We start from the raw sequence: 144,179 nt of genomic DNA on the forward strand, positions 1-144,179 counted from the left end.
TTACGAAAGCTTTTACACACGTTTGCATATATGTTCACATACATGTGTCGTCCACGTGAGATCGCCGAAATGGTTTGCAGTTTTAACTCTACTGGTGCTATAGATTTTATACTTTTACCTTTTATTCATTTGACAACCCATCTGGGAGGACTCTGTTTTACAAATGACAAACCATGTGGAGTTTTTTAATGTATTTACACTTTGCTCTCAGAAGTAGTACCTGGAATAAAGGTCTTAAAATCAGGCGATCTTGGCTCTCACAAAAAAAAAAATATATCAAATAAAATCTTCATTAGGATATGTGGAAGATAAATGAAGAATAAACAGTTGGAAGAAACGCATCTTAATTTCCAAAAGAGAGGGTAACATTTGTTAATTGTGTACTATGTTTACGTTCCAGGTTATAAACGTTGCTCAGTGTGAAGACCATCTACTTTCACGACAGCCTGGAGGTTTGTACGGATACCATTTCACAACTGATCGCAGAACTTTTCGGACGGTGGACCGTGGAATGTCAAGCTGTCGCTACACAACTCGTGCACTGTTTGAAGATCATACATTGCGACCAGCATTGTCAACCGTGGACACAGTAACTTTGTCAACAACTTGTTGCGCAATTGGCCGTCGACCTTTCCCGAGAGCCTTTCTCAAATCGCCAATTAAATCCAACTTCCGACTCAGGTTCGTCACTCCCTGTGCGGGAAGAGGAGCCTTTTCGTATTCCTTTAATGCATCGATACCCGCGAGTAGCAGCAGCCTGCTCACCTTGTTCAGAGCCACGTTGACTGCCTGACCTGTAATGCACACTCGTGCTTGCGTTTCAAACCTACATCACCGCACTAGTACCGGACTCTAACGACAAGTCATAACACTAACACTACGAACAACGCAAATCCTGCAGCACACATTCCTATAAGACTTTGTACCGATACGATAGATAACATTCCATCAGAATTTCTAAAATCATTGGGGAAGTGGCAACAAAACGACTATTCACGTTGGTGTGTAGCATATATGAGTCTGGCAACATACCATCTGACTTTCGGAAAATCATCATCCACACAATTCCGAAGACGACAAGAGCTGACAAGTGCGAGAATTATCGCACAATCAGCTTAACAGCTCATGCATCGAAGCTGCTTACAAGAATAATATACAGAAGAATGGAAAAGAAAATTGAGAATGCGCTAGGTGACGATCAGTTTGGCTTTAGGAAAAATAAAGGGACGAGGGAGGCAATTATGACGTTACGGCTAATAATGGAAGCAAGGCTAAAGAAAAATCAAGACACTTTCATAGGATTTGTCGACCTGGAAAAAGCGTTCGACAATATAAAATGGTGCAAGCTGTTCGAGATTCTGAAAAAAAGTAGGGGTAAGCTATAGGGAGAGACGGGTCATATACAATATGTACAACAACCAAGAGGGAATAATAAGAGTGGACATCAAGAACGAAGTGCTCGTATTAAGAAGGGTGTAAGACAAGGCAGTAGCCTTTCGCCCCTACTCTTCAATCTGTACATCGAGGAAGCGATGATGGAAATAAAAGAAATGTTCAGGAGTGGAATTAAAATACAAGGTGAAAGGATATCAACGATACGATTCACCGATGACATTGCTATCCTGAGTGAAAGTGAAGAAGAATTAAATGATCTGCTGAACGGAATGAACAGTCTAATGAGTACACAGTATGGTTTGAGAGTAGATCGGAGAAAGACGAAGGTAATGAGAAGTAGTAGAAATGAGAACAGCGAGAAACTTAACATCAGGATTGATAGTCACGGAGTCAATGAAGTTAAGGGATTCTGCTACCTAGGCAGTAAAATAACCAATCACGGACGGAGCAAGGAGGACATCAAAAGCAGACTCGCTATACAAAAAAGGCATTTCTGTCCAAGAGAAGTCTACTAATATCAAATACCGGCCTTAATTTGAGGAAGAAATTTCTGAGGATGTACGTCTGGAGTACAGCATTGTATGGTAGTGAAACATGGACTGTGGGAAAACCGGAACAGAAGAGAATCGAAGCATTTGAGATGTGGTGCTATAGACGAATGTTGAAAATTAGGTGGACTGATAAGGTAAGGAATGAGGAGGCTATACGCAGAATCTGAAAGGAATATGTGGAAAACATTGATAAGGAGAAGGGACAGGATGATAGGACATCTGCTAAGACATGAGGGAATGACTTCCATGGTACTAGAGGGAGCTGTAGAGGGCAAAAACTGTAGAGGAAGATAGAGATTGGAATACGTCAAGCAAATAATTGAGGACGTCGGTTGCAAGTGCTACTCTGAGATGAAGAGGTTAGCACAGGAAAGGAATTCGTAGCGGGCCGCATCAAACCAGTCAGTAGACTGATGAAAAAAAAAAAAAAAAAAAAAAAAACCGATACGAGGTCTGTTCGAAAAATTCCGGAACTTTGTCTACAAAATTTTTCTACGCTTACCTTTTACTTATTGTGCATGGTTCAAATGGCTCTGAGGACTATGGGACTTAACTTCTGAGGTGATCAGTCCCCTAGAACTTAGAACTACTTAAACCTAACTAACCTAAGGACACCACACACATCCATGCCCGAGGCAGGATTCGAACCTGCGACCGAGCGGTCATGCGGTTCCAGACTGTAGCACCTAGAATCGCTCGACCAGCACGGCCGGCTATTGTGCACGGTCTCCTTCGATGTACTCTCCTCCACAACTGATACGCCGCTCCCAACGCCGTTTCGACTTCCAGAAAGTCACCGTATGCCTCTTGCTGGAACGCGATGCGAATTTTCTTTGTTCTCGTGTATTGTTGCTAACCTTAGTCCTTCCAACGGGATTTTCAACTTTGTAAATAAAAAAAAAAAATGTCCGCAGGGGCCAGGTCTGGAGAATGCAGAGGATGAAGCAGCATAGCAATTCACCAACAGGGATGAATGAGCAGGTGCGTTATCGTGATGCAACAGCCATGAATTATCTCGCCACATTTCAGGCCGCTTCCTTCTCACATTTTCTCACAGGCGTCGCAAACCCTCCGATAGTACCGTCGATTAATAATTTGTCCCTATGGCATAAATTCATGATAAACTAATTCTTCAAAGTGAAAGAAAACTATCAGCGTAGCTTTTGACATTTAACCTGACCTGACGAGCTTTTTTGCTCCTGGAGAGAGTTTTCAGACATTGGTCTCAACACCATAACCGTAGATTTACGTCTCTTCACCAGTTATGATTCTCTTAAGCACTGTCTCGTTCTCATTTGCGGAATTCAAAAGCTCTTCACAGATGGCTAGGCAAAGGTCTTTCTGGTCTTGACTCGTGAGACGTGGGACGAAATTGGCGGCAACATGATGCATTCCGAGATGCAGCGTCAGTATTTCGCGACATGATACAACTGAAATGTTACATTCTTCTGCAACCTCTCGGACAATCAGTCTTCGACTGGCACCCACAGTTTCGTTGATGTTCCTGACATGAGCGTCGTCGGTAGATGACGAAGGGCGTCCTGAACGTGGGTTATCATTAAAGCTTGACTACTATGGATTGTCCCTCAGACCGCTACAGTTTTTTTTCTCGTGATATTTCACGAACCCCTGTGAGGGGAAGTAAATTATTGTGTGTACCTTCCAATTGGATGGCAAGCTACGCGTGCAAGGAATCTCGCATTGTTGTTGTAATTAGTTCCTTATTTTTGGCCCTTGGGTGGTCTCACAGACGTGTTTGTGTGTCATGTTTTTGTTGAACGTTACCATTTCTCGCTACAACGGCCTTGCCGCAGTGGATACATCGGTTCCCGTCAGATAACGGAAGTTAAGCTATGTCGCTCGTGGCCGACACTTAGACGGGTGACCATCCGGGCCACCATGCGCTGTTGCCATTTTTCGGGGTGCACTCAGTCTCCTGATGCCAATTGAGGAGCTACTCGACCGAATAGTAGCGGTTCCGGTCAAAGAAAACCACCATAACGACCGGGAGTGCAGTGTGCTGACCACACGCCCCTCCTATCCGCATCCTGAGCTGAGGATGACACGGCGGTCGGATGGTCCCGATGGGCCACTTGTGGCCTGAAGACGGAGTGCTGCTTTTACAATTTCTCCGTGGCAAGGAAAGCTATGCCTTCTATGCAACGTTTTCTCTGCGAGACTGGTGTGAGTGTTCTCATGGTAAATCATACAAATTCTCATGCCTACTCTTCAAACAGATCGATTCCGGAAAATACAACGGATGAAGACTTAGATGACACTGGTAATGGCCCTGATTTTTAGTATTTAGTGATCTCGATATTAATTAGGAGAAGGAAAATAAAAGGAAGATGTGATAGATTATGACGGTGGAGCAGCGTATTTCTTCGGTAAGAACAGAAAGATGTTTTCGATGGAGTAAACAGAAGCTGCTACCTAACGTAAGAGCAGGGCAGTTCAACATTGTCTTGCAGCTGCCTGGACTGCTACAGATTCCGAAAAGTCTCAGAGAAAACTTACTTTTTTGGAGGTGTGAGCATCAAATACGGAAATAGTTTGCTGAAAACAAAAAACATCAGCCTTGCGTTGTCCTTGTTTGAAGTGAAAAACAAGGTATCTTTGTCAAAAGTGTGGCGTTCCGATTTGGTTGGAGAATTGTAGGATGGTCTACGTGAAATGCATGTAGACTGAAAGCAATTAAAATTTTATTCAGTGCCTGAGAAGAATACATAAGGTAATTACTTTCTTCTCGATTTGTAATATAAAAATTTGGCGAAATTTCTTCCTTGATAGGAGCAGGGGGTGGACTAATCGCTCTAAGGCTGAAATGATGAGTAGTGACTCCACATACAATTTGTCATAACTCAAATGTGTTTTTCCATACAGTTTTGTTGCGAATCTGTAATACCATGTCCTTGATGATAATTTGTGAGTGAGTAGAGAGGTAACTATGTGCTGTGGTTTTAGTAACACATAAAACAAAAATAAACTGCAAATTTCGCTATGTTTTAGTTTTCAAAGTGTTTTAAATTTTGCACTGTTTAAAAAATGCAAATTTTCATAAAGTATGTTTCCAAGAAGTGTAACGATTAACAGGAAGTCATGAAAATATGTATTCACCAAAACAGTGGTTTTATACATAAAAAATAAAAGGGCTGTATGAGAGACCCCTCCATAGTAATTGTGTTCCTGTCAACATCCGTAGTAGCTAAGGGTTAATACCTGTCCGGCCATTTTTAAACTGTGTAAACCATTCGTAATTCCGACTACGGCTTAAGCACTCATCACCGTAGGCTTCCTGCATCATTTGGTGTGCCTCTGTAAAGGTTTTCGTGTGCTTCATGCAAAATTTAATGCATACGCGTTGCTCCTCTAACTCTACCACCGCGAAATTCGCAAACTGTGCGACGCAACGTTGTACTCAATACACCACTGAACAATAACTGACAGACATACAGCAATGGAACTTCCGGCAGTTACACATTAAACACAGGCGTGTGCAGGGATGCCAACCGCATTTCGCTTCAACACACCATTGGCGCGAAATTACGAATATTGTAATATTATTGGATTTCAGATACTTTGCATTTGAGATATTTGTCATAAAAGAAAAGGACAACCAACGAGCTGTAGTTCGTAAAGATGCTAAGCATCACAGTGCTAGAGTAAAGAGACGAAATATTTTTTAAATGTGCGCCTATACCAAGACGCGCGTCCAGCGTTTAAATACTCTAAATAAACACTATGGCCCGCTGGACGCAGATATTTAAAATCATTGCCGCAGCGCTTGATAGCAAGAAGCTGCGAAACAGAAGAAAGAACAATCTATCTTTTGTTAAGAAATATTCTAGAGACTTCATTATCCTTTCTACTTTTTTGGTCGCCGACATGTTAAGACGTACTACATAGCATTGCTACAACTTTTATTTTTATTTTGTGTAAAAACTATGTGAAACGACGAACACACGTTTCGGTAACTCGGGTGCGGACACGCAAGGACATTTAATTTTAAGAAGGAACAAAGCAGCGATAATTGGACTGCGCCATGTACAAAAGAAATATGATGTATGTCATGTATTTATTGTGTATTTGTCAATGTCTAGAAGTTTAAAGCCAAGTTGTTCAAAATACATTAATATTTTACGATGCAGTAATTTTCTTCTTATTCTTTTCTTTCACTAACCAAAAATGATGTTCAAATTGTATATGAGCTTTGTTACAGGTTCGCTCTTTATCGCAGTGTCTCGATTGTATTTCGGAGACCACTAATGTGTTCAACTTCCGATCTGTTAATCTTTCTATCATGAAATTCCACTAATTTGCTTTCATTTCCATTTTTATATCCGCATAGGTCCATTAGGTATTTTCATCGAAGATTATGATTTGCGTGAAGGCAATCCGGGTCAAAAGGTCAATTAGGAAAACCCCTTCGTGTAATCAATCCGTAAGCCCCCTGAACACAATCGAGAACCGATGCATTGGTGATCAATTAATAATCTCTCTCTATTTTTAAGTCGTACTAAAAAACAACCACACGGGATAGCCGTAAGTACGCAATCTAGCGTTAGGTTACATTTTGTCAGTAAATATTAACAAACAAGAGTTACAGCATCACTATTATTATTTACTACTATTTCTTATACAGAATAAGCAAGTTCCTAAACCCAGAATGTCCCGTAGTTTTTTGAACAGTCTTCGTACAATAGTTTTCCGTCTTTACTGGCTCAAGTACCGAAAGTTTAGTTATAACCATGCTGTACATCTTACGCTACCCAGCATTGACAGAATGTCACGTGGAAGAGGACCCTGAGAATACGAAAGTGTACTTTGTACACCTGTTGATTGTCGATTACAATGTCGACGCAGACATTGTAGCTACTACAGACATTGTAGCTACTGCAAAACTCATTTCCACGGACTTGCTGTGAATGAGAAGCAATTTAATATTATGCTGCTGAGTACAACACTTCACAGTCTGAGAGTCTAACAAGCAGGATTAATAGAAGAGCGACAGCAGATCGGGCTAAGAGCGGCGTGTCTAATCACTGAATCTTTCATAGGCGCCAGATCGTTATGGAGACACTCAACATAGTCCAGTCGCAGACGTTACAAGAGAGGCGTTGTGCATCACGTAGACGTTTGCTGCCGAAATTCCGACACGATACATTTCAGGAAGAACGAGGCAACATATCGCTTTCTCCGACGTACGTCTCGCAGAATGACGACAGCGAGAAAATTTGAAATGTTAGAGCTAATGTGGAGCATTATCGACGCCGCGTTCGGTAATCGAACAGGGAAGGACGTAAAGATGGTGGTACCAGGGGTACTCTTCACCACACAACGGCAGGTGGCCTGCAGGGAGTAGGGGCAAATGTGGATAGCCGTGGGTAAACGCAGTTTTCCGAAATTCGTTCACCAGGCAAGACGAATGGAATATTCCAGAATTTGAAACTCGAACAGCTGCTAGCTTGAGTTTCACCTTAGGGGTTGCGAAGCAACTCAAATCGCTTGATAAGGGCAAGTCTTCAGGTCCAGATTGTATACCGATTAGGTTCCTTTCAGATTACGCTGATAAAATAGCTCCCTACTTAGCAATCATATACAACCTCTCGCTCACCGTACCTACAGATTGGAAAATTGCGCAGGTCGCACCAGTGTTTAAGAAGGGTAGTAGGGGTAATCCATCGAACTACAGACCTACATCATTGACGTCGGTTTTCAGTAGGGTTTTGGAGCATATATTGTATTCAAACATCATATATCACCTCGAAGGGAACGATCTATTGATACGTAATCAGCATGGTTTCAGAAAACACCGTTCTTGTGCAACGCAGCTAGCTCTTTAGTCGCACGAAGTAATGGCCGCTATCGACAGGGGAACTCAAGTTGATTCCGTATTTCTAGATTTCCGGAAAGCTTTTGACACCGTTCCTCACAAGCGACTTCTAATCAAGCTGCGGGCCTATGGGGTATCGTCTCAGTTGTGCGACTGGATTCGTGATTTCCTGTCAGGAAGGTCGCAGTTCGTAGTAATAGACGGCAAATCATCGAGTAAAACTGAAGTGATACCAGGTGTTCCCCAGGGAAGCGTCCTGGGACCTTCGCTGTTCCTGATATATATAAATGACCTGGGTGACAATCTGAGCAGTTCTCTTAGGTTGTTCGCAGATGATGCTGTAATTTACCGTCTAGTAAGGTCATCCGAAGACCAGTATCAGTTGCAAAGCGATTTAGAAAAGATTGCTGTATGGTGTGGCAGGTGGCAGTTGGCGCTAAATAACGAAAAGTGTGAGGTGATCCACATGAGTTCCAAAAGAAATCCGTTGGAATTCGATTACTCGATAAATAGTACAATTCTCAAGGCTGTCAATTCAACTAAGTACCTGGGTGTAAAACTTATGAACAACTTCAGTTGGAAAGACCACATAGATAATATTGTGAGGAAGGTGAGCCAAAGGTTGCGTTTCATTGGCAGGACACTTAGAAGATGCAACAAGTCCACTAAAGGGACAGCTTACACTACACTCGTTCGTCCTCTGTTAGAATATTGCTGCGCGGTGTGGGATCCTTACCAGGTGGGATTGACGGAGGACATCGAAAGGGTGCAAAAAAGGGCAGCTCGTTTTGTATTATCGCGTAATAGGGGAGAGAGTGTGGCAGATATGATAAGCGAGTTGGGATGGAAGTCATTAAAGCAAAGACGTTTTCCGTCGCGGCGAGATCTATTTACGAAATTACAGTCACCAACTTTCTCTTCCGAATGCGAAAATATTTTGTTGAGCCCAACCTACATAGGTAGGAATGATCATCAAAATAAAATAAGAGAAATCAGAGCTCGAACAGAAAGGTTTAGGTGTTAGTTTTTCCCGCGCGCTGTTCGGGAGTGGAATGGTAGGGAGATAGTATGATTGTGGTTCGATGAACCCTCTGCCAAGCACTTAAATGTGAATTGCAGAGTAATCATGTAGATGTAGATGTAAACAGCGGGCTCCTACTTCGACTGTCCGCTAGAAAAAATGTGTTTGAAATGTTATGGAACTTCACTGCTAAGGTTATCAGTCCCTAAGCGTACTCAGTACTTAACCTAAATTATCCTAAGGACAAACACACACACACCCATGCCCGAGGGAGGACTCGAACCTCCGCCGGGACCAGCCGCACAGTCCATGACTGCAGCTCCTAAGACGGCTCGGCTAATCCCGCGCGGCTGTCCGCTAGAGATGACCAGTGTGTGGCTACGCTTCGGTGCGATGTCTTCTTTCCTCCTCCGTAACCTTGACAGCGGGCCAATTGCAAAACGTCTTAGGCTGGGCTGGAATCTCGATGTCGCTGTTATCAGCTCGTGAATTTTCTCCGACCGTATCTGGCGGGCCTGTCACCCGCATTACAGCTCAATAATCAGTCTCGAGTATCAGGGGGAAAACTTGGGGAAATCCTATCCGCTGTGTATGTGAGGTGCTTATCCGACATTCCCATTTAAGATTGCGTGGGAACCGTCAAGTCGCTTCTCGTTGCTCACGCCGCTAATAACTAATCCTTTCCTTGTCCGTGACGGACTGTTTCATCGTTAGCATTAACTTATGAGTGGTTAGCTGCCGTTCATGAATTGCATTAGATTCGGATGGAAGTGTTACTTTATTATATTTTTTTCATTTGTTGAAAAGTGTCATTGAACTATAGTAACGAAAGCGTGCCACGGGAATCCAATCAAACTTCAGTTTCATGAATGCTTTAGTCTTAGACGTCATTCCCTCCTTGGGAACCACTGTAAAATTTTCTCTCGACACGCACTACGCCACTCAGGACACAACTTCTTTCTTCCGAATACCTCATGCAACAGTTCCGGAATGGGCCACAGCTGAAGACCCCACAGTTACTATACTGTGTGACTTATTTATTTATTTATTACCAAATTATAGAGCTGCTACCTGATGTTTAAAACAGGTCGTACATCTTAAAATTTTTGTGTTTCATCTTTTTACAGTTTTCTTTTCTTTTGCTATATCTACAACATTTACAAAGAATGATACTTTTCAAAATAATAATAATTTAATGTTGAAATATAAATAAAATTTTGTTGCTTTTTAAGAAGAATATAAAAAGAAGATAGGATAGAGGAGAGATTTGTTAGTACCATCACTGAGTGTGACTGACCGTGAATACCTCGGAATGGTTTCTTCGAGCCGTTGACCGCCAGTCATACACACACACATACACACACACACACACACACACACACACACACACACAAATGGATATTAGTAGAAATAATGTTGCTTATACTATTTATTACTTATCCTATGTATTAACTACACTATGTGATCAAAGCATCCGGACACCTGGCTCAAAATGATTTACAACTTCGTGGTGCCCTCCATCGGTAATGCTGGAATTCAATATGTTGTTGACCCACCCTTAGCCTTGATGACAGCTTCCACTCTGGCAGGCATACGTCCAATCAGATGCTGGAAGGTTTTTTGGGGAATGGTAGCGCATTATTCACGGAGTGCTGCACTGAGGAGAGGTATCGATGTCGGTCGGTGAGGCCTGGCACGAAGTCGGCGTTCCAAAACAGCCCAGAGGTGTTCGGTCGGGACTCTGTGGAGGCAAGTCCATTACAGGCATGTTATTGCCATGTAACCACTCCGCCACAGGCCGTGCATTATGCATAGGTGCTCGATCATGTTCAAAGGTGCAATCGCCATCCCCGAGTCGCTCTTCAACAGTGGGAAGCGAGAACATGTTTAAAACATCAGTCTAGGCCTGTTCTGTGAAAGTGCCACGCAAAACAACAAGGGGTGCAGGCCCCCTGCACGAAAAACACGACTACACCGAAATACCACCGCCTCCGAATTTTACTGTTAGCACTACACAAGCTGGGAGATGACGATCACCGAGCATTCACTATATCCACATCCTGCCATCGGATCGCCACATTGTGTACCGTAATTAGTCACTCCACACACCGTTTTTCCACTGTTGAATCGTCCAATAGTTAGGCTCCTTACACCAAACGAGGCGTCGTTTGGCATTCACGGGCGTGATGTGTGACATACGAGCAGCCACTCGATCACGAAATCCAAATTTTCTCACCTCCTGCCTGTCATAGTACTTGCAGTGGATCCTGATGCAGTCTGGAATTCCTGTGTGATGGTCTGGATAGATGTCTGCCTACTACGCATTACGACCCTCTTCAACTGTCAGCAGTCTCTGTCAGTCAACAGACGAGGTTGGGCTGTACACTTTTGAGCCATATGTGTCCCTTGACGTCTCCACTTGACCACCACATCGGAAACAGTGGACAAAGGGATGTTTAGGAGAGTGGAAATCTCGTGTACAGGTGTGTCACACAAGTGACACCCAATCACCTGACCACATTCGAAGTACATGAGTTCCGCAGAGTGCCCCATTCTGCTCTCTCACGATGGTTAATGACTACTGAGGTTGAGAGAGTACAAGTTATTCTATCATCTATTTTCCGAATGCAGAAGATTATTGAAGGTTTTGTTACAACCTGACACACCTTGAGCGAGATTCTAGAAAGTTAACAGCCTGAGCAGACATTGACGTAGCCTGGTAGGGCACTAAAAGCATGAGGTATTTTTATGGTTCTTAGCTCATAGAAACGGCATGTCTGGAGTTAAAAGCAATTAGCAGCGAGCCCATCTCTCAGCAAATCTTGCTCGACAGGTCTACAGCCATACAAGGCAGACAGTAGAGCCCCTCCTCGAGACAGGTCTCCAGCAGAACAATGCCGAGCTACCTGCAGTGGCGCTAGGGGAAGGCTGGGCTGGGGGAGACAGACGGTGGAATCGTAAACCAGGCATTGTGTTCAGAACTACACGTAACAAAAATTCACAAGTTTTTGTGTTCGTCAGTACTGTAAATAGGCCTGTGAACCACTTCCATTGGCCGCTTCAGTTGTATAAAAACTCCGGCGCCTGAGAAGTGTTTGGAGATAGTATCTTTATTACACTTCATAGCTAGGATAACAAGCTCCAAGGCACATGTGATTTAGATAAACATCTTTAAGTTTACGTATCTTCGCTTATTGGTGTGGGAAGTGACACGACTTTGGAGAAAATCATCTTCCACCTCTGCAAAAACTTTGAAAAATCCAGTAATTGGCGGTTTCTTTTTCAACCAGAGACACAGATTTCTTAACTCTTGCCCTGGTTCGACATGAGTTTGTGCTGTCGTGTGGGACAGGAGATTTAGCGTCTATATAGGCCTGTGATTGGTCCAAGACGGCGTGAAGGTGGTGTCGTTTGTGCACTTTGTGGGAAAACTTTTTTTTTTTTTTTCCTAAAGAGGTGCAAAGCACTCAGGTGCTGGACTTTGGTCTGGTAAGAGGACTTCTGGTTGAAGCTCTGGCATGTGTGGGTGGTATTTGGGACCTGTCATAAGACTGACTTCACTTGCGAGTCATTTAGACTGGGGAGCCTGTGGTGAAATTCTTACTGTAATGGCAGTGTAACTTCAAACGTTCTGGACTACTTATTTGCCATGGGCACGCTTATTCGTTTTTGGTTTACCAGTCTTGAAGTTTGGTATGCTTGTGCACTCTGTCGTATAAGTGGGTAAAATTGGTCCTTGGTACGACCAGCACACACTGAAATCTACCAAGATTTTAGGGCTCTGGTAGAGAGTAAATTGTGATCCGTCTGCCTGATCGCTAGACCGTGAGATTTCTGCATTTATTTTGTGGCCATGATCGATTCACAGGTGCCACCTCACGTGTCACCTCTGCCGTTCCCATTTCGCCAGCTGCAAGTTAAATCATTGCATGAAGCAAACAGGGTAACGTACTGCCGTTCTGGCATTGTCAGGGCGTACAGATCTCAATCGCCACTTGCTCCCTGCTGCACCTATGTAGTGAAACTACAATAAATTTGATCAATCAGAGTCTACTCAGCGTCAGATCAATTCAGACTGTGTTGTTCACAATTTTATGGCCAGAGTACTTGACTCACTTCTGCCACCCAGAATCCGTGTCCATTGTACTCTGTTAGTTGTTTACAGTATTCACAAATGATTCATATGGCTCTGAGCACAATGGGACTTAACATCTGAGGTCATCAGTCCCCTAGAACTTAGAACTACTTGAACCTAACTAACCTGCGACTGTAGCAGTCGCATGGTTCCGGACTGAAGCGCCTAGAACCGCTCGGCCACAGCGGTCGGCTACGGTATTCGATCAATAACTTGTTTAGCATAATTTGTCTCTTTTTTAGAAAAAAAGATATACTGTCCGAACACCTAACTTTTGCCTACATTCTCTTCATTTATATAGTCCCCACAGGGTTAACTTTCAAGGTTGCTGATATGGAGTACCTGGCAGTAGGTGGCAGCACAATGCACCTAATATGAAAAACGTTTGTTTTTGGGGTGTTGGGATACTTTTGATTACATAGCGTACTTCTGATCTGGAGCGCTCGAAATGGAGCCACCATAAGACTCACCCCTCAGACCCAAGGATGCTTAACGGCCTGTTATCTCACCTTACATGGGTTGTATTTGTTCTCCTAGTGATGCAAGAAAGAAAGAAAAAAAGTCTGATAACACCGAAAAGCGAAACGTACTTACCGATTGAAATTGTGTACTGGTCCACAACCTTCCCATCTCGCATCCAATGTTCGTATCCACTGAGCTATCCAGGCTTCTAGAGACGACCCTCTCTCACAGCTCTATGTACAGGAGTCGAGGGATCCGATCAGGATGCAGACGTTGTGGTTACCTGAAGCGATTATTCGAACAAAAGTATTGATTAAAAATTAGTGAGATTGATGAATTCGACTTTCAGAATACATAAGGGCGTGTCCAGGTTGGTACGTGAAGTCTTGGCAGGCGCCAACACTGTGAAGCATCTTTGATGCTAATAAGACCTTATTAGAGTTCAGTAATTTATTTACAATGTTTACAAGTACTCGTTCATCAGCATCAGCCTCGGCTGATGCTCATTCACATGGATGTTTGATTCTATCTGACATTTGCTCTGTCGGCTCTGCAGTTGCACACCCAGGAGAAGCTGTTAGCGACTCTGGCGCCATGGTACTTGCTGGCGAGCAGGGGCATTAGTTGCCCAGCATGAAGTGATCTCGCACTGGCTGTTGTAGTGTCCTCAGTCCCACTCCAAATTCTGTGATGACCCTTGATGAACCGTTCGTGGTGTACCTTTCTTGACAGTCATGTGGTCAGTTGATCTTCTCCCTACCATCTGGTATGTTGAAGCAGCCTTAGGCCCCTGAGTGTTGAGTGGGGACATGTACCCCAAGAGGCCATCTTTCTGGCTTCTGGTTTGAAGTTCCATGCTAGCACCACTCTGCAATGTGGTGTCGTTGTAAGACAGTCAGTTTCTCCACCAGTACATGGTAGGTGGTGAGCAGTGTGAAGTTCATCATGTCGAGTATATTGTCAGCTAGTTCAAAGACTGTGCTGGAGTATCTAGGACATAGATTCACTACAGCATCGTAATCATGGAGTCGAGTGCTGCTACTGTGAATGACATCGATCCCAATAACTAACTAACGACGAGAGCTGGAAAGTTGGAGTACTGAAAGAGAGCTAGTATGGGGCTAATATACAAGGCTTGGTTAGTAATGATTGCAAGTGTTCTCCTTATTCTGCTGTATTCACTTAACAGGCTATTAACTTATCAGTCAGTTCCTCACTACATGCTCGCACCATATCTTACGAGCTAACAAATAACCTTCTCTCGCTTCCTTTGGTTTTCTCTCACAGTCTTCTTTCTGCTGAATGCATGCTCTGTCTCAGTAGACGCTGTTGTAATGTGTTGAGGGCCTGATCCCCTCATGCCCTATTGTGTCACTTCCTACTTCATCCTGTCTCTCTGATACGAATTGATTTTGTCTGTGGCAGTGTTAATGAGTTTTAATAAAAACTTCTGATTTGCTACTCTTTACTATTCAGTGCCATAAGACGTCTCTTCTCTTTAAAAAATTCGTCTCTAATTTTCCATTTCTGTCATTTATTACTAAATAGCCTATACCTGTATTGTAATTAAAGAAATTACTCTATATCTGTTCTCAACCTAAGTGTTGAGTTTTAGTCAGCTCACCTAGTCTACTTTGTCATTCTATCCCAGTTGCACACACTGTTTACACTTTACATTTACATTACTTGTTACTAGTTTGTATCCATTCCACAGTTATCTAATGGACAGATGCCTCATTTGAAGGAGGCATCTTACATTATATACAGAATAAGCTGCATAGTTCAACGCTAGAACCAAGATTTTGCTTGTTGTTGATTCAGTGAAAATAAATGTATTTTGTCTATATTTCTTGTGATTTGTTTCACTTGTTGCAATATTGGATTGACTGAACTTTGTCCTTTGTCTGAAGTTATTAATTCGTCTTGGGGTTGTGACAAAGTGAAATCTAAGGTATTGTTAAGAAAAGTTAGGTTTTGACTAGGTATGTGTGCTGGTTCCTCTGGCCAATACACATTGATTGGGAGATGTTAGTCACTGTTGTACCTATGATGTTAGCTGGAAGGTAATATTGCCTTCCTGATATTTCCCATCTACTGCCATTAATTAACAATCCATTGCCCTGCAATTCTAGTACCATTATCTCAGCTGGCTTACCGTTTTTATAGCAAGTGATAATTACTGATTCAGGTGTAAAAATGGAGTAAATCCGGTGATCTCAAATTTTCTGGAAGATATTTTTATCGCAGTCTACTGCTTTCCTTAACAAAAACTGTGTTTCACATTCTTGGTTGTTCATTTGTATACAATTGTTGCCCAAATAATAACATTTTCTCTAATACAGTCTCTTAAATCTGCTACAGTCATAATGATATGATCATCTCTCTGTCTAGAAATTAATAATACTTCATGAGTTTGTATTTTTACCTATTTCCTAATTGTATTCTATTTAATCAGATATGGATCTATCGTGTAATACTGGTATTGCACGTTGATGTCTACTACTGGGAATTGAGTTTTATTGCCATTTGGGGTAGTTTGTAGCATTGAAAGGTCAAAAGATATCCAAGACTAACATAGAAAATGGTTTATCAGTTTCAGGTAGTCTCTGTAACTGAAATTTCTGATGACTCAAATCTGCTCTTGGTGCATGTGGTATACAGTTCCCTTCATATTGTTCTACATCACTACAATGCGTTTTCCACCAAAATCTTTCAGCTACACGTCTGTCAGTTGCCTTTTTCCCTTCATGAGCTGATAAGAACTGGTTGTGCACTTGACATAATACTTCCATTATCAGTGCTACAGAAACTACAATGTGAGATCTGCACTATGTAGATCTGAATAGCAAGACTTCTTGCATTTCAAACTGAGGTTGCTTTCGAAACAATTGACACTTACTGTTTGCTGATTGTACCCTTAACCAGTCTACCTATTTGTAATACTGCAGTCGTCCTGTTTAGGGTTTTAGCATTTTCGTGTATGACTCCTGGTTTATGAATTACTTCATAGTCGCACTCTAAGACCAATCTCGTTAATTGACTTGATTGATCTTTCAACTTAACTAATCATTTTAAAGATGTGTGGACTGTAATCACCTTTAATTATTGACTGTACAAATAGCAACGAAAACAAGGTATTCTGTAAGTAAGAGCTAACATTTGTTTTTCAGTTGTCGAATAATTAGTAACAAGCCTATTCCATTGTCTAGGTGCATATGCAACTGAATGTTCCTTCCTATCAACATTCTGACTTAAAATACAGCCTAAAACATTGTTGGAGGCATCACAGAAATGTATGAACTGCTCAGAGTGAGGGAACATTAAAACAGGATCTGACATCAATATACCCTTGAGTTTATCGCATACTTCTTGTCACTGTGAGGTCAGCCGAAAGCTAACACTTTTTCATAGCCAGTTAGTTACTGGCTGTGCAATTTTGGCGAATCCTTTCACGAACTAGTGATAATAATTGTTCAATCCAATAAACGACACTAACTGTTTAATAGTTTTTGGCGTCAGAAAATCACTTATGACGGAAGTAAGCCGAGCATACGTCGCCACTCTGTCTTAACTGATAATACGACCAAGGTAACTAACTCATGTCTGAGAAAAATGTCATTTCTCCACACTAATGTGTCCTCTCCTCGATCTACAAAATACTTCATCCAGACATTTAACATCTATAGTTCTCGAATACAAAATTATATAAACACACACAATACACACTCTTGGTTTTAATTCACAGATATCCCATCAAACAGGTGTTGGAATGTAGTTGGAACATTTTTAATACAAGGAGCATTCTTTGATATTGATAATGCTCTGAAGATATTGCGAAATTTGTTTTGGGTCTGTCCTATGGAAACATTTGCAGCTTTTTAAAACTACTTCTCAGATCAATCGTAGAAAAATATTTATGTCTTTGTAGGTTGTGTAACATATCCATGATGTTTGGGGTCACACACACCTCTGTTGAGGCTCGTGCACACAAGTAATGGTAATCTCAACAAAATCGGTATTTTCGAATACTGTCCACAGAATTTTTGGCTACAATAACAATATTTGTTGACCATATGCTATCGCTATGCTCAATAATACCTTTACATAGTTGTTGATGTATAAATTCGTCTACTAGTGGCTGTAGGTGTTCCACTATTCTATATCGTTTTCTATACACTGGTGGATTTTTGCCTGTTGGTATGCTGTGATGTGTGATAAGCATTGCTGGTAGTGGACCAACTGAACTGAATGAAACAAAATATCCCAACAGCAAAGTTTCGATTGTTTCACGATCACTGTCTTTCAGGTGACGAACCTTGGCATGCAATACAGACGCATTGATGGTTTGATGCCTCAGTCACCTTGTTGTCTATTGATATCCTCATTTTCTAGTATATCTAACCTAGCTATAATTATTTCTTTCGTGAGATTCACTTCCCAACATTATCAAAGTTTGCCAAAATCATCTGATTAATGTTAGTTACACTCACAATGCTTCTTGTATAAAATGGAGCGTTTCACCTAAGGTTTCCTTGTTCTGCAGTGGCTCAACCACAGATAATCTCTGCTGTGGCACATCGAAATCTGCAGACAGCAAAACAACTTCCATGTACCAGCACATACTCTGTCATACGTAATTGTCTTTAATATGCAATCATACCAAAAAGTAGACAGCTAATACTGTGGTTCAAAAGCATCTGGATTGTTACTTTGTGCCATTAAGTGCTCTCAACAAGGGAAGTGTCCAGGCATCTCAGAGTCAACCAAAGCGATTTTTTTCGGACATGGAGGAGATACACAGAGGTAGGAACTGTCAATGACATGCCTTGCTCAGGCCGCTCAAGGGCTACTACTGCAGTGGATGACCGCTACCTAAGGATTGTGGCTCGGAGGAACCCTGACAGCAATGCCAACATGTGGAATACCGCTTTTCGTGGACTAACAGGATGTCGTGTTACGCCACAAACTGTGCACAGTAGGCTGCATGATGCACAACTTCACTCCCAATGTCCATGGTGAGGTCCATCTTTGCTAACACGATACCATGCAGCTCGGTGGAGATGGGCCCTACAACATGCCAAATTGAGCACTCAGAATTGGCATCACGTTCTCTAGTAGCAAGTGGGAACATTGACTGCACTAAGAGATTATTTAACGATCAAACACAACCCTCAATCAAAAAGATATTCAAAAATTATATTTGAAAATTTAAACCTGAGATCACCAAGGGATTAAAAAATAAATTCAAATGATGAGGTGTAGATCGACAAATTCGTTATCATTACTTTTAGTTCTCTTCCTTCCTTTATACTTTAGTTAAATATTACTATCTTCAAAAAACTGAAAGTCCCAGTAAGTTATTTTTTTTTTTCAATCCTGTCTGGAAAAATAATTTTAAGTTTATTATCAAGCTCCATGCAAATTTTCTCTCCATATCTAGTTTTTAAATGTTCACAGCTTGTAATGTAATACAATTGATTTACTTCTAGCTCACTAATCTTTTTAAACAAATTAGAATTTCTTGTATTCTTTAGCTTCTTCAGTAGAGTATCCATTTATATAGAATAAAAAAGTAATGTTAATATTTTTAATCTATATAAATATGACTAATGTGTGGGATGTACTTAAATTTGAAATTTTTGTAGACAGAAATAACAAACCAAGAGAGAAGCAAGTTCAATGTAATATTTGCAAAGAATATCGTAAACCATCTTTAATTACAGAACATTTGAGAAGTTAGGTCCATACTGAAATTATTAATATATTAAAGTAAAATTACAAAGAAGAATAGAGAATGAGATTTAATAGTTATGATAAAACTGATAAGGAAATATGGGAGGAAATAGAAAACTCATATTCTTTCTTTTTATGACTCTAAAAAAGTAGTGAATTATAATTTAAAATCAATAATTACGGGTTTATAAGATAGAGAATACAATAAAAAACTAATAAATGTGTATTATTGGTATAAGAAATCTGGGTGAATTTTATTTTTACATTAGAAGATATAGAAAAAATCTAATCGTATAAAAATGTATTAAATAATAAATAATTTTTAATATTCATAAGGCACTGTATAATAATTTTCTAGAAATACTCTTTTATCATACTTAAATGAGAATTCTTACTTATCCTGTTTGTTGACTAGATTTTTAGTATCAACATCTCTAGTGATCTGACTGTATTGAAGCTGTATCTTTTCCTTCATTTCACTTCTAGCTTTGAGTTCACTTACTTTCAAATTATCAACAGTTCTTGTAGGAGGAGGTAAATTATTTTGAAGCGATTAAATTAATCAAATCATCTTTTTTAAATCTGCTATAAACTCGTAAATTATTGCTTCTGCAATAATAATGGAGGTGAACGACTGTAATCTCTCTAAAAGCCTCAGTCATTAATTAAGGACAAAAAACATTATGTTTGTTAGAATGAGAAGTCTTATTATTGTAGTAATTAATTAAATTTTACCTTCAGTTAATTTTATGCATTTGAGTGACTCTAAATGTATTTTCTAGTCACTTGCATTTATTTCTTTTCCACATTTACACACCATTTTTCTTTTAGCTTGTCTTCTAGTTGGAAAACCTTACATTTATTTGAGAGTTGAAGTAAAAACTTAAATCTTAAATACCTTGAGAGCCTATACAGTTTTTAGAATTAGGGCTGGCTGTTACAGATAATGCTACATTAGTTCCTTTCTTTCAATAATTTAGTATTCTCATCACTTGAAATTTGTTTTAAGAAATTCTTATAATTTGGTATATAATTTTCAAAAAGAACTTTCTTATTTTTCCACAAATTTCTTTGTAAATGTTTTCACATTCTTTACAAATATGCAAATGTTGTTTATCGTTTGTATACATGTGTGAATAAAACTTATCAAGCAGTTTCTCTACTTCACATTTTTTACTCTTTTTGTCTTCTATTTAGTAAGACAAATTTTTATTAGATTAATCAAAATTATTCCTTAATAAATGAAACCGTTGTCTTGTTGCTTTGGTGTAGATATTTGTATAGATAAAATATTTAAATTCTTAATTTTCTATCTTTAAGTAGTGATTTTACTGTGTATTTTTATTCCATTTACGAGTTTGCAGTACAGTACAGTACAGATTTCATGAAAAAGAAATTGTGTTCTACATATAATGACACACTATTAAGGAAATTAAGAACTAAATTTTAGATGGAATTCCAGGTGCCAAGAAACTGACACCTGAAAAATTAACAGAGTGCTTTAGAATTCTAACATACGTGTATTCTATATTAAATGAAGTTGACTCCATCGACATAATATTCATGCACTATTGTTGTTGAATATCTATCATGAATATATTTGAATTTATTAACCATCAAAATAATCTCTTAAATCTAGGTAAGTGGTTCAAAGATATTTGTTTTCCATTATTTTAAGAGAAAATGTATTGATCACAAACGAAATATTGTGTTTTATTGAGTATGGAATTACAGGGATGATGAGCATCAACCCTGTAAACATTAAACAAATAAGTTTTTATTAAGTAAGGAATTTCAGGTTTATAGACCCTGTCCCTCTATAGAATTTTAATATATCTAATATGTTTTTGTTCTATATAAATGGAGTCAATTCCATTAATATTTACTGTGGCTGTTGAAAACCCAATGTTAAATATTTTTTAAATTATTCAGAAAAAGAATTATCGATTAGATTTAGGTTCTTGGTTTAGACATAAATAGTTTGCATTATTTGGAAAAAAGAGAGTGTTGATTACTAATGATATTCTGTACTTTTTATGCAGAATTCCAGGTGGTAAAGATTTACTGCATGAAACATTAACACAATATAAAAGAAATAATGTTAAATTTCTTGAAGAAAATAAAATGGCAAATGAAGAAATAAAATATAATAATAAATTAGCCTTAGAACACGAATATATTCAAGATGATATAAACATTTTAAGACCTAATAATCTTGTCCGAAAGAAATGGATTTTTTTAACAAGTCATGATTTTAAACAGTCAATGACGACATTTAATACCAATCGATATAAATAAGTACGAAAATATTATTTAACTGTAGAAGAAAATATTTGTACATTATTTGAAATATACAGAAGAATATAGCAAAACTCAATCAAAAAATTATAGGGCAGCTATCTATAGAAATACAAACAAAAGATCAAGAATTAAAAGAAAAGGGAAAAGAATGTCTATATTTTAAAGATATAGTACATGATGTAGTAGAGATGAAGAAAGAGCAAATTATTTACATTGCCACATCTAAGGAATATACCAAGAAAAACTATTATCTCAGAATCATCTTTCAAGAAGATTGTCCAGTTATAATAGTGGAAAGCCTAAAGATGATTAAATGCTTTACATCAGAAAATACAAATGTATAGATTACAAATTAGTAGAGAATATGCTTAACACATAATTTGGTGTACACAGAGTAGACAAAAGAAAAGAAATATACAAAATGCACTTCAACAGCGTATCTTACTTTGTTGAGAAGTTATGTGACCAATCCAACGATACTGCTGATGGAATAAATAATAAGAGAAAAAATATTTACAACGAAATTATGAATGTGCCCACTATAGAATTTTAATTTATCTAATACAAATTTATTCCGTATAAATAGTGTCGATTTTAGAACTTATCATCAACAACCTTATCTAAACTCATAGACAAGTTCTTATGATTATTTATGAAAAAATAATACTTGGTTTAATGCAGAAGACATTGCTGAAATTCTTGATTATGAAAACACTGATCAAACCATTAGCATAAAATAAGAAGGAGATGATAAAGCAAACTGTGCAGAAGTTTCGAGACTCTCACCCATCAGGGGCCTAACTTACAACAAAAAAAAACAATATTTATAAATGAAGCAGGACTTCATTCATTACTTTTATCTTCCAACAAAGAAGAAGCAAAAAAGTTAAAAAAATGGGTTACTCATGAAGTTTTACCAACAATTCGAAAAACAGGTGAACATAAATTACAAAACACAATTAATTACTTGGAACATATTAAAATAAATTTAAAAAATAAGATCGAAAGTATGAAAAATAGTAAGAAAACTATGTTCAAGATTGCCAGAGATATAATTCAAGTGAAAAATTAAATTATTGATAATCATGCCACTCCTCTTACCATTAATTGAGATAAACATAGTGAATTTATTTTAATCAAGAAAAATCATATGTGGGAATATCCATAATATGTTATGAGAACTCAAATTTTTCTATAAATTATAGATCGAAGGAATTACAAATCATCCAGAAATGGATAATATGTTTCAGAATCAGGAATCGAAACTCAATAAATCTGTATAATTTAATGAAAGAATATTACCAATCATTTCTTAAGGAAATCAATAAGATACAAGTTTAAATCAAGATACTCTTATAAGGGAAATAATGGATGTGAAAACTGCACATTAAATAATTACATTGTCATTATTCACCCAATTACTGTGTGAATTATGCAAAAACCCTACCAATTATCAGAAGATTTATCTACTTTCCTTCTCAAAACTTTTTCAAGAAGGTACACATCTGGATATTTTGTTTTCTGTAATTCTTGTTCATAAAAATATCGGTTGATATCTTTCAATCTGTATATGACTGGATGAAAATCAATAAGATCTTCAATTTCAAAAATTGCTGTTGACCAATTTGCTGTACAACCTTTTTCTAAAAGTCATTTAAGTTTACTAATTCTAGCTTTATCTCCTTTTTCAAATTTCGCTTTTACATTAGACACAAATGTGGTGGGTTTATAATTCTTTTCATTAACTTCCATTGGTTTCATTTTTATAGTTGAATGTTGTGTGTTATTGTATTTGTCAACCAGTTTTGAAACTACTTCCAACCATTAAAATTTAATTGAAGAGAAAATGTTCTATTAAATATTTGAACAACAGATGCTTTTAATTTACTAAATGTTGAATAATGATTATTGTTACATTTTTCATTAATTTCTGAAATTCTTTGTTTTAAAATTCTTTGCCAATATCTGTTTGTAAATTTTCTGAGTTGTTGTGTTCTCTAAAATTTTTTTCAAAGGTATCAACTATATCTTTAACTAGAACTGCCCAAACAATTTTAGAAAAAACATATATAACAGTTAATGCTTATTTATAGCCATTATTTATTTTTGAATTTCTTTTAAACTCTAAGAGTCCATTTCAACTAAATCAGCTTGCCATAAATCATCTATAGCAAGTGAAACATTTGTTATTTTAAAATTCTTCTCATTGATTTATGTAATTCATTAATATTTTGTTTACGAATATTAAAGGTGTCTGGCAGCCCCCCTTCACGTACAAAACCATTTTTTAACGAATTTACTCTTTTTTCTTTTACACACTGTACAAAGACCTTCAATTCTTTGTCTTCCATTTGAAGTTGTTAATTTGTGAGGATTATGTGTTTCAGTAAACTTTTTACACTTCAAACTGTAGATGTGATTATGATTATCCATTTATACAGGATAAAAACTTTTAATTTTGTTGTCCTTCTAGAACGTTCTCTCATTTCGAATTTAATGAGTTAGGTTTTGTTTCAGGGGTATGTATTTTAGTTAATGATTGATGAAGACGTGTTTTATTTCTTTTACTTGCTCATTAAGATGTTCCATGATACCATCATAAATACCATTTTTCGTCTTAAATCTGTGAGCATTTTGCTGTATTCGTTCCTTGTAACAAGGTTTTCTAATTCTTCTTTATTGACATAATTACTGAATTGCATTAGAATACTTGTATATTCGTTCTGTAAATAATGTTGGTTCACCACATCCTAGTTACTTTAAAAATAGCATTCAATTCTTTCTGAAATTGTTTAATTAAATTATTTAGTTTTGGATCAATTGATGATTTAGAATCTTCGATTTTTGATTGAAATGTTGAAATAAAATCATTCTTAATTTTACATTGAAAATCTATAGTGTTATTGACCTTATTTCAAAAAATTTCTATTTATTAAAGCCAAAATATCATTAAACTCGTATTTATGTGACAGAAATTTTAATGCAAGTAGACATAAATGACCACAAATTCCTTCATTAAAATATTGTATTCTCTCAGCATTCTAGTTCAAAACATTTTTTCCCAAATAGTTAACTAGTTTGACTGGTATATTACCACCAAATGAATCAGAAACAAATTTTATATCTTTATTCTAATAATAACAAATATAGTGAGAACCAACATTATCAAATGTAAGTAAATGAACTACTCCAGATTCGTATTCCCTGTATATTAAGTAAGCAGTAAATGAAACAAAACAAAAATTTGGAGTAGGAATTAAAATCCATGGAGAAGAAATAAAATTTTTGAGGTTTGCTGATGACATTGTAATTCTGGCAGGGACAGCAAAGGACATGGAAGAGCAGTTGAATGGAATGGGCAGTGTCTTCAAAGTGGGATGTAAGATGAACATGAACATAAGCAAAACGAGGATAATGGAATATAGTCGAATTAAATCAGGTGATGCTCAGGGAATCAGATTGGGAAATGAGACAATTAAAATAGTAGATGAGTTTTGCTATTTCGAGAGCAAAATAACTGATGATGGCCAAAGGAGAGAGGATATAAAATGTATACTGGCAATAGCAAGGAAAGCGTTTCTGAAGAAGAGAAATTTGTTAACATCGGGTATAGATTTATGTGTCAGGATGTCGTTTCTGAAAGTATTTGTATGGAGTGTAGCCACGTATGGAAGTGAAACATGGATGATAGTTTAGACAAGAAGAGAATGTTGAAGATTAGATGGATAGATCACATAACTAATGAAAAGGTACTGGATAGAATTGATAAAAGAGGAATTTGTGACACAACTTGACTAGAAGAAGGGATCAGTTGATACAAAATGTTCTGAGGTATCAAGGGATCACCAACTTAGTACAGGAGGGCAGTGTGGAGGGTAAAAATCGTAGAGGGAGGCCAAGAGATGAAAAGCCTACGCAGATTCAGAAGGATGTAGGTTACAGAAGATACTTGAAGATTAAGAAGCTTGCACAGGATAGGGTAGCATGGAGAGGTGCATCAAACCAGTCTCTGGACTGAGAGGCCACAACAACAACATTCTCTAGGATTACTTGGTAATTCGTCAATCATAAAAACGCCACGAAAGTATTTAATTTTTAATTGTTTAACTAATTTTTCTATATCGAAATTAGAAGAGATATCGATTTTTTTAAATTTTTTTTTGGATCATGTGCCATTTTTCCCATTGCTTGATTACATCTTTTCTGTTCTTCTAATTCTGCAGCAGATTATTCTTGTTTAATAGTGCATTTGCAGTTACTCCAGAACTACCAGCAAGTGAACCAATGGTTGCTAAATAGGGCAATGCAGCTAATAGTAATGGATGAAATCCACCTTTGTCTTGTGTTACTCCTTTCCCTTCTTTCTTTTCGTTTAATAGGCATTTTCACAACAGGAATACCTATAATAAGTAAATTTCCACCAGTTTTCAGTTAAAATGGTTCGGTACTATGTAATTCTCCATTATTTACTTTAATTTTAATTGATTTTCTTTTAGTCTTGCCACTTGGTAGCAAAGTATAATCAACTGAAAAGTTACTCCTTCTCACAGATAAAAAATTTATAAGGATTAATATTTTTTACACTCGCCAACCATTGTTGTCCACACCTAAGCTATCACCAGCTGAAGCAGACTGAGGACTGTATCTCATTCGTAATTTTCTCTTTGCATACATAATTCCTCGAACTGCAGTTGCTGCCAATTTTTCTTCTAATGAAGTATCACTTGCATGCATTCTTTCTTTTGCAGCTAATCCAAATTCTTTATCAGCTTCACACCTAGATTCTAAATCTTTATGATCTCTATTTGCAATATAACTTCATCTACTTTATTTTTCCTGGATCACCATGTGCTAATCTCTCTTCTAGTTTAGCAAAAGGTCTGCAGTAGGAATATCCTTGTACAGGCATTTTTTGCATTGGTAAATTATTTAAAGCCCACTTTACTAATCCTTTACCATGTTTCTCACTCTTCCAACATGTGTGAGGAAGATTATTCAAAATTCTGATCAAATATTGAATTCCTTTTGGACTGTTGATGAGGAAATCACTAAATTTATTTGTCAAAATTTGCATTATTCCCACTTTTTTATTGCGATAATTTTTATTTCCAACTAATACTTAACAATGTATTACAGCTAACAACCAATAGATTCTTCTTTATTCGAGCATGTTAAATTACAAAACATCTATGTGCAAAATGGAAGAAATGAAGTTTTTCATCCAGAATTTTGGAATATTTATCCACCAAATAATTATCAGAGAGCGTATGATGCTTTTCTCGATTTTAACAGTCACGCAATTGAATGACTATGTCAATGTAAATCCCTTCAGTTTTATTGAAAATTATCCTGTTTTTGTTATAAATATGTCTATGAGAATAAACGTGCTAGCCACATAGAAAACTACAATGAAATTAGTTCCTTCTTTCAATGAAAAAATTCTGAAAGATACAGTTTCCCAAATAGCCATGTATGGTAAGATAAATTTAACATATGATACTCAGCATAAAATTTTGAGATAAAATTTTTAATGTCATTTTTTATTATATATAAATGGATACTCTACTGAAGAAGCTGAATAATGCAAGCAATTCTAATTTGTTTTAAAAGATTATTTAACTAGAAGTAAGTGAATTGTATTACATTACAGGCTGTGAACATTAAAAAACTAGATATCGGGGCAAAGTTTGTATGGATTTTGACAATAAATTTAAAATTATTTTGCCAGATAGGTTTAATAAAATAATAACTAACTGGGACTCTCAATTTTTGGAACATGGTAATATTAAAGTAAGGTATAAGGGAATGAAGAGAACTAAAAACAATGATAATGATTTCACAATCTAGAGTTCATTGTTTGAATAAATTTTTACTGATTTAATTTTTTACACCTTGTTATTGTGGGTGGGTTGCGTTTGCTCAGAAAATTATCTCCTAGTGCGCTCAATCTACCCAATTACTTGTTTCTCTTCACCAATGAATGTCGGATATGCATTCAACCAAACAATCGTCGGAGACGTGTTTGGAGGCAACCCGATCAGGCTGAACGCCTTAGACACAGTTCGGCGAGTGCAGCAAGATGGAGGTTCCGTGCTGTTTTGCAGTGGCATTATGTGGGGCCGACGTATGCTGCTTGTGGTCATGGAAGGCGCTGTAACGCCCGTACGATACGTGAATACCATCCTCCGAACGATAGTGCAACCATATCGACAGCATATTGGCGAGGCATTCGTCTTCATGGACGACAATTCGCACCCCCACCGAGCACATGTTGTTAATGAGTTCCTTCAGGATAACGACATCGCTCGACTAGAGTGGCCAGCATGTTCTCCTAGATTGAAAAGGGCTGTTGATGGACGACGTATGCAACAACTGCTCTGAGGGATCTACACCGAATCGCCGTTGAGGAGTGGGACAATCTGGACCAACACTGCCTTGATGAACTTGTGGGTAGTATGCTACGACAAATACAGGCATGCATCAGTGCAAGAGGACGTGCTACTGGGTATTAGAGGTACCAGTGTGTACAGCAATCTGGACCACCACCTCTGAAGGTATCGCTGTATGGTGGTATAACATGCAATGTGTGGTTTTCATGAGCAATAAAAAGGGCAGCAATGATGTTTATGTTCATCTATATCACAATTTTCTCTACAGGTTGCAAAAGTTTTTTTGATGTGTGTATTTAGTTCTGTGGCAAATGGATCGAAACAAGTGGTTATGTAGTTCTTCCCATTTCTGGGGAATACTTTTCAAATTAATATTTAATATCTACATTTATTTGTAGATTGCAGTAAAACTATATTAACTGATGGAGACATTACTTCATAACAGAAGTTGCGTTGCATTACTTCATTTACCTGCGTTTAGCAACGACGCTTGAAAAATGCTAAAATTGGCGGTAAAGGCCACTTTCAAATCCAGAGGATGTTAATGTCTTCTGTTAAATATCACGATCTTTCTCTCCAGACCACTCGGTCGATGTCACCTATTTCAAGTAGCTATACTAGAAGTAGTAGCCGCATCTTTGCGTCTGATGGATGTATTCGCTGTCATATCTCGCTCCACTTGATTGATATGGATATAGTGAAGTGTGCAGTAGGGAACACCTTATCGCTCATAAATGTAGCTTGCTCCCTGTACAAATGCGGTTTCCTTCTGTACTCCAGTGCTAAGCTTAATCTGGCAGCCTTATGTTGTTCTTTCAACATTGTCTTAAGCGCCGATTTCCGTCACGCCGATTTTCATCAGTACCTTCGTTTCTCGTTGAGACGACGACGAGAGGTGGACCTGCTCACCTTTATCTGAAGAATGCTCCTAATTTCTGTGTTAGTCCTGAAAGGGTCTTCACCGCTATAGTGGTGTATACTATTGTCTTGATTGTGGACGTCGATGACGGGTAGCTTGGCCTTTAACGAACTAGCTCTTTGTGAGTATCGTTTAGAATATCGTGTAGAAATGTATTTTCTCTCTAAAAATCATACCTAGTAATAATAACGGCACCGTCTTCAGAGACTACAGGCAAAATTTAGATCCACTTTGAGATAGAGGTCATGTTGCTTCGGATAATGTATTTTAGTCACCTGTGCTACCCAACAAATCTCTCTGTACAAGTGGTAGGATAGTGCAGTAGTTTAGGTGGTGAGTTTGTACTCTCTTGTTATAAGGTTCGAATCCTGCAGTTTCTACAAATTGTGATTCGTTGTAAACAAAGAATTGTAAGTTTAGGAGGAACATGGTCAATTGTAAGGTTCACAGCAGTTCCATTATAATATTTATTCGTGTATATGGTTTCCAATGGTCGTTGGAGGAAGACAACGACAAACAGTCTCCCCTGATTTCCCTACTATAAATACAAATCAGGCTGAAAATTATATCAGCCTTCGATTGTTAATCGTTTTGTATTTTTAGCTGTACCATATCTTTAGATTTAAAACTCGGTTTCAACTAATGAATTACGCAGTTACAAGAACACAACACGTGATACTTCTTAAGGAAAGTATAGTGCAGTGCTATCAAACGAGATCGACCTGGCCCAGAGTATGCAGAAATTGTTTTTAAAGCTTTTCCCACCTAGACAATACCCGCGTCTTATTCGGTTAATCTGTGAACGTTGCTGCTTAAGACGTTCTAAGATTAAACTAAATTCCTTCGCCTACGATAGCATTAAAAGGAATCTTATCAGCACTAAATAGCGGTTTGTAAAGCGATAACTGGCAGCATTTCGCTGGTTAGAAGAGAAAAATCTTACTGACCAGAAAACTAATCTCCCAGAAGGAAAGGAGGAGCGAAAAGACACCTCTCATGTCGGGACTCACGTGATTACAAAATCAAGTAAAATGAGCAATGAAGTTGGCAGTACGAGTACACTATTGGTGTTAGTATGACGTTGCAGTTCCTGCGGTCTGAAGCAGAGCCAGTTTACGCCAGGAACATACAGAACTGAGAGACCCGACACTGTTAAATTCTGCAATTCATATGCATTGCTTGCTCACGAAATTACTGTAGCGGTATAATTACGGAGCCCAATAAGTTAACTCCGTATTTTCCAACGAGAAGGAGCAGTGGTAAATAGTCTTCGCTTCGTCAGTTTACTGAAACTGGTGTTCCACTGAGTTATAATTTCTGCCTGACGATTAAGTGCCTCTGACGCGGATGTGAGTTTTGCACAGTTGAAATACTTTTCTACATTGTTGAAGTGGATAGCAAACTTGCTATCAAGTCTTCGAGTGAAGGACTTATGAAACGATTTGAATTAACGAAACCCAGGGATATATGGCGCTTTATGGCATTATCGTTTGAGAGATACAAGCGGGGCCTGAAGATGGGACAGTGGAATGCCGAAACTGGTTGTCAATATAAAATAAAATAACATCTTAGTTACATGAAACCTTCGACAAAATGGGCTGAAAAGTACTGCCACATCCCCTTTAGAGGTCTGGTTTAGCACCTAGTGATTTCCATTTGTTTGGTGCACTGAAGGAGGCATTGCGTGGGAAGAGATTCCAGGACAACAACAGCAGTCGTTCTTCCCACGCACAATTCGTGAATGGAACAGAGAAGGGGGGATCAGATAATGGTACAATAAGTACCCTCCGCCACACACCGTAAGGTGGCTCGCGGAGTATAGATGTAGATGTAGATGTAGACGTGGAAAAGTTTGTGGAAAATTGGATCAAACATCAAGATAAAGAGTTCTTAGCAGACTGAATAAAAAAGCTTGTAGCCCGTTGGAACAGGTGCATAAATGTTCAAGGGAATTAGTTGAAAAGTAGAAAAAGTATTGTTTTGTAAAAATAGACGCATTTTTTCTCCAGACCAATTTGTCTCTTTAATTTTTGAATGACCCTCGTAATCTCGCTTCCATTGGTTTTCTGCCACCCTTATTTCTGCAGAATGCATGTTTTTATTTGGCAGATGGTGTCGTAATGTGACGAGGACCGGACCTGCTCGTTGCGTACTGGCTTGATTCCTGCTTACGCCTCTGTCCGTGGAATTGCTTGATTTTGCCTGTGGCAGTGTCAATGAATTTTCATAAAAGTTTCTAATTTTCTACCTCTTACTCTTCAGTAGCGTAACAATCTTTCATGTAGCTTATTCTTCTACTGAAAAGGACCAAATTTAAGTTGTCTTACATGGTAACTTAATTAGCAAAGTAAAATTTGAAAGTTTTTTCTTTTGTGCTCTGAATGCATTGTGCTTGTATCTTTCAGTTTATCGTGGTCTTCAGATTTTATTCAGGAAACAGTAAATAAAATACATTTCTGAAATATATAATTTTATTCCCTTTGTCTGCTTATAACAGATAATTCCAAACAGGAAGTTATGCAATTCAGATTTAAAAAAGAAACGTTTAGTCACTATCGTGTGCTTGCTCCTGCAAAGTGAGAAAGTTCTTGTACCAATGTCAGACGGTAGGCCCTTGAAAAAATGGTGACACGCACAGGTGGAATGTAAATCTTAAATGTGCTTTCTCTTAGCTTTCGTTACTGGCTGACGTTTAGTATAAAGAGGGCCCTCCAGGAGGTTAGAAAAGTATGTCATGGAATGCAGAGCTGCTCACTTGAGCCAAGTTCGTCACATTGCGCACCAGGCTCCAGAGTCTTTTTGGATACAGTGTAAGGGTAACAGGAGATTGTATTTCATAATGTAAACCATCTCATAGTAAGACAATTGATGCCATGACCAGCTACCACATATTTTATGTCCGTTACTGGATTATCCAAGTTTCTGGACGATAAGAAGTTTTAAAATTTCATTTCAGTGACCTCAAATATAGGGACCATTTCGCCCACATCAAAAAAAGTTTTGCATCGCCTCGGTATCGAGAGTTTCCGAACATGTAAAGAAAATAGGAATAGAGATCAACAGAAACATCATTTCTGCCCTTTTTATTGCTCATGAAAACGACACATTACATGTTGTACCACCATACAGTGAGACCTTCAGAGGTGGTGGTCCAGACTGCCGTACACACGGGTACCTCTAATACCCAGCAGCACGTCCTCTTGTATTGATGCATGCCTGTATTCGTCGTGGCATACTATCCACAATTTCTTCAAGGAACTGTTGGTCCAGATTGTCCCACTCCGGCGATTCGGCGTAGATCTCTCAGAGTGGTTGGTGGGTCACGTCGTCCACAAACAGCCCTTCTCAATCTATCTGAGGCATGTTCGACAGGGCTCATGTCTGGAGAACATGCTGGCCACTCTAGTCGAGCGATGTCATTATCCTGGAGGAAGTCATTCACAAGATGTGCATGATGGGGAATCGCGAATTGTCATCCACGTAGACGAATGCCTTGCCAATATTGAAAGGTGGCTACACTGAGCCACAGCGCCAGAGATCGCTAGAGAGCATTGTTCCGCCGCCTCCACTGGCAGTGATTATTGAGAACTCGTAGTGGGCAGTGCTTGTCGAGGACTCGTAGTAGTCAGTTCGTGTTCAGATGTGCTAGTAGGGAGTGCTTGCTGAGATGTGATACTGAAAAGTTCTTGTTGAGATGTGGTAATAGCGAGTCGGTGTGGAGATATATTGTAATGATTAGAGTGATTTTGGTCAATATATGAAGGTAACGAAACTTGATTTATTTTTCATTATTTCCATGTTTTAAATAATGCGTCATTACAGGTTCAGTCAACAAAGCATCTGGCTTGTGTTCTTGTATTAGAGTGTAATTCTGGTTTTCTTGAGTAATTATGGTATTTTTATTTTCTTTAATTAATTCAGTATAAATGATATTTAAAATTTCTTGTGTTATTGAAGAAGAACCGTGCCAGATGCGTACGTTGAGTCATACTTCCACACACAGAACAGTTACACTTGTGCTTTGGTTTCGTATGTTTTTATAGTTGCTGGGGACTTAATTAATTAATTGTGTTAATGAAAATTTCCATTTCATTCTTTGTTATTGTTCTAAGCAGTCAGATTGCGTAATAATACTAGTCAGGGCCAACCGTTACGAGACTTCGTAACCGAACAGACAGTTACTGAAACAAAAAATCAAAATTATTTGCATTCTATTTTAATTAAGCCCCCATGCAATATGCTGCCGGTATGGTTGCACTATTCACGTATCGTACAGCCGTTACAGCACCTTCCATGACCACTAGCGGCGTACGTCAACCCCACATATTGCCACCCCAAAACAGCAGGGAACCTCCACCTTGCTGCACTCGCTCGACAGTGTGTCCAGGGCGTTCAGCTTCCAAACACGTCTCCGACGAGTGTCTGGTTGAACGCATATGCGACACTCATCGGTGAAGAGAACGTGATGCCAATCCTGAGCGGTCCATTCGGTATGTTGTTGGGTCCATCTGTACCGCGCTGAATGCTGTCGTGGTTGCAAAGATGGACCTCGCCATGGACGTCGGGAGCGAACTTGCACATCGTGCAGCCTATTGCGCACAGTTTGAGTCTTAACACGACGTCCTGTGGCTCCACGAGAAGCATTATTCAACATGGTAGAGTTGCTGTCAGGGTTACTCCGAGCCATAAGCCGTCGGCAGCGGTCATCGACTGTAGTTGTAGCCTTCGGGCGGCCTGAGCGAGGCATGCCGTCGACAGTTCCTGTCTCTCTGTATGTTCGAACAACATCGCTTTGGTTCACTCCGAAACACATGGACCCTTCCCTTGTTGAGAGCCTTTCCTGGCGCAAAGTAACAAGTCGGACGCAATCGAACCGTGGTATTGATCTTCTAGGCATGGTTGAACGACAGACAACACGAGCCGTGTACTTCCTTCCTGGTGGAACGACTTTAACTGATCGGCTGTCGGACCCCCTCCGTCTAATAGGCGCTGCTCATGCATGGTTTTTTACATCTTTGGGTGGTTCTAGTGACATCTCTGAACAGTCAAAGGGATGCAAAACTTTTTGTGATGTGTGTATTTGCTCGTCTTACGAAATCCATTCATTAATTTTGTCTGCAAATATGCGAAAGTTTCCTACTGGCTTTCTCCTCTTAATTAATGCCACTATCATCAGGTAAATAAGTGTGTCTTGGTAGCAAGAATTTCTGATCAAGATTTGAGGCTTCACGTTCTCATCTTGAGACAACTTCATGAAGGAAAGAAAATTTTTTATGTTCGTGTTTTGGCAGGTACAAGAGTCTGAAATTGTTTTACAAGACCTCATTACCGAACCCTATTGAACAAGTCCCCTGAGGTACACATTTTGCCGCCTGTAATCGCTAAGGTTTTACAGATAATGAAATATGTTTTGTCCCTCATCTTCTTTGATTTTATTTTGGCACTGCAACTGGCAGCAGAGGACGTCAGCAGGAACTCTTATGCCCTTCCTTGCAGTACACTAATGCCCTCAGTTCCGTTGCCGTTGCCTCTCCACTCCTCTTCCACTTCCCAGGATGTCAAGGACGTCTCGTTTCTCCACTCTCTGCTCCATCTTGACTGTAGACGTTATTGTCAGCTGCCGCAGAAACACCACATTCCTCAGCAGCGGTGCTCTCTCCAGCTTTAAGACAAAAATATGCTATCAGTTTAATAAGCCACGGCTGCAAAATACTAACACGAATTCTTTACAGACGAATGGAAAAACTGGTAGAAGCCAACCTCGAGAAAGATCAGTTTAAATTCCATACAAATGTTGGAACACGTGAGGCAATACTGACCCTATGACTTACGTTATATAAAATAGACTAAGGAAAGGCAAATCTACGTTTCTAGCATTTGTAGACTTATAAAAAGCTTTTGACAATGTTGATTGGAATACTCTCTTTCAAATTCTGAAGGCGGCAGGCGTAAAATACAGGAAGCGAAAGGCTATTTACCATTTGTACAGAAACCAGACGGCAGTTGTAAGAGTCGACGGGCATGAAAGGGAAGCAGTGGTTGGGAAGGGAGTGAGACAGGGTTGTAGCCTCTCCCCGATGTTATTCAATCTGTATAGTGAGCAAGCAGTAAAGGAAACGAAAGAAAAATTTGGAGTAGGGATTAAAACCCATGGAGAAGAAATAAAAACTTTGAGGTTCGCCGATGACATTGTGATTCTGTTAGAGACAGCAAAAGACTTGGAAGAGCAGTTGAACGGAATGGACAGTGTCTTGAAAGAAAGGATATAAGATGAACACCAACAAAAGCAAAACGAGGCTAATGGAATGTAGTCTAATTAAATAGGGTGATGTTGAGGGAATTAGATTAGGAAATGAGACACTTAAGATAGTAAAGGAGTTTTGCTATTTGGGGAGCAAAATAACTGATGATGGTCGAAGTAGAGAGGATATAAAATGTAGACTAGTAATGGCAAGGAAAGCGTTTTTGAAGAAGAGAAATTTGTTAACATGGAGTATAGATTTAAGTGTCAGGAAGTCGTTTCTGAAAGCATTTGTATGGAATGTAGCCATGAATGGAAGTGAAACGTGGACGAAAAATACTGTAGACGAGAAGAGAATAGAAGTTATCGAAATGTGGTGCTACAGAAAATGCTGAAGATTAGGTGAGTAGATCACATAACTAATGAGGAGGTATTGAATAGGATTGAAGAGAAGAGAAATTTGTGGCGCAACTTGACTAGAGGAAGGGATCGGTTGGTAGGGCATATTGTGTGGCATCAAGGGATCAACAATTTAGTATTGGAGGGCAGCGTGGAGGGTAAAAATCGTAGAGGGAGACCAAGAGATGAATACAGTAAGCAGGTTCAGAAGGATGTAGGTTGCAGTAAGTACTGAGAGATGAAGAAGCGTGCACAGGATAGAGTAGCATGGAGAGCTGCATCAAACCAGTCTCTGGACTGAAGACCACAACAACAACAATGCTAACGTACAATGACTGTGGAAACACGATAAAATATTGTTATCATACATTTAAGCTCAACAGTCCAGTGTGGTAAGTAAATTTTAATTAATTCTCACTCATCAAAAATACAAAGTTTACTTTAGCTAGTTTACTTTAGCTACAGTGCTGATATTCCGATGCGTTATCTTCCATATCTTGAGAAGAATCACTCTTAATCATCAGCCCACTTTAATCAGAAATTACACAAGGACAAAAAAAAGCTATGCAAACTCTTACAATTTACATTCAACTGTGTTGCTAGCTCTAGAACAATTATTTACTGTACCTCTGGACACGAATATTTTATGCTGTGGAAACAGCTTCGTAAATAGTATTTAAAAGTGTAGTACGTACAATATTACCAAAAAAATTGACTAAATTTCGTCGTATTGTGAACGCCCCATATTATGAGACAGGGGCAATAGCATCACATTTCAAAAAAAAAAAAGTAATTATTCCAACAGCAAACGAAGAAGTTGTGAAAATTATGGACTATCAGTTTAATAAATCACGGTTGCGAAACACAGGCACGAATTACTTTAGAAAAGAATGGAAGAGGTGATAGAAGCCAACCTTGGATAAGATCAGTTTGTTTAATATGTTGTGATACACCATGTGATCAAAAGTATCCGGACACCTGGCTGAAAGTGACTTACAAGATCGTGGCGCCCTCCATCGGTAATGCTGGAATTCAATATGCTGTTGGCCCACCCTTAGCCTTGATGACACCTTCCACTCTCGCAGGCATACGTTCAATCAGGTGCTGGAAGGTTTCTAGGGGAATGGCAGTCCATTCTTCGTTGAGTGCTGCGCTGTGGAATCGATGTTGGTCGGTGAGGCACGAAGTCGGCGTTCCAAAACATCTCAAAGGTGTTCTATAGGATTCAGGTCAGGTCTCTATGCAGGCCAGACCATTACAGAGGTGTTATTGCCGTCTAACCATTCGGCCATTATGAACAGGTTCTCGATAGTGTTGAAAGATGCAATCGCCATAACACCAACGCCTCCGAATATTGCTGTTGGCGCTACACACATTGGAAGATGACGTTCAGCAGGCATTCGCCACACCCACACCCTGCCATCGGATCGCCACACTGTGTTCCGTGATTCGTCACTCCACACAACGTTTTTCCACTGTTCAATCGTCGATTGTTTACACTCCTTACACCAAGCGAGGTATCGTTTGACATTTACCGGCGTGTCGTGTGGCGTATGAGCAGCCGCCAGACAAATCCAAGTTCTCTCACCTCCCGCCTACTTGCAGTGGATCCTCACGCAGTTTGGAATTCCTCTGTGATGGTCTGGATAGATGTCTGCCTATTACACATTACGGCCCTATTCAATTGTCGGCGGTCTCTGTCAGTCAACAGAGGTCGGCCTGTACGCTTTTGTGCTGCGTGTGCCCCTTCACGTTTCCACTAAACTATCGCAACGGAAACAGTAGACCTAGGGATGTTTAGGAGTGTGGAAATCTCGCATGCAGACGTATGACACAAGTGACACCCAATTACCTGACGACATTCGAAGTCCGTGAGTTCCACAGAGCGCCCCGTTCTGCTCTCTCACGATGTCTAATGAGTACTGAGATCGCTGATAGGAAGTACCTGGCAGATGTTGGCAGCACAATGCATCTAATATGAAAATCGTAGGTTTTTGGGGATGTCCGGATACTTTTGATCACATAATGTATGTTGTTTGTAGCGAGAGGATCACTCTCTCACTGTCCGTTACAGGCACCATAAATGTTTTCCCACTAATGTTATACATAACTAAATTCACATTCCAGAATCATCATGACATTTTCTCATCAACAGTTTCACATGTTGTTGTTGTTGTTGTTGTTGTCTTCCGTCCAGAGACTGGTTTCATGCAGCTCTCCATACTACTCTATCCTGTGCAAGCTTCTTCATCTCCCAGTACCTACTGCAACCTACATCCTTCTGAATCTGATTAGTGTATTCATCTCTTGGTCTCCCTCTACGATTTTTACCCTCCACGCTGCCCTCCATTACTAAATTGGTGATCCCTTGATGCCTCAGAACATGTCCAACCAACCGATCCCTTCTGCTAGTCAAGTTGTGCCACAAACTTCTCTTCTCCCCATTCCTATTCAATACCTGCTCATTAGTTATACGATCTACCCATCTAATCTTCAGCATTCTTCTGTAGGACCACATTTCGAAGGCTTCTATTCTCTTCTTGTCCAAACTAGTTATCCTCCATGTTTCACTTTCATACATGGCTACACTCCATACAAATACTTTCAGAAACGACTTCCTGACACTTAAATCTATACTCGATGTTAACAAATTTCTCTTCTTCAGAAACGCTTTCCTTGCCATTGCCAGTCTACATTTTATATCCTCTCTACTTCGACCATCATCAGTTATTTTGCTCCCCAAATAGCAAAACTCCTTTACTACTTTAAGTGTCTCATTTCCTAATCTAATCCCCTCAACATCACCCGACTTAATTCGACTACATTCCATTATCCTCGTTTTGCTTTTGTTGATGTTCATCTTATATCCTCCTTTCAAGACTGTCCATTCCGTTCAACTGCTCTTCTAAGTCCTTTTCTGTCTCTGACAGAATTACAATGTCATCGACGAACCTCAAAGTTTTTATTTCTTCTCCATGAATTTTAATACCTACTCCGAATTTTTCTTTTGTTTCCTTCACTGCTTGCCTAATATACAGATTGAATAACATCGGGGAGAGGCTAGAACGCTGTCTCACTCCCTTCCCAACCACTGCTTCCCTTTCATGCCTCTCGACTCTTATAACTGCCATCTGGTTTCTGTACAAATTGTAAATAGCCTTTCGCTCCCTGTATTTTACCCCTGCCACCTGCAGAATTTGAAAGAGAGTATTCCAGTCAACATTGTCAAAAGCTTTCTCTAAGTCTACAAATGCTAGAAACGTAGGTTTGCCTTTCCTTAATCTAGCTTCTAAGGTAAGTCGTAGTGTCAGTATTGCCTCACGTGTTCCAATATTTCTACGGAATCCAAACTGATCTTCTCCGACGTCGGCTTCTACCAGTTTTTCCATTCGTCTGTAAAGAATTCGCGTTAGTATTTTGCATCCGTGACTTATTAAACTGATTGTTCGGTAATTTTCACATCTGTCAACACCTGCTTTTTTTGGGATTGGAATTATTATATTCTTCTTGAAGTCTGAGGGTATTTCGTCTGTCTCATACATCTTGCTCACCAGATGGTAGAGTTTTGTCAGGACTGGCTCTCCCAAGGCCGTCAGTAGTTCTAATGGAATGTTGTCTACTCCCGGGGCCTTGTTTCGACTCAGGCCTTTCAGTGCTCTATCAAACTCTTCACGCAGTATCGTATCTCCCATTTCATCTTCATCTATATCCTCTTCCATTTCCATAATATTGTCCTCAATTACATCGCCCTTGTATAGTCCCTCTGTATACTCCTTCCACCTTTCTGCTTTCCCTTCTTTGCTTAGAACTGGGTTTCCATCTGAGCTCTTGATATTCATACACGTGGTTCTCTTTTCTCCAAAGGTCTCTTTAATTTTCCTGTATGCAGTATCTATCTTACCCCTCGTGAGATAAGTCTCTACATCCTTACATTTGTCCTCTAGCCATCCCTGCTTAGCCATTTTGCACTTCCTGTCGAACTCATTTTTGAGACGTTTGTATTCCTTTTTGCCTGCTTCAGTTTAACATATAATGACTTAAACTTTGATGAGGGGCTTTGCTTCTTCGAATGATCAGTCAGTTGACTATTATTTCGGTGCCACTAGTGTGCATATGTGTATGTTCACTGGGCTTGAAGGCCGACCGAAAAATAATCAGTCATTAATCATTGGGCCCATAGCAACTGTAGGATAAATGAAGTACTCTAGTGCAGGGCAGCAGTGGCTAATTGGTGGACATATTATTGAATTGTAGTGATGTAGCTAAAATAAAAGGGAAATGGAAATGCTCAGTCTAGATAGGTAGGTGTCACTGAAGTGAAATGGTAGGAGACAAGGATTTCTGGTCAGATGAGTACAGGTTAGTATCAACAGCAGCAAAAAATGGTATTATGGGAATAGAATTTATTATGGATAGGCAGGTTATTGGGAATAGGATTCATTATGAATAGGCCGGTAGGGCAGAGAGTGTATAGGCCGGACTGGAAGAGACTTCCAAACAAGATATAATGAACACATAAATGCTTACCACACTAACAATTACAGTAGATCAGTAACAGATACCCTCACAAGAGACAGGGGTCACCCATTCCATGATATTGCGAATGATCTTCATATATTACATAAAAAGAAACAGTTAGCCTTCTGCCGCCGAGCAGTGTGTCAGCAGTGCTCAAGTAGCAGCATTACTGCATTTACTAGGCAGTCTTGTATTTTAATAACCGTTTAAATTTTATGTCGGTTTGTGCTCTCTGTAGATTAGCTCAGACTTTCTTTGCACAACAGTATTTAGCATGGACAGGGACTGTGACTGCTGTGTTCGAATGCGGGGTGAGTTGGCATCCCTTCACTCCCAGCTTCAGGCAGTGTTGGCTTCGGTCACACAGCTTGAGGCTGTTGCCAATGGGCGTCACTGTGGGGGTCTGGACGGGGGTTTGTTGGGGATGGCCAGCTTGTCCCAGGCATCCCCCGATCGGACTATGGCTGTGGCTGCCCGGGATACTGCCCACATTGAGGCTGACCCCTCACCTGTGGTAGAGTGGGAGGTGGTCTCGATGTGTGGAAAGGGGCAAAAGACATTCTGGAGGGCTAAACGGAAGGCCTCTCCAGTTTATCTGACGAACCGGTTTCAGGCTCTGTCTCAGGCTGATACTGATCTTCGGCCGGACATGGCTGCTTGTCCTGTCCCAGAGGTTGCCCCTCAGTCTGCAAGATCCGGGCAGTCGCAGAGGGTGGGCTTACTGGTAGTTGGGAGCTCAAACGTCAGGCGCGTAATGGGGCCCCTTAGGGACATGGCTGCAAGAGAGGGGAAGAAAAGCAATGTGCACTCCATGTGCATACCGGGGGGAGTCATTCCAGATGTGGAAAGGGTCCTTCCAGATGCCATGAAGGGTACAGGGTGCACCCATCTGCAGGTGGTTGCTCATGTCGGCACCAATGATGTGTGTCGCTATGGACCGGGGGAAATCCTCTCTGGCTTCCGGCGGCTATCTGATTTGGTGAAGACTGCCAGTCTCGCTAGCGGGATGAAAGCAGAGCTCACCATCTGCAGCATCGTCGACAGGACTGACTGCGGACCTTTGGTACAGAGCCGAGTGGAGGATCTGAATCAGAGGCTGAGATGGTTCTGTGACCATGTGGGCTGCAGATTCCTGGACTTGCGCCATAGGGGTTTCGGGTTCCCCTGGATAGGTCAGGAGTCCACTACACACAGCAGGCGGCTACATGGGTAGCAGGGGTTGTGTGGCGTGGACTGGGCGGTTTTTTAGGTTAGATGGCCTCGGGCAAGTACAGAAAGGGCAACAGCCTCAAAGGATGTGGGGCAAAGTCAGGACGTGCGGGGACCAAGCAGCAATCGGTACTGTAGTTGTAAACTGTCGAAGCTGCGTTGGTAATGTACCGGAACTTCAAGCGCTGATAGGAAGCACCGTAGCTGAAATCGTTATAGGTACGGAAAGCTGACTGAAGCCAGAGATAAATAATGCCGAAATTTTTGCAAAGGCACAGACGGTGTTTAGAAAGGATAGATTGCATGCAACCGATGGTGGCGTATTTGTCGCTGTTAGTAGTACTTTATCCTGTAGTAAAATGGAAGTGGATAGTTCCTGTGAATTATAATGGGTGGAGGTTATACTCAACAACCGAGCTAGGTTAATAATTGGCTCCTTTTACCGACCTGCCGACTCAGCAGTATTAGATGCAGATCAACTGAGAGAAAATCTGGAATACATTTCACATAAATTTCCTCAGCATATTATAGTCGTAGGTGGAGATTTCAATTTACCAGATATAGACTGGGACACTCAGATGTGTAGGACGGGTGGTAGGGACAGAGCATCGAGTGACATTATACTGAGTGTATTATCCGAAAATTACCTCGAGCAATTAAACAGAGATCTGACTCGTGGAGATAACATCTTTGACCTACTGATAACAAATAGACCCGAACTTTTCGACTCAGTAAGCGCAGAATCAGTGATCATAAGGCCGTTGCAGCATCCATGAATATCGAAGTAAATAGGAATACAAAAAGCGAGGAAGGTTTACCTGTTTAGCAAGAGTAAAAGGAGGCAGATTTCAGACAACCTAACAGATCAAAACGAAAATTTCTGTTCCGACGCTGACAATGTTGAGTGTTTATGGAAAAAGTTCAAGGCAATCGTAAAATGCGTTTTAGACAGGTACGTGCCGAGTAAAACTGTGAGGGACGGGAAAAACCCACCGTGATTCAACAACAAAGTTAGGAAACTACTGCGAAAGCAAAGAGAGCTTCACTGCAAATTTAAAAGCACCCAAAACCTCTCAGACAAACAGAAGCTAAACGATGTTAAAGTTAGCGTAAGGAGGGCTATGCGTGAAGCGTTCAGTGAATTAGTAAATAAAATTCTATGTACTGACTTGACAGAAAATCCTAGGAAGTTCTGGTCTTACGTTAAATCAGTAAATGGATCGAAACAGCATATCCAGACACTCTGGGATGATAATGGCATTGAAACAGAAGATGACACGCATAAAGCTGAAATACTAAACACCTTTTTCCAAAATTGTTTCACAGAGGAAGACCGCACTGCAGTACCTTCTCTAAATCCTCGCACAAACGAAAAAATGGCTGACATCGAAATAAGTGTCCAAGGAATAGAAAAGCAACTGAAATCACTCAACAGAGCAAAGTCCACTGGACCTGACGGGATACCAATTCGATTCTACACAGAGAACGCGAAAGAACTTGCCCCCCCTTCTAACAGCCGCGTACCGCAAGTCTCTAGAGGAACGGAAGGTTCCAAATGATTGGAAAAGAGCATAGGTAGTCCCAGTCTTCAAGAAGGGTCGTCGAGCAGATGCGCTAAGCTATAGGCCTACATCTCTGACATCGCTGTGTAGTAGAATTTTAGAACATGTTTTCTGCTCACGTATGACGTCATTTCTGGGAACCCAAAATCTACTCTGTAGGAATGAACATGGATTCCGGAAACAGCGATCGTGTGAGACCCAACTCGCTTTATTTGTTCACGAGACCCAAAAAATATTAGATAGCGGCTCCCAGGTAGATGCTATTTTTCTTGACTTCCGGAAGGCGTTCGATACAGTTCCGCACTGTCGTCTGATAAACAAAGTAAGAGCCTACGGAATATCAGACCAGCTGTGTGGCTGAATTGAAGAGTTTTTAGCAAACAGAACATAGCATGTTGTTCTCAATGGAGAGAACGTCTACAGACGTTAAAGTAACCTCTGGTGTACCACAGGGGAGCGTTATGGCACCGTTGCTTTTCACAATATATATAAATGACCTAGTAGATAGTGTCGGAAGTTCCATGCGGCTTTTCGCGGATGATGCTGTAGTATACAGAGAAGTTGCAGCATTAGAAAGCTGCAGCGAAATGCAGGAAGATCTGCAGCGGATAGGCACTTGGTGCAGGGAGTGGCAACTGACCCTTAACATAGACAAATGTAATGTATTGCGAATACATAGAAAGAAGGATCCTTTATTGTATGATTATATGATGGCGGAACAAAAACTGGTAGCAGTTACTTCTGTAAAATATCTGGGAGTATGCGTACGAAACGATTTGAAGTGGAATGATCATATAAAATTAATTGTTGGTAAGGCGGGTGTCAGGTTGAGATTCATTGGGAGAGTCCATAGAAAATGTAGTCCATCAACAAAGGAGGTGGCTTACTAAACACTCGTTCGACCTATACTTGAGTATTGCTCATCAGTGTGGGATCCGTACCAGGTCGGGTTGACGGAGGAGATACAGAAGATCCAAAGAAGAGCGGCGCGTTTGGTCACAGGGTTATTTGGTAAGCGTGATAGTGTTACGGAGATGTTTAGCAAACTCAAGTGGCAGACTCTGTAAGAGAGGCGCTCTGCATCGCGTTTGTAGCTTGCTGTTCAGGTTTCGAGAGGGTGCGTTTCTGGATGAGGTATCGAATATATTGCTTCCCCCTACTTATACCTCCCGAGGAGATCACGAATGTAAAATTAGAGAGATTCGAGCGCGCACGGAGGCTTTACGGCAGTCGTTCTTCCCTCGAACCATACGCGACTGAAACAGGAAAGGGAGGTAATAACAGTGGCACGTAAAGTTCCCTCCGCCACACATCATTGGGTGGCTTGCGGAGTATGAATGTAGATGTAGATGTAGAAGAACTGGAAATCTTCATTCATGGCACAGCACATGGAGATGTATTATTAAATGATAAACTTGAAAGTAATAATGTTAACTTCTTCCAAAATTTCTCCAACATTAAATGTTTATTTCATTGATAGAATAGTTTTCATTAGGTACCCATGTAACATTTTCCATATTGCCATTAAATCTAGATAAAAGTCCTCATCTTCACTACAGGTATCTATTACTGTGTTTGAAATTGTAAGTAGTTTAATTTAGATTTTACAACCCTCTGGAAAGATGTTAACAGTCGTTGAAATTGTAAGTAGTTTATCTTAGATTTTAAACCTCTTTGGAAAGATGTAAACAGATGTTTGTGAAAATGCTAAGTTGTGATTTACCTGTTACTGTGCTCTATGTGCCAGAAAATGCAATCGCCAACATAAATGTAAGTAAACGTATTAATATATTACCTAATCATGCTATTCACATAATGTACACACTGTAACAGATTTATCCTTCCACAGAATTTTATTTTTCGATTCTTAACCCCACTGGCACACACGGTTAATGTACATAACCTGTCAGCTGATGTTTAAGTAACTGTATAATGCACCTGATGATGTCAGTATGCTGCCGAAATGCATTGTGCTAGTAAAATATTAGTAAAAAGTGACTGCAGCAGTATAAAGTATTCCACATAATCATTTATTTCTTGTAATTGTCTGTATCTAATGGTACTGTCAAGCATGTATCTAAGTGCTGCCTTCTATTGAGAACTGGATGTCTCATGTGTAATTGTGTCTATTGTTGCTTTTTTTCGGTAGGTGCCAAATATGCGCCGGTTGTGTCAGAGCTTTATGGTCATGCCCAAGAAATTTAACTGTCTGTTTTGCACTTTCTCTACTGCAAAATATATCTTATCATGAACGGAATTTTTGTCTGTGTCTAACTGGTCAATTTTATTATTTGATTCACAACATGTCATCCACATATATTAATCCAGTATAGGATATTTATTAAATATAATCTGTTCTATATGGTTTGCTATGGTTCCAGACACTGGGAATCCCATTGGAAGTCCTTCACTTTGTAAACAGAATTCATTATTGAACAGAAAATCTGTTCTGTTATTAGCTCTAGAAGCCTCACTGTTTGATGTATTCATGTGGAAGTGCACTGTTTGGTTTAAGATTTTTATTGTTTCAGTTATTGGTATACTGGAATACATATTCTCTATATAGAATCACTGGAGGGTGGCTTTATCTGGTTCAAATGGTTCAAATGGCTCTGAGCACTATGGGACGTAACATCTATGGTCATCAGTCCCCTAGAACTTAGAACTACTTAAACCTAACTAACCTAAGGACATCACACAATACCCAGCCATCACGAGGCAGAGAAAATCCCTGACCCCGCCGGGAATCGAACCCGGGAACCCGGGCGTGGGAAGCGAGAACGCTACCGCACGACCACGAGACGCGGGCAGGCTTTATCTGGAACTTTCATGTCTTTCATGTACTGAATCAATTGTGTAGTGTAATTGTCTTTAATTAAACTGCAGCCAGCTAAAGACAGATAACCTATAGTAAGAGTTTTAACAGCTGCTACGGAAGATGGCCACGTAAACGAATGGAATATGTCCAGCTTTTGCAGAAGGTATGAATTACTATTCACATACTTTTCTGGTCGTTAGTTTGCTCGAAGAGAGTATGGTTTTTATACACAGACCAGGAATAAAACGAAAGCAAGTTATTTTGACGAGATATTCGCCAAAAGCAGTACACATACTGGACCGTGAATTTACACTCCTGGAAATGGAAAAAAGAACACATTGACACCGGTGTGTCAGACCCACCATACTTGCTCCGGACACTGCGAGAGGGCTGTACAAGCAATGATCACACGCACGGCACAGCGGACACACCAGGAACCGCGGTGTTGGCCGTCGAATGGCGCTAGCTGCGCAGCATTTGTGCACCGCCGCCGTCAGTGTCAGCCAGTTTTCCGTGGCATACGGAGCTCCATCGCAGTCTTTAACACTGGTAGCATGCCGCGACAGCGTGGACGTGAACCGTATGTGCAGTTGACGGACTTTGAGCGAGGGCGTATAGTGGGCATGCGGGAGGCCGGGTGGACGTACCGCCGAATTGCTCAACACGTGGGGCGTGAGGTCTCCACAGTACATCGATGTTGTCGCCAGTGGTCGGCAGAAGGTGCACGTGCCCGTCGACCTGGGACCGGACCGCAGCGACGCACGGATGCACGCCAAGACCGTAGGATCCCACGCAGTGCCGTAGGGGACCGCACCGCCACTTCCCAGCAAATTAGGGACACTGTTGCTCCTGGGGTATCGGCGAGGACCATTCGCAACCGTCTCCATGAAGCTGGGCTACGGTCCCGCACACCGTTAGGCCGTCTTCCGCTCACGCCCCAACATCGTGCAGCCCGCCTCCAGTGGTGTCGCGACAGGCGTGAATGGAGGGACGAATGGAGACGTGTCGTCTTCAGCGATGAGAGTCGCTTCTGCCTTGGTGCCAATGATGGTCGTATGCGTGTTTGGCGCCGTGCAGGTGAGCGCCACAATCAGGACTGCATACGACCGAGGCACACAGGGCCAACACCCGGCATCATGGTGTGGGGAGCGATCTCCTACACTGGCCGTACACCACTGGTGATCGTCGAGGGGACACTGAATAGTGCACGGTACATCCAAACCGTCATCGAACCCATCGTTCTACCATTCCTAGACCGGCAAGGGAACTTGCTGTTCCAACAGGACAATGCACGTCCGCATGTATCCCGTGCCACCCAACGTGCTCTAGAAGGTGTAAGTCAACTACCCTGGCCAGCAAGATCTCCGGATCTGTCCCCCATTGAGCATGTTTGGGACTGGATGAAGCGTCGTCTCACGCGGTCTGCACGTCCAGGACGAACGCTGGTCCAACTGAGGCGCCAGGTGGAAATGGCATGGCAAGCCGTTCCACAGGACTACATCCAGCATCTCTACGATCGTCTCCATGGGAGAATAGCAGCCTGCATTGCTGCGAAAGGTGGATATACACTGTACTAGTGCCGACATTGTGCATGCTCTGTTGCCTGTGTCTATGTGCCTGTGGTTCTGTCAGTGTGATCATGTGATGTATCTGACCCCAGGAATGTGTCAATAAAGTTTCCCCTTCCTGGGACAATGAATTCACGGTGTTCTTATTTCAATTTCCAGGAGTGTACTTTCAAAACCTTTTCTTAGAGAATTTACTTTATTTACTAGCGCTTCATCAAGAACATTAACACATTTAATAACACCATGTGAGCGTGGAAGTAGTTGCCAGTGGGTAAGTGATGGAAAACAAATTTTTTTTCAACGAATGGAAATTTTATTCCTAAAAACCCTTTCTTTAAAAAAAAAAAAAGATTTAAAAATTATAATCAGATAGCACCCTCTAATATCAAGTTACAATTTATTCCAACAATCTCTGAAAGACCACATTGGTGCAAATCTGCAACACACCAGGTTACTTTAAATTAAAAATTTTAACAACTCACACAAAATCATAAACCATGCGCCCCGTAAGAGGGATGGAAATGGTACAAAACAGTCACATTAAAAATTATTTGCCACCGAAAGTGCAAAATGTTTTTAAAAGAACTCTTACGGTGGAAGGGAGGCAAATTTATATACTAAAATGACCATTCAAATAAAAACCCGTGAAATGCAGCTTTACATAAAATGTACAAACATGCTCTACATTACACATATACCGCCTCTCAAGATGATAGGCAAGATAAAAACATATTCCAGGGATTCGGCCTTTACACCTTAAGCAAAAAATTTGCTAACTCCGAATCCGACAAATGTGACAGATGCAGCTATTAACGTACGACAGACCGACAGACAGACACTAACTGCCTAACAAATGCGGACGAGAGACAGACGAGCAAGCTGGGGACGAGAGACTGACCAAGAAGAGCAGTAGAATCTAACAACTAAATGAAACAACATATCACGAATCATTTAACTTCTAATAAACTGCGATATCTGGCGAAGACCTGGCGCAGCACCCCCAAAACGCTTTCCCGAACCGTCCACTGCCAGCCGCATCAATGGACGCAGGAAGGCGCGCCGATCTCCCGTCTCACGGCGTCGCAGCTCACGCCAGCCAGCCCGATGTCGTGGGTTGACTCCTGTTGCTCTCGTGTCGGCCGTGAAGCCACTACCCCTCGCTATACGCCGCGGCCCACTGGACTCACGTGGCGACCTCACATGCGCCGACGCCCAAGACGGACAAGTCATCTGGTGTCTCAGTGCGCGACCAACCAACCGATCGATCCGACCGCCAATGCCCATTGCCTGAGCAAACTCGAGCAGACTGGCGGCCTGACACATACTAGCACTCCGGACGACAGACAGACACTGACTGTCCCACACTCACCCGGCTGACCAACTGACCACACTCGCCGAGACTGACAGACTGACCAACTGCCGAGTTTTTTTTTTTCTTTATTGTTATTTTAAACCTGTACAACAGGCAGGCTGTCAGCAGCACTCTACGCTGCTCTTCGGCCATAGGAAACACAATGAGAAAAAACAATGAGAAGACATAGAAGTTACAGAACGGTGGGCTAGAAAACAGTATACACATAAAGACAAACACGGATCCGTTCACACTCGACGATAATCCACTGCAAACTGTTGATACGACGCACAAACACTGAAGATGACGATGGCACTGGTGAACGATGGAGTGTGACGGTGAACACTGAACACTAAACACGACGGCGCACACGAGACACTGATGGCGGTGATCTCCGGCGCGCGAATGTCCACTTAGCGTGTGCGAGTCCGGGGAGCTGCCAAGAGGGGAACAAGGGGGAGGTGGGGAAGAGGGGAGAACAAGGATGCCAATGGCTGAGGATATGGGGGCAGGAGTAGAGGGACAGGGGAGGAGAAGCCCGGGGGAGGAGTGGGGAGAAATGGAGGAGGAAGGGAAGAGGGAGAGAAGGGAGGGAGGGTGCCCAGAGGAGCAAACATAGGAGGAGGGTGGGAGGATCAAAGTTGGTAGGAGGGGTAGATGGAGGGGAGGAGGGCATCATCAGGGAGAGGGAGCTGGCGGAAGCCACCTTGGGAGAGGGTAAGGGGGGTGGAGAGATGGAGACCAGGTGGGACGTGGGCATACAGGCGCGGCAGCGGGCGGGGATGGGAGAGGATAGGGGAGACTAGCGGGTGAGGAGGATCGAGTTTATGGGAGGTGTACAGGATCCGTATCCTTTCAAGGAAGTGGGGGAAGGGGATGGGATCGTACAGAATCCGCTTGGGGGAAGGGAGACGACTGCCGAGCTCTTAGCGCCCCTTAAATGCACGTGAACAGCCTACCTTTCCCCTTTCACACGAGAGGGAGACACCAAAGCTGCGATTGCCACAGAGGCGCCACCGCCAGAAACGGAGGGCGAAATGGCTCTGAGCACTATGGGACTTAACAGCTGAGGCCATCAGTCCCCTAGAACTTAGAACTACTTAAACGTAACTAACCTAAGGACATCACACACATCCATGCCCGAGGCAAGATTCGAACCTGCGACCGTAGCGGTCACGCAGTTCCAGACTGAAGCCCCTAGAACCCCTCGGCCACTCCGGCCGGGGAAACGGAGGGCGACTGCTTCACACTACGCGCTGCGGCGCGCTCTTCAAAACAGCAAATCTTACCACGGCTCACATATCATAGTTGTAGTTCTCTTACCCCCATTTCCCCACTCTTGCTTGCTGTGACTTAAATATCCCCTACTGCCCTTGCAAGCTCACGCAGACAAGAAAAAATCGTAGGGGGCCAGAGCACCTCCAACTTTTTGCAGAGCAATAAATAACTTCCCAGCCAATTTGCTATTCAGATTAACAGTCCGCATAATGCGTTAAGGCATTGGTGTTAGTCGATCTTGATACAACTCTCTCAGTGTCTCTCATTTCCAGGATTCCTTCCATATGGTTTTCCTCTTCAAATCCCGATTGGTCGGAGCTGAATTCCTTACTGGACGACTGGATAAGTTTCTTTATCTCATCTAGAAATGTTCGGATCGATTCCGCAGTTAGCTGTGCATCGTCAGACGCATTCCCAGGCGTTTCTTCAGGATACGAAGCACAGTCGTATGCGCTAACCCGGTTTTGTGGAAGAGCTCACGAATCGTTTGGCGTCTATCACTGTCCACTAACGCCGTAACAGCATGCACTTCTTCTTCAGAGCCGCTAGGACGACCTGCCCGATGCACGTCTGCCACAGTTTGCCGACCTTCGTTGAAGGCTTTTACCCAGCGCGCCACTGTTCTGAACGGCAATGCCGATTCCCCGCCCGCCTCTCGAAGATCTCGATGACACTGTCGTGCTGTAAGACCTCTGGCACAGTCAATCTTGATCCAACTCCGCTGTTCCTGTTTCGAAAACATAGTGACACCGTTACGTTAGACCGCTCGCTCACAAGTGACTGTGTTTCCCTCGATTGTGCGCGCGCCGGTGACGTGGGACGGGCGAGTCCATTTGCTCGGAGGTAAGGTAGGTATGTCAACAACGTGTGTTATCAGCGACAATAGTAGATTCCATTGCATAGTGTCTCCACAGCAGTGATGCCACTGTTTAAGTTCCGTTGTTGTTGTTGTGGTCTTCAGTCTGAGACTGGTTTGACGCAGCTCTCCATGCTACTCTATCCTGTGCAAGCTTCTTCATCTCCCAGTACCTACTGCAACCTACATCCTTCTGAATATGCTTAGTGTATTCATCTCTTGCTCTCCCTCTACGATTTTTACCCTCCACGCTGCCCTCCAATGCTAAATTTGTGATCCCTTGATGCCTCAAAACATGTCCTACCAAACGATCCCTTCTTCTAGTCAAGTTGTGCCACAAACTTCTCTTCTCCCCAATCCTATTCAACACCTCCTCATTAGTTAAGTGATCTACCCATCTAATCTTTCGCATCCTTCTGTAGCACCACATTTCGAAAGCTTCTATTCTCTTCTTGTGCAAACTATTTATCGTCCATGTTTCACTTCTATACATGGCTACACTCCATACAAATACTTTCAGAAACGACTTCCTGACACTTAAATCTATACTCGATGTTACCAAATTTCTCATCTTCAGAAACGCTTTCCTTGCCATTGCCAGTCTACATTTTATATCCTCTCTACTTCGACCATCATCAGTTATTTTGCTCCCCAAATAGCAAAACTCCTTTACTACTTTAAGTGTCTCATTTCCTAAACTAATTGCCTCAGCATCACCCGACTTAATTCGACTGCATGCCATTATCCTCGTTTGCTTTTGTTGTTGTTCATCTTATATCCTCCTTTCAAGACACTGTCCATTCCGTTCAACTGCTCTTCCAAGTCCTTTGCTGTCTCTGACAGAATTACAATGTCTTCTCCATGAATTTTAATACCTACTCCGAATTTTTCTTTTGTTTCCTTTACTGCTTGCTCAATATGCAGATTGAATAACATCGGGGAGAGGCTACAACCCTGTCTTACTCACTTCCCAACCCCTGCTTCCCTTTCATGCCCCTCGACTCTTATAACTGTCATCTGGTTTCTGTACAAATTGTAAATAGCCTTTCGCTCCCTGTATTTTACCCCTGCCACCTTTAGAATTTGAAAGAGAGTATTCCAGTCGACATTGTCAAAAGCTTTCTCTACGTCTACAAATGCTAGAAACGTAGGTTTGCCTTTCCTTATTCTTTCTTCTAAGATAAGTCGTAAGGTCAGTATTGCCTCACGCGTTCCGGTATTTCTACGGAATCCAAACTGATCTTCCCCGAGGTCGGCTTCTAGTTTTTCCATTCGTCTGTAAAGAATTCGTGTTAGTATTTTGCAGCTGTGGCTTATTAAACTGATAGTTCGGTAATTTTCACATCTGTCAACACCTGCTTTCTTTGGGATTGGAATTATTATATTCTTCTTGAAGTCTGAGGGTATTTCGCCTGTCTCATACATCTTGCTCACCAGACGGTAGAGATTTAAGTTCCAACCTACGTATTTTCTGGCCGCAACGCATTTTCAGATCATCTTAAAAGACAGAAAACCAAATTTACTCTCATGTACAATACACGTATTACCTAAATTTTTAAGCACGTGTGAAGAATGGAGAGTATGTCGTGTCAACACTTATGTAACAGTCAAAAATGGTATTTCCGAAAATGCAAAAACCATGTCGAAAGTGTTCAAACGAACAGTTACAGCGCATACAGATGGCTGGTTGGGGGTCACCCTATCAGCGTAGAGGAAACCTTTTGTATGCAGAATTAATACAGCAATTTTCTTTGTCTCTCAGTTTCCAAGTTGTGAAGTTTTGAAATGTAGTGGGACTTAACGGACGATTAACTTTACTGGAACTGAGCGACATGTCGTCAGATAGTATTAGTGATAGACAGCGGCAGATAGCGTCAGTTAGCGACACAGAGCTCTTATCGAATCTACGACAGGCAGTCAGAGAGTTGCTAACTGTGCTTCACCACGCAGGAGGCAGTGGCGGTATAAAAGGCGACGCGACGGCTGGCCAACACAGTGGCAGCAGCAGCGGCGGCACTTGCAGCGGGAACGATGGCGGTGCGCGCCCTCTACTTGCTGGTATCTGCGCTGTTGGTTGTTACGGTGAAGACGAGTATTATCAGACGGGGTGAGTGTATCACTAGCAAAGACTACCTTTCACTGTGAAACGTGCAAAACGGCCTGTTGGTTTACTAGATATTTTATACCTTCTGTTGTCGTTTTCGCTGTCACTCTAACAAGGAATCCTCCCCATCGCACCCCCCTCATATTTAGTTATAAGTTGGCACAGTGGATAGGCCTTGCAAAACTGAACACAGATCAATCGAGAAAACAGGAAGAAGTTTTGTGGAACTATGAAAAAAATAAGCAAAATATACACTGAGTAGACCATGCGTAAGATAGGCAACATCAAGGATAGCGTGAGCTCCGGAGTGCCGTGGTCCCGTGGTTAGCGTGAGCAGCTGTGAAACGTGAGGTTCTTGGTTCAAGTCTTCCCTCGAGTGAAAAGTTTACTTTCTTTATTTTCGCAAAGTTATGATCTGTCCGCTCGTTCATTGACGTCTCTGTTCACTGTAATAAGTTCAGCGACTGTGTTTTGCGACCGCACCTGAAAACCGTGCGATTAGTAGACGAAAGGACGTGCCTCTCCAATGGGAAACGAAAACATTTGATCGCTAGGTCATAGGTCAACCGATTCCTCCACAGGAAAACACGTCTGATATATTCTATACGACACTGGTGACGGCATGTGCGTCACATGACAGGAATCTATTGTCTACCCACCTAACTTTTACACTTGGCGAATGGGTAAAAAGATTCTTCTACCTTGCCCGATTTAGGTTTTCTTGTGGATGTGATAATCACTCCCAAAAAAGTGATGAAAACATAAGAGTTTGTCACATACACTGAAAATAAAAAAATTAAAATTTTCACGCGATGGAAATCTTGAACCAAGGACCTTTCGTTCCGCAGCCACTCACGCTAACCATGGGACCACGGCGCTACTGAACTCCCACAATCTCTGATGTTGTCTATCTTGCAAATGGATTACTCAGTTTGTATATTTTGCTTATTTTTTCATAGTTCCACACAACTTCTTCCTGTTTTCTCGATTGATCTGTGTTCAGTTTTTCAAGGCCTATCCACTGTGCCAACTTATAACCAAATCTGAGGGGGGTGCGATGGGGAGGTTCCCTTGTAAGCATAATTTGATTTCTCTTATTTTGTTCCGAATAGTTTGGGACGCCTTGCTACGTTTCCTCTCCATTACGAATCTCTCCACCTCACAGCAACAGTTACGCGTTATATCCTATATGTAGTTAGTGCAGATCACATGATTATTTTAATGAATCATAAACAATGCGGTTATTTCCAATAGTTGTTTGCAGTGTCATTGTTCAGAAACAAGTCCAGTGTATGAAGAATGAAGACTGATTTGTAATGCACAGATAATATATATATATACACTCCTGGAAATTGAAATAAGAACACCGTGAATTCATTGTCCCAGGAAGGGGAAACTTTATTGACACATTCCTGGGGTCAGATACATCACATGATCACACTGACAGAACCACAGGCACATAGACACAGGCAACAGAGCATGCACAATGTCGGCACTAGTACAGTGTATATCCACCTTTCGCAGCAATGCAGGCTGCTATTCTCCCATGGAGACAATCGTAGAGATGCTGGATGTAGTCCTGTGGAACGGCTTGCCATGCCATTTCCACCTGGCGCCTCAGTTGGACCAGCGTTCGTGCTGGACGTGCAGACCGCGTGAGACGACGCTTCATCCAGTCCCAAACATGCTCAATGGGGGACAGATCCGGAGATCTTGCTGGCCAGGGTAGTTGACTTACACCTTCTAGAGCACGTTGGGTGGCACGGGATACATGCGGACGTGCATTGTCCTGTTGGAACAGCAAGTTCCCTTGCCGGTCTAGGAATGGTAGACCGATGGGTTCGATGACGGTTTGGATGTACCGTGCACTATTCAGTGTCCCCTCGACGATCACCAGTGGTGTACGGCCAGTGTAGGAGATCGCTCCCCACACCATGATGCCGGGTGTTGGCCCTGTGTGCCTCGGTCGTATGCAGTCCTGATTGTGGCGCTCACCTGCACGGCGCCAAACACGCATACGACCATCATTGGCACCAAGGCAGAAGCGACTCTCATCGCTGAAGACGACACGTCTCCATTCGTCCCTCCATTCACGCCTGTCGCGACACCACTGGAGGCGGGCTGCACGATGTTGGGGCGTGAGCGGAAGACGGCCTAACGGTGTGCGGGACCGTAGCCCAGCTTCATGGAGACGGTTGCGAATGGTCCTCGCCGATACCCCAGGAGCAACAGTGTCCCTAATTTGCTGGGAAGTGGCGGTGTGGTCCCCTACGGCACTGCGTAGGATCCTACGGTCTTGGCGTGCATCCGTGCGTCGCTGCGGTCCGGTCCCAGGTCGACGGGCACGTGCACCTTCCGCCGACCACTGGCGACAACATCGATGTACTGTGGAGACGTCACGCCCCACGTGTTGAGCAATTCGGCGGTACGTCCACCCGGCCTCCCGCATGCCCACTATACGCCCTCGCTCAAAGTCCGTCAACTGCACATACGGTTCACGTCCACGCTGTCGCGGCATGCTACCAGTGTTAAAGACTGCGATGGAGCTCCGTATGCCACGGCAAACTGGCTGACACTGACGGCGGCGGTGCACAAATGCTGCGCAGCTAGCGCCATTCGACGGCCAACACCGCGGTTCCTGGTGTGTCCGCTGTGCCGTGCGTGTGATCATTGCTTGTACAGCCCTCTCGCAGTGTCCGGAGCAAGTATGGTGGGTCTGACACACCGGTGTCAATGTGTTCTTTTTTCCATTTCCAGGAGTGTATCTGACTCGCCAGGTTAGCCGAGAGTGCTAATGCGCTGCTTCGTGGACTCGGGTAGGCGCGCCGGCCCCGTATCGAATCCGCCCGGCGGCTTAACGAGGTGGGCCGGTGTACCGGCCAGCCTGGATGTGGTTTTTAGGCGGTTTTCCACATCTACGTGAATACTAGGCTGGTCCCGCATCCCGCCTCAGTTACACGACTCGCAGACATCTGAAACACGTTCGCAGTATTCCATGGTTCACACTAGATGCAAACATCTAGGGATACACTGATTCCACCCCGAGGGGGTATGGGGTGGCGACAGGAAGGGCATCCAGCCACCCCTTTAAATTAACCATGCCAAATCCGATAGTAACAACGCGGACCCTGCGACCAATGCGGGATACAGGCACAAGCTAAAGAGGAAGAAGAAGGTAATGTATGTGATACGTTTCTACAAAAAAAAAAAAAAAAAAAATTACATGTATTCCAACCTGTCTTCTCTCTGCCAATTTTGGACTGACTAGTTCCCTCCAGTAAACTTATTTCCTAATACCTTAACATGTGACCCACATTCCTATCCCCACTTTAATCAGTGTTTTTTATCTCTTTTCCGTGACGATTCTGTGCAGAATTTTCACATTTCCTATATAATCTGTGGTGTCACCGCCAGACACCACACTTGCTAGGTGGTAGCCTTTAAATCGGCCGCGGTCCATTACTATACGCCGGACCCGCGTGTCGCCACTGTCAGTAATTGCAGACCGAGCGCCACCACACGGCAGGTCTAGAGAGACGTCCTGGCACTCGCCCCAGTTGTACAGCCGACTTTGCCTGAGATGGATTACTGACGGGTGCGCTCTCATTTGCCGAGACGATGGTTGGCATGGCCTTCGGCTGCATTTGCTGCAACCTAGCAGGGCGCCGTATTCAGTTGGTATTGAGATTCTATTAATGTATCATCAGGAGCGATGTTCTACAAGTGTGGATTGGGGTTGAGTATTCCAGAGGCTACGTGCTTTTCTTTATAGCATTCATTACGTATCCTGTTTCAGACCTCACGCCAGCCTGCGTGGGTTTGGGCGCGTGCCTTTCGGCTTCCTCTCATTGTGTCTAGGCTGTCTTGTCTAGACACAACATAATCAACGCTCTTAACTTCTTGCATACTTCTCTAGCAACCCACCTCTATAGCTGAGATCACTAACGCACGGTTGTGCTGTGTTTCTCGACTAGGTAAGCTGGTTCGAATATTGGTGGTGAAAAATTTTTTGCTGCCAGTAATTGTCCAGGAGATGGAGAACAGGAGGTGGCGTGAAGGTCGTGATCACCAGTCATTGTGCGAATGTCCTGGACGTGTCCGAACCTCTCTGCAGTGTCTCGTGAAGTTACCGCACGTCACACTGTTGATGTTTGGACATTAATCTCGGCGGTCCACTCAGTGCTGTTCGGGAGGAGCAGACTTCTCACCGACACCGGCTTTCCCTCCTTCCTTCCCTTCATCCTTGTCAACACAGACCGACTCTGCCCTGTACAAGCAGTCACCACAACCATACACACGACACAGATGAACACGTGACAGAACAAGGACGAAGGAAGATAATGGCAAACCACCTTTACTTATAGCTCGCTTAGAACGGTGGTGCAGGATTCCTGCTTCTGCTTCCTTGTGTCCATCCCGTGAATATGGGACTATCTTGTCTTTAACACATCTCAAACTTTTCAGTTCTCTCATTTACCGGTATTCCCACAGTCTGTGACTGATGTACATTCCGAGAAGACGGTCTGTATTAACTTCTGGCGCTACAAAGAGTTTCTCCCACCGTCCTTACATCTCGGTCCCGTTGCTCTCCCATTCGTGAAGACAACTAAATTTTTAGGTCTTACATTTGACAGGAAACTTAGCTGGTCTCCACATGTGTCATATTTGGCTGCCCGTTGTACCCGTTCTCTCACAGTCCTCCGTGTTCTCAGTGGTACGTCGTGGGCAGCGGATCAAACCGTCCTACTTCGCCTATATCGGTCGATCGTCCGCTCAAAGCTGAATTATGGGAGCTTTGTACACTCCTCTGCACGGCCGTCCATCTTACGCCGCCTCAACTCTATACAACATCGGGGGTTACGTCTTGCGATCGGAGCGTTCTATACTAGTCCCGTCGAGAGTCTTCATGCTGAAGCCGGTGAATCGCCACTAACCTACCGGCGCGATATACTGCTTTGTCGGTATGCCTGTCGGCTATTGTCAATGCCCGACCACCCGTCTTATCGTACCTTTTTTGACGACAGTCTCGACCGTCAATACGGTTTGTATGTATCTGCCCTGCTACCCCCTGGAGTTCGCTTTCGTCGTCTCCTTCAGCACCTTGATTTTTCACTCCCTGCAATCTTTCTCGATTGGGCGAGAGCCAAACGCCACCTTGGCTCCAGGCTCAGGTTCGCGTTCACCTTGACCTCAGCTCGCTCCCAAAGGAGGTTACCCCAGCTTAGGTATACCGCTCACGGTTTGTCGAACTTCGTTCGAAGTTCATTAATAAGATCTTCAGTTATACAGATGGCTCTAAGATCAATGGCGGTGTCGGGTGTTCTTTTATTGTCGGGGCACACAGTTTCAAATACCGGCTTCATGGCCAATGATTGGTCTTCACGGCTGAGCTATTTGCCCTCTACCAGACTGTTCTTTACATCCGCCGCCACCGACATTCTGCTTATGTCATCTGCTCTGATTCCCTGAGCGCCATCCAGAGCCTCAGTGATCCGTATCTGGTTCACCCATTCGTGCACCGGATCCAACGCTCTCTTCAGCAGCTGGTGGACGTCGGTTCTCCGGTTACCTTTATGTGGGTTCCTGGCCATGTCGGTATCCCTGGGAACGAAACTGCAGATGCCGCAGCCACGGCTGCGGTCCTCCAGCCTCGGACCGCTTCTTGTTGTATGCCTTAATCTGATTTTAGCAGGGTCATTTGTCAGCGCATTTTATCGCTGTGGCATGCCGATTGGGCTACACTTATTGAAAACAAGCTTCGGGCCTCTAAACCTCTCCCCACGGCTTGGACGACCTCTTCACGCTCTTCTCGGCGGGAGGAGGTCGTTTTGGCCCGGTTACGGATTGGACACTGCCGGTTCAGCCATCGCCATCTGCTGACGGCTGCGCCGGCGCCGTTCTGCCCATGTTGGCAATTGCTGACGGTACGCCACATTTTAACGTCCTGTCCGAATTTTAATACACTGCGAGTTGATCTTGGAATGCCATGTACTCTGGATGCCATTTTAGCGGATGACCCAGGAGCAGCTGCTCGCGTTCTTCGTTTTATCCACTTGACAAACCTGTCTAAGGACATTTGATTATACTGTTTTCTTTTAAGCCCTTGCCTGTTAACGTGTCTTTTATAGTGTTGTCCCTTTTAGTGCCTGTTTTAACCTTGTGCCTCGCAGTGCATTCGTAATTTAGTCCGGGCGCTAATGACCACTGTAGTTGTGCGCCCTAAAACCACAAAAAATCTGGTGCTTCAAGAGTATATGCTCAGAAATTTCAAGTTATTGTCTGTTTCTAATACTAGTAGCCTTCTTTTGTCGAGGGATGTTCTTTTTGCTGTGTTAGATGGCTTTTTACGATCTTCTGACTTAAGCTGCCAAACTTTAGTTTGCGTCCAAGGTGGCGCAAACCTTCATGAAGTGCGTGGTCTCCATTGTTGAAAAGGTTGAAAAATCAGCCAACCATTTGCAAACCAAAGGTTTCTTTGCCCCAGCTTTCAACATTTATAAAAATATCTTCCTCAGAAGGTGTGGGCCCTAAAATGTATAAAACGGTTACAAACTATTTCACATATATATTTTTTTTTTTTTTTGGATTGGGTTTAAGGGCGCTCAACTACTGAGGTCATTAGCGCCCAGTCACTGTTGTTAGAGCACATGGAATCTAATAAAACTCAAGGGGAGAGGGGGACACCAGAAAGACCTGACAAAGATGCAGATAAAATAAGTAAAAAGGTTAGATGTCTTTGGACAAGCCAGTCACAGTTATAAAACGCAGAACACGAGCAGCTGCTCGAGCGTCATCAGCTAAAATATCCGGTAAAGTAGATGGCAGGGACAGGACAACACGAAATTGACTAAAACGGGGACACGACAATAAAACATGGCGCACTGTTAATGCCTGTCCACAAGGGCACTGCGGGGCTGGGTCACCGGAGAGCAGGTAGCGGTGGCTAAACCGGCAATGCCCAATCCGCAACCTGGTCAGAAGGACCTCCTCGCGCCGAGATGGTCGGGAGGATGTTGTCCAAGGAGTTGGGAGCGGTTTTACTGCCCGGAGCTTGTTTCCTTGGAGGGATGACCAAGCATCCCACCACAACGATACAAGCCTCTTACATACATCCCCACGAACGTCCGATGACGGGACACAATGGGAGGCTGGCCGAGGCAGGAGGACTGCAGCCTTGGCTGCAGCATCCGCAGCCTCATTCCCAGGCACTCCTACATGTCCGGGGACCCACAGAAAGCTGACAGAACCACCATTATCAGCGCAAGAATGGAGGGACTGCTGTATCCGTTGAATCAAGGGATGGACCGGATAGGGAGCTCCAAGACTCTGAAGAGCACTGAGTGAGTCAGAGCAGAGTACATACGATGAATGGCGGTGGCGGCGGGCATACTGAACGGCCTGATGGAGAGCAAAAAGCTCGGCCGTAAAGCTGGAACATTGGTCGAGGAGCCGGTATTTAAAGGTGGCGGCCCCGACGACAAAGGCACAGCCGACACCATCGTCAGTTTTGGAGCCATCGGTGTAAATAAAGGTGTGTCCGGCAAGTCGAGCACGAAGTTCGACAAACCGTGAGCAATACACTGCAGCCGGAGTACCCTCCTTCGGGAGTGAGCTGAGGTCGAGATAAATATGAACCGGAGCCTGGAGCCAAGGTGGTGTCGGGCTCTCACCCTCTCTGAAGGTGGTAGGGAGGGCAAAATCCAATTGTCGAAGCAAGCGACGGAAGCGGACTCCGGGAGGCAGCAGGGCAGACACATACGACCCGTACTGGCGATCGAGAGAATCGGCGAAGAAGGACTTGTAAGAGGGGTGGTCGGGCATAGACAACAGCCGGCAGGCATACCGACACAGCAGTACGTCGCGCCGGTAGGTCAATGGTAACTCGGCAGCTTCAGCATAAAGACTCTGGACAGGACTAGTGTAGAACGCTCCGGTCGCAAGACGTATCCCCCGATGGTGGATGGAGTTGAGCCGGCGTAAGAGGGATGGCCGAGCGGACGAGTAGACGAAGCTCCCATAATCCAGCTTCGATCGGACTATGGACCGATACAAGCGAAGCAGGACAGTGCGATCCGCTCCCCAAGATGAACCACTAAGAACTCTGAGGACATTAAGGGAACGTGTACAACGGGCCGCCAAATAAGTGACATGTGGAGACCAACACAGTTTCCTGTCCAACGTGAGCCCTAGAAACTTAGTTGTGTCCACGAATGGGAGAACAACGGGACCGAGATGTAAGGATGGCGGAAGCAACGCTTTATATCGCCAAAAGTTGATACAAACCGTCTTCTCTTCAGAGAACCGGAAGCCATTTGCCACGCTCCATGAGTAGAGGCTGTCGAGACAACGCTGAAGGCAGCGCTCCAGGAGGCATGTTCTCTGGGCACTGCAGTAGATCGCGAAGTCATCGACAAAGAGAGAGCCTGAGACATTAGGTGGAATGCAATCCATAATTGGATTGATCGCGATGGCAAAAAGGGCTACGCTCAAGATGGAGCCCTGAGGCACTCCGTTCTCCTGGAGGAAGACGTCGGACAATACGGAACCCACACGTACCCTAAACGTTCGATCCGTTAAAAAGGAATCAATAAAAAGGGGCAGGCGACCGCGTAGGCCCCACCTGTGCATAGTGCGGAGGATACCTCCCCTCCAACAGGTATCATAAGCCTTTTCCAAGTCGAAGAACACGGCTACCGTTTGGCGCCTTCGCAAAAAGTTGTTCATGATGAATGTCGACAAGGTCACAAGGTGGTCAACAGCGGAGCGGCGGCGACGAAAGCCGCATTGGACATTAGTAAGTAGTCGTCGAGATTCAAGAATCCAGACTAACCGAGCATTAACCATGCGCTCCATCACCTTACAGACACAGCTTGTAAGAGAAATGGGGCGGTAACTAGAAGGAAGGTGTCTATCCTTCCCAGGTTTGGGTATAGGAACAACAACGGCGTCACGCCAACGCATGGGGACTTGACCTTCGGTCCAGACGCGATTGTAGGTACGAAGAAGGAAGCTTTTGCCCGCCGGAGAAAGGTGTGCCAGCATCTGAACGTGAATGGCATCTGGCCCCGGAGCAGAGGACCGGGACAGTGCAAGCGCACGTTCGAGTTCCCGCATAGTAAAGGGGACATTATAAGTTTCCAGATTCAGCGAGTGGAAGGAAGGTCGCCGAGCCTCTTCTGCCTCTTTCCTGGGAAGGAAGGCAGGATGGTAATGGGCGGAGCTTGAAACCTCCGCGAAAAAGCGGCCAAAGGCGTTGGAGACAGCCACAGGATCAACAAGGACCTCATTACCTGAGGTCAGGCCAGGTACCGAGGAGTGGTCCTTAATGCCCGACAGCCGGCGCAGGCTACCCCAAACGACGGAAGAGGGAGTAAAACTGTTAAAGGAGCTGGTGAAAGAGGCCCAACAAGCTTTTTTGCTGTCTTTGATGACACGACGGCATTGCGCTCGGAGTCGTTTGTATTCAATACAATTCGCCAACGTAGGATGGCGGCGAAAGGTGCGTAAAGCACGTCGCCGAGCACGGATAGCGTCCCTACAAGCCTCGTTCCACCAGGGGACGGAAACGCGACGTGAAGAAGTTGTACGAGGAATGGAACGTTCGGCAGCATTGATGATAACAGCCGTGAGGTATTCGACCTGACTGTCACAACTAGGAAAATCGTGGTCCGGAAAGGTCGCCAGGGAGGAGTAAAGTCCCCAGTCAGCTTTCAGTATGTTCCAGCTCGAAGGACGTGGGGATGGGGTGTGGTGCAGGAGACGAACGACACAGGGGAAGAGGTCGCTCGAATAGGTGTCAGAAAGGACATACCACTCGAACCGACGGGCAAGAGTGGTAGAACAGATCGAGAGGTCCAAGTGGGAGTAGGTATGAGTAGAGTCCGAGAGGAAAGTCGGGGCGCCGGTATTGAGGCAGACAAGATTGAGATGGTTGAAGACATCCGCCAAGAGTGAGCCTCTTGGACAGGATGCAGGAGAGCCCCAAAGGGGATGATGGGCATTGAAGTCGCCAAACAATAAGAACGGCGGAGGGAGCTGAACGATCAGGTGCATCATGTCAGCCCGACTAACAACAGATGACGGTGGAGTGTAGATGGTACAAACTGAAAAAGTAAAAGCAGAAAGAGTAATGCGGACAGCTATTGCTTGGAGTGGGGTGGTCAATGGGATGGGATGGTAATAGACATCGTCCCGAACGAGCAACATGACCCCACCATGAGCTGGGATACCGTCCACAGGGGTGAGGTCATACCGCTCCGAGGTATAGTGGGTAAAGGCAATACGGTCAGTCGGGCGCAACTTGGTTTCCTGGAGACCAAGGACGAGCGGACAGTGCAAGCGGAGGAGCAGTTGTAATTCCTCCCGATTAGATCGAATACCTCTTATGTTCCAATGAAACAACGCCATCGCTAGTCAAAAGGTTGGGGGAACGAGACGGGGGAAGAGCTGGTCACCTCGACGGCCGCGGAGGGCCAGGTTGCGAGTGAACAACGCTACAACCGACGAGAGGCGGATCCGGTTCCATCGACTCGTCGCCAGCTGCGGCCGCTGTCCGTGGTTGTGTAGGAGGGGCCGCATCATTTGCCGACGAAAGGCCGGCGGAGCGTCTGGCAGCAGAGCGTCCCGGCGAAACTGAGGACGGCCGGGAGCAGCGACTCACGGATGGAGCGTCAGATGAAACGCGCCGGGGTGGAGAGGGGGATAGAGATTTCTTCTTGGAGGCCTTCTTGGAAGGCCGAGGAGGCACAGGGATGGTGGGCTGGACCCGAAGAAGGTCCTCACGCGCGGGGTCCGTTTTGGAACGCCGGACCTCTGAAGCTGGGGTCCTGGACGTTTCCCCGATGGACGCCTGAGAAGAGGAACGCTTCTCAGGTGGCGTGGGGGGAGGAGGAGGAGGAAGGGTGGCCCCTGGGGCAGAGGGGGTGGGGGCCACGGGGGAGGAGGATTTGGAAGGGAGGGATTTGGGAGGCGGAGGCGGAGCCCCCTGATGGGCGGAGGAGGCGTAGGGGGGACAGGATAGGGGTGCGGATACCGCGGAAGGAGCGGACACAACTGAGGCAAAACGAAGTAGTCAATGGCACGGGATGGAGGCGGTCATACTTCTTCTTGGCCTCAGTATAGGAGAGCCGATCCAAAGTTTTGATTTCTTGTATCTTCTTCTCCTTCTGATATGCGGGGCAGTCTGAGGATCTAGGCGAGTGGACGCCAGGACAATTATGCACCGAGGTGGTGGGGTGCATGTATGTTCCTCACGAAGAGGACGTCCACAATCGCCACAAAGGGGCTCAGCCTCACACCGTGACGACATGTGCCCAAAACGCAAACACCTAAAACATCGCATAGGAGGCGGGACGTAGGGTCGCACGTCACACCGGTAGCACATCACCTTTACCTTCTCCGGGAGAATGTCCCCCTCGAAGGCGAGGATAAAGGCCCCAGTGTCGATGCGACGGTCTTTGGGGCCGCGCTGGACTCGCCGGACGAAATGCACGCCTCGGCGCTCCAGGTTGGCCCTGAGCTCCTCATCAGATTGTAGCAGGAGGTCACGATGAAAAATAACCCCCTGCGTCCTATTTAGTGCTAGATGTGGGACAATGGATACTGGGATGTCCCCTAGGCGGTCGCACGCCTGGAGCGCCGCCGACTGTGTGGCGGAGGTGGTCTTGATAAGAACGGACCCTGAACGCATCTTGCTGAGAGCCTCGATTTCCCCAAAGACGTCCTCAATGTGATGAACAAAGAACATTGGCTTGGAGGTGGCGAATGTCCCCCCATCGGTTCGAGAACAGACCAAATAGCGGGGGAAGTACTTCGCCCCAAGCCGGCGGGCCTGTCCCTCCTCCCATGGAGTGGCCAAGGGGGAAAGGGCAGGAGAACCAGGACTTGAAACGGTACCTTTTCTTTTGAAAGACTCGGCCGCAGAGCGACCTGATACGTGTTGATGTTTCATCTGCGAAACGTCCGCCCCGATACCACCCACTCCGACCAGGGGCTCTCCCCACGGGCGCCACCCAGCCGCAGCAAGGGCCACCTGGCAGGATGACCGTTGCCGGGAGTCCTGATGCCCCAAGGAGACGGGCATCTACTCCTTGGCCGACGTGGGGAGGGTGCAGCTCAGGTATCGGCAGTACGATCCCTGTGTTGTCAGGGGGCTACAACCTAGAGGGTACATGACGACCCCACCACAACGGGCTGGCTACCGTGCTGGATTTCTGGTGCCATGGAAAGTCCATCATGATCGCTGGGGCAGATGGAGATGCACTATGGGCGTAACTTGGACAACCCATCAGGCGTTTAGGCCCAATTTGAGGAATAGTGGGTATGGTTACAACGCCGGTGCAATACTGAGTGCCAAGGTCTTAGAGCACTTAGGACCAGTGGTACACCATGTAAGGTGTCCTTCCCCAAAAGGCTCGTACTTCAGAAGAATTTTGAAAAATGTAGGTCAAACCCCAAGGGGGACCATCACATGAAAGGCCGAAACGGTTGAAACTCCTTGTAGTCGCCTCGTACGACAGGCAGGAATACCTCGGGCCTATTCTTACCCTGGACCCGCAGGGGGGATTTCACATATATAACAAGATATTAATAATAGAAAAATATTTGTAGGGTAAGCGTACTCACTTGTTACATCACTTGGTGGTAAATTACATTAGCTGAACCTAAGCGGCTCTTGTCATATATGAAATTGATGTAAAAATCAGAAACTTCACATACCATGGCATAAGACAGCAGCCATACTACACTCAGTGTACCTCACAATAACTGCACAAATGTATTCGCCCACTGACATACTCTATAGCATCCGGACGCCTGGCTCAAAATGACTTACAAACTTCGTGGCCCCCTCAATCGGTAACGCAGGAATTAAATACGGTGTTGGCCCACCCTTAGCCTTGATGACAGCTTCCACTCTCGCAGGCATACGTCCAATCAGATGCTGGAAGGTTTCTTGGGGAATGGCAGCCCAATCTTCACGGAGTGCTGCACTGAGGAGAGGTATCGATGTCCGTCGGTGACGCCTGGCACGATGTCGGCATTCCAAAGCATCCCAAAGATGTTCTATAGGATTCAGGTCAGGACTCTGTGCAGGCCAGTCCATTACAGTGATGTTATTGTCGTGCAACCACACCGCCACAGGCGGTGCATTATCAACAGATGCTCGATCGTGTTCAAAGATGCAAGCGCCATCCCCGACTTGCTGTTCAACAGTGGGATGCAAGAAGGTGCTTAAACCATCAGCATAGGCCTGTGCTGTGATAGTGTCATGGAAAACAGCGAGGGGTGCAAGCCCCCTCGATGAAAAGGACGATCACACCGTAACACCACCGCCTCCGAATTTTACTGCTGGTACTACACACGCTGGTAGATGACGTTCACCGGGCAATCGCCATACCCACACTCTACCATCGGATCGCCACATTGTGTACCGTGATTCTTCACTCCAGACAACGTTTTTCCACTGTTCAATCGTCCAATGTTTACGCTCCTTACACCAACCGAGGCGTCGTTTGGCATTTACCGGGGCTCACGAGCAGCCGCTCGACCGTGAAATCAACGTTTCCTCACCTCCCGCCTAACTGTCACAGTACTTGGCAGTGGATCCTGACGCAGCCTGGTATTTCTGTGTGTAGTCTGAACAGATGTCTGCCTATTACACATTACGACCCTCTTCAATTGTCGGCAGTCTCTGTCAGTCAACAGACGAGATCGGCCTATACGCTTTTGAGCTGTACGTGTCCCTTCATGTTTCCGCTTCACTATTAGTTCGGAAACAGTGGACGTAGGGATGTTTAGTAGTGTGGAAATCTCGGGTACAGACCTATGACACAGGTAATGCCCAATCATCTGACCACATTTGAAGTCCTTGAGGTCCTCCTTTCTCATGATGTCTAATGACTACTGAGGTCGCTGATATGGAGTACCTGGCAGTAGGTGGCAACACAATGCACCTAATACGAAAAACGTATGTTTTTGTGGGTGTCCGGATACTTCTGATCATATAGTGTACGTTCTTGTCTGCATAAAATCATAAAATTAGTCCAAAGAATAAAATATTTACATTACATATGTATTCACCATTCCAGAGACAAAAGACAATCGTTCAAAGGTACAAGCTCAAGCGATAAGCAAAAATCGGGATTTAGAGAGCGCTCAATACATCCGTGTAAGAACTACGCTTTGCTTGTGTTAATTAATAGCATTTCACATTAAAGTAAGAATGAATATTTCTTCTACAAGGCTACTAATAATGCAATAAATTTACCGGTATACATTACGTATAAAATTTCTAATGCATTTGCTGACAGAGTAATACTGTACGTATAATTCAGAGTGCAGAAGCTAGAGTTCTATTTACAAAGGAGCACAGTTATAAACACATGGGGAAAGAGAAGCAAATATGAGCTAAAATAACGCCGCTATAAAAAGAAACTTCGGCTTAATACTACGGAAGCTTAATTGATAAGGAAAAATTGCAATACAGTGGGCGCTATATACTTGCGCTTAAGTACTGCGTCTTCCCGGTGTGAAGTAACGTAATTTTACATTAAAGCAAAATGACAATCTCGTATAGAACACCTGTGATAAATGCAATAATTTTAGGGTTATAGGTTAAATATAAAATGATCTGTAAATCATTTATGTGGCAGAGTGATATTGTTAGTAAATGTCCGGCCGCTGTGGTCGAGCGGCTCTAGGCGCTTCAGTCTGGAGCCCCGCGACCGCTACGGTCGCAGGTTCGAATCCTGCCTCGGGCATGGGTGTGTGTGATGTCCTTAGGTTAGTTAGGTTTAAGTAGTTCTAAGTTCTAGGGGACTGATGACCTCAGATGTTAAGTCCCATAGTGCTCAGAGTAATTTGAACCATTTTGTTCGTAAATTAAGCGTGCAGTAGATAACAGTTCTATTACAAAAAATTACTTCTACTTGAAAAAGGTAGAAGAGTGAAATGAATAAAGCTGCATCAAAATCAAAGAAACTAATATTAGCTTTATCGCCAGTCTTATTTCTCTGTGCATCAAATATTTCGTTTAGCCTCAGTCCATATTCTGTGCTTATAAGACTTTAGTTCTTCCTCACTTCGACAGATACCATTAATAGCAAACTCAGTATCTTATCATGGATCTGTGTTTAACCTCAAATTTTAGTCCAACTGATGAGCCTTTCGTCTGTTTCATTTTTTGCCTCTTCAGTATACAGACCAGACACTAAGGGAGACGGACAGAACCCGTAGCTTGCTGTTACTGTAGTGGTCTTTAGTCGGCTTAGATGCAGTTCTCCAACCCACTCTATCCTGAACAGGCCTCTTCATCTGCGAATGTCACACGGAATGGCCGCGCGGTTTGAGGCACTGTGACACGGATGGAGAGGCCTTTCCAGCCGGGGGTTCGAGTCCTCCCTCGGACATGGGTGTGTGTGCTGTTCTTAGCATAAGTTAAAGTTAGTTTAACTAGTGTGTAAGTCCAGGGGCCGATGACCTCAGCAGTGTGGTCCCTTAGGAATTCACACACACACATCGCCGAACAACCACCGCAACCTACATCCATTTCAATCTCCTCACTTTACTTTAGCGTTGCCTCCCTTAGCATTTATACCGTGCGCATCTCTCTCCATTATCAAATGGACGACACCATTACCGATGTAAAACTCGTACGTGTGACAAAGACGAAATATTTGTCGATGCCGATTATTTTTTGTGCGATGCCTCTGGAAAACGTTGACTGACGCAGAGTTGTGTTCGTGAATCTCGCGGGAAACAAAACGTGCCCATTTAACAACGGTAAGACGAGTAGCAAAATATACAGAGAGGATGGAGAACAGAAACAGTGTTGCGAAAGCGAATGGAATGAATTACGCTTCCTGGTCGTAGCAAATGAAAATGATTGTAACAGATTCTGATAAAAAGGCATGGCTGTCGAACCACAGTGGACGCTACTAAAAATTGTACTTTCCATATACGACGAGCAGAAAATGCACATACGAAATTTGACGTATCCAAAAGCAATATGAGAAGAACTTAAAAAATTATGCGCCCCAAGGAGTACAAACTTTCGCACTGCGCACCTGAGACGGAATTTATAGCAGCTAAAGATCAAGAGTTATGAAGGTTTCGAATATTATTTAGAGCTAATAAACAAAATGTAGCACATTAACGAACATTGGTGATTAAATCAAAGATGGAGATCCAGCAATAATAATACTGTGTGAATTTTAAAGCGAATGGGATGCACTAGTTACAGCTTTGTGCAATGTGGCAGATAGTAACTTTAACTATGCTTCAATAAAAAGGTGTGCTTGCTGAAGATGCTGTACGTCATGAATATAATGAAGATAAACATTCTGCGACGTCCCTGGAAGCTAATACCTATAATCGAAGGCATTGAAGGAACAACGTGACAGAGACAGGACCAAAGAAGGAAATAAGCGACACGAAAAGTTGCTTCTGTTTGTTACAAGTGTCACAAAGTCGGTCACATATCAAGAAATTCCTCTGAAAAAGATAAAAAAGAAAAGAGCAGAAGAAACGAGGTTCTATTAGTATGAGTGTTTCCTTTGTCACAATTACACTGATTAGTGGTAACTCTATAATGGACTTCAGCGCAACTCGTCACATAGTACCAAATCAAAACTGCGTTTTCAGCTGTTGATAAAACTATTTCAATTGAAATCACGGCTTAGCTGTTGGGAGAAAAACAGAAATCGTGGCGAAAGTACAGTAATGGCGGGGATAATTAACAGCGAAGATTTGGATGAAGAAATTTTAGCTAAGAGAACACTGCTTGTGCCTAAGATAACAATCTTCTGTGAGGCAATCTTATCTGTGAGGCAGCTCACCGCAAAACGATATAAAGATTATTTTCGATGAAGAACGTTGGATCTGAGAGACTTCATTAAAACTCAGCAAAAAGGTATTTTATATATTACATAATATGAGGCCATATAGTGGTGACAGATAAGCAAGAGTACTGAGAAATAATCAATTTAACATAAAATTGCTAGACTTATACCATCGCTGAATGACGTATATGAGAAAGAGTGCAATGAATAATATGATAAAAAAGGAAACAGTCCTCGCGTTAGACTGTGAAAATGGTGAAATAAACCCGTGTAGTGCCTGTTTGGCGGGTAAATCGGCTGTGGCTAAGCCATGTCTCCGCAATATCCTTTCTTTCAGGAGTGCTAGTTCTGCAAGGTTCGCAGGAGAGCTTCCGCAAAGTTTGGAAGGCAGGAGACGAGGTACTGGCAGAAGTAAAGCTGTGAGTACCGGGCGTGAGCCGTGCTTGGGTAGCTCAGTTGGTAGAGCACTTGCCCGTGAAAGGCAAAGGTCCCGAGTTCGAGTCTCGGTCCGGCACACAGTTTTAATCTGCCGGGAAGTTTCAACAAAGTTGTAAATTCCAATTTCTATGTACTGTGAAGCTTACCTGCGATTATTTGCGCTTAGCCATGAGGGCCTTTTATATTACATGCAGTGTTGTAGACTCGGTTATTCGAGAAGTCACACCGATAATTAAACCTTTTTAACTCATTTGTGTGACTTCGTTACTAATTTGTTGGGGTGTTGTAGAGCCTCCATTTATTCTGTTACCTGACCCTGAGGTATAGCTGCGTACTGCGCCAGAACCCGTTTGACGAACTCACCAGCTCAGCCTACCGTAACAACAGAGGCATTCGGCCTACCATTACAGCAGCAGCGACGAGGCCTTTACAAAACTGGCAACGAGGGTTCACAAAAACGTGTACACATACTAAATGTAAAGGAAGGGAAAGTTATACTGTCACTGTTTATGGATGTCATGATTACATTCGGACAGAATGAAGTGAGGTAAAAGGTGAAGGTTCTCCAACAAGATTTCTTTCAAATGAAGCACATGTGCATTGTGTCGCACACGTTAGGACTGAATTTTGAAAACAGAACAGATGGAAAAATTAGTCTTTCACAGAGGGAACTTCTTGACTGATTCTTCCTTGATGAGAAGTACGATGATGAAGTCAAAAACTTTTGATATCGTGAGCTTATTGGTGGATTCCTTCACCTTTCACAGAGGACGAGACACAGCTTTTCCGATGGCAATGTCGTCACGGTGTGGTTCAAAACTGAACATGAACCACTGGAACGCAGTAAAACGGATACATGAAGCAAATAGCACATCACAAATTCAGATATGACCCCTCTGGCGAAAAACCTGAAGAACTCGCTGACGCTTGTTGACGCGGGGTGTTCAAAAAGTCTCTCCGCAGTGCCGCAGAATTGTTAGCCACGCGTGCCGTATGCCGCAGTGAATACACCGAAATGAAACTCAGCGCAATACAAGTTATTAATTTATTGAATATTCCTTTTTACTTACAAATTGTCACATTAAATGTTGAAAGTGTCCTCCCTGTTGTTGAACACACAATTCAATTCGTCTAATCATGTTTCTAAACACAAGCTGTAACATTTCTTCTGTGACAGAAGCAGTGAACGTGGATACTGCAGTTTTCAATACATCAATGGATTTTGGATGATTTTTATAGACAGTTGCTTTCACTGCACCCCAGGAGAAAAAGTCAGGTGGTGTTCGGTCAGACGATCGTAGAGGCCAAAGTCCCTATGAAATTACGCGATCACCAAAAACATCAGCAAGCATTGACATTGAAACGCGAGCTGTATGCGCGGTTGCACCATCTTGTTGAAGATAACCGTTCAGTATTTCACAAGTTCTCCTATGAATGGGTACAGAATATCACTGCAGTATCGTTATGCGTTTATTGTTTCGTTGAAAAATATGGGACCCACAATCCGACGTCTAGAAATTTCAATCCAAACTCCTATTTTCACAGAATGAAGTGGTTCCTCATGAATACATAATGGATTTGCAGTACTCCTCATACGAGAATTTTGCGAGTTCATATACCAGGGTAAATGAAACCACGCCTCATCAGTGAAAAACGTTTCATTAAGAATATCCCTTCCATTTTGTTGAACGAAAGTTTTGAACTATTGAAGATAATGCAGTCTCTTGCCATGATCACTATTTTTCAGTTCTTGCACGACTGTCGCTTTGTATCGGAAAAGTTCTAATTTTTTCCTTACAGCTGTGTGGGCCGTTCCGACACTAACATCCATTTCCTGGAGCCAGCCGGAGTGGCCGAGCGGTTCTAGGCGCTTCAGTCCGGAACCGCGCTACCGCTACGGTCGCAGGTTCGAATCCTGCCTCGGGCATGGATGGGTGTGATGTCCTTAGGTTGGTTAGGTTTAAGTAGTTCTAAGTTCTAGGGGACTGATGATCTCAGATGTTAAATCCCATAGTGCTCAGAGCCATTTGGAGCCATTTCCTGGGCGATTTTTCTTACTGACTTGTTCGGACTCTGACATTTTATCGTAAATATCGAGTAGTTTATCCTCAGACAAAACTCTAGGACGACTACTTCCCAGTGCATCTGTCACAGTATCGCGATGTGGGAGTGTTGTCTTCGGGAAAACTGAATTAAATGTTTGACAAACTGAAACTGTGTATTTACCGCCAGCTTTGAACACTTGTTCGACTAAAAACACACGTATTTCAATGGTTATCACTTTAACAGTAACAAAAACGAAACAAACGAACAAAGAAACTAAACTTAAACATTCGCGTCAACACGTCACGACACACACCAACGATACTACTGACGCTGGCTGAGGTAAACGAAACAGTGGAATGTCTGGAGAGTCCACTTGAAGGGAAGTAACCCAGGCAGGCGAACAATCATACGGCACGCGAGGCTAAAAATCATGCGGCACTGCGGAGAGATTTTTTTGAACACTCCGTGTAAGTGATAGCAAACGCATTATCGCATATGTGATAATACTGGAAAGATCGGTGGTGTACTGGAAGACTACCAAACAAACTGCAGTTGCACTGAGTGCAATGGAAGCAGAATACTAGTCAGTGCCAGACTGCGCAAGGGAGAGAGAGCTACTCAAGAGACGTGACCTGAAGGAACCGACTGGAGAGGGGACGACTGCGTGCTGCGACAATCAGGCGCCAATTATTCTCTCCAAGAGTCATATAGGTAGGTCAAGAACGAAGCACATCGGCATAAAACACAATTTCATCAGGGAGAAAGTAATGAACGGAACGACTGACCTCCAGTACATTTCGACAGATAAAAATCAAGCAGACTTGTTAAAAAAGCTACTTAATTAGAATGTTGGGCAGTGTCGCTGTGAGAAAATTTTACTTCCGAAGTGATGATTGACACACACAGTGGTCACGGTTACTACAAGCCACACCACAATGTGGGAATCGGGGCCAAATTTCTAGTAGTTTACTGTCGAGTTGAGATTTTCACAAAAGTTTTATTCGTGTCTTACAGAAACTAGCAGTATGGCAATAAACAGCCTTCTAACCACGCCGCTAACGGCTAAATCAAGTAATTTATAGCAATACAACAATTTTAAAAAATTAAAGAACATTAGTAAACAGGCTACTAAAATAAATACAGAGCCTTGTCAATAAAGTACGGTGAGGTAGTGAAGCTACAGACACCGCCATTAAAAAAATTAAACAGGTCTCAGCAAACACCCGATTAATGGCAATAAAAGGAATTTACAAACTTGGAGGAATTTAAAAAATTTTTAAACAAAAGTGTCCTGGAATATGATTAGAACGTAACAGGGAAATACGGAAGCGTCCGATCCCGCCCGTCTGCTTTGACCCATGACGTCACAAATATGGCGGAAACAAAAACAAACACACACACTTTCCACAAGAAGCCTAATGACATTAACGGGACAAGCGCGGGAAAATGGGGTGTTTTGGGTGGGGGGCAAACTAAATATAAACAAATTTAGACGCCTTGCGTAGCTACAACGTGTAAGTGAAGACAGCCATGCATGAATACCCACCCACCTCCCCAGAGGTCGTAACCCCTGCAACCCATAGAAGATAAAGATGCTTCAGTGGCTGATTAGTGTTTTTTGTCTTTTAAAAAAAAAACTCTCACGGGATAGAACGAACAGATCAGAAAAGTAAATAAAATAAGATAAAACAGAACTGGAGACAGCCACACTCAAACCAAACTCCTCGCCGTCATGACGTCACACACGACAGCACCCTTACGTCACGGGTCAAAGCAGACGCGTGGGATCGGACGCTTCTGTCGACCCCGTAACAGATATGACGGTCGGGTTAATGCGGCCACAAATCACCCACGCAGGGATGCTCAGGCTAGACAGAATACTGACCAATTTAAATACGCCCGTAAACACAATTGCCACTCTCAGGCTGGTCACTGCACCGACTTGTAGCCAGCGAAAACTTATAAGATGGGTTAACTTGCTGACAGAATTACAGCTAACCTCGTGCAAGGAAACATTACACCACACAGTCCTGAATAAACGACCTCATGATCAACCAACAAGAAGCGTGAATTTACTCATAACACACGACAGAATAGCGAAACAATTAAACTGCCAAAACTGCACCTCCCATCGGACAGTAACGAGAGGAGGAGGAAAGATCGCTGTCTTCAATTACACCGGTACCGGGGACAGGAAACCCGATTGCCGGAGGCCACAAGGCAGAAGAGACACTGGTTACACAAAATTATTACTTAATGATTAAACCTTCCACGAACTGAACTTGCAATTATGCTCGAACAGGCAGTACACGACCTCCGATGGCCAGGATCCACACATCCGACCGCGCACGCGTTGCCAGCGTACCCAACACGCCACGGTCACGCGACAACACGCTCTGTCACCGGAGTTCACGTCTTCTCTGCAACGTTGACGGGTAGTGACCGCTCCTTCATGTTAAGTGTCTCCTTTTTAAACTCCAGTGTCGAAACGGAGGGTTTAAAGAAGCTTGTTAACGTCCCACCAAGGCGAAATGAACAGCAACTACTCGTGGGGCGATTCTGTATACAACCAACCCGCTGGGAGCTCTTCCGTCAACTCGACCCGCTCGTTACACACAACCGACATACATCACGTGGCGACTTGGAACAACCGACCACGCCTGCTTCGCGCTGCAGAGCCACACTGCCCTCCCGTGTCCACCACACTCTCTCTGAGCGCAACGCCCCTACTTCCGAGCCACCACACGAGGTTACCACCAGTCAAAGTTCTCACTTCCTCGATAGCAGTTTCCCGGAAGCAAAAAACGCAGATATCGATAGCAGAGGGAAAAGACAACCAAGCAGCCACTTAATGACAGACAACATATCAAACAAACATGTCAGGGGAACAAAAGGGAAACCAATGCAATCCAAACACAAGGTGTAGCACGAGTCGATACACGGCTCAATGATATACAGTCGACTTTCGATAATTTGAATTTGAGGGAACCAGGGAGAAAGTTCGAATTTCCGGGAGTTTAACATAATACGAGTTCAAGTAATGGAGAGGAACGGAGGAAAAAGCTCAAACAAACGAGAGTTTAAAAGTACACTGCCCAACAGAAGTAAAGGATCACTTTTTTTCGATCCCCTTAATTGACACCCACTGTGACACAAGAGTTTGAAATTTAGCCCAAGCGTTCCTATAACTTTACTTGTAAGGGTGCAATAGCGTGGCGCCCTGCGATGTCATCCTCGGGCTCGATGACACTTCAACAAGAAGGTGTCGACACGTGTGAGAAAAAAGGCCACAGCTGGGAAGTTAGTGTCATGTGTAAAGTGGGTTAATGATGGGCAAGAATTTTCACCACAGTTCTGTCCAACATCGCTGTGCACCCGCCACACGATGGGAAAGTCGCGACACTCCGTCTTACGCACACTTCACCGCCATATTTTGACACCTCGGCGATGGAGGTCACAACTGCAACACCCAGCTCTGAAGTCACTCAGATTTCTTACGAGCGGCCGAGGACGACATTTCAGACACATCGTCGGTCAGAATCGACACGAAAAGGCCTCAGCGGTTGGCCGTCGAAAAAAGACAGCAGCTGGAAGACGTTCTTGATACTCTTTTATACTGCTGTCATCTCCCTGGCGCTTCAATTCTTCTCTAAAGACATCGTGGTCTACAAACGCCATTGAACGTTATATCACCCCTTTTGAGTGCAGTGTGGCCGTAATTTTTGCTCAGGTCGAAAGGGTGGAACCGCTTGGGACCGTCCAAAAGCATTAGGCGAAATTTGAATGTGATCTGAAGCTGCAAGAGGTTCTTATGCTTTTTCAGTGCTCCAGGTTCACTCCATCCTGTGGCCTGATCACGTAGGGGTTCTCGCGTGACAACGTGATTTATTATTTTTTTACACAAATTATGGATTGATAATGATGGAGTATTGTTGTAACGTGCTGGGCTTTGCTCAAAATAATTGATAATTTGGTTTCGATTCTGAGTTACATTATATTGCTTTTGTGGAAATTGTCCGTTTAGTCAAAGTTAATCTTTAGCAAAATTGTTTGTCACGTTACTGACACTGATCTTAGAACATGGAAGTATTCGTTGAAAAATGAAATAAATTTTTTCAGATTATTGCCTCGGCTAATTAGGATTTTTAATCAAGCATGAGATCTTTAATCATTGTTTAATAAGAATTATTTCTTACCACTTTTAGAGTTTGCATTGTAGTCTGGGTCGGGGCTCTGGATCTCGGCTATTGAACTGAAAATAGAAATCTTAAAACTACGTGCTCTGCTGCAACGTCTGGCGGCTGTGAAAAACGTTCGAGTGCATCTTTGTATTCTCTGCACTCGAAAATGATTCACAGAATATTATATAATAATAATAATAATACGCATGAGAGAAAATTGTATCTCGCCTGAGCGGTTAGTATTCACTTATAATCTAATATTAAAATGTTTTGGGACGGTACAGGGTGTGACATTGACAAATGAATAAAACGGCAAAGGATCTCTCCAAAGCTCTCCAGTTCGGAAATAACCTCGATGATACCCGCCTCAGCATTTACTGAGAATTAAAAAAAAAAAAATACCTTCGTAGAGAAAACCTTCCAAGTAGCGCTAGGTGCCTGTGGGGTAGGCAACCACCTGATACACCTCTATTGCCAGTTGCCTTCCTGCTAGGTGCCGAGCACTTCTTCGAAGATTTTTCTCTCTAGAGGCACATTTTGAAAATTACACCACCCATAACTGGTTCCAGCTTGTAAGATCTGTCCATGTAACAAGTTAGGACAGTTATTCTGTTCTTGTTCAGTTTTCCACCATGATGCTTTTCGTCTTTGAACGGTAGGGTTCAAACAGGAAGACATTTATTAAAAAAATCCCAGTTTCGTCTGCGTTTAATGTGGTGTGTGGCTCGTAGTCATTTAAAAGTTGGTTTACTTCACCAGTCCACTCAATACTTTCACAGGTTGAACTGTCCACGCTACCACGTGATGGTGGGACGTTTTTTAAAGATTAAGAAACACCCCTCCCTTGCTGAAAATCCTTCAATCCTGAGACACTGAGTAAAACACTTTGCTTTTTCCTTGAACATGAAACTGGCCACAGGAACAGTTCGTTTTCTACAGTACTTTGTTCACTTGGACAAGCACTCCTCAAGTGGGGGAATTCATCTCATTTCCTTCATATGGCTGAAACAGTTCCGTTGAAATGATCTTTAGTTTTTAAAATCATCAGTAATGCAGATGGTAAATTAGCGAACAGACCTGTAACACCATTTTTCTAAAGTTCACTTTCCACACCTTCATTTTTCATTAATTCAAAGACACTTGTTGTTTGTAGCAACCATGGCATTTTACAGTTTCAAGAAACAGATTGACTGCAGTACACTATGGAAGCAGGCTGTAGACTGAATGGAATATAGGTCGCAGAAACAGATGGTCTGAGTCTGTACTGAGAATCGCAGAATTTTAAGGGGACTTCAATTCCAATCACAGAAGTACTGAAGTTGAAATTATAGAGTGTGTGCCCTGAGTAGTGGGTAAAACGTCATTCTGGTACAGTCTGCATTGTTGCCAAATTTAATCAAGATGGCGGCTCTTTCTGGGTGGTCCCCCACCTCCCCTTCGCAGTGGGGTAGATGTGTTATTGTCACATTGTGGATATCATCAGACCCACTCCTGCCCTCCCCCCACTTCCCCTCCCCTCCCTCACTTCCCTGTCTCATCCCACACTTCCTCCTCTTGTGCCCTAATTCCCCTCCCTTCCTCCACTTGAAAACTGGTTGGAAAATGTTTCAGTTTCTGCTCAGTTGCTGGGGGAGTATGTAAGGTACTTTCTTTGGAATTGTATTCATTTATTAATATGTGTATTATCTTGCTGGAAAAATTTCCTACATTTTAGAGGAGAAACCAAACTGACAATTACCTTACAGCTTTACTACTTAAAATTCAAATAAACAAAGATACTTAAAATTGGCAGGATGATATAAAAATGCTCTCATGAAGTAATTGTCATCATTCACACATAGAAAAATGTTCAGATACCGGTAACTGAAGAAAAACCATAATTGTGGCTACACATCGAATAATGCTTTGTAACTCACTGCTTGTAATGGAAAACTTCGAACTACACAAACGTCGATGAGTAAAACACCTGTTCTAATAGCACATTGTGTGCTACAGATATAGGAACTTCGTCTCCACAGGTATAAAAACACGTGTAGAAAAATCTCTTAAAACTCTTGCCATGCTCTAATGCAACAGAAAGTATTAAAAACGAAATTAAACATTACAAAAATTGCCCTCTTCCTCTGATCACATGTGTAGAAAAATCATACTTATCTCGAAATTCTCGCCCATGTCCTCATGTGCTGCACACTGTTAAAACCGAAAGAAATTATCACAATACTTGACCTTTCCTTCCGACTGTATTCAGAGAAAATCATATTTACCGTGATAGACAATACTAAATATTCAAAAGCCACATTTTTGCAATGTTGCACTCGACATGAATTGTACTGACAGGAAATACATCCAATGACTGGTCAGATCTGTAAAATTTAGTAGGGTCCTTCTTCAAAACCTGTCTTTTTGTGAAACCCAGTAGTCGTCCTATTGAACCCTTCTGGTTAAAATCAGTTGTTGCATTCGTTGCCTTTATTTCAGATTTAAATGTATTGATATTTATGTGTAGCACAACCCCTTTTCTAGAATGTTTTAAAACATCGTTTAAATCGTCAGTATTGTATGCACCAGGTTCTGTTTCCACAATTTCTTTTCCACCATTATTTTCCAGATGAAGTTTATTGTTAGCCTCTGTGATACTCGGAATGCTCCAGCCCTATCTGCGCAATACTCTTACTCTCCACTGCTGAAATCAATCGGTGGGAAGTAATTCACGTGTAATACTAACGATTGTTCTTTTAAAGTCAGAGTATACAACACTGCATGTGAATCTCGACTGACAATTTGATGCATAATGCATTTCCAATACGCTTCTTCGTAAATATTAAGGAGAACATGATGCACAGATGCCCACACAAGTGAGTATGAAAGTCTCGGTAGCGATGAAAATTGTGAAACACACGTCTTCTGTCGGTGGAGAATCTTTGTAACTCTTCGTGTGGCTGCAGGTCTCGAAATGAGATGAAATATTAGATGTCATTTCTAATTTGCTTACCATACGCCGCCCAGCGGGTTCCTGGTCCTACAGCGACATCTAAATTCAAAATTCCGCTTTCTCTGGATTTCCACATAGTAATGTGTCCCACATAAAGACACCACGGAAATTTGGAATGCTGAATTTTTTCATAACAAACTTGAGCAGATCTGTATCTAGTTCGATAGCTAAATTCCCTTTTTTTATCTATGCAGAGAGCTACTCCTTTCTTGTATGGTTTCAGTTATAGTCCTTTTCCGATGGCAGCTGCTTCCATCATGCAGTTACGTTACCTTGCCTCCTCTAACTGCTTCTGGGAGTTTTGTGTGTTCTTGACTGTTCACTCAGTAGCTGTAGCACCACCAGCTAGTGAGACCTGCAAGGGCAGTAACGAGAAAGGGGATAATTCCGCATGATATCTTCGGTATCAGTAGAACCCTGGGTGCTTTAACAGGTCCTTTACCTTCATGGCGACTTTAGCTTAATACATCGCTGTCAGGATACAATTTTGAAACAAACCTGCCCTGTCTTCTTCTTCTTATCGTTGTCTTCTTGTTCTTCTTCTTCTTCAGCGCAATAAGTGTGGCGCTCATAACATGTTTGAAATTCACACCCAAGCCCGACATAATTATACCATCCACGGTTTTATCAACTACAAATGCTACAATGCGCTGCACTATATCAGTACCCTTTCTCGCGCATATTACCTTGGCCTTACCAGTTGCAATTCAATCTGCAGAGTGACTTCCTGAGAGACCTTCATATCTGCATACGCAATGTCGTGTACCAAACATGCCTCATCGAGTAGGCTAATCGCCTTCTCAACACAAACCACAAGTATTTGAAACTCTGTACTAGGTCTGCAGTAATTACACCTCAGAATGTGCAATTGAATTGGCAGTTTGTTGAGAATACCACCACCTGCTGTAACAGTGGTTCCTCGCCTTTCTGAGAACGTTATCCCTCGAGTGAAATAAGATTTTAGCTTGTATCTCCCCCTTTCCCCTTACCTCCCCTCCACCATCATGAACATTAGTACCCTACTAAACTTTACAATGAAAAGAATTTTATTTGACACTTTTGTTTTTAAAATGACGGAAGATAAATGGTATTTAGTTTTTCTAAATGTTTTATTAAACCACAGACTAATGCTTTAACGAGACAATTGGCACTGCTTATTTCTAACTACCTTCCTTTTTATAGATTGATTATGTAATTCTCAATGCATCACAAGTAAGAACTCTCCACAGGAATGAGGATAGACACTTGTTACAAAACGTCTTTCCTGCGCATCATTCCTCTCCCAAGCAAATTTGTTTCAGCCCCGTTTAAAATGTACGACATCAAAATGTGTGAACTATTCTTACTATTTACAAACCATTTGATTGTGGGACTTCTTACTTGTGAGCTGGCAGCAGCTGCAATACTTCAAGCTGCCAATGGTTGTGTATGACAGCAGCCACTACCACTAGTACTACTGCTATTAAAATAACAATAATAATATGACTACTGGCCATATATTTAGGGGGTCGATTGCTGACTTCTTTATTCTGGATGTCAATACCATCATCAATGCTGTATAAAGCATCTGATATAGGTTTTATAATGGTTCTGTATTTCACACTGCTTTCCTATGTACACCAGTCAATTGCAGTATTTCACCGTTTTTGAGTGACTAATTTACAGTTTTTGTATCATTTAGGAAAAAGAGGTTCATTAAACCAATTGTTCTTTGAAATTACTTAACCTACCAATATTGTTTATACTTTTAAACTTATAGGCTGCATGCTCAACACTTATGGTTTTTCACCACTAACACGAAATGTTCTGTCTCTCCTAGCATCGCTGTGATGGTTAATGAAATTAGCGATGCTATTTTCATTGTGTAATATCGCTGAAAGTTCATTGAGAGATTCAGTAAGTGGTTAAAGGTTTCTCAGAGTGTCTGCTCTTGATCCAAATGTCCTAACCTTATCAGTTGTAACTTCTCTCGATCAGCCTTCCTGACACGATGATCTTATGCTTAGTTGACATCTTGTTATATACCAAGCAGACTCCTTCATAGGGTGCACCTCATATACATCCTGTCCAGTTCTATCAACCTTTTAAGTTAAATCAATTTCGTCTTTTCAAGTGGAGTAACCCTAGCACCTAATTCGTTGACCAGCCTCAGAAAGTTCTAGAAATACATCTCTAGAGCCTTACCTTTATGTGCGTGAGACTGTGTATAAACGAATTCTTCACCTATGTATACCCATCCTCTCTGGTGGAATGTCCAGAATAACTGCGATCCTGTAAACTAACATACCCACCTGTTTCATAACTATATATATGAAAAAACTGGTAGTTGCATCTATACCTATCATCATTCAGTTTTCTTGTTTTATCAATAACAACAAACCCATACTGTTTGTGATTCCAGCAATTTGCACTTACCTTTACAAATTAATCGAAAGACATGTCAGTTCCTACTTAAGCATGGTAAACATACTTTGTATTCAAATTGTTTGAAGGCTATAATAAGCTTTGCAGTATCCCTTACCAACTATTTTTGGATTCTGGAATACGTTTGACTCAAATAAAATACATCACCACCTATGTGATGAATATCGTAGAATTTGATCCTGGTTTTCTACAGTGACATCATCAAATATGGTTTTACTTTTTCTGGTTGAGGGATTTCACTGCTTTGACTTAATTTCATGTATGATACACCACTGACACCTTGCAGTATCTTTTTGCAGCTGGTACTTGGGCTGAAACAGAGTTTTTGAAAATACACATGCATGCTCAAAATGTACTCTATCTGGGTTGTTAGCAGTGACATGAGAACATTTGTCTTGCCATAGCTGGAGGGACCTGCTATCATCACCTGTATATTGTTGAGTAGGAGTATCCCATTTTCTTCTTCTTCACCTGGTCTTCTTCCACACTGTCACAGGACCAGTATCTTACAAAGTCCTTGCGTCGAGGGTGCTTCACCACCCAGCTGTGATATCAGTTACGTAAGGTTTTTGCATGCAATGAGCTTTTACAGAAAATATATGTTACCACTGAGTTGCAGTGCTCAGAGGGTATATATACATGAAATTAGATGTGTTATTTAATTTAACAATGACTGAAGACGCTGACTGCGGTGATGAGGTGACTCAGACAGCTTGGTGCTGCTGTGGTGTTCTAGACATTGCTGTGAAAATACTGTAAATGGAAATGTGTGATAAGTTCTATGGGACCAAACTGCCGAGGTCATCGGTCCCTAGGCTTACACTCTACTTAATCTAACTGAAACTGAAACTAACTAAAGGACAACACACATACCCCTTCCACATAGACTGTGGCAAGGCGCCCTAGACAGCATGGCTACCCAGCTTGGCTGTGAAAATACTGTTAACAGCAGCATTATTATGAGAGGTACGAACAAAATAAGACACGGTTTGCAGTAATGTACATATTTCTATTCAACAATCATACACTGGGTGTACTACATAAAAAAAATCAGTTGGCTCTTCCTTTATCTTCACAGCTGCACAGAATTTAGCAAATTAAACTGATGGCTATTCCCTTAGCTTCTTCTTTTGTCATCATATTGATGCAGTGTTATAGATAGTCTGCATGCACACTTCACATACAGAGATAGATCACAATGTTTTTAGACAGAGTTTGTACAAAAGGCAGTCATCTGTTCAATATTTTCAACACAAGGGATAGCACCATCCAAAGGCTGAAGAATTTTGTAATGGAGGAGTGTTGCAGATAAATGGATCAATCTTCAGACCTCACCATGAGTGCTGCACCCTTATACAATGATGTTGTAGATAGTGTCAGGCTAGCACAGTAAATGTCTAGGGGTGTGCGAGATGGGCAATACTCAGAGGTCATCTGTTGATTGATGTAGTGTTCTGCACAACATAGTTATCCCATTCCAACTTCATAAACTACACTTTAACACTTTTGATGCATTTTCAGTCTCAAACACAACACACCACTCACTGCCCAATGATGATTTTATACCAATATTTAAGGACTTTGAACAACTGGCTGTTAAATTATAAGTCGAAGTGGAAAGCAGTAGAGTGCTGGGAGGTACTGGCATCTTATCATCCACCACATCAGCACTCTGTCCTTACAATAACACTTGAATATTCTGGAATGGTGTGTATGTTGGAGACCAGTACTGACCTTTACCCTTCTCCCAGCAGAATTCGTCTGAGAGTCAGGGACTGACTAGGTGTCTTCATTATGCAAATTCACAACTGGGATTGATAATAGCAGCCAACTGTCCTGCTTTAGCATGCAGGTGTACTGCAGAATCCCACGGTGTTGCCACTGCTGGACCTGACGGGCCAGAGATCACTGGAGTGCTGACTAGCCAGTAGTGGCTGCTGCTGTCCAGGATATGTTCGTGGTCACTGTAGGTCCTGACCAATGCCAGGTTGCTGCCAGTCTGGACATGCCAGAGGTCGCTGAACAAAGAAGAACAAACAATAAGCATATACAGACAAAGACATGGAGTTGATCAAAGATATGGAATTAAACCACTGCAGTTCTTTTGCTAGGTGAAGGTGGATGACAATCTCAATTGCTGTTCTGCGACTGCATTCATCTTATATTTCCCCAACGTCACAATCATGTGACCAGATGTAACATTATTGTGTATCTGATGGTTTCCCATAATTTTCAGATGGGGGAGGCGTGAATGCTGCGCTCCTATTGGTTCCCAGTGGAACAAAACCCATTTCAGGCATTCTCTGGGAACTGGCTCAGTCGAGCTCCATACACCAAGGCGAGCATCTCTGGTTCGTTTAGTCTGGGATCATGAAATAAGACTAAATCGTCTCCTGCACTGTAGATTGACCAGCCATTTCAAAAAATAGAAACAGCTGCATCACAGGCAATCATGAGTTTCGAAATGCATCCTCAGCCATCCCGCTGCATCACCATTTTTTGTTGACAAGTACTCGTGCGGCTCCAGACTGTAGCGCCTAGAACCGCTCGGCCACTCCGGCCGGCCTGTACATGAGAAATCGGTTGGAAACTTTCCTCATGTCAGCACGTTGTAGGTGTCGCCACCGGCGCCAACCTTGTGAGAATGCTCTGAAAAGCTAATCATTTGCATATCACAGCATCGTCTTCCTGTCGGTTAAATATCGCGTCTGTAGCACGTCATCTTCGTGGTGTACCAATTTTAATGGCCAGTAGTGTACATATGAATGTTGGCGATGGTGGACGTAGAGACTTCTGTCTGAAGGAATTGATCAGCTCTAAACTGACAGTTCTCAGACTGATCGAAACAGCGCAGAATTCAGCAGAGATGCGTCTTGTTTCAGACGCGTGGAGCCCACCCAGAGAGGGGAGTGATCGAATCACCGGCGGCCAGCCGGCTGGGGTGGGCCAGTTCCCGTACCAGGCCCTCATCGTCTCTGACGACGTCGAGATGTGGGGCGGCTCGCTCATCACCAAGAAGGCGGTCCTCACCTCCGCGGGGTGCACCACCGGGTGAGTTGGAGCGGCAGCTGGCGAGGTGTTGACAAAGTGACACAGCCTCGTGGGGGAACGACTAACTTCTGATGCTGCATTATGTCGCCGGCCGGAGTGGCCGCGCGGTTCTAGGCGCTACAGTCTGGAGCCGAGCGACCGCTACGGTCGCACGTTCGAATCCTGCCTCGGGCATGGATGTGTGTGATGTCCTTAGGTTAGTTAGGTTTAATTAGTTCTAAGTTCTAGGCGACTGATGACCGCAGAAGTTAAGTCGCATAGTGCTCAGAGCCATTTGAACTACACTCCTGGAAATTGAAATAAGAACACCGTGAATTCATTGTCCCAGGAAGGGGAAACTTTATTGACACATTCCTGGGGTCAGATACATCACATGATCACACTGACAGAACCACAGGCACATAGACACAGGCAACAGAGCATGCACAATGTCGGCACTAGTACAGTGTATAGCCACCTTTCGCAGCAATGCAGGCTGCTATTCTCCCATGGAGACGATCGTAGAGATGCTGGATGTAGTCCTGTGGAACGGCTTGCCATGCCATTTCCACCTGGCGCCTCAGTTGGACCAGCGTTCGTGCCGGACGTGCAGACCGCGTGAGACGACGCTTCATCCAGTCCCAAACATGCTCAATGGGGGACAGATCCGGAGATCTTGCTGGCCAGGGTAGTTTAATACACCTTCTAGAGCACGTTGGGTGGCACGGGATACATGCGGACGTGCATTGTCCTGTTGGAACAGCAAGTTCCCTTGCCGGTCTAGGAATGGTACAACGATGGGTTCGATGACGGTTTGGATGTACCGTGCACTATTCAGTGTCCCCTCGACGATCACCAGTGGTGTACGGCCAGTGTAGGAGATCGCTCCCCACACCATGATGCCGGGTGTTGGCCCTGTGTGCCTCGGTCGTATGCAGTCCTGATTGTGGCGCTCACCTGCACGGCGCCAAACACGCATACGACCATCATTGGCACCACGGCAGAAGCGACTCTCATCGCTGAAGACGACACGTCTCCATTCGTCCCTCCATTCACGCCTGTCGCGACACCACTGGAGGCGGGCTGCACGATGTTGGGGCGTGAGCGGAAGACGGCCTAACGGTGTGCGGGACCGTAGCCCAGCTTCATGGAGACGGTTGCGAATGGTCCTCGCCGATACCCCAGGAGCAACAGTGTCCCTAATTTGCTGGGAAAAAGCGGTGCGGTCCCCTACGGCACTGCGTAGGATCCTACGGTCTTGGCGTGCATCCGTGCGTCGCTGCGGTCCGGTCCCAGGTCGACGGGCACGTGCACCTTCCGCCGACCACTGGCGACAACATCGATGTACTGTGGAGACCTCACGCCCCACGTGTTGAGCAATTCGGCGGTACGTCCACCAGGCCTCCCGCATGCCCACTATACGCCCTCGCTCAAAGTCTGTCAACTGCACATACGGTTCACGTCCACGCTATCGCGGCATGCTACCAGTGTTAAAGACTGCGATGGAGCTCCGTATGCCACGGCAAACTGGCTGACACTGACGGCGGCGGTGCACAAATGCTGCGCAGCTAGCGCCATTCGACGGCCAACACCGCGGTTCCTGGTGTGTCCGCTGTGCCGTGCGTGTGATCATTGCTTGTACAGCCCTCTCGCAGTGTCCGGAGCAAGTATGGTGGGTCTGACACACCGGTGTCAATGTGTTCTTTTTTCCATTTCCAGGAGTGTATTTTTTGTATTATGTCGCATGTTACACTTTAACAAATTGTATCCAATATCTGCAGCTGTGATTTCAATAAATTTGGTCTTTCAGTATTCCCTATATTCGTCGTGAGAAACGTAAGTGCAGAGTAAACTGTAAGACTGTTCGTCGGGGACAGGGTGAGAACGCTGACTGAACAGTTTATGGTGCGAAATTTACCTTTGGGCGCAAAGGACGGCCCGACATTGTAACTGTGGAGGCTTAAAATTAATAATTAAATAATGAAACCATTTACAGACACATAAAAACCATCTGCCGTTCACGAAGCTACATGTACGTACAACAACGAGACGCCCAACAATTCATCTACATCTACGGACCCACCTAGCGGCGTTTCTGGTGATTGGAAAACCTGGAGAATGCTTAACCGCATCATAACTGGAGTGGCTCCTGTGAAATCTAATCTGATCAAATGGGGTTTGTTGGACGAAAATGACGACAAATGCGACTGCGGCACTCGACAGGACATGGAACATCTCCTACAATGCCCTGCCTGCCCCCACAGATGCATCCTCGACGATCTATGGCTGGCTAAACAAGAAGCATTGGACATTGCCCAATACTGGGCAAACAAATTGTAGTTTCCGGACACGAAAAAGTAAAAGTAATCCACATCTACGTCTATACTCTGCAAACAACCGAGAGATGCATGGCAGAGGGCAAATCCCATTGTAACAGTTATTAGGGTTTCTTCCTGTTCCATTCACGTATGGAACGCGGGAAGAATGATTGTTTGAATGCCTCTGTGGTGTGCAGTAATTATTCTAATCTTATCCTCACGATCCCTATTTGAGTGATACATAGGGAGTTGTAGTACATTCCTAGAGTCATCGTTTAAAGCTGGTTCTTGAAACTTTGCCAGTAGACTTTTTCGAGATGTATGTACGTATGTACTGGACCGGGCACCGAGAAATGACGGAGAGGCTTCGTCTCCCGTAGTCCTCAGTGGTTCACAACCACACAGCAGTCCACCCACCCTATTGCCGCCCCACACCGAACCCAGGGTTAATCTGCGGTTCAGCCCCCAGTGGACCCCCGAGATCGTCTCATACCAGACGAGCGTAACCCCAGATGTTGGCGTGGTGGAGTAATGATGGTGTACGCGTACGTGGAAATGGTGATTGCGCAGCATTCGTCAACACAATGTAACTGAGGCGGAATAAGGGGAACCAGCCCACATTCGCCGAGGTAGATGGAAAAATGCCTAAAAACCATCCACAGACTGGCCGGCACACCGGACCTCGACACTAATCCGCCGGCCGGATTCGTACCAGGGACCGGCACGCCCTCCCGCTCGGGAAGCAGAGGTTCTTGGGATAGTTTACGTCTATCTTCAAGGGTCTGTAAGTTCAGTTCCTTCAGTAGCTCTCTGACACTCTCCCACGGATTAAACAAACCTGCGACCATTTGTGTTGTCCTTTACTGTATACGCTCAATATCCCCTGTTTGACCTATCTCGTACGGGTCCCACACACTTCAGCAATACCCTAGGATATCTCTAATGAGTGATTTGTAAGCAATCTCTTTTGTAGACTGATAGTATTTTTCCAGTATTCTGCCAATAAACCGAAGTCTACCACCTGTTTCATCTACGAATTCAATTTCATATCCCTATAAACTTCCCCCATGAACCATGGACCTTGCCGTTGGTGGGGAGGCTTGCGTGCCACAGCGATATAGATGGCCGTACCGTAGGTGCAACCACAACGGAGGGGTATCTGTTGAGAGGCCAGACAAACATTTGGTTCCTGAAGAGGGGCAGCAGCCTTTTCAGTAGTTGCAGGGGCAACAGTCTGGATGATTGACTGATCTGGCCTTGTAACAATAACCAAAACGGCCTTGCTGTGCTGGTACTGCGAACGGCTGAAAGCAAGGGGAAACTCCAGCCGTAATTTTTCCCGAGGACATGCAGCATTACTGTATGATTAAATGATGATGGCGTCCTCTTGGGTAAAATATTCCGGAGGTAAAATAGTCCCCCATTCGGATCTCCGGGCGGGGACTACTCAAGAGGACGTCGTTATCAGGAGAAAGAAAACTGGCATTCTACGGATCGGAGCGTGGAATGTCAGATCCCTTAATCGGGCAGGTAGGTTAGAAAATTTAAAAAGGGAAATGGATAGGTTAAAGTTAGATATAGTGGGAATTAGTGAAGTTCGGTGGCAGGAGGAACAAGACTTTTGGTCAGGTGATTACAGGGTTATAAATACAAAATCAAATAGGGGTAATGCAGGAGTAGGTTTAATAATGAATAAAAAAATAGGACTGCGGGTTAGCTACTACAAACAGCATAGTGAACGCATTATTGTGGCCAAGATAGACACAAAGCCCATGCCTACTACAGTAGTACAAGTTTATATGCCAACTAGCTCTGCAGATGATGAAGAAATTGATGAAATGTATGACGAGATAAAAGAAATTATTCAGGTAGTGAAGGGAGACGAAAATTTAATAGTCATGGGTGACTGGAATTCGTCAGTAGGAAAAGGGAGAGAAGGAAAAATAGTAGGTGAATATGGATTGGGGGGAAGAAATGAAAGAGGAAGCCGCCTTGTAGAATTTTGCACAGAGCATAACTTAATCATAGCTAACACTTGGTTCAAGAATCATAAAAGAAGGTTGTATACCTGGAAGAATCCTGGAGATACTAATAGGTATCAGATAGATTATATAATGGTAAGACAGAGATTTAGGAACCAGGTTTTAAATTGTAAGACATTTCCAGGGGCAGATGTGGATTCTGACCACAATCTATTGGTTATGAACTGCAGATTGAAACTGAAGAAACTGCAAAAAGGTGGGAATTTAAGGAGATGGGAGCTGGATAAACTGAAAGAACCAGAGGTTGTAGAGAGTTTCAGGGAGAGCATAAGGGAACAATTGACAGGAATGGGGGAAAGAAATACAGTAGAAGAAGAATGGGTAGCTCTGAGGGATGAAGTAGTGAAGGCAGCAGAGGATCAAGTAGGTAAAAAGACGAGGGCTAATACACTCCTGGAAACTGAAATAAGAACACCGAAGAAATAGCGCCATTCGACGGCCAACACCGCGGTTCCTGGTGTGTCCGCTGTGCCGTGCGTGTGATCATTGCTTTTACAGCCCTCTCGCAGTGTCCGGAGCAAGTATGGTGGGTCTGACACACCGGTGTCAATGTGTTCTTTTTTCCATTTCCAGGAGTGTATAACACTATGGCTGTCGTTATTGCGCTTTCAAATGATCGCTCATCCCACACTGATAAAATTCTTTTTCGGAAGCAAAGATTCGTCGATAACTGCATATTTTGGTGGCAATGTCGATTTCCTGCAAGGTTGATGGAGATGTGAAGCGCTGCAGCTAACTAATTTAACTTTCCATAAGGATTCTGTACGAAAATTCCCCGGGAGTTCCCCGTAGAAAGATGTCTAGAGCTTTATTTTCCTCTTCTTTGGACGTGAGTCGACCAACTTCTGGATTTTGTACCAACTCATATGCCTGCACGTTCAGTTTTCGAATTAGAAGAGGGTTCAACAGTTTCGTTAGATTTCTGCACCAATCCACTCAACATCTCTCAAAAAAAAAAAAAAAAAATCAAGCGCTATCCGGTTCACGGCGTCTGTATTGTAAACCCTCTGCTTCACTCGTTACTCGTTGAGTGGCCGTCCACAGACTCGTTTCATGTGACCAATTGCTTAGATCGTCTGTGGCTATTTATGAATACTGTCACGTCATGTGTTGTACATAAGGGTGTTATTAGGTTAGCCGCTGAAGGATAGTTAGGAGAAGGAAGGAAGGAAGATTGCGTTTAGCATCCCGTCGACATCGAGGTCATTAAAGATACCGCACAAGCTCGGATTGTGTGATTTAAACCGTCGTCCTCTCACATGCGAATAACCACTACGCCACCTCTCTCGGTGATATTCGGGGCAGGAGGGTACACTCACTACTGCCTCAAGCTCATCTAAATCCGACTGTGACTGTTTCACAGATCGCAAAGTTTCGAGTTGTTCACTTAACTCATTGTTATACAATGACAGTTTCGATGCCTGCTCCATCAGGTTGGTTACTGCATCACTGGTCGTCGTGTTTATGGCATCTTTGTGCTATTTATTACCACTTTTATATTTACGAGACTAAAAGAAACGAAACACTACCTCTTTCAAAAGCAATAGAAAAACTCAAGAGAGACAATCGTACGCAAAACTTAGACAAGTAATCTTAACTAATCTTTATGTGTAATCATTGTCCAGCGACACTCGGCACAATCGTGTGCTGCATTACCATAAAGAGCCGGCCGCTGTGGCCGAGCTGTTCTAGGCGCTTCTGTCCGGAACCGCGCGACTGCTACTGTCGCAGGTTCGAATCCTGCCTCGGGCATGGATGTTTGTGATGTCTTTAGGTTAGTTAGGTTTAAGTAGTTCTAAGGGACTGATGACTTCAGATGTTAAGTCCCATAGTGCTCAGAGCCATTTGAACCATTTTTTTTTAATCAAGAAGCCTACAAGTGGTAAAAGTTACTGGTGCCATTCTACGTCCAGTTAAATTACAGTTCTTACACCTCACAGGTAACAAATAAGTTTCCTTACAGTCCCCTCTCAATTGTGACAACCTGCAGGTGATTCGGGTTTGACAAAACAGATTTCCGTCTTGTATGCCGATTTCTACATCCAGTCCTGGCCATAACAAAACAGGAAAAATTGAAAGGCCAGTAGGAAATGATCGTGGGACTAACCAAGTTGTGGTCATGGCTCAGCCATGTGGACTCCATTCGAGGCATCAGAAGGCTATTGTTGGTACGTTGATCACTATAGAAAATTAATGCCATATTAATATCGACAAGGATCCACTTCTGGCCCAAGCTGTAATGATGCCAGGAGGGGACACCTTTACGTTGTCAGGATAGTGTTGTGAAACCTGTAGCGTGACTTTTGGCGCTAATAAAGGAAGATTAGCAAGTCAGTACTTATTCATTCAGATTTACAGTTCTGTGTCTTCTCGGCAGACTCGGCTGACGCCGCGTGTTCGTTACACGCAGAAATTCCACTGATTCGTGTCGTTGGTTCACCTTTACTCGTAGCCAAGGTTGCTACAACTGCTGTTTGGTCCAAGTGTTGGTAGCTGTTGTGTGGCAGGTGAAGCCATAGTGTAACATTGTGCACCCACTCCCCAAGATGGCCGTGAGCTGCGGTTACCCATTGGGATGTACGATGCTGTCGGGACTCAGGCAATCGGCTGATCCTGGCCTTACGGGACATGTAGGCCTTGGTACCTAGGAGTGCCTGCAGCCATGAGCGGGAGCAGAGGCACTCGACGGCCCAATACCCAATAGTGAGGATGATAAGGCAACAAGCAGTATGAGATATGCTGGTGTTGCAAGATGCTCAATCTACCATCACCACTGTAGTAGGTACCCAATGGGATGTCCCACGAGTGACAAATTGTGGTTACTTGGATGTTGTCATCTCTGGAATGGCAAGCAGCATATTCACGAGAGGTGCTGCAGGATCTAATACACAGATGTAAAATAAAAAAAAAAAAGTAAAAAAGAATGGCTCTGAGCACTACGGGACTTAACATCTGTGGTCATCAGTCCCCTAGAACTTAGAACTACTTAAACCTAACTAACCTAAAGACATCACACACATCCATGCCCGAGACAGGATTTGAACCTGCGACCGTAGCAGTCGCGCGGTTCCGGACTGAGCGCCTAGATCCGCTAGACCACCGCGGCCCGCTACACAGATGTCATTACACCGTAATAATCACTGGATTATGTGCATCGGTATGACTACCGTCGACCCTATTGTCCAACTGAACTCAAGAGCAATGGAGATGGGCAGGAGGCAATGGCGCGAGGCTCTGTTCATTATGAGTAAGTATGGCCTGCTTCTTTGCTGTTGGTCAGCGGTCGTCATTCCTCTGTGTTTGCTTAACAATTTGTTACAGGCTATCAATTGCACTGTCGAGTCCCTGATGTTATAGTATTTGAGGTGACACTTGTTGCTTCACGTAACAAGAGCAAAGGAATATGTCTTCCTCTATGTCTCTCTCTCTCACACACACTCTCTCTCTTTCACTTTCTCTCTCTCTTTCTCTCCCTCTTTTTCCCTCTCTCTCTCTCTCTCTGTCGGTTTCTCTTTGCCTCTCTACCTCTCTCCCTACTCTCTCTCTCTCTGCTGTCGCTCTCTCTCTCTCTCACAATGTCTCTGTGTGTCTCTCTCTCTCCCTCAATGTGTCTCTTTCTGTCTCTCTCTCTCTCTATCCCTCAATGTGTCTCTCTCTGCCTCTCTCTCACTCTCTCTCTCTCTCTGTCTCTGTCTCCCCCATCTCTCCCTCTCTCTCTCCCTCTCTGCGTCTCACTCTCTATCTCTCAATATATATATATATATATATATATATATATATATATATATATATATATATATATATATATAGTCAATCGATGTTCTACTGAATGAGCTTGTGCCTGGCCTGGTGATTGGTGCCGAGATACCAGCGCGCGCTCATGTCCATCATTGCCTTTCAGTGTTGATTTGATTCCTTCTTTCTGCTGCATAGTTAGGTCATCACCACTACCTGAGATTCCTTGTGGCTGTGCTAGCGAGAAATTAAGGAAAATTTTAATTTCTGCCCCTTTTCTACATTTTTCGTAACATTAAAAAGTCACCAAATATTCTTAGCATGACACAGATGTTATTGGACAATTGATCAAAACAATTCAATAATTTATGTATAGACATTAGAAAATTTTTAGTTAGACGTACGAATAATCCTTGAACTTCAGCATAAAATATTGACAATACATTAAATAATCCTCAAATAGACATAAATGTTGACATTAAGTAAATCACTTATATTAATCATTATCAAATCCCAATGCAGCGAAAGTCTTAACATAAACTTGGAAGTATCCTGTCTCATCACACATCAGAGTATTTGCTATTTTTGACATTTGTTGTTAGAATATTTGTCAGTGTTATCACATATTTAGTCTTAAATTAATGCATCCTATGAACTAGTAAAATTAATCTTCACCCACTCACAACTCGTTTTGGACTAATACTGCTGTCATCGCCTCATTTGTGCGCTTTATGTAGTACATCAGTGGTAGTTAGTGTCAGGGGTTGGTATCAATCGGCCGTTGTCTAATTGCTGGTGTGGAGAATGTGTGTTCAGATGCAATATAGCGACTGTGACTATTCACATCCGATTTTAAAGATCTTAAAAGTTTCTATGTGAAGCGGTTAATGTTGTAGTATATCATATGGGATGTTACTAAATCAGAGGGTAGTTTCAACTGGTTTTAAACTAGGAAAACGTCAGTAAAATGATCCCACATGGTCAATGGAATGACGCTCAGCCAAGGTTTTCATTTTTTTATCAACTATATCTAACAATGTCTACAATGAAAAGTTTTTTTGTTAAGGTACTTCAGCAGTTTTATGTTATGTTCCTCCCAGTTGAATTTATTATAAAGCCATTATACCAAGAATTTACTACTTTTAGTATTTTGTTTTTCGTCATGTTTTAGGAACACACAGGGGGGGGGGAGACTTCTTCCAAATTATGAGCAGCATATAGTGTGTTTTATCAAAGTTTACTGACAAAGAATTCGCTACAAACCATTTACTAATCTACATGAAAATTTCATTAACACATATTTCCAAACCCTTCCTCATTTGCTATTTATTGAAATGTCTTTATCTCTGAAAACCAAACAAACTTGGCATAAGGTAACATTATTGATAAGAGGTCGTCGACGTACATAAAAAAATATGGGCTGTAAGAAAGAACCTTTTGGGACAGCTACCGCAATCAGTTCTGAGCTGTATGATGCTTGACGGTGTAATACCAAACCATTTTCTACTGACGCCTTTTCTTTACTATCACAGAGATACGGTTTGAAGCATTTTGTAAGCGTTCTTGTTACAATTTTCTAATTTAATGAAAAGGATATTGTGATTTGCTTCATCAAATGCCTTTGACAGGTCAGAATGTATACCAGCAGACGTATAGCCTATTGGCTAGTGGATAAAGTTCATTATTTTTATATGGGTAAATAGCCTTCTTAGTTTCCTAATTCTTTAGAAATCCGAACTGCGACATAGACAGTGTATTATTACTATAGTAGTGTCCGCCCCCGGCAGCTGAGTGGTCAGCACGACAGAATGTCAATCCTAAGGGCCCGGGTCCGATTCCCGCCTGGGTCGGAGATTTTCTCCGCTCAGGGACTGGGTGTTGTTGTCCTAATCATCATCATTTCATCCCCATCGACGCGCAAGGCGCCGAAGTGGCGTCAAATCGAAAGACTTGCACCCGGCGAAGCGTCTACCCTATGGGAGGCCCTAGTCACACGACATTATTATTGTTACTGTAGTAGTCAGGTAGCTAAGAAACTGGTTGTGTATTACCTTTTATAAAACTTTCGCGAATGCTGGCAAAAGTGAAACTAAACGGAAATTTGACAGCATTTCTTTAACTTCAACGTATTAAAACCATTCAGGAAATATTATACTGACAAATGAGTGATTACAAAAACAACGTGATATGTTACGGATTTCAGAACACCATGTAATTAATTTTGCTGATAATTCGTTGCTTTTGAGAGCATCTATCGATATACAAATGAAAAAATTCCTAATACAACTTGTATAATAATTCCAATCCCAAAGAAAGCAGCTGTTGACAGGTGTGAAAATTACCGAACTATCAGTTTAATAATTCACGGCTAAAAAATACCAACACGAATTCTTTACAGACCAATGGAAAAACTGGTAGAAGCCGACCTCGAGGAAGACGAGTTTGGATTCCGTAAAAATGTTGGAACATGTGAGGCAATATTGACCCTACGATGTACCTAAGAAGATAGATTAAGGAAAGGCAAAACTACTTTTCTAGCATCTGTAGACTTAGAGAAAGCTTTTGACAATATTGACTGGAATACTCTCTTTCAAATTCTGAAGGTGGTAGAGATCAAATACAGGGAACGAAAGGCTATTTACAGTTTGTACAGAAACCATATGGCAGTTATAAGAGTCGAGGGGCATGAATGGGAAGCAGTGGTTGGGAAGGGAGTGAGGCAGGATTGTAGCCTATCCCCGACGTTATTCAATCTGTACACTGAGCAAGCAGTAAAGGAAACAAAAGAGAAATTAGGGGTAGGAATTAAAATGCATCGAAAAGAAATTAAAACTTTGACGTTTGCGGATGACCTTGTAATTTTGTCAGAGACAGCAAAGAACTTGGAAAAGCAGTTGAACGGAATGGACAGTATCTTCAAAGGAGAATATAAGATGAACGTCATCAAAAGCAAAACCACAACAATGGAATGTAGTCGAATTAAATTAGGTGATGCTGAGGGATTTAGATTACGAAATGAGACACTTAAAGTAGTAGATGAGGTTTGCTATTTGGGGGAGCCAAATAACTGATGATGGTCGAAGTAGAGAGGATATAAAATATAGACTGGCAATGACAACAAAAGGCGCTCCTGAAGCAGAGAAATTTGTTAACTTCAAGTATAGATTTCATGTGAGGAAGCCTTTTCTGGATGTTTTTGTATGCGGTGTAGCCTTGTACGGAAGTGAAGCATGGACGATTAACTGTTTAGAGAAGAAGAGAATAGAAGCTTTTGTAGTGTGGTGCTTCAGAAGAATACTGAAGATTATGCGAGTAGATCATGTAGCTAGTGAGGAGGTACTGAATAGAAATGGGGAGACGAAAAATTTGTGGTACAACGGTACAACCTCACTAAAATAAGGGATCGGTTCGTAGGACACGTTCTGAGGCATCAATGGACACCAATTTAGTTCTGGAAGGAAGCGGGGGGGGGGGGGGGGGGTAACAATCGTAGAGGAAGACTAAGAGACGAATACACTAAGCAGATTCGGAAGGATGTAGTTTGCAGTAGGTCCTTGGAGTTGTTGAAGCAGCTTTCACAGGATAGGGTAGCATGGAGAGCTGTATCAAACCAATCTCTGGACTGAAGACTACAACAACAACTGCTTGACAAGGAGCAGTTGAATTTTCAGCTGCTTTTGAATGTTCCTGGTACTCATTTCCATCAGCCATTACCGAGCGAGGTGGTGCAGTGGTTAGCACACTGGACTCGCATTCGGGAGGACGACGGTTCAATCCCGTCTCCGGCCATCCTGATTTAGGTTTTCCGTGATTTCCCTAAATCGTTTCAGGCAAATGCCGGGATGGTTCCTTTCAAAGGGCACGACCGATTTCCTTCCCAATCCTTCCCTCACCCGAGCTGGCGCTCCGTCTCTAATGACCTCGTTGTCGACGGGACGTTAAACACTGACCACCACCACCACCATCAGCCATTCCTAGAAATTAGTACTGTCGATAGCCTGCTACGCAGCTGAAATTTGGAAACTTTCTGTCACAGGCACCAGAAATTCGTCGTCCGCCTGGGAGGCATCCATAGGACTGAGACGGAGAGCAGCGCCTGGATCGTGGAGTCCAGCTGGGCCCTGACGCATCCGGACTTCAGCATGTTCGCCTACTACAGCTACAGCGTGGCTGTCGTGTATCTGCCCGAGGAAGCTCCTCTGAACAGTGAGTGGCGCAAAAATCTCGTACCGTTCTTGCCTTGCAGAGAAAGCGAGAGAGAGAGGGGGGGGGCGGGGGGGGGAGGGGGGGGGAGAGAAAGGAAGTGCAGTGACAGAGTAGAAGTCACGTGATGGCTGTCTGGGAAGCAGCAGTTCGTGAAGATAGTATGTCTCTCACATGGAAGTGAGTCGTTCTTATTCTCAATGTTTACACTGATATTCGTACACCTGTGTCCTTCCTACGCCCTTTTCATCTTAAAAAAATCACGTACCGTTCTTGCATTGCAGAGAAAGCGAGAGAGAGAAAGAGAAAGGAAGAGTAGTGACAGAGTAGAAGTCACGTGATGGCTGGCTGGGAAGCAATAGTCAGTGAAGTTAGTATGTCTCTCACATGGAAGTGAGTACTTATTCTCAATGTTTACGCTGATATTTGTGTACCTGTGTCCTTCGTATACCCTTTTCATCTTATTTAATCCGCTGCATGTGACTGCAACGGGCGAATGTGAGTTTTTTTAAGAGTAGTCGGTATCTACTTCGACGGTTGTGGCAGTAATTGTAGCTACCGCGGAAAGACAAAGAGGTTTAGCGTCACTGTAAGTCAGATATCTGAGCAGGTACACAGTACATTGACAGGAGGGGTCGTGCTAATCTGGGACTATCACTCTTCACTGGAAAGCGGAAAACTCTTAGACCCATATACACTGCTCAATTTCCCTGATAAATGTTTTTTAAAAGCTAGGACCATGTTCCATAAAAACACGGGAGAACTGCCGGATGTCGGTAACGTCCTGGCACGATATTTCGGCGTAGAGTCTTCTGGTCATCTTCAGGTGAGTACCACTGAGCTCTGCTATTTAAAGCCATACTGAGGTGATATTGCGCATGCGCTGCTCAGCGTGCGCGTTCATAACAACTCCGTGCGCTGCGCCTCACGCCCTCCACGGTGAAAGTTTGGCTTATCGATATCAGGTCGATTTTCATCTTTATTCAGATAACTACGTCACCTACGAAGTTCCTCTATAACAGGATTCCAAGCAGAGTTTAGCTGATAACCGCTATCTTGATTGATGAGAGTCTCGTTGTCAGACAATCTTATTTCCACAGATTCATTGATAATCTAGCTCCAAAAGTTTGATGTATGGGCCAAAATTTTTGTGTCGTTGTAATTCATAGAATGGTCTGTGGAAATACAATGTTCGGCGATTGCGGACTTGGTGGGTTGGAGAAGGCGAGTACGCCGTTGGTGTTCCACTAAGCGTTCCTGCACAGTTCGTGTTGTTTACCCTATATATGATTTGCCGCAGTCACACGGAATTTTGTAAACACCTGATTTACGCAGGCCCAGGTCGTCTTTAACGGATCCTACCAGTGATGAAATTTTGGAAGGAGGGTGAAAGATGACTCTCACTTGATACTCTCTCAATATTCTGCCTATCTGTGAAGAAATATTTCCAATAAATGGTAGATAAGCAGTCGACCTGAAGGCCGCCTCCTCTTCCTCGTTCCGTCGTTTGTAGGTCTGCATCCCTCTGTTCACTTGCCTAGGTGAAAAGCCAGTCTTCAGAAATACTTTTTGCAGGTGTTCCAGTTCCGCTTGAAGACTGTCGGCGTCAGAGATGGTATGGGCACGGTGGACCAAGGTTTTGAGAACGCCCATTGTTTGTACTGGATGGTGGCAACTAGTAGCTTGCGGATACAGGTCTGTATGAGTGGGCTTTCTGTACACCGAGTGACCAAGTGTGCCATCACTCTTACGTCGCTTCAAGACGTCTAAAAATGGCAGACAACCATCTTTCTCTATCTCCATGGTAAACTTTATGTTTTCCTGTAAGGAGTTCATGTGACGTAAAAATTCTTGGAGACGGTCCAGACCATGAGGCCACACTATAAAAGTGTGGTCAACGTACCGCCAAAATACTGTCGGTTTAACAGTGGCAGAGTCGAGTGCCCTCTCCTCAGAATCTTCCTTAAAAAGATTGGCCACCAGGGGAGACAAAGGACTCCCCATGGCGACACCGTCAGATGGTTCGTTAACTTCATTGTTTAATATAAAATATATAGGGGAGAGAGTGTGCTCAAACAACGCTGTAATGTCTTCACAAAACATATTGCCAATGAGGTGCAGTGAGTCCACAAGAGGCACCTTTGTGAAAAGAGAAACCACATCAAGACTGACCAATAAGTCGTTACTTTGCATCTGTAGTGACTGAAGTCGGCTGATAAAATCATTAGAGTTCTTTATGTGACGTGCACACTTGCCTATCCCTGGTTTGAGCAAAGATGCTAGGTCGTAGGTGGCTGCTCCAATGTTACTCACAACTGGACGTAACGGCACATTTTCCTTGTGGATCTTAGGCAGTCCATATAGCCTAGGTGGAACTGAACTGTTTGGTTTCAGTCTCTTGATGACCTCCTTCGGTAAGAACTATTTGATAAAAGTTCTCCTGTTTTTCGCACCACTCGGCTCGTGGGATCCTTATCGATTTTGAGATACGTTGAGTCACATAATAAAACATTGATCTTATTAATATAGTCATCCCTTGGTATGAGGACAGTAGCGTTTCCCTTGTCACATTTTAAGACTACTGTATCCACATCTGCTCGTAAGTTACGGAGGGCTATCCTCTCCATGGGCGAGATGTTACTCTTCATTGGTGCACCTCTAGTCAACACACGGCAAGACTCACGACGAACTTCCTCCGCTTCATCTGTATCAAATACCGTAGTACTTTTATATTTTATGAAACGTCTTTTATAAAAGATACTTGACATAAATGTTACTGTTTCGTCTCCTACAGCATTCTGCTGCTGTGTGTTGGTAAGAACAATTGTCCATCTGACAGTCTGTAGATGGAGGTATTGGACTGTGCTAGTCAGTAATATTCTACCGTCTTTATTTCAGCCTTTTAGGTTTAGGAGGAAATCATGTTAGTTATGGTAGGAGAAAATTTGGAGTTGCATTTATCATTGTTTTTGGGCTTTTGGAAGGATATTGTTGGTAACCATGTACTGTGCAGCACAAAGGAACATCATATTCCCATATACTTAGCTAAGTGAAATAACTGTTCTCAGTATCTAAAATAAATGTAATTTGCAACAAGTGCAGAACTGAATTTTATGTTTTTCATAAGTTTTTGGACTTGGAAGTAGATGGCTTTGTTCAGCTACTGCGACACACGGGTAGTGATGGTATCTGAGTCTATTTCTTATTTAGTTTTCAGTAGACACTTGCACATTCAGTGCTTAAGTGATTTTTGTCGAGATTATCAAATTTAAGCTGATTTTTCTCGTGAAGCAGATGAAATTTCTTCGTATCAACCAGGATTTACTTATGTACTTAACCTCATGTCGCTCAAAGTATATCAAAACTTAATTCTCTCTTTATCATTTTGTACATGTAAATCTGCAGAGTAGAGTGAATACCTGTACAGGTGTATTATATTTTGTCGTCGTGAAGTTGTGTAATTTATTGGATTCCTCGAGGTTTGAGGACTTGTTCACATTACATACATTCCTTGACTAATTACTCGTTAAGTAGCTGCACTTCAGTACTCACATAATGTATGTGAAGTATTCCAATTTTAAGTTGAATTTCCTTGAGGAAGAGACAGGGTTTCCTTTGTATGTGTAGCAAGATGTTCAACCACATGTTACCCAGAGTGTATCTAAATTCACTTCTTTCGTAATCATTGATTACATATATATTGCTGAATAGAACAATTACCAGCATGTGGCGATTATTATTTTTCTTTATTGTTTCTTGTCTTGCCAGTAGCTCGTGGTTGAGGTAGGACTTCTCTGCTGATTATTTAATAGAGTTCATAGTAGCCCTCAGCAGTGAAAATCTACTTTCACACGTATTTCTTGATACATGAACGTGAATGTGATTGCGTTTATCCTAAATTACTTGTCCTTTTGTGAACATATCCAAGGTCTCCCTTATCACTTTCAGTGTACATATAAATTTACATAAAGATAAAAGCAAGTATATATACAATAATAAATCGTCAAAGAGCACAATGGCATGAAAGTGTTACAACCTCCATCGGTTCAGCTTTAAACAACTGCTCATTTCATCTGAAAATGGAACACACTGGGCAGTATTGAAGTTGTCTGAATACTTATGTATAAATAAAATATAAATGTCTTTCTATTTTTATAACAATAAAACTGAAATTAGCTTGTATCATATTCTTCTCAGTCATCAGATCCAAAAGTACCGGCTCTCCGGACAGTTTTATGACGAAATCCCACAAAAGTTGTGGTCTTAACGATTGCCATTTTATCACAATTTGTGATCGTTCATTGAATTTTTCTCTTCAGTCCCTAGTTGGCCTGTCCAGGTCACCTGGCGACGGTCTGCAGTCGCTGGCGTCCCATAATCAAACATCATGCTCAGTCAACACCATCCCTTATTGTATTGCCTGTGAATGGAATTATGCTGACACTAGCACTTGGTTCATACGTTTGGTAGCGGCTCATGTGCATTTATCATCTGTGGCTGCTGAACCAAACATTTATTCATCACACTCGTGCACTGAGCACTAAATTTGTGAATGGAAATGGAAAGAGAAGTTTCAGTTCGCTTAGCACTATGATGATGACATAGCTTTTGATTTAAACAAGATTCAGATGGAATTAAACATTTATTATACATCACTGAATTACTGAGCTGGAATAACTCTAGTAATTAAATAACTAAAACTACTTTTTTTTAGCAATTGATATGAATGATTCTCTAGTTTCATTTCAAATAACACATTAGCTTAAGTTACAATGTCCAGTGTTCCTTTTCTTTCTGCCAATTCTGTTCTTGAATTTGTTTTCCAGGCCCTTTTCGAAAGTTCGTTGCTTTTAAGACAGACATATTCTCAAATTACTTTAAGAATTTCTTTCCTTTCAGACAATCATATTTACAAAAGACCTAAAAGACACGACGTCTCTCATACGTATTCATATTAGAATTTTTCATTATTTGGTGTGATTCTATCTGAGAGTTTGTCAATGGTATGTATCGTTCCTGGCTCGAGAGCTGCGCTCTATTGGCAAATATTGTAATCGTTTTGCAGACTTTTTTCTTCACAGAATTAACGTAAATCACCACACCTCATCTCATTCATATTAGAAAAAAAAAAGACTACAGACTCTTATTTCGTATACTAGTATTTATTCGTACTCAACTCTCTTCCTTTACTACTAACACGGTAAGGAGTAAGATGAAAAGGGAAGAAAAAGAAATACGTAACCACTGCAGTTGTCAGATCAAAGTATGGCCTGACAGTGAGTGTGGTATTTAGGGGCGCAGTGCATTCCAGAGATTTCAGAGTTTATCATTCAATAAAAATGAGCTATTTTTAGTAGGATTTCGTGGAACAGTTGGCATCTGCCTTGAAGCGCCTGCCGCTATTATTCTGCAGCCGCCTGTGTTATACCATCTCACAGCGATACATATTAGGAAATCTCGAGTAAAACAGAAGGGATTTCAGGCGTTCCCCAAGGTAGTGTTATAGGCCCTTTGCTGTTCCTTATCTGTATAAACGATTCGGGAGACAATCTGAGCAGCCGTCTTCGGTTGTTTGCAGATGACGCTGTCCGTTTATCGACTAATAAAGTCATCAGAAGACCAAAACAAACTGCAAAACGATTTAGAAAAGACATCTGAATGGTGCGAAAAGTGGCAGTTGACCCTAAATAACGAGAAGTGTGACGTCATCCACATGAGTGCTAAAAGGAACTCGTTAAACTTCGGTTACACGATAAATCAGTCTAATCTAAAAGCTGTAAATTCAACTAAATACCTAGGTATTACAATTACGAACAACTTAAATTGGAAGGACCTCATGGAAAATTTTGTGGGGAAGGCTAACCAAAGACTATGTTTTATTGGCAGGACACTTAGAAAATGTAACAGACCTACTAAGGAGACTGCCTACACTACGCTTGTCCGTCCTCTTTTAGAATACTGCTGCATGGTGTGGGATCCTTATCAGATAGGACTGACGGAGTACATCGAAAAACTTCAAAGAAAGGCAGCACGTTTTGTATTATCGCGGAATATGGGAGAGAGTGTCACAGAAATGACACAGGATTTGGGATGGACATTACTAAAAGAAAGGCGTTTTTCGTTGCGACGGAATCTTCTCACGAAATTCCAATCACCAACTTTCTCCTCTGAATACGAAAATATTTTGTTGACACCGACTTACATAGGGAGGAACGATGATAAAGATAAAATAAGGGAAGTCAGAGCTCGTACGGAAAGATATAGGCGTTCATTCTTCCCGCGCGCTATGCGAGATTGGAATAATAGAGAATTGTGAAGGTGGTTTGATGAACCCTCTGCCAGGCACTTAAATGTGATTTGCAGAGTAGCTATGTAGATATTAAGCTAACATGCTGATTTCGAAGCTGTAGTATTTCATTTAATGTCCTTAGTTTGATAGTGCATTCTACATTAAGAGACTCCAAATATGACGTACCTTCAATGTGATTTGATGGTTTGTGGCATTTTGTCCTCAAGGTTTCATCGGCCTCGTGGCGCTACCTTCACCTCTCGAGGTCAACGACACCTTCGTGGGAGAAAACGCGATCATCGCCGGCTGGGGATGGCCTTCTCAAAGTAAGTGAGCAGACCTGATTCACACTGAGGCACAATGTCTTACGTAGAGCATAGTCTACCTAGAAACTTCAGATTTTTTTTTCTCAGACTAGTGACTGACTTCAGAGTCATAGATCGCCATGAGCAGCTCCCGCCTTTTGCTGTGTTTGTTGTTTTTGCAAAACATGAGGTTGCGTTTTCTGCAGCATTTGCAAATATTTCTAGCGCAAAATATGTAAGTGCTGATGTATTCACTAAAGCTATTTGGAAAATATTGTTAATTCTCCAGTTACAGAATTTTGTGGCAAGTAAAATTATACATAGTTCATAAACTTCTTATGTCACGTGTGGACGCTTGAGCCAACTTTGTCGTTCGTGCACTGGCTTGCTTCTTGCAACAAAAGAAGGTCTTTTACCTGGAAATACGTAATATTTGCAAATTAACGCACTTTCGTTAATGTTCTTACACTTCTACCTGTGTTAAAAATGGAAATTTGCAATACTTTCAAAATAGCTTCAGTTTAATACGTATTTAATTTGTAACTGGTTTCTGAGAATACATAATCAATAATTATTGATATGTAGAAGAGTAACAAAATTGCCGCCGGCCGGGGTGGCCGAGCGGTTCTAGGCGCCACAGTCGCTACGGTCGCAGGTTCGAATCCTTCCTCGGGCTTTGATGTGTGTGAAGTCCTTAGGTTAGTTAGGTTTAAGTAGTTCTAAGTTCTAGGGGGCTGATGACCTCAGATGTTAAGTCCCATAGTGCTTAGAGCCATTTGAAGTATTTGAATAAAATTGACAATATTTTCTCTATTTCAAAGTGTTTAAAATTCAATCGATTTTTTTTTCTAGGCGCATGATCACGTTGTATCTGGGAACATGATTCACACCTGTAAAGAAACCCAATTTTCAGTAGTATTCTTTTTTTAATTTCACGAAAAGGCTGCAGCACAAACGAACTGAATGCCAACACTTAGCAACGGTTAAAAAAATTGTATTCAACTTCTATATTAGGACTAGTTAGTGTGAAAAATGTAGCACGTTGCAGTAACTCTCCCCTGCATGATTCGTTCTGTTTTCCACTCTTTACAATCATTTGTGTTCCTTGCCAGTGTGAAAGTTTTCATTGGGTATCATCACATGCTGGAAGTATGGCACTGTTAATCATTTCTGACTGGCTTTCATGGCAAAATGTAGCTGGAAAACTCCACAAGTTCAGTAACGACGCCGGCCGCGGTGGTCGAGCGGTTCTGGGCGCTTCAGTCCGGAACCGCGCGACCGCTACGGTCGCAGGTTTGAATCCTGCCACCGGCATGGATGTGTGTGATGTCCTTAGGTTAGTTAGATTTAAGTAGTTCTAAGTTCTAGGGGGCTGATGACCTCAGATGTTAAGTCCCATAGTGCTTAGAGCCATTTGAACCATTTTCAGTAACGACTATCAACACATTAATACAAATTTTTCCATTTCGATCTGTAGCTTTATCCAGCGTTGAACGCTCTCGAGTTCACTTTTTGTCGAACTACTTTATTTTTGGATGTTATGTAATTAGAGTAAAGAAACACTATCGGTTTTATAAGCACAAAACATTTCTTAAACAAAAGTACCCTTGAACCACAACCTAAAATTCCGGCATATTATCGAGCTGAAAATATAGAAAAAAAAAACATCTGCTGGCGCTCGTCTGGTTCTTTCGAGAGCTTAACGTTAACTTCCGCTACCGTCCAAAACGTTTCTATTTCAAGTTAACGGCGTCTACAGAAATCAGTTAGTCGAAAGTCATTACGTATTCGTTATTTTTGACTGAAAATCAGACTCAAACATAAATTTATTTGAACAATGTTAGTTTTATTACTTTATTATCACTAATGGACTGTTGATAAAATATAGCTATATCGATATTTTATCCAAAAACTATCGGTATGCATCGTCAATACTTCTTACCCTGTATATAGATAGACAAATGGCAATTTAGAGAGCCGAAATTTTTTTTATATTATATTTTTTCACAAATTTTCGGTAAATATTTGAAGTCGTTCTTTTGAAATTGTAGTAGATCATAACTTTACTTTTACTGTGTAAAAGAGTTTTACTGCTTTTTGAGCTTTTATCACGTCCAGTCTTTCACTTTTGACTGTGTCAGTCAAGTATGTGTGGCACTAAAGAAGTAGTCCGACTGCATTGGTGACGGGGACGGGGGGAAGGTGAATAGAATAGCAAGATTTCCGATGTGAACAAATTGTACACCAGTGGCGTTGAAATTTTTTTTTAACACAACTAATGTGCTATTTCTTCAAATCGGTATTTTTCAAAAACAGTTGCTTAATATAATGAACAAAACTCTAAATGACAAGATAATTCTTCAATAAAATTCTTCAGGGTATCAGACCGCATCGTCATAATTTAAAATCCGCCAACGGTTCGGGCAGCGTTGCAGCTAGCCTTCATCAGGGCCTTACGTTAACTGCTAAATGAACACACTTGGTTCCTTAAATAGCTGCAGGAGAAAACCGTGTCGTTACTTGATTGGCTGTAAAAAGAGGGGGAGGAGGGGTGAAAGGTATGCTTTATTGGTGTTTCCTTTATTATCTGTCATTGGTTGAAATAGCTGTTTTCTATTGGTCTTTATATTAATCCACCCCATTGGAGGAGACGGACGAATAGCGAACAGGTGATGGCTGTGACGTCACACTGTTTCCATGCTGTCCAGAAGCCGGCTGCGGCGTGCCATTGCTTTGTGTACTCGCGACCACTACTGCGGCTCTCCGCGTGTCTGCATGGGCCGCCACGGCTCTGCCGCCGCTCCGTAGCCCTGCTATTGCAGGCAGCCAAGACCTCGGAAGCTTGTACCCGTCCTCTCTATTCATGTTGGCGGGTCTTTTGGCTATTTCTATCGCCTCTCTAATCTTTCTTTTGAAAGTGAGAGGCTGTTTCGCCAGGACGCGGGCTTCTTGAAAAAATATTGGTTTCCCGCACTCGTCTCGGTGTTCCGCCACTGCTGACTTAGTGTGTGGTTTCAGGCGGATATATCTTTCATGTTCCGCGAGCCTTGTGCTAATCGGACGTCCCGTCTCACCTATGTAGACTAATCCACACGCACAACCAATTTCATACACGCCAGATGTGTGTAGTTTGTCAACTGCATCCTTGGTAGAACCGAGCATGTCTGATATTTTGTTTCTGCTTCGGAAAATTGGTTTGATGTCGGCTTTTCGGCCGGCCGAAGTGGCCGTGCGGTTAAAGGCGCTGCAGTCTGGAACCGCAAGACCGCTACGGTCGCAGGTTCGAATCCTGCCTCGGGCATGGATGTTTGTGATGTCCTTAGGTTAGTTAGGTTTAACTAGTTCTAAGTTCTAGGGGCCTAATGACCTCAGCAGTTGAGTCCCATAGTGCTCAGAGCCATTTGAACCATTTGAACCATCGGCTTTTCGTAGAATTTTGCCAATACGTTCGGTGACCCCTTGTACATATGGTAACACAGCAATGCTCTGTGCCTCCTTCTCCTCTTCCCTATTGGTCTTCTCCCTTGTCGACATGGTGCTGTCTATCATCTTCTTTGCGGTGGGCGGACACCTGTGAGAGGAAATGCTGACGTAATCGGCGCTCGACTCTACCAACAGAAAGTGCAATGTTAGGCTCACCACGCACTCTTGACGTCACAGCTGCGAGGTCACTGGCGTTAGCAGAAATGAAAAAGAAGGAAGTCGGCATGAAGTGTTCCGGACGAATCCGCAGTCCGTTGTGGCCGAGCGGTTCTAGGCGCTTCAGTCCGGAAACGCGCTGCTACTACGGTCACAGGTTCAAATCCTGCCTCGGACATGGATGTGTGTGTGATGTCCTTAGGTTAGTTAGGTTTAAGTAGTTCGAAGTCTAGGGGACTGATGACCTCAGATTTTAAGTCCCATAGAGCCATTTGAACCATTTGAAGCAGGACAAATCCGATACATGACGAAACAGAACAACGGACACATTTTTTATGTGTCACTTACATACGGTTACCACTGTTAGCAAAGTGGCTATCGTCAAGTGTGATCGTGCATTATTTTGCTTCCAGTTCTTGCTCTAATCGGGATAGGCAGAATGCTAGCTTGTTGATGTACAGACTATCTAATAATAAATTAATACTTAAGTATACAGCTCTAAAACTGATAGTGAACTCGTATTTACAATGTGCAGGCAATATGTAGGTACGTCGATATTTTATCTGTCGAAATATGGACATATCGATCCTTTTTTTAGATATATTTGGGGCCATAATAATTTTCAAATGTCGATATATCGGATTCCCGATTTTTTTTTAGCATTATCAACAGACCTAATCACTATTTGCGGAAATGTGATCGAGCCAGCTTGGCAAATTGAAATCTGTGGCGCTGTTATTGTCTCCAGCCCGCGGACTGGTCTGCTACAGCTCTGCAAACCTGCGTGCCCTCTGCAAGTCTGTCCACCTCAGTGTAACTCCAGGAGCCCACATCCATTTGAATCTGACTACAGTAGTCAAGCTATGGTGTCTCTCTCCAATTCTCACCCCACACTTCCTGCCATTACCATATTCATTATTCCTTTGTGCCTCAGGACGTTTGCTATCAACTGATCTCTACGTTTAGTAAAGTTGCGCCATAAATTTCTTGTCTGCCCAAATCGATTTAGTACGTCTTCATCAGTTAGCAGATCCACTCAGCTAATCTTCAGCATTCTTCTGTAGCACTACGTTTCAAAAGCTTATACTCTCTTCTTGTCGGAAATGTTTTTCGTGCACATTTCAGTTACGTATTGGGCAACAAACCAGACTAATGTCTTCAAAAAAGACCTCCTAATGCTTAAATTTACATTCCGTGCTAATAGCTGCAAGTAAACATTAGCATAGGCTGATTTCATTCTACCACATTCTATTACCTTTGTTCAAGGCATTATGCGATCCGACCATTTCATGTTCCGACTCCTTTGTCGTCCCTCACAGAATTAAAGTAAGGATACGATGTGGATGATATTTAAATATAACAATAACTGCCTTTTCCATAGAACATAGAACTTTGAAAATCATTTTCTGTTAAGTTCACATTAATTTCCAGCATATTGATTATTTTCTTTCTGTAAAACCTTCATTGCGCTGTCTCTTTGAGATACTTGATGATTTAATGTTACTGTATTGATAATTTAATATTAATTACAATATAGCTTTTTACATGCATTCTATCGCCTGTGCGCGGGTGGTCAGACAATCTGTGATGTTTACACTCTAACAGTAACTACGGTATGTGCTGTAATAATAATTACGCAAATCATCACATATCAGGTGCGACGGATTTGTGAAACTAAAATATATTATGCCACTACGAACTGTGTGTCTTGCAGACTTGCAGTTACCGATAGAGTGATGTGGTGCTTCCGCAAAAGTGAGAACTGGATGTGTAAACAGGATTCATTAACCGATATCCATCCAAATAAATGCGTTTAATATGTTTCGCACAAAATAAATCAAAAAATTATGGGCAAAGGGAAGATTTTATTGAAAGTATAATGTGTGGAATGAAACATAATTGACATGTGAGGTGAATTTACTTAATGCCGCAAAGATATTCCGGTATAGAATAGGCAACCGGTTGTCACCTTTGTACATTGAACTGATCTACTTAATATAGCAGACAGCAGATAACTGGAATTATATCACATAACAAGCTATTTTGGACACCCATCGACACTACACCGCCTTGCTCTTCTATGAATAATAAATAAATAACAAAAAATTGTCTATGGATGACTCTAACGATTTATACTTCGAAACCATCTTATTTTGTAAAGCTATACACTCAAGTCAGAAGCTGATAGCAGCAATACTGCAGTACTATTTGTTGGAGTTTTCTTGCTGGCTAACAAAAGCTACGGTTTCCTCGTGCGGTACTGGTACAGCAGATATCGTTTGCGCCTCGAATTGAGCATCTAGAAACATGTAACTGATATGGAATTAAAGACCACTGAAATATTCCAGTAACAAGAAGAATAAAGCATAAGTTCCGCAATGGACCTGGAATTGCTTTTCAACCATATTCTAACAGACATCGTGACACTATTTTTACTATACAATAGCTATCACATTGCTGCGCTTAGCATTGTTGTTGCCGGCCGCTGTGGCCGAGCGGATCTAGGCGCTTCAGTCCGGAACTGCGCTGCTGCTACGGTCGCAGGTTCGAATCCTGCCTCGGGCATGGATGTGTGTGATGTCCTTAGGTTAGTTAGGTGTAAGTAGTTCTAAGTTCTAGGGGACTGATGACCATAGATGTTAAGTCCCATAGTGCTCAGAGCCATTTGAACCATTTTTGACTATGCATACCTACACCAGTTTCTTTGGCGCTTCAATGTGTTTTTCCTATAGGAATGCAGGATTACAAATTTTTGTATCTCTCCTCCTACCATTCCTGCTTTGCCCTTCTGCAGTTTGTATATAGGTAGTAATAATTTCAAATATTGCTATTGCAGATGAAGAGTAGTCTGTGAAAAAGACAGTGTAAGACTTTTTTTAAAATACATATCGATCTTGCTCTCTGTAATGTCAAAATAAGTTGCTAATAGTTTTATTGTGCATTTGAAAAATTGTAATATTCACAAACATACAAAAACTGTTTACTTTATACCTCTATTTAGATACTTAGCCGTACATGGAGCACATCACACCGTCACATTAATCCATCCCAAAAGAAAGAGGCATCAAGGATTGTGTAATAAACCCTTCATTTAGTGTGCAACTCCTGGTTTTGGACTTCTTGTATGAATGATGAATTTTTGATAAAAACAATTTATGTAGACAATGGACAGGATTAACATCTTTATTTATTCAGTTTAGATCTCACCAGCCTCATGTTATTTGCTGAGGACTATTACGTATACGGTTGATACTGATGTTTAGTACATTTCTCTATGGTGTTCATTTATCTGACAATAGTCCGCCCCTGGTTGTTGAGTGGTCAGCGCGACGGAATGTCATACCTAACCGCCCGGGTTCGATTCCCGGCTGGGCCGGAGATTTTCTCCGATCAGGGACTGGGTGTTGTGTTGTCCTAATCATCATCATTTCATCCCCATCGACTTGCACCAGGCGAACGGTCTACCCGCCGGGAGGCCCTAGCCACACGGCACTTCCATTTCTATCTACATCTACGTGATTACTCTGCTATTCACAATAAAGAGGGTTCGATGAACCACCTTCAAGATGTCTCACTACCGTTCCACTCTTCTTTTTTTCTGTGCGAGCCTTGATTTCTCTTATTTTATCGTAATGATAATTTCTCCATATGTAGGAGGGTGCCAACAATGTTTTCGCAATCGGAGGAGAAAACTCGTGATTAAAATTTCATGGGAAGATCCCGTCGCAACGAAAAACGCCTTTGTTTTAATGATTGCCACTCCAATTCACGTATCATGTCTGTGACACTATCTCCCCTATTTCGCGGTAATACAAAACGAGCTGCCCTTCTTTGTACTTTTCCGATATCATCCGTCTGTCCCACCTGATGCGGATCCCACGTCGCACAGCAGTACTCCAGAATAGGGCGGACAAGGACGGTGTAAGCAGTCTCTTTGGTAGACCTGTTGCACCTTCTAAGTGTTCTGCCAATGAATCGCAGTCTTTGGTTTGCTCTACCCACAATATTATCTATGTGATCGTTCCAATTTACGTTATTTGTAATTGTAATCCCTAAGTATTTAGTTGAATTTACAGCCTTCAGATTTGTGTGACTTATCGCGTAATCGACATGTAGCTGATTTCTTTCAGTACTCATGTGAACAACATCACACTTTTCCTTTTTTTTTTTTTTTTTTTTGGTTCAAATGGCTCTGAGCACTATGGGACTCAACTGCTGAGGTCATTAGTCCCCTAGAACTTAGAACTAGTTAAACCTAACTAACCTAAGTACATCACAAACATCCATGCCCGAGGCAGGATTCGAACCTGCGACCGTAGCGGTCTTGCGGTTCCAGACTGCAGCGCCTTTAACCGCACGGCCACTTCGGCCGGCACACTTTTCCTTATTCAGGGTCAATTGCTACTTTTCACACCATACAGATATCTTATCTAAATCATTTTGCAAACACGATTTACTCTACTTATCTGATGACTTTACAAGACGGTAAAAGACAGCATCATCTGCAAACAATCTGACAGGGGTATTCAGATTGTCTCCTAAGTCGTTAATATAGATCGGGAGCAATAGAGGGCCTATAACACTTCCTTGGGGAACGCCGGATATTACTTCTGTTTTACTCGATGGCTTTCCGTCTATTACTACTAATTGTGACCTTTCTGACAGGAAATCACGAATCTAGTCGCACAACTGAGGTGATACTCGGTAGGCACGCAGTTTGATTAGAAGACGCTTGTGAGGAACGGTGTCGAAAGCCTTCTGGAAATCAATTTGACATCCCCTGTCGATAGCACTTATTACTTCATAAGTATAAAGAGCTAGTTGTGTTTCGCAAGAACGATATTATTTAAATCCGTGCTGACTACGTGTCAATAAATCGTTTTCTTCGATATACTACATAATGCTCGAATACAGTATATGTCTGAAAACCCTACTGCAAATCGACGTTAGTGGTATGGACCTGTAAGTCAACGGATTGCTCCTACTTCCCTTTTTGGGTATTGGGGTGACTTGAGCAATTTTCCAGTCTTTAGGTGTGGATCTTCCTGTGAGCGAGTGGTTGTATATAATTGCTAAATATGGAGCTATTGTATGAGCATACTCTGAGAGGAACCTGACTGGTATACAATCTGGACCGGAGGCCTTGACTTTATTAAGTGATTTAAGCTGCTTCGAGGATATCTACTTCTACGTCTCTCATCTTGGCAGTTGTTCTTGATTAGAATTCAGGAATATTTACTTCGTCTTCTTTGATGAAGGAGTTTCAGAAAACCGTGTTTAATAACTCTGCTTTTGTGGCACTGTCGTCAGTGAATTCACCGTTGTTATCGCGCAGGGAAGGTATTGATTGCGTCTTGCCACTGGTGTGCTTTATGTATGACCATGACAATAGTCAGTATGTAACTATGCACACAAACATAAAATTTATTCGCGACATGGAAACCGAATCAGTCTGTACCATAACGAAAAATTTGGGCAAATGGAGTTCGGTAACTAATCCAACAGCATTCACTAATCGTAGTGAAAATTATTACAGTGATTTTAATAATTCATTACTCAAGGTTCTACTTATTTATTTTTCTTTTACTGCTACTGAAGTTCACGCTGAACGTGCATGCTGGTAAAGTGGCACAAAGGTGATATGATTTAATTATTTTTATTACAGATGGAGACGCTTCAGAGACTCTTCAGTGGACCGATGTGACGGTTGTTCCCAACAAAGTATGTGAGCAGTTCTACGAATCAGGCGCCGTTATTGACAGTACACTGTGTGCCGGAAACGAGTACACTGGCTCATGCTGGGTGAGTAGAAAGTGTGGTTCATCTTGACCACTAACTTCTAAAAAACTTCTTGTTCTGTGGTGTATTAAACTCTGCGTACTTGTGAAAGTGTAAATGCTTTAGGCAATACACACTTGTAATTGATTAATGTTGCAACGATTTATTTACTCGAATTAGCAGAATTTGGTGTGCCTGAACTTAGGGGGAGGTGAATATGTTGATACCACACCAGCAAGTAATGTAGGTGGTGATGGAATTATTTATAGCTAGACGCTGTGAAGCTATCAAATATTATTAATTACATAAAAATTAGTCTTGAATATGGCATTTTCAATCTAGAACATAAATAAGGACTAAGAGAACAAGTCTGTGAGACGTAATCAGACAGTAACACAGCTATTTTACTTCCATAAAATGGCTAAGGAGGTATGGCTAGAGGACAAATCTAAAGATGTAGAAGCATATATCACTAGGGGTAAGATAGATACTGCCTCCAGGAAAATTAAAGAGACCTTCAGAGAAAAGAGAATTACCTGTACGAATATCAAGTCAGATGGGAAACCAGTCTTAAGCAAAGAAGGGAAAGCAGAAAGGTGGAAGGAGTATACAGAGGGTCTATACAAGGTACTTCAGTACAATATTATGCAAATGAAAGAGGACGTAGAAGATGAGAAGCGAGATACGATACTGCGAAGAATTTGACAAAGTACTGAAAGACTTAAGTCGAAACAAGACCCCGGGAGTAGACAACGCTCCATTAGAACTACTGATAGCCTTGGGAGAGCCAGCCACGACAAAACTCTTCCATCTGGTGAGCAAGGTGTATGAGACAGGCGAAATACCCTCAGACTTCAAGAAGAATATAATAATTCCAATTCCAAGGAAATCAGGTGTTCACAGGTGTGAAAATTACCTAACTATCAGTTTAAAAAGTCACGAAAGCAAAATACTAACACGAATCCTTTACAGAAGAATGGAGAAATAAGTAGAAGCCGACCTCTGGCAAGATGAGTTTAGATTCCGTAGAAATATTGGAATGCGCCAGGCAATACTGACCCTACGACTTATGTTAGAAGATAGATTAAGGAAAGGCAAACCTTCGTTTCTACCACTTGTAGACAAAGCTTTTGACAATATTGATTGGAATACACTCTTTCAAATTCTGAAGGTGGCAGGGGTAAAATACATGGAGCGAAAGGCTATTTACAATTTGTACAGAAACCAGATGACATTTATGAGAGTCGAGGGGCACAAAAGGGAAGTAGTGTTCAAAAAAATGTTCAGATGTGTGTGAATCTTACGGGACTTAACTGCTAAGGTCATCAGTCCCTAAACTTACACACTAATTAATCTAAACACACCCACCTATGCCCGAGGGAGGACTCGAACTTCCGCACAGTCCATGACTGGAGCGCCTTAGACCGCTCGGCTAATCACGCGCGGCGGGAAGTAGTGGTTGAGAAGGGAGTGAGACAGGGTTGTAGCCTATCCCCGATGTTATCTGTATATTGAGCAAGCAGTAAAGGAAACAAAACAAAAATTTGGAGTAGGAATTAAAATTCAAGGAGAAGAAATAAAAGCTTTGAGGTTCGCCGATGACATTTTAATTCTGTCAGAGACAGCAAAGGACTTGGAAGAGCAGCTGAACGGAATGGACAGTGACTTGAAAGGAGGATGTAAGGTGAACATCAACAAAAACCAAAATGAGGATAATGGAATATAGTCGAATTAAATCAGGTGTTAGATTAGGAAATGAGACAAAGTAGTAGAGGAGTTCTACTGTTTGGACAGCAAAATAACTGATAATGATAGAAGTACGCAGGATATAAAATGTGGACTGGCAATCGCAAGAAAAGCGTTTCTGAAGAAAAATTTGTAAACATCAAGTGTACATTTAAGTGTCATGAAGTTCTTTCTGAAAGTATTTGTTTGGAGTGTAGCCATGTATGGATGTGAAACATGGACGATAAGTAGTTTAGACAAGAAGAGCATAGAGGCTTTTGAAATCTGGTGCTACAGAAAAATGCTGAAGACTAGATAGGTAGTTCACGTAACTAGTGAAGAGGTACTAGGTAGAATTGGGGAGAAGAGGATTTTGTGGCACAACTTGGCTAGAGGAAGGGATCCGTTGGTAGGACACACTCTGAGGCACCAAGGAATCATCAATTTAGTACTGGAGGGAAGCGTGGGGGGACTAAAAACGTACAAGGAGACAAAGATTTGAATACAGTAATCAGATTCAGAGGGATTTAGGTTGCAGTAGTTCAGGGCTTCACAACATACGTGCTCGCGGAGCAAGCTGTGAGCAGCAAGGCGCGAGCACGGAGCAGTGCGAGCACGCTACCCCCACTACCGGACCAGAGCGGAGGGGAGGGAGGGGAAATGCGCGCGCACGTTTGAATGTGATCTCGCGTTCTTAGCAGATTTAACTAGCCATCTGAATGCTTTGAACATTTTACTACAAGGTAAAGATCTGCTAATTACTCATTACATAGATCGAATACGAGATTTTAAAATGAAATTGACACTTTGGGCGAGTCAGCTGGAAACAGGAAACCTAGCTCATTTTCCTAAATTATCATCCATGCAAGATGTTCACTAAGACTGTGAACGTTATTCACATAGTTTAGTTGATCAGCGCTTTCAAGATCTGACAGCACTAGACAGTGATTTTGATCTGTTCTCTCCATATTCAGCGAATATTTAGGAGATTCGTCCTGAGCTGCAGCAAGAAATTATTGACCTGCAGTGTGACAGAGAATACAGAGACAAATTTCAGAACAAGAAAAACATTTTGGAATTCTACAGACACTTCCCTCAGGATAGATTTCCTCGTTTGCACAAACTGGCGGCTACAATAATATCAATGTTCGGTTCCACGTATGTTTGTGAACAACTGTTCTCTGCAATAAAATGTAACAAGACGCGCCTGAGAAACGCGTTGTCTGATCGAAATTTAAACTGCACGCTGCGCCTAAAATGCACAAGAACAATTACTCCGAACATAGACGCAATTGTAAAGGGCAAAAAGTCACGAACCGCGCACTGCTACGGTCGCAGGTTCGAATTCTGCCTCGGGCGTGGATGTGTGTGATATGCTTAGGGTGGTTAGGTTTGAACTGATATCTTCGAAACGACAGAAAATTAAGAAGAAAATACACTCCTGGAAATTGAAATAAGAACACCGTGAATTCATTGTCCCAGGAAGGGGAAACTTTATTGACACATTCCTGGGGTCAGATACATCACATGATCACACTGACAGAACCACAGGCACATAGACACAGGCAACGGAGCATGCACAATGTCGGCACTAGTACAGTGTATATCCACCTTTCGCAGCAATGCAGGCTGCTATTCTCCCATGGAGACGATCGTAGAGATGATGGATGTAGTCCTGTGGAACGGCTTGCCATGCCATTTCCACCTGGCGCCTCAGTTGGACCAGCGTTCGTGCTGGACATGCAGACCGCGTGAGACGACGCTTCATCCAGTTCCAAACATGCTCAATGGGGGACAGATCCGGAGATCTTGCTGGCCAGGGTAGTTGACTTACACCTTCTAGAGCACGTTGGGTGGCACGGGATACATGCGGACGTGCATTGTCCTGTTGGAACAGCAAGTTCCCTTGCCGGTCTAGGAATGGTAGAACGATGGGTTCGATGACGGTTTGGATGTACCGTGCACTATTCAGTGTCCCCTCGACGATCACCAGTGGTGTACGGCCAGTGTAGGAGATCGCTCCCCACACCATGATGCCGGGTGTTGGCCCTGTGTGCCTCGGTCGTATGCAGTCCTGATTGTGGCGCTCACCTGCACGGCGCCACACACGCATACGACCATCATTGGCACCAAGGCAGAAGCGACTCTCATCGCTGAAGACGACACGTCTCCATTCGTCCCTCCATTCACGCCTGTCGCGACACCACTGGAGGCGGGCTGCACGATGTTGGGGCGTGAGCGGAAGACGGCCTAACGGTGTGCGGGACCGTAGCCCAGCTTCATGGAGACGGTTGCGAATGGTCCTCACCGATACCCCAGGAGCAACAGTGTCCCTAATTTGCTGGGAAGTGGCGGTGCGGTCCCCTACGGCACTGCGTAGGATCCTACGATCTTGGCGTGCATCCGTGCGTCGCTGCGGTCCGGTCCCAGGTCGATGGGCACGTGCACCTTCCGCCGACCACTGGCGACAACATCGATGTACTGTGGAGACCTCACGCCCCACGTGTTGAGCAATTCGGCGGTACGTCCACCCGGCCTCCCGCATGCCCACTATACGCCCTCGCTCAAAGTCCGTCAACTGCACATACGGTTCACGTCCACGCTGTCGCGACATGCTACCAGTGTTAAAGACTGCGATGGAGCTCCGTATGCCACGGCAAACTGGCTGACACTGACGGCGGCGGTGCACAAATGCTGCGCAGCTAGCGCCATTCGACGGCCAACACCGCGGTTCCTGGTGTGTCCGCTGTGCCGTGCGTGTGATCATTGCTTGTACAGCCCTCTCGCAGTGTCCGGAGCAAGTATGGTGGGTCTGACACACCGGTGTCAATGTGTTCTTTTTTCCATTTCCAGGAGTGTATATGGATGAGAGGGAAGAACTAGGAAACTATTGACTGAAACAGTGGAAAGGAACACAGTACAAGATGATTGGGTAGTTTTCAGAGACGAAATAGTGACTGCAGACGAGGATCAAATACACTACTGGCCATTAAAACTGCTACACCACGAAGATGACGTGCTACAGACGCGAAATTTGACAGACAGGAATAAGATGTAGTTGTGGTACAGGTTACCCTCCTCCACGTACCGTACGGTGGCTTGCGGAATATGTATGTAGATGTAGATGCAGATGCAGATGTAGACCAAGTGTAGGCATATTACATTATGTCCCTGGCAGTTTCTGCTATGGGAGTGTCTGGCATCATCATGCTTACGTCATGTGTAAACAGACAGGTGCGAAATTTGTGTAGCTTACGGTGTAATATGGTTCGTAAGCATTCTTATATGTGCAGCAGAAGTGTAAGGAAATAACTGTCTGTACTGCAGGGGGACCTCGGTGGCGCGCTTGTTGTCAAGACCGGCGGAGGCTACAAGCAGATCGGGGTGTCCAGCTTCCTTCCCTGGGACGGAGGCTGTGACGTGGCCGGGGCAGCCGCTGCCTACGTCAGAATCACCTCCGTCCTCGACTGGATCACCAGCAACGCCATTAGCGTTTAGCCACAAACTGGTGTTGCCTACGACGCACATCCGTTGTGGCGCCTTCTCTCAGTGTTTAACTAAATTCAACAGCATTTGCTTCTAATGTACTTCTGTTGCTGTTTCATCGCAAATCTGGTGGTGTAGGTACTGCATTTCACTGTATAAAGGTTCATATTAAAACTGTATAAAGGTTCATATTAAAAAATCAGGACATAAGATTCAGTGATTTGCAACCATATGGTCCCGAACCTCTGTCCTCAGTCCTCATGTACCATATACGAGGGCGGTTCAGAAAGTAACCTCCGATTGGTCACAGTGTGGGTTGTGGGGGGAGCAGCGACGCCATCTGTGCGTTCACGCACTCAACAGGTCAGTCGGCATCAAGCCGTCGTCGAGTGAACGTCGTACCTGCGCTAGTTTAGTTTTTGTGGCAGTTTGAAATGTGTGCTGCAATAGAAAACCCCGCCAAATGTGAAGTGCGTGCTGTCATAAGGTTTTTTACAGCCAAAGGATATTCTGCAGCAGCTATTCATCGTGAGCTTTGTGCCGTGTACGGACCAAGAGTTATGAGTGAAGGAGTTGGTCATGAATGGGTACGTTTATTTAAAAGTGGACGAGAAAACGTTCATGATGAAGAGAGGAGTGGTAGACCATTATTGGTGACAGACGAACTCGTTCAGACAGTTGATGCAAAAGTTCGTGAAAATCGACGTTTCTCAATGTCGGAGTTGTCTACTGGTTTTCCACAGATTTCTAAGACTCTCTTGTACGAGATAGTGACAGCAAGATTGGGTTACCGTAAGTTCTGTGCACGATGGGTGCCCAAAATTCTTACCGACCACCACAAAACTCAAAGAATGGCCTCTGCATTAGACTTTCTGTCACGTTATGAGGACGAAGGAGAACCATTGTTAAACAGAATCGTGACCGGTGACGAAACCTGGATTAAGTACGTGAACCCTGAGACAAAAGAACAATCAAAGATGTGGGCACATTCAAATTCGCCTACCAAACCAAGAAAAGCCTCGCAAGATTTTTCTGCCAGAAAACTGACGGCAACGGTGTTTTGGGATGCCAAAGGGGTGTTGTTGCTTGAATTCATGGAACGTGGTACGACCATTAATCAAGACGTGTACTGTGAAACAATAAAAAAGTTACGACGGGCTATACAGAACAAACGCCGTGGTATGCTGACTTCCGGTATCGTTTTTTTGCACGATAAAGCCCGTCCTCACTCTGCTCGCAGAACAACGGCCCATCTTGAGTCCTTCAAGTGGGACGTTATCAACCATCCACCTTACAGCCCAGACCTGGCGCCAAGTGATTATCACCTCTTCATGCATTTGAAGAAATGGCTCGGGTCACAGCGGTTTGATGACGACGAAGAGCTCAAAGATGCGGTCACAGGCTGGCTCCAGGCACAAGCGGGTGATTTTTATGCAGAAGGAATTTCAAAGCTTGTGAAGAGATACGATAAGTGCCTCAATCGCTATGGAGACTATGTAGAAAAATAGTGCAAAGATGTAGTTGTAAGATGTATATATTAAAACATTTTTATTTAACTTGGTGTATTTTTTTAAATCAACCGGAGGTTACTTTCTGAACGGCCCTCGTATGTTACTTCCATCTTTCACGTCTTTCTAGCTCAGGAAATAAACTATACTCGCAGTGCTCGATTACCGCATGTCCTTCCTGTGCACCATTTGTTTTCGTTTCCGCATGCTCCCAACAGGTGGCAGCATTTGCTTGAAGAAAGCTACTTAGCTCTTTGTAGGCATTTCTTCTGTTTGTTTTTAGCAACTTTTCGGTAAATTGTTAATTAATTGAAACGCTCACCTGCCGACAGGTGATATTGATGTACCTCGACGGGGACATCTGAAAATGAGTGCCCCGACCGGGACTCGAACCCGGGATCTCCTGTTTACATGGTAGACGCTCTATCCATCTGAGCCTCTGAAGACACAGATAAATAGCGCGACTGCAGGGACTTATCCCTTGCACGTTTCCCGTGATCTCCACATTCCCAACTGTCCACAATCTACATACGTATTGTACCTAATAGATATTTGCCCATCCACTCATTAATCGCGCACGCTTTGGCGATTCCCGTAAGAGTTCGGGTAACCTGTGCACATTCGCTCAGACGAAGGTCAATGGCTGGGTAGCCTTTAACTATATATATGAAGGTAGTAACTGTTCTCGAAAGAAGAGATACCATTGATGACCATGCAGCTTCTATACAATAAATGATAATACCCATCGAGGTACATCATTGACACCTGTCGGCAGCTGCGGGTTTCAAATAATTATCATTTATTCTAGAGAAGCTGCACGGTCATCAATGGTATCTGTTCTTTCGAGAACAGTTACTATCTTCATTTTCAGTAAAACGTGTTTAGAATACGTTATAGTATGCTAACACACCCTATTCTATCGAATAAGTGGATCTTCACTTGATGACAACATTACAGAGTTATATTCCTTTGTATCTAGCACTAGGTCAACATCCAGGAACGACCTGTACTTTTACATTAAATACATTTTTTTCATAGTTTTAGATGTTTGACATAAGTTTTTCTGAACATTGCAAATATATCAGTTACTTTCTAACATGAATAGTATTCACTTCAAACATGTCCTAATACTTAGTGAATCATACCGATTTTTTCAAATTTAATATTTTTGTCTCATTTTGTCCCAGAACGATGCAGTGATCACTAATATAAATATTTCATTAATAAATTGTAAGGTCAGGACTGTGGAAGATATACAGGCTATGGGTACAGAATTTGGATTAAGATGTTGTTCCACAGCTCATTGTAATTTAAATTTCCTTATGTATTCAAAAATACCCCATTGTTTAATTCCATGTCTGATAACAGATGACATTTTAGAAGTTAGACTTAATAATCACATGTAATAAAAGTAATCTAACCACGCTTGCAATTGCAGAAAAAACGTGTTGCCTAAAATACTACGCTAAGCAAGCGGATCCCTCCACCCCCCCCCCCCCCCCACCCCCCCGAACCATGGACCTTGCCGTTGGTGGGGAGGCTTGCGTGCCTCAGCGATACAGATAGCCGTACGTAGGTGCAACCACAACGGAGGGGTGTCTGTTGAGAAACCAGACTAACGTATGGTTCCTGAAGATGGGCAGCAGCCTTTTCAGTAGTTACAGGGGCAACGATCTGGATGATTGACTGATCTGGCCTTGTAACACTAACCAAAACGGCCTTGCTGTGCTGGTACTGCGAACGGCTGAAAGCATGGGGAAACTACGGCCGTAATTTTTCCCGAGGGCATGCAGCTTTACTGTATGGTTAATGATGATGGCGTCCTCTTGGGTAAAATATTCCTGAGGTAAAATAGTCCCCCATTCGGATCTCCGGGCGGGGACGACTCAGGAGGACATCGTTATCAGGAGAAAGAAAACTGGCGTTCTACGGATCGGAGCGTGGAATGTCAGATCTCTTAATCGGGCAGGTAGGTTAGAAAATTTAAAAAGGGAAATGGATAAGTTAAAGTTGGATATAGTGGGAATTAGTGAAGTTCGGTTGCAGGAGGAACAAGACTTTTGGTCAGTTGAATACAGGGTTATAAAAACAAAATCGAATAGGGGTAATGCAGGAGTGGGTTTAATAATGAATAAAACAATAGGAATGCGGGTAAGCTACTACAAACAGCACACCGAACGCATTGTTGTGGCCAAGATAGACACGAATCCCACGCCTACGACAGTAGTACAAGTCTATATGCCGACTAGCTCTGCAGAAGACGAAGAAATTGAAGAAATGTATGATAAGATAAAAGAAATTATTCAGATAGTGAAGGGAGACGAAAATTTAATAGTCATGGGTGACTGGAATTTGATAGTGCGAAAAGGAAGTGAAGGAAACGTAGTAGGTAAATATGGATTGGGGGAAAGAAATGAAAGAGGAAGCCGCCTGGTGGAATTTTGCACAGAGCACAACTTAATCATAGCTAACACTTGGTTCAAGAATCATAAAAGAAGGTTGTATGCATGGAAGAAGCCTGGAGATACAGAGAGGTTTCAGATAGATTATATAATGGTAAGACAGAGATTTAGGAACCAGGTTTTAAATTGTAAGACATTTCCACGGGCAAATGTGGACTCTGACCACAATCTATTGGTTATGAACTGTAGATTAAAACTGAAGAAACTGCAAAAAGGTGGGAATTTAAGGAGATGGGACCTGGATAAACTGAAAGAACCAGAGATTGTACAGAGTTTCAGGGAGAGCATAAGGGAACAATTGACAGGAATGGGGGAAAGAAATACAGTAGAAGAAGAATGGGTGGCTTTGAGACATGAAGTAGTGAAGGCAGCAGAGGATCAAGTAGATAAAAAGACGAGGGCTAGTAGAAATCCATGGGTGACAGAAGAAATATTGAATTTAATTGATGAAAGGATAAAATATAAAAATGCAGTAAATAAAGCCGGCAAAAAGGAATACAAACGTCTCAAAAATGAGATCGACAGGAAGTGCAAAATGGCTAAGCAGGCATGGCTAGAGGACAAATGTAAGGATGTAGAGGCCTATATCACTAGGGGTAAGATAGATACTGTCTACAGGAAAATTAAAGAGACCTTTGGAGAAAAGAGAACCACTTGTATGAATATCAAGAGCTCAGATGGAAACCCAGTTCTAAGCAAAGAAGGGAAAGCAGAAAGGTGGAAGGAGTATATAGAGGGTCGATACAACGGCGATGTACTTGAGGGCAATGGTATAGAAATGGAAGAGGCTGTAGATGAAGATGAAATGGGAGATACGATACTGCGTGAAGAGTTTGATAGAGCATTGAAAGACCTAAGTCGAAACAAGGCCCCGGGAGTAGACAACATTCCATTAGAACTAATGATGGCCTGGGGAGAGCCAGTCCTGATAAAACTCTACCATATGGTGAGAAAAATGTACGAGACAGGCGAAATACCCTCAGACTTCAAGAAGAATATAATAATTCCAATCCCAAAGACAGCAGGCTTTCACACATGGGAAAAATACCGAACTATCAGTTTAATAAATCACGGCTGCAAAATACTAACACGAATTCTTTACAGACGAATAGAAAAACTGGTAGAAGCCGACCTCAGGGAAGATCAGTTTGGATTCCGTAGAAATGTTGGAACACGTGAGGCAATACTGACCCTACGACTTATTTTAGAAGCTAGATTAAGAAAAGGCAAATCTCCGTTTCTAGAATTTGTAGACTTAGAGAAAGCTTTTGACAATGTTGACTGGAATACTCTCTTTCAAATTCTAAATGTGGCAGGGGTAAAATACAGGGAGCGAAAGGCTATTTACAATTTGTACAGAAACCAGATGGCAGTTATAAGAGTCGAGGGGCATGAAAGGGAAGCAGTGGTTGGGAAGGGAGTGAGAAAGGGTTGAAGCCTCTCCCCGATGTCGTTCAATCTGTATATTGACCAAGCAGTAAAGGAAACAAAAGAAAAATTCGGAGTAGGTATTAAAATCCAGGGAGAAGAAATAAAAACTTTGAGGTTCGCCGATGACATTGTAATTCTGTCAGAGACAGCAAAGGACTTGGAAGAGCAGTTGAATGGAATGGATAGCATATTGAAAGAAGGATATAAGATGAACATCAACAAAAGCAAAACGAGGATAATGGAATGTAGTCGAATTAAGTCTGCTGATGCTGAGGGAATTAGATTAGGAAATGAGACACTTAAAGTAGTAAAGGAGTTTTGCTATTTGGGAAGCAAAATAACTGATGATGGTCGAAGTAGTGAGGATATAAAATGTAGACTGGCAATGGCAAGGAAAGCTTTTTTGAAGAAGAGAAATTTGTTAACATCCAGTATAGATTTGTCAGGAAGTCGTTTCTGAAAGTATTTGTATGGAGTGTAGCCATGTATGGAAGTGAAACATGGACGATAAATAGTTTGGACAAGAAGAGAATAGAAGCTTTCGAAATGTGGTGCTACAGAAGGATGCGAAAGATTAGATGGGTAGATCACATAACTAATGAGGAGGTACTGAACAGGATTGGGGAGAAGAGGAGTTTGTGGCACAACTTGACTAGAAGAAGGGATCGGTTGGTAGGACATGTTCTGAGGCATCAAGGGATCACCAATTTAGTATTGGAGGGCAGCGTGGAGGGTAAAAATCGTAGAGGGAGAGCAAGAGATGAAACACTAAGCAGATTCAGAAGGATGTAGGTTGCAGTACGTACTGGGAGATGAAGAAGCTTGGACAGGATAGAGTGGCATGGAGAGCTGCATCAAACCAGTCTCACGACAGAAGACCACAACAACAACAACAAGCAAGCGGATAGATTGACTGAATGTAACTAATTAAACATACTACTGTTGTAAGTCACATTACACCCTCAAATTGAATATTTCCACATTTAAATTGTCCTTAAGCATAATTTTAGGAAGTACAGGATAACTCCTCATGTTATTCACTAAATGACACATAATCGATCAAACTCATTGAAAAGTGCTATTATTATTACAAATGACACAGGCCAAGTGAAGGCTATGCATAATAACAGATTTGCAATCATAAGAGTCTCTAAGAGCCTTATATACTGCAAGTTTTCTAAATTATTGCGTACAGTATTCTAAAATAAGTCAGCAACGTAAAAAAGTGCGATATTCACGTTGCAGTAGTATGTCAGTATATAAAGTGTGTATTCAGTCTGTGCAATTGTATTTCTGAAACTATAGCTCGCAAAGATTACATACATTAGATTCAGTTTTCGTTCCACAGATCCTAAAATGAGATTATTCTCTTGGGTGTGGAACATGTCAGAAATTATAACATAAAAAATATAAAACAATTGAACTACCCTGATCATTTCTCAGGAGAGTGTCAAAACAGGTTAATACATTACAGAAAACGGGAACAGCTAATACCTACAGAATTAATACACTGTCAGAATAAGTGTTGTTATGCACTTTTAATAAATTTTTCATACACAAAATACCTAATGTTACTGTTGTGATCAAATGTTGTCAAAATTAAAATCTAACAGACATTTTTACTTAAGCTGGTTTAATAGTCCCTGTTGAGATATTCATCTATAGAGTTGAAGGAGTTGCCTATCAAAAAGTCTTTCAAACTCTTTTTAAGCTGTGCTTTATCTGAAACCAAGTTTTTAGTGGTTGGTGGCAATTTATTGAAAATGTGTGTTCCTTTTTGGACCAAGGTAAGTGATTTCAGGTCTTTACAGATTTTTCTAATTCCTAATATTGATACTATGTATTGAGCTATTGGTTGGAAGTAGACATATATTACTTGCAACAAATTTTATTTATGAATAATACACTGAGAAGCAGTGGTTAGAATACAAAGTTCCTTGAACAGGTTTCTGCATAATGTTCTCGAATTTACACCACAAATGATTCTTATCACACGCTGTTACACGTTAAAAACTTTACTCGTTTTGATGAGTTACCCCAGAATTAAAGTAAACAAAGTATGCAAGTTTTTTATATTTAAATCTCCTACATCTGACATCATTCTCTTTCTGCAACTACAGACTTTAAACTTCCTGGCAGATTAAAATTCCTGGTTCGCAGGAGAGCTTCTGTTAAGTTTGGAAAGTAGGAGACGAGGTACTGGCAGAAGTAAAGCTGCGAGAACGGGGCGTGAGTCGTGCTTGGATAGCTCAGTTGGTAGAGCACAGGCAAAGGTCCCGAGTTCGAGTCTCGATCCGGCACACAGTTTTAATCTGCCAGGAAGTTTCATATCAGCGCACACTCCGCTGCAGAGTGAAAATCTCATTCTGCCAACTACAGACTTGCTTAGTGGTTCTGTAATTCTGTGGTATGCCGTTCCCAGCAGAATTTATTCTCGAGTTGCAATACCAGAAATTTAACACTGTCGACCTATTCGATCTACATGTCTCCATATGTTATACAAAAGCTGAAGGAAATCTGTTACAGGTTCTGAACTGCATATAATGGATCTTTTCAAAGTCTGGTGACAGTGAATTACCTTTAAACCATTTATTAATGTCAGTGAAAATTTGATTAGCAGTTATTTCTAAATCTATACTTGATTTGCTACTTATTGCAATGTTTGTATCATATGCAAACAACACAAACTTAGCATCTGGCAATGTAACAGATGAGAGGTCATTAATGAACACAAGGTGGAACCTTGAGGAGCACCACATGTAATTAATACCCAATCAGATGAAGACTGACTGCTTACTGCACAGGTATTTTGTAATGACACCCCTTTGTTTCCGGTTGGTTAGATTGAAAACATTTCACAGCATTCCTGGTAAGACCATAATATTCTAATTTACTTAAGAGAATGCTATGGGTCACACAGTCAAAGGCTTTTGACAGATCACAGAAAATACTCTGGGAATCTCTTCAACAAACCCCTTAGTTCAGCGGCCTGCTGGGATGAAAGATGGGTGAGATCAAACTCACTAGCCTTAGCATCAACAGCCAGCATTCCCTCATCTCGATGCACCTTGCGTTTCATACACCCACAGAACCCAAATTTCTGACCAGAAGCGAACTTAAGAAAAATATGTACCCTGAATAATCCAAGACAAGATCAGTTTTACTGATAAAATCACATCCCAAAATCAAATTGACCTGCAGCTCCTTAACCAAGGCCAAAGACAAGGGCCACGAGAAATCAACCGAGATACTCCCTTGGCCCCAACCATGCAGAGGCAACACCTGCCCGTTGGCAACCTGACATCTCTGCACTGAGGAAGGGACCAGCCCATGTCTCGCAAGATGACCAAATTCAAGAAACCATTCCAAGCTCAACAATGAGCTACCAGAATCCAAAAGGGCACAAATAGGTTCACCACCTACTCGAGGACAAATATAAGGTAGTGGGGGTGATGATGGAGCAGCGACACGGGCACACCAGGGTTTAAAGGCTCGATCCTGGGGTCGCTGTCCAGCTGGGCATGATTTATTAACTCTGGGTGCCTGCAGCTGAACGCAAGTATGAATTAAACGCTGAGTTTGACCACACCTGAAACAATGCCGCGATTCCTCTTTAGAAGACTCAGCTGACGCTGGTAATCCGGAGCCCACGGGCTGAACTTTAACTTCACAGTGTATATCGTCCAAGAGCGGAATATCGCATGCAGTTCTTCCCAAGTGGAGGGGACGACCACGAAAACGTCAAACGGCCCGACTTGGAGCAGGAGAGGCACCACAGGACATTTTAATTTCCACTGTCTATACTTTTACAAAAAAATTCAAAAAACTTTGTCAGCATGACCAGGAAGGATTCAGGATTCATACTCATAACAGCGGAAGTTCGAAAACATAAAGAAGTAATTTTTTTACATGTGAAATTTCATCATTTTTTTTCACTTACTAATGGCAGCATTTGTTGCTATAGGTACACTTTTCTTCATAAATAGAGAGATGGTTCGATGAATTTTGCACAGCATACAAACCATACTTAAAGGTGTATGAAACTCTAGAATTTTCCAAATCTATTAAAAACTTTGGTAAAAATTAAGGTGATTAACTACAAAATTTGTGTATTTTTCTAAACATGAAGTTTAAAATACAACAGATCATTCGTTTTTTCATAAATTAAATAATTTCTAGAGTTTCATACAGCTGTAAGTATGGTATGTATGCTGGGCGAAATTCATCGAAGAATCTCTCTAACTTATGAAGAAAATTGTACCTATAGCAACAAAAGCAGCCATTAGTACGTGAAAAAAATGATGAAATTTCACACGTAAAAAAAATTATTTTGTTATATTTTCGAACTTCCACTGCAATGAGTATGAATCCTGAGCCCTTCCTGGTGATGCTGACAAAGTGTTATGAATTTATTTCTAAAAATATAGACACTGGAAATTAAATTGTCCTGTGATGCCTCTCCTCCTCCAAGTCGGCCCGTTTCACGTCCTACCCCACTTAAGGGGCTCCGGAAAGGCTCAAAATCATGAAAAGTTCAATTTTTACTTTTTTGCGTTTTCTGAATCTGCAGACTATTACCTTTTAATAGATATATAATTTATTCAATTCCGAAGACTACAACTATTTTTAAATTTTTTTTGAAATGTGTTCTACATGGGCGTGACCCACTGTGGCGCTGTTAAACTGCTGTCAAATGGTGTTATTATTAACGTCCGTGTTCATCAGGCACATTTTAGTGATGTGAGATAAAGTAAGTGTTGTGGCTAACCTGTGATGGTTAAATATGTATCGCTGGTGTGATTGTCGATTGTTTCATGTTTATTTACTCTGTCGTTATCTCGAAAATATTCGTAATTAATTCTGTTTCTTGAGTCTCTGTTTTGTTGAAGTATAATAATGAGTAAAAGTAAAGTTATTAGAAATCCTCTGAAGGCTTTTAAGAAAAGGAGAAATGTTGGAAAGCCAAGGTATTTAGAAATAGGGGAATGAAGATAGGTTCTAACATGGTACGAACGATGCTTGCTTTAGACAAGGAACGCCTTCGGGCTGCAGACAGGGCTGTAAAGAGTCTAGAAATACAAGCAAGAGTAAACAGGAGGAGGAGCAAGAGGAAGCTGGAGGAGGAGTTTGCAGAGGATGAAGATAATCCATCCTATGGACCTGGAATGCACTAAAAAGTTAATCCAATCTTTTGTCGCTCGATTCCCAAAACTTTTATTTTCTCATACTAGTTACATGTTTTCTAAGGATCTTCCAAACATATTTGTTTCGAACTTTCAGTAAATGTTACACAGTATCTTCTGCATAATTTAACACAGCCTTTTTCCAAAAAACTGTATATTTTTGAATATATAAATAAAAAATTGCAAAAAAATGTTGTGAATTTTCATTAAAATTGAAAAAAAAATCATCTTTAATAACTGAACTAAAATTTTGTAAAATCCCTGTGTTAAGTTGTAGCCTATATTCCAATAAATAATCTTAAAAAAGTTCAACTTCCTACCTCAAATACTTTGTGAGGAAAGATGTAATTTATAAGCGTTATTTTAACATTGCAAGTATAGGGCGTTCCGGAGCCCCTTAAGTCATCTCTTTAGTGTCGGAAGTTCCATGCGGCTTTTCGCGGATGATGCTGTAGTATACAGAGAAGTTGCAGCATTAGAAAATTGTAGCGAAATGCAGGAAGATCTGCAGCGTATAGGCACTTGGTGCAGGGAGTGGCAACTGACCCTTAACATAGACAAATGTAATGTATTGCGAATACATAGAAAGAAGGATCCTTTATTGTATGATTATATGATGGCGGAACAAACACTGGTAGCAGTTACTTCTGTAAAATATCTGGGAGTATGCGTGCGGAACGATTTGAAGTGGAATGATCATATAAAATTAATTGTTGGTAAGGCGGGTACCAGGCTGAGATTCATTGGGAGAGTCCTTAGAAAACGTAGTCCATCAACAAAGGAGGTGGCTTACAAAACACTCGTTCGACCTATACCTGAGTATTTCTCATCAGTGTGGGATCCGTACCAGATCGGGTTGACGGAGGAGATAGAGAAGATCCAAAGAAGAGCGGCGCGTTTCGTCACAGGGTTATTTGGTAACCGTGGTAGCGTTACGGAGATGTTTAATAAACTCAAGTGGCAGACTCTGCAAGAGAGGCGCTCTGCATCGCGGTGTAGCTTGCTGTCCAGGTTTCGAGAGGGTGCGTTTCTGGATGAGGTATCAAGTATATTGCTTCCCCCTACTTATACCTCCCGAGGAGATCACGGATGTAAAATTAGAGAGATTAGAGCGCGCACGGAGGCTTTCAGACAGTCGTTCTTCCCGCGAACCATACGCGACTGGAACAGGAAAGGGAGGTAATGACAGTGGCATGTAAAGTGCCCTCCGCCACACACCGTTGGGTGGCTTGCGGAGTATGAATGTAGATGTAGATGTAGATCCGCCTTCCCCATGCACTCCACTCGCTGCTCTTCGCCTCGGCGACAGTACGAGCAGCAACACCAACCCAAGTCACTGGAGAACCGCGAGATTTCACAATGGTGGAGGTTTCTCTAAGCGAATTGCAATGCACTCAACTTAAACATGCAGGATTCGATTTCGACGAGGTCGTGCACCCTCGTGACCACAGCCCTTCGATCCGACAGTCCATGCGTGCCGCCAGTGGCCCCAGCATGTTGTCACTCTGCGCGAGCCTAAATGCTCCTCCGTCCCCAACCGAACTGCCGACTCACACGACACGGAAACACCACAACGTCGCCCCAAAGATAGTACCACCGTTACTAATATCGATAACCGCCGCTGCTGCCACTAGCGGACAGACAACGCTTGCAAACGGAGTGGCGCTGATGAACACAAAAATAAGACAACCGTAACCATGCCAACTAAACGATGCCAACCTAGCAACGGCACCAACGCGAGCAGCATCTCGGCTCAGTATAATCATAACTATTATTTTGTTTTACACTGTGAACAAATATGTGAAATGAATAAGCTTTTGCAAGAGAAATCAAAACAACAAAGAACATGACAATAATTACAACACGACGGGACCTACTGCTCGCCCGTTCTCGGGTGAAACAGCGATGTTACTACCGCGCTGGACACAGTTTCTCTTACTAAATGCCCTTCTGCAACACGTGAAAACTACACTACTGGCCATTAAAATTGCTACACCACGAAGATGATGTGCTACAGACGCGAAATTTAACCGACAGGAAGATGATGCTGTGATATGAAAATGATTAGCTTTTCAGAGCATTCACACAAGGTTAGCGCCGGTGGCGACACCTACAACGAGCTGACATCAGGAAAGTTTCCAGCCGATTTCTCACAAACAAACAGAAGTTGACCGGCGTTGCCTGGTGAAACGTTGTTGTGATGCCTCGTGTAAGGAGGAGAAATGCGTACCATCACGTTTCCGACTTTGATAAAGGTCGGATTGTAGGCAATGGCGATTGCGGTTTGTCGTATCGCGACATTGCTGCTCGCGTTGGTCTATATACAATGACTGTTAGCAGAATATGGAATCGGTGGATTTAAGAGGGTAATACGGAACGCCGTGCTGGATCCCAACGGCCTCGTATCACTAGCAGTCGAGATGACAGGCATCTTATCCGCATGGCTGTAACGGATCGTGCACCCACATCTCGATCCCTGAGTCAACAGATGGGGACGTTTGCAATACAACAACCATCTGCACGAACAGTTCGACGACGTTTGCTACAGCATGGACTAACAGGTCGGAAACCACGGCTGCGGTTACCCTTGACGCTGCATCACAGACAGGAGCGCCTGCGATGGTGTACTCAACGACGAACCTGGGTGCACGAAGGGCAAAACGTCATTTTTACGGATGAATCCAGGTTCTGTTTACAGCATCATGATGGTCGCATCCGTGTTTGGCGACATCGCGGTGAACGCACTTTGGAAGCGTGTATTCGTCATCGCAAAACTGGCGTATCACTCGGCGTGATGGTATGGGGTGCCATTGGTTACACGTCTCGGTCACCTCTTGTTCGCATTGCCGCCACTTTGAACAGTGGACGTTACATTTCAGATGTGTTACGACCCGTGGCTCTACCCTTCATCCGATCCCTACGGAACCCTACATTTCAGCGGGATAATGCACGACCGCATGTTGCAGGTCCTGTACGGGCCTTTCTGGATACAGAAAATGTTCGACTGCTGCCCTGGCCAGCACATTCTCCAGATGTTTCACCAATTGAAAACGTCTGCTCTATGCTGTCCGAGTAACTGGCTCGTCACAATACGCCAGTTACTACTCTCGATGAACTGTGGTATCGTGTTGAAGCTGCATGGGCAGCTGTACCTGTACACGCCATCCAAGCTGTGTTTGACTCAATGCCCAGGCGTATCAAGGCCGTTATTACGGCGAGAGGTGGTTGTTCTGGGTACAGATTTCTCAGTATCTATGCACCCAAATTGCGTGAAAATGTAATCACATGTCAGTTCTAGTATAATATATTTGTCCAATGAATACCCGTTTATCATCTGCATTTCTTTTTCGTGTAGCAATTTTAATGGCCAGTAGTGTATATAAGCACCATTGATGACAAGAGTTTTTCAATTCCTCGAACAGATGACGTAACTTTTAAATTGAAAGCTTTAACTTGAAAGGTACGGGGTTAAGATGCGAACCTGTGCTTATAGGATAAACAGATTAGGGAACAATAATGACAATTATAAGGCTTACTTCAAAGCAAGCAACCTCTTGATTTCAGTCGGCAACCAAGGTCCGACTGGATCCCAACCCGTCCCTTTTGACAATCTTATTCCAACTAAAGCCCTGGTGACAGTTGACTATTAATATTTTAAACTGATTGTCAGTTATGAAGACCGCTCTGAATCAACGTTTTTAAACATTACTTACGAACGCTTATTACAAGAGAACTCACTCGACGGAACCACAAAATACAGTTAAAAATACACCAATAATGACCCGGTCTTTCAAAGGCAGCATCGTACAGCTTAGTGCAACAGATTGTTCAGATTAAAACTAATGCAATTACAATCCAAGAATTGAACTGGTTAACATCTAAACCTAACCACAAGACCCCTGTTTGTCTAACGGCAACCTGTTCCTCAGTACAATTGTTCCGGCTGTATTTACGACCAGAGGCTGATTCATTAGAACATTAATGATCGGGTATAAACCAGAAAGGAAAGGCAATACACTGCTGGAACATATTTTCCAATACTGAGGCCTATATTTACGACCAGAGAGCCGACCGAGTGAAACTCTGAGGGTCAGGTACAAACCAGAAAATAATTAGGAGGTCAGGTAGACAACGACACAAATCACCACGAGGATTACAGAATGTTACTCCCCTTTATCAGCGAGCAGTTCCACGGATCCACGGTGGGTCACGGCGGTTACTGAGTGGTGCCGATGACAGCCAGGTAGGAGAGGGCAGCCAAGCCATGAGCGGTCGCCCGACACGAATGTTGCCAACCAACCGACGGGATGTCGGCCTGATGCTTGCTGCCGACGCTGACCCCAGTTAAGTACCTCGGTATCTTCGCTCTGCACAGGCCCTCCTTGAGTAGCTCGTGGCTTCTGTCGCTCAGACCGCGTGATTGTCTCTTGTCGCGACGCTACCACCAATCCCCGAACTTGGTCCCTCTTCCTCTGGGGCCAGCGAACCCGTATATACACTCCTGGAAATGGAAAAAAGAACACATTGACACCGGTGTGTCAGACCCACCATACTTGCTCCGGACACTGCGAAAGGGCTGTACAAGCAATGATCACACGCACGGCACAGCGGACACACCAGGAACCGCGGTGTTGGCCGTCGAATGGCACTAGCTGCGCAGCATTTGTGCACCGCCGCCGTCAGTGTCAGCCGGTTTGCCGTGGCATACGGAGCTCCATCGCAGTCTTTAACACTGGTAGCATGCCGCGACAGCGTGGACGTGAACCGTATGTGCAGTTGACGGACTTTGAGCGAGGGCGTATAGTGGGCATGCGGGAGGCCGGGTGGACGTACCGCCGAATTGCTCAACACGTGGGGCGTGAGGTCTCCACAGTACATCGATGTTGTCGCCAGTGGTCGGCGGAAGGTGCACGTGCCCGTCGACCTGGGACCGGACCGCAGCGACGCACGGATGCACGCCAAGACCGTAGGATCCTACGCAGTGCCGTAGGGGACCGCACCGCCACTTCCCAGCAAATTAGGAACACTGTTGCTCCTGGGGTATCGGCGAGGACCATTCGCAACCGTCTCCATGAAGCTGGGCTACGGTCCCGCACACCGTTAGGCCGTCTTCCGCTCACGCCCCAACATCGTGCAGCCCGCCTCCAGTGGTGTCGCGACAGGCGTGAATGGAGGGACGAATGGAGACGTGTCGTCTTCAGCGATGAGAGTCGCTTCTGCCTTGGTGCCAATGATGGTCGTATGCGTGTTTGGCGCCGTGCAGGTGAGCGCCACAATCAGGACTGCATACGACCGAGGCACACAGGGCCAACACCCGGCATCATGGTGTGGGGAGCGATCTCCTACACTGGCCGTACACCACTGGTGATCGTCGAGGGGACACTGAATAGTGCACGGTACATCCAAACCGTCATCGAACCCATCGTTCTACCATTCCTAGACCGGCAAGGGAACTTGCTGTTCCAACAGGACAATGCACGTCCGCATGTATCCCGTGCCACCCAACGTGCTCTAGAAGGTGTAAGTCAACTACGCTGGCCAGCAAGATCTCCGGATCTGTCCCCCATTGAGCATGTTTGGGACTGGATGAAGCGTCGTCTCACGCGGTCTGCACGTCCAGCACGAACGCTGGTCCAACTGAGGCGCCAGGTGGAAATGGCATGGCAAGCCGTTCCACAGGACTACATCCAGCATCTCTACGATCGTCTCCATGAGAGAATAGCAGCCTGCATTGCTGCGAAAGGTGGATATACACTGCACTAGTGCCGACATTGTGCATGCTCTGTTGTCTGTGTCTATGTGCCTGTGGTTCTGTCAGTGTGATCATGTGATGTATCTGACCCCAGGAATGTGTCAATAAAGTTTCCCCTTCCTGGGACAATGAATTCACGGTGTTCTTATTTCAATTTCCAGGAGTGTACATCGGGCAGCAAATACCTTCTAAGGACGCAACCCACAGCAATGGGGCCGCAAGAGGGATAGTCGGTACAACCCCTGAGTTAGTGGCGCCAGACGGAACAGTCTACTAACTTAACGGCGCCACGACTCAGATACTCTAGGAATTGCACGACTTGGCGTATTTTCAGAGTGTATACAAGACTGATTCATTTCTGAGTAGGGGTGCGCGCGCGGATCGGTTCCGCCTGGTGGGGGAAGTAGTGGGGGGTCTCAGGGAACGAACTGACGCTGCAGCAGTTGCCTCCGGAACCCTGGACAATGCACATCGCTTGCAGCGTGAGTGCGTGTCAATGACATCGGTCGAAAAGTGTGAGAGGCGAAAATGGAGCACTTGTAGCAGTGTTATGCGATTAAGTTTTCCGTGCGACTGAACTAAACTGCCACAGAGACTCTCGGTATGATTCAAGAGGCCTTTAAGGAAGAAGCCATGTCCCTTGCAATGGTTTTCATGTGGCGCAAACGTTTCAAAGACGCTCTGGGAGGCCATCATCAAGCCGAACGGATCAAAATGTGGAGAGAGTGCCGGCCGGAGTGGCCGAGCGGTTAAAGGCGCTACAGCCTGGAACCGCACGACGGCGACGGTCGCAGGTTCGAATCCTGCCTCGGACATGGATGTGTGTAATGTCCTTAGGTTAGTTAGGTTTAAGTAGTTCTAAGTTCTAGGGGACTTATGACCACAGCAGTTGAGTCCCATAGTGCTCAGAGCCATTTGAACCATTTTGTGGAGAGAGTGCGGGAACTTTTAAAGAATGACCGTCGTCTCAGCACTAGATTAATTTCCGATGAACTGGGACTCAGTCAGAGTACGGTGTGGAGGATTGTGACGGAGAATCTGATGATGCAAAAAGTGTGTACGAAACTGGTGCTAAAAGTTTTGTCCGTGGATCAGAAGAAAAGGCGCATGACTGACTGCCAGGAAATGCTTCGACGGTTGAATGTTGAGCCGAACCTTCTAGAGAAAGTGGTTACTGGTGATGAGACCTGAGTCGAAGCGTCAAAACTCAGAATGGCACACTGCTTCCTCGCCGAAGCCCAAGAAAGCTCGCATAAGCAAGTCGTGTGTGAAGTGCATGCTGATTTTTTTTTATGGTAAAGGAGTGTTTCACAAGGAGTTTGTTGCTCGTGGACAGACGGTCACAGGTGACTTTCACGCTGGAGTGCTCCTCCGCTTGAGGGATCGAATGCGCCGCGTCCGCCCGGCGATCAAGGGCGACTGGATTCTCCAAAAAAAAAATCGTTCAAATGGCTCTGAGCACTATGGGACTTAACTTTTGAGGTCATCAGTCGCCTAGAACTTAGAACTACTTAAACCTAACTAACCTAACGACATCTCACACATCCATGCCCGAGGCAGGATTCGAACCAGAAGGGCTATGAACAGTGGAAGACGCGCTGGCAGCGCTGTGTTGATGCTGAAGGATCATATTTTGAAGAATTTTAGTCCTCTGGACTTAAATGTCCAATGAATTTCTAGTTCTGAGTTAAGTCTTGAAACTTTTGGATCACACCCCTGTACGTAATAGCAGCTATTTAGCCACGCTAGGGTACATGAAATCACCTTCTATACTGAGCAATACAGACCCGCCAAATGCAGGCTACATGAAGTATTCATGTACAGCAGCCCCGAGAGGGGCCTCCGTGAAGCGCGACGCCTTGCAGTTATGAGCTTCCACGTGCGTACGTACTGTAGCAGCCGGCTTTCCTTCAATAGAGTGTCAAAGCGCCACTGTCTGTGCTGGTCATTGTTGAGTCAACAATCTGCGCTGTTAAATCGCTAGAAAACACTGACTGGCAGCACTGTCAACCCATAGAAACTGCCGATTGGTCGGTTTTGTGGAAAGGGGCCAAACAGCAAGGTCATCGGTCCCGTTGGATTAGGGAGTAGTGGGGAAATAAGTCACACACACCCATGCCCGAGGCATGGTTTCAAAACAACCATCCCGGCATTTGCGTGCAACGAGTTACGGAAATCACAGAAAACCTAAATCAGGGTGGCCGGACGCGGGTTTGAACCGTCGTCATTTTGGATGCGAGTCCAGTGTGTTAACTACGCGCCACTTCGCTCGGTGAGAAACTGCTGTTAATGGGATGAAAACAGCACTCCAAACATCTCATAAATGCTTTCCGTTTGTGTGTCGTTATTGGGCTCTTCATCTCCGTGACATACTTTCGGTTTCCTCCTGTCTTCAGAATCCGTTAAATAGATAGCACCGACACGAAACACACCGGTGCTAACGTATTAGTACGCTCAAAAGTGTCCGAACGACCTGAATTGGGTATCGCCTCTGTTCTCGTTTCGGTACGGTCGTTTGACTACATGAAATGGTTACTGCACGAGACCACAAGAGCGAATGCTCTGTATGGCTATCAGTCCAGATGCAAAGTAGTACCACGATAATGCAAATTTCAGAAAATAAGTTCCTAGAGACGACACAACAATTAAGCTGAAAAACTCAAATTTACTACACTGAATGACATTTCAAGAAGCAAGTGCCAACTTGAAATTATATGTCGAAAATTTCTGGACTGGACTTGGATCCAGAACTCTAATACGGCAACTATTGCTCCTGTTAACTAACCACGAAAGATTTTAAATATGGTTTCAGTCACAAGTAGGGAAGCGTGCGCACATTTTGACTTGAAATGATATAAAGTTTTGTATTGGACGAGGATTCAAATCCAGCACCTAACCTAGTCGTATCGTCAACTAAACACCATCGTATGTTATAAATCGTAATTTTTCGCCAGTAGCGAGATGACAAACTGACGAGACGAGACGAAAATATTTTGCATTACCGGGATTCGAACCCAGCGCCTAGCGTCATTGCCACAAATAGACGCCTTACCAGTGGCGAGAAGTGCACATGTCTGAACTGGAAATAACGTGACGAACTTTTCTGCGCTGACTGGGAATAGAAATAGTTCAAATGGCTCTAAGCACTACGGGACTTAACACCTGAGCTCATCACTCATCACTTAGAACTACTTAAACCTCACTAACCCAAGGACATTGCACACATCCATGCCCGAGGCAGGATTCGAGCCTGCGACCGTAGCAGCAGCGCGGTTCCAGACTGAAGCGCCTAGAACCGCTCGGTCACAGAGGCCGGCACTGGGAATAGAACCCTGGTTAGCCACAGGAAGTGCAAAGATGTTGCATATATAGGTGTTGCACTTCCTGTGGCTAAGTTCTTTGACCAGAACCTACAAGTTTCTGTGTGAGCAACATCTTTACATCTGCCTCGTCTAAGTTCTTTGACCATAGTCCATATGATTGTATGTAAACATAGTGTATTTCACGAGTGCACATCATAATAGTGTAATACGGAGCTATACTTGGTAAAACTGATATATGGACGTGAAAATGACTGTAAGTGTGTCTGTAACTAAGTGGCAAAACTATCACCACAGCATAACTTAATAATGGTGCTTCATCTTTTTGTAAGTACAGATATACTTTCGTCAAATGCTGCCTTACCACTTACAATTGTCCCACTTGTATCTGTGTAGTCACCAGCAAATAATTTTTTGTATTTATACAGTCATCTCCAACAGTACAAACATGTACATGAATGTATAAACACCTGAAGATGGACGCAAGCCCGAAACCGGTCGTGTGACGAATAAACAACCTTTTATTGTGACTGGTAGCGGATATTTTTCTACAACCACACGAAGTAGAGATGTTTAAAATATTGATACTGGACTAGGACTCGAATTACCATCATCCGTTTCGCTGTGTTCTCCACGAAAGGCGCGTGTCTGGGTTCGAATCCTGGTCTAGCACAAAAGTTTCTATACCGTCATTTCAAGTTGTAGCACGCGCATACCAAACTACAAGTGACAAATAATTACGATTGTTAACGCCTCTCGTGCGTTTCCGACAGTATCGATTGGTGCTTGTTTCGACTCCTACTCAGACACAGAACTTCTCGTCGTATCACTTCAGGTTCACACACGCCACTCCTAGCTACTGACGAAAAAGAATTTGATATTCAGTGTATCTTTGTATAGTCAACGCCGATGTTATGTGTAGAGTTGGATTCCCAGTCAGCACGGTAATTTCCGTCATTTATTTCCAGTGCGGACACGTGCACAGCTCGCTACTGGTAACATGAACCTATTTTTAACGTCTATTAGTGACTACAGGTCAACGACGATAGGCGCTGGGTTCGAATACCGGTAAAGCAAAACATTTTCGCCTCATCGTTTCAGTTTATGTCGTCTCGCTACTGGTGAAAAATTTCGATTTTTAACATTTGACTCTGCGTAGTTAACAGTCTGATAAGGTGGTGGGTTCGAATCTCTTTCCAACACAGAACTTTTTCATATCAATTTCAAGTTTAAACTTGCACATACTTTGTTACTTGGGTCTGAAACCATATTTAAGATCTTTCTTGGTTAGTTGCCGGATTAGAGTCCCAGATCCAAGGCCAGTCGAAAAATTTTTGTCATATTATTTCTAGCTGCTTTTTGCAATATCATGAGTTTACGAGAGTAATGGCCGTGTCGTCTCTAATAACCTGTTTTTCGATATTTGCATTATCGTGGTATTAATTTGCATCTGGATTGGTAGCCATCCGGAGCACTTATCTCTTGAGGCCTCTTGCAGTAGTCATTTTGATTAGTCAAACGACTGTACTGAAAAGTAAAGCCGCACGGAGTGGCCGTACGGCTTGAGACGCCATGTCAGGGGTTGCGCGGCCCCTCCCGCCGGAGGTTCGAGTCCTCCCTTGGGCACTGGTGTGTTTGTTGTTCTTAGCATAGAGTAGTTTAAGTTAGTTTAATTAATGTGTAAGTCTAGGGACGATTACCTCTGCAGTTTGGTCCCTTAGAAATTGACACACTTTTGATCATTTTGAAAAGGTAAGCAGAGGACCAGCAACACGGTTACGTCATGTGGGTTGCATAGGAATCAGGCGAAACGCAATCCATGTTGTTCAGATGCTCCTGAGCATTGTAGTACGTACATACCAAAAAGGCGGTTTAATTAAAAGATGCTGCCTCAGTAATTCGACTGACGGTACAGACGCTGAAGTCCCTGACGAGGAGAAGGGGGGGGGGGGGCTTGGTCTGTACGCGCACGGGCTGCCTAGTACGAGAAAACGTACCTTTGTATCTGAGATATCACACGCGACCACTGGAGTGTTAAACTTGAGCCATAGTTCCATTACATGCTCCAACCCTGTCCTGAAAGATTCAAGTTCCTCATTGACAAGGGGAGGCCGCCAATTGTGAAATTCAGATTCGATTCATACTGCGCATAATAAAAGCTCATGGCCAGAGGTGTAATGTGGCAAAGCACCAAGATGCACTTCTCAGCCGTTGTCGAGAAAATCGACAGTTAAAAGAAACCGTTGCGGTGAAATACTCTCTACGATGAATAATTTTCCACAGCGTCGTGGCGCAGCAGTAAGCGCTCGGGTTAGTAATCCGAAGGTCGCCGGATCGAATCTCGCGCCACGCAACCTTTTTTTTTTCTTTAGTATTTGTTTTTTGTAATTCAAATGTGTGTATACACACACACACACACACACACACACACACAAACACATACACACATATATATATACACTCCTGGAAATTGAAATAAGAACACCGTGAATTCATTGTCCCAGGAAGGGGAAACTTTATTGACACATTCCTGGGGTCAGATACATCACATGATCACACTGACAGAACCACAGGCACATAGACACAGGCAACAGAGCATGCACAATGTCGGCACTAGTACAGTGTATATCCACCTTTCGCAGCAATGCAGGCTGCTATTCTCCCATGGAGACGATCGTAGAGATGCTGGATGTAGTCCTGTGGAACGGCTTGCCATGCCATTTCCACCTGGCGCCTCAGTTGGACCAGCGTTCGTGCTGGACGTGCAGACCGCGTGAGACGACGCTTCATCCAGTCCCAAACATGCTCAATGGGGGACGGATCCGGAGATCTTGCTGGCCAGGGTAGTTGACTTACACCTTCTAGAGCACGTTGGGTGGCACGCGATACATGCGGACGTGCATTGTCCTGTTGGAACAGCAAGTTCCCTTGCCGGTCTAGGAATGGTAGAACGATGGGTTCGATGACGGTTTGGATGTACCGTGCACTATTCAGTGTCCCCTCGACGATCACCAGTGGTGTACGGCCAGTGTAGGAGATCGCTCCCCACACCATGATGCCGGGTGTTGGCCCTGTGTGCCTCGGTCGTATGCAGTCCTGATTGTGGCGCTCACCTGAACGGCGCCAAACACGCATACGACCATCATTGGCACCAAGGCAGAAGCGACTCTCATCGCTGAAGACGACACGTCTCCATTCGTCCCTCCATTCACGCCTGTCGCGACACCACTGGAGGCGGGCTGCACGATGTTGGGGCGTGAGCGGAAGACGGCCTAACGGTGTGCGGGACCGTAGCCCAGCTTCATGGAGACGGTTGCGAATGGTCCTCGCCGATACCCCAGGAGCAACAGTGTCCCTAATTTGCTGGGAAGTGGCGGTGCGGTCCCCTACGGCACTGCGTAGGATCCTACGGTCTTGGCGTGCATCCGTGCGTCGCTGCGGTCCGGTCCCAGGTCGACGGGCACGTGCACCTTCCGCCGACCACTGGCGACAACATCGATGTACTGTGGAGACCTCACGCCCCACGTGTTGAGCAATTCGGCGGTACGTCCACCCGGCCTCCCGCATGCCCACTATACGCCCTCGCTCAAAGTCCGTCAACTGCACATACGGTTCACGTCCACGCTGTCGCGGCATGCTACCAGTGTTAAAGACTGCGATGGAGCTCCGTATGCCACGGCAAACTGGCTGACACTGACGGCGGCGGTGCACAAATGCTGCGCAGCTAGCGCCATTCGATGGCCAACACCGCGGTTCCTGGTGTGTCCGCTGTGCCGTGCGTGTGATCATTGCTTGTACAGCCCTCTCGCAGTGTCCGGAGCAAGTATGGTGGGTCTGACACACCGGTGTCAATGTGTTCTTATTTCCAGGAATATATATATATATATATATATATATATATATATATATATATATATATATATATATATATATTTCCCAGCAATCAGTTGCAACAATTATGCATATAATAAGTTGTTGAAAGTCGTGTGTCGTGGAAACACTGGCGACTTCGAACATCATTATGTTTTCCGCAAACGAAGTTGTATTTTACAAATGTTATTAATTGTCTTCATAATGTTAACCACGTATAGTTAACGGAAGACGTAGAAACGATATTCCGAAACGAATACGTATAGCGTAAGTCAAACGTTCGAATTAGAATAGAAACCCCACGAACACAAATTTGCTGTGGCAGGTATGAAATATAAACTCCGTTACTCGCTCGTCACACTTGAAGGACAGATGTTGAATGGGCCGCAACGAGCCGCCGCATAACAGCGTAGTTGCCTGCTAACTTCGAAAGAAGGTAGATGCGGTCCCTAGCGCAACTTATAACATCGTCGAAAATCATTGCGGACGTGAGAGATTTGGTACACCCTCTTAAACATACGGAAAAATGGAGGCGGTACAACTGGAGAGCGATCCGCCTTCACCAACATGCATAAGTCATTCATTAATAGTTTATATATATATATATATATATATATATATATATATATATATATATATATATATATATATATATATTTGAATTACAAAAAACTAATAATAAAAAAAATGTTGCATGGCGCGAGATTTGATCCGGCGACCTTCGCATTACGAACCCGAGCGCTTCCCGTGCGCCACGACGCTGTAGAAAATTATTCATCGTAGAGAGTATTTCACCGCAACGGTTTCTTTTAACTGTCGATTTTCTCGACAACGGCTGAGAAGTGCATCTTGGTGCTTTGCCACATTACACCTCTGGCCATGAGCTTTTATTATGCGCAGTATGAATCGAATCTGAATTTCACAATTGGCGGCCTCCCCTTGTGAGATATATCACTGCTAACGTTTTATCTAGTTTATTTTTCTGCTTCTTTGATCTGTCCTTTGTAGTTTGGTAATCATTGTTACAACAACCGCGTCATAGTCACTGATACCAGTTTCGATGTGGGCATCCTCAAAGAGGTCATATCTGTTTGTTGCCATTAGATCCAATCTTTTCCATCGTAAGTGGGGTTCCTAACTATCTGTTGTAGGTAGTTTTCAGAGAAGGCATTTTCACATGATGTCTTATCACGCCTAACACTAACAAAATAGGAATTTCCCCAATTAATTGTTGGATGATTAAAATCGCCACCAATGACTACAGTATGATTGGGAAACTTACAAGTGAACTCATATTTCCTCTACAGTTTGCAGTTACATCAGGAGATGAGTCTGGTGGGCGAAGGAAGGATTCTATGCCTGCCTCTGATACTGAGTCTTGCCCATACAATCTCACATGCAGCTTCAATTTCCATCTCGGTGGGTTTAAATTTTTTGTCTGCTGCGACAAACACAGCACTTCCATTTCCCAGTTGCCTTTCCTTTCGATATACACTCAAATTTTCCCCAGAAATCTTAGTTCTGCCAGTTTCAGTTATCTACTAGCTTTCTATAGCTAATATTATGCGGGATTCAATGCTTTTCATGAGCACTTCAAACTATGGCACTTCTGGCGTTAGAAACTTGTTTCTTCTGTATAGGAAATATTGTTCCTGTTGTTGTTGTGATCTTCAGTCCAGAGACTTGTTTGACGCAGCTCTCCATGCTACTCTATCCTGTGCATGCTTCTTCATCTCCTAGCTACGGTCGCAGGTTCGAATCCTGCCTCGGTCATGGATGTGTGTGATGTCCTTAGGTTAGTTAGGTTTAAGTAGGTCTAAGTTCTAGGGGACTGATGACCACAGTAGTTAAGTCCCATAGTGCTCAGAGCAATTTGAACCATTTTTTTCATCTCCTAGTACCTACTGCAACCTACATCCTGCTGAATCTGTTTAGTGCATTCATCTCTTGCTCTCCCTCTACGACTTTTACCCTCCACGCTGCCCTCCAATACCAAACTGGTGATCCCTTGATGCCTCAGAACATGTCCTACCAACTTATCCCTTCTTCTAGTCAAGTTGTGCCACAAATTTCTCTTCTCCCCAATTCTATTCAATACCTCCTCGCTAGTTATGTGATCTACCCACCTAATCTTCAGCATTCTTCTGTAGCACCACATTTCGAAAGCTTCTATTCTCTTCATATCTGAACTATTTACCGTCCACGTTTTATATCTTCTCTACTTCGATCTTCGCCGCGCGGGGTTAGCCGAGCGGTCCCGGGCGCTGCAGTCGTGGACTGTGCGGCTGGTCCCGGCGGAGGTTCGAGTCCTCCCTCGGGCATGGGTGTGTGTGTGTTTGTCCATAGGATAATTTAGGTTAAGTAGTGTGCAAGCTTAGGGACTGATGACCTTAGCAGTTATGTCCCATAAGATTTCACACACATCTGAGCATTTGAACATCAGTTATTTTGCTCCCCAAAGAGCAAAACTCATTTACTACTTTAAGCGTCTCATTTCCTAATCTAATTCCCGCAGCATCACCCGATTCGACTGCATTCCAT

The 144,179-nt window shown here is 43.2% G+C and overlaps 1 protein-coding gene and 2 non-coding genes across 3 annotated transcripts; all 3 read left to right on the top strand.

Annotated features, from left to right (window-relative positions):
* Window positions 1–52,487: 52,487 nt before the first annotated feature.
* Window positions 52,488–118,328, top strand: LOC126210277 (venom protease-like). The gene is made up of 6 exons (XM_049939472.1): window positions 52,488–52,646; window positions 84,445–84,613; window positions 96,724–96,893; window positions 103,407–103,505; window positions 112,789–112,925; window positions 117,954–118,328. Exons 1-6 carry the CDS (start codon window positions 52,571–52,573, stop codon window positions 118,122–118,124), a joined length of 822 nt encoding a protein of 273 aa, XP_049795429.1. The 5' UTR covers window positions 52,488–52,570; the 3' UTR covers window positions 118,125–118,328.
* Window positions 69,922–69,996, top strand: Trnas-uga (transfer RNA serine (anticodon UGA)). Its single transcript has one exon. It is a non-coding gene; the product is annotated as a tRNA-Ser (tRNA).
* On the top strand, window positions 96,404–96,476 carry Trnaa-cgc (transfer RNA alanine (anticodon CGC)). The gene has a single exon. It is a non-coding gene; the product is annotated as a tRNA-Ala (tRNA).
* Window positions 118,329–144,179: the final 25,851 nt, after the last annotated feature.

This window comes from Schistocerca nitens, chromosome 10 (genome assembly GCF_023898315.1).
Source record: "Schistocerca nitens isolate TAMUIC-IGC-003100 chromosome 10, iqSchNite1.1, whole genome shotgun sequence".
Taxonomy (NCBI): domain Eukaryota; kingdom Metazoa; phylum Arthropoda; class Insecta; order Orthoptera; family Acrididae; genus Schistocerca; species Schistocerca nitens.

What these genes read in the sequence shown, in the direction of transcription:
- LOC126210277 (XM_049939472.1), top strand. Translation starts at nt 52,571, where the DNA reads ATGGCGGTGCGCGCCCTCTACTTGCTGGTATCTGCGCTGTTGGTTGTT. An exon ending in TCCGCGGGGTGCACCACCGG is followed by an intron (nt 84,614 to 96,723) that starts GTGAGTTGGAGC and finishes TTTCTGTCACAG; the next exon opens with GCACCAGAAATTCGTCGTCC. An exon ending in CTGGGGATGGCCTTCTCAAA is followed by an intron (nt 103,506 to 112,788) that starts GTAAGTGAGCAG and finishes TTTTTATTACAG; the next exon opens with ATGGAGACGCTTCAGAGACT.